Source organism: Marmota monax, unplaced genomic scaffold (genome assembly GCF_021218885.2).
Source record: "Marmota monax isolate L192 unplaced genomic scaffold, Marmota_monax_Labrador192_F-V1.1 WCK01_AAM20220418_F8-fsc00006, whole genome shotgun sequence".
In the NCBI taxonomy this organism is placed as follows: Eukaryota; Metazoa; Chordata; class Mammalia; order Rodentia; family Sciuridae; genus Marmota; species Marmota monax.
In genome coordinates, this window is record NW_026693712.1 from 10,076,286 (window position 1) to 10,220,464 (window position 144,179).

Here is a 144,179-nt window from a genome sequence, read left to right on the forward strand (position 1 = left end):
TTCTTTTAAAAACACGTTTCATTTGAAATATGAACGAGAGTTTGAAACATTATTACTGTAAGAACAGATAGAAGCTTTTGTAGAGATTTTTTAAAAATTTATTTATTTATTTACTTTTATCATACATAGATGGGATATAATTTCTCATTTTTCTGAGTTTACATATTGTAGAATCACATTGGTCATACAGTCACATACATACATACAGTAATAATGTCTGTTTAATTGTACTTTTTTTCTTATCCCCTCATCCCCTGCCTTCCCCTCCTTGTACTTCCTTCTACCTAAACTAAGGTAACATTATTTTTTTGCATTATAATTCTTAATACACATAAATACCATGCTTTTTGTATTTCTGTTTGTATATAAAGTATGTTGACATCCAATTCAAGTCTTCATACATGTACTTTGTATAATGATGACCATCACATTCCACCATCCTTGTTACTCCCCTACCCAATCCCTGTCCCTCTCACCCCCCTTCCCTATCTTGAATTTATCTATTCCTCCCATGCTCTCTCTCCCTATCCCACGATGTGTCAACCTCCCTATATCATAGAAAACATTCAGTATTTGTTTTGGGGGGATTGGCTGACTTCACTTAGCATTATCTTCTCCAAGGCTATCCATTTACCTGCAAATGCCAAAGTTTTGTTCTTTTTTAATGCTGAGTAAAATTCCATTGTGTATATATGCCTCATTTTTTAATCCATTCATCCAGGAATGAGAGCTCTCAACCTAGATGAAGGGCATCTAGGTTGGCTCCACAGTTTAGCTATTGTGAATTGGGCTGCTATAAACATTGATGTGTCTGTGTCCCTGTAGTATGCTGTTTTTAAGTCCTTTGGGTATAGTCCGAGCAGAGGAATAGCTGGGTCAAATGGTGGTTCCATACCTAGTTTTCCAAGGAATCTCCATACTGCCTTCGAAATTGGCTGCACCAGTTTGCAGTCCCACCAGCAATGTTGTAGAGATTTTAAAAGAGAACTTTTAGAAGCCTTTAGGGACTTTGGAAGTTTCTTCAGAGAATTGGAACAGAAAAGTCAAAAGGGCTAAGGAGAGTTTACAAGTGTCAATGAAGTTAACTTATGGAGTGGAATTAACTATGGTCACAGAGAGATAAAAAGATGGAAAAACACAGTATGTGCAAAATTTTGAGAATAAAAATTTGCTGGGAAGGTGTAGAGGTTCTGGTTTAGATAATTACCCATAATGACCATTAGGTGGCAATGTTGACTAAGTAGACTACAGCTTGGTTGCTGCCAGGATAAGGGAATGAGATGGATGAAGACTATTTCTGGATTAATGTATAGGAACAACTATATATTTTGTCTACTTTTCCTTTAGTGAGATTTATATTCACCACAAAATGATGGATTACCTATCTTATTTACTATCATTTCAGGTGATTTTGATTACACTATGTGCAAGTTCCTATTCAGAGAACAAACACTGATTAGAAATGTTCCTTGTTCTCCAGGAATCTACAACCCAGTGGAGGACATAGTTATATACAAGCTACTTTTTAATACCAGTTAGTGTGTGAAAAGTACTACAGGAGAGATCAAACGCTGTTGCAGTCTGTTATGGTTTGGATGTGAGGTGTCCCCTAAAAGCTCATGTGTGAGCCAATGCAAGAAGGTTTAGAAGAGAAATGATTGGATTACGAGAGTCTTAACCCAATCAGTGAATTAATCCCTCTATGTGGATTAACTGAGTGGTAACTGAAGGTGAGTAGGGTGTGGCTGGAGGAGGTAAATCTTTGGGGGTGTGCCTTTGGGGTATATATTTTGTATCTGGTGAATGGAGTTTCTCTCTGTTTTCTGATCATCATGTGAGCTGCTTCCATCTGCCACACTCTTCCTATGATGTTCTGTCTCACCTCAAGACCTGAGGAATGGAGCCAGCTGTCTATGGACTGAGACCTCTGAAGCCGTGAGCTCCCAAATAAACTTTTCTTCCTCCAAAGATGTTCTTTTTAGATCTTTTAGTCACAGCAGTGAAAAAAAAGCTGACTAAAACAGAGTCCATAAAGATTGAGCAAGAATTTCTTAATGATCATGGAGATGGTAATGGACGATAGACAATTAATTGGTGAGGTGTCAACTGAGTTGCAGAGGATTTAAACATGCAACGAGGAGATAACATTTTGGGGAAGGAAAACAGTGAGAACCAAGACATAAAGATAGGAAACGGCAGGATGTGTCTGCAAAGCAGTTTGGTTTGGCTGGATCAATGGATATCAGGTGCTAGGCACTGAATGAGGTGTGGGAGGGGAGCTGTTGATGTCTGGTTTTCTCTTTCCTTTTCTATTTCTTTGAGTGCAAAACTGGCAGTATATTTAGGACTGCCTCATATCTTTCCTTTGCTTCTTGTTCACTACACTTTCCTAGGTTTGCCTCATGCTTGTCTAAAGAATTCTATTGTGGCAAGGTCTGGCTCTCTAAGAAGATATCAAATTTGATCCCAGTGAACAATACCAGGAAGAAAGCTCTCAACTCCCTCTTGCTCCCAGTCTTAGGAAAACAAATGATACTCCCTAGGCTCATTCTTAGCTTATCAGGTGGAACTGGGAGACCCTGGGAAAGAAAACTTTGGAGGGAAAGGGCTCTTTGTCCCAGAGACAGAAACATACTCTCGCCTTCCAACCTGTCACCTTGAGTCAAGGGTCTGCTTCCGCCGTGGCCATCAGAATGGACTATGGACTATGTCACTTTCCCCTTAAAAATGTTTTATGACATTCTTTTGCCCTTAGTGGAGAGTCCAAATTCCTCATTATGGTACTGAAGGTGCTTTATTCACTGAGCCTGCAACTATCTCTGGCAATTCAAGGAAGTGTAGGGAAACACGGGGCTTAGATCTGGGTTCTTTTTTGTTTTGTTTTTGGCTGTACTGGGGACCGGAACCTAGGGGCACTTTACCACTGAGCTGCATCCCAGCCCTGTTTATTTTTTATTTTGAGATAGGGTCTCACTAAATTGTTGAGGCTAGCCTCAAACTTGTGATCCTCCCGTCTCAGCCTCTTGAGTTGCTGGTTTATAGGCAGGTGCCACAGCAACTGACTAAATCTGGGTACTTGAGTTGCCTCTGTTACTACATGAATCTCAGTTTTCCTGTTGGGTCATCAAAAATATAATTTGATGTGTACTTGCCCCTTCCTGGCCCCAGATTGCCATGAGGGTGGGTACTGTGTCTTATGCATTGCTAGGTTGCTACAGCCTAGCACAGCACCTGGCTGGTAAGGAGTAATAAATATTTCTGAAATGAGTCAGTCAGTAAATACTCATAGATTTGTGAGGCTGCTGTCACTGGCTTCTATTAATGCATGTGTCCTGGGGGTCCCATTTATCCTGGAGGATTGTTTAATTGTTTATTTATTTGCAGAGGAAAACAGGATCACAGTGAGGTGCTGTGTGAGAAATGTCTCTGTTTTTAGCCCCATGTGGCTGCCGAGGCCTCATAGCTTCTCCTTGGCTCAGGGCTCCTCTCTCATGCTCCCTTGTACAGGGTGAGCCCCAGAGTCCCTTGCTCGGGTGTCTGCCCGATGCTGGCTGCTGGATGAAAACCTCTCTTGTTCCACTTGGCACAATGTCGCCATTATAGCCTCTGTCCCGGGAAATGACATGCTGCTGGTCCACCCTGGGCCCCCGGAAAGCAGATAGAGCTGTGAATGGTGGCTGATGGGAGAAAGAGAGTTTCGTGGGTGGATGAACGCTCCTCTGTTGGGCACCTTCGGGTTTCTGCTCCAGGTCACAGGGCTTGGCTTCCACAGTCAGTAGATGCGAGCCCGCTGGTGTGTTGGAGGAAAATGAACTTTTGTTTTCACGCCCAAGTGCCACACGAAGCCTGTCCCCTCCCTTTGTCCTGCTGCAAGGAAAGAGCACAGAGGGGCCTGATGTGAGGTGCACACACTGAAGGGCTACAGGGCCGGGTGGGGGACAGGTCGTGGGAGCCCTGGGATGTGGCAAAGCAAGGCTGGGAGCCACTCAGCTCCGGCCTGGGGTGGCCAGACTTACGATTTTGTAGGAGAAAGAACCCGGACATCCAGATTTTACTGGAAACTCTCTTTGGGTAACAATGTTGGTAACTTATTCCTGTTGCTTTAGAACATTGTGAGAACCAGCTAAAGTCTTCCTATGGGCTCAATCTGGCCTTTAGGCCCCTGTGTGGCCCGTGAAGACCTTTGGAGCTTCTCTCCAGCTGGATTCCTTTACTCCGAGGGATCCAGATAGATACCCTACCCCTCACACTGCAGTGGGGACTCACTCTTCTGAAGGGCCAATAACTTTACCCCCAGGGAGCAGGTGGACTCCAGGTTTTGGGGTCCAAAGTGAATTTCATAACCTGGAGCTAGAAACCCCCTGAGATACCAGCCAGTCTTATCCCTTCTTCTGGTCCCATTCAGATGGGGAAGCTGAAGTCAAGAGGGGAAGAAATGTGGCCTGAACTCACACATCGCCTCAGAGGCAGCACCAGGAGCAGGGGTGCCCAGGGTCCCAGGCATGATGTCACACAAGCCCTGTTATCTCCACCCTCACGACTACCACTCTGCTCGGCTTGATGAAGTGTAAGACTTTGGGACAACTTGAGTTTGCTATTCAGCCCTGCCTATGCATGGTCAAGAGCATGACCTTCAACCTCCCTGAACCTCAAATTTCTCATCTAAAAGTTGGGGCTACCCACAACCTCCCTGACCTGGTGGTAGCGAGGCTTAAATATGACCGAATGCAAAGAGATGGGGTGCTATGCCTGGCCCAGGGAAGCCTTTTCCAAATGCCATTTGGCCCTCTGCCTAGGAGTGGTCATTGTGTAGTGGCCAAGGGCATGGGTTTGGGTAACATGGCCCTGAGTTCAAGTTCAGACTCTGTCACAAACAGCAGAGAAACCTTGGATGACTTATTCACCAAGGGCTCAATTTCCTTATCTGTAAAAAATTTTCTCATCTGTAAAAAGGATGAAAGTGGCACCCAGAGGTCAAATGAGACATGTGACATGGTTAGTACAGTTCCTGACCTGTTGCAGGAAGGGTCAGTTGTTATTTTATCAGTGGGTTTCCTCTGAAGAGCTTTGTCAGATGCTTATGAAAACAGTAAGGAAGTCTTGGCTATGTACTCAGGCTGCCCCCTGCAGGGAGTTTTCTATAAATCAAACCATTAGACATGCTGGGAGTTCTGCCAGCTTCCTCCTTCCCTTCAGGAACAATCGGTGCTCCTGGATGGGTGGGCTACCATACCTGCAGTTCCCGTACCCCCAAATCTTCTAGGGAGTGATGTCTTGTATGCATATTTAAAAAAATTAGTGCAGTTATTTCATCAGAAGGACAAATTGCTTGGGTAAGGTGGATGGTTTGTCCCAGTCCAGGTGAGTAAGACCTTGTGTGTCAGGGAGGCGGGCATAATGCTTTTGTATGGCATTAGGCGCTTTGGAAAATGAGAAGACTGTTGGTCCTGGCCCTACCAGCACTTCTCAATGACTGGGGAAAGCTTTCACCCCTTTCCATGTGTTTGCTTGGCTTCCCGCATTCCACTCCACGCTCCCAGGGGCAGAGGGCTGATGCCTGCACTATTAGATTGTGGTTGCTCTGTCACACAGACAGCAAAGGAACACATGTGAGACTCCACTGTCACAGTTAATTCACCTGGAAAGCCAGTGTATTTGTCCCAACTCCAAGTGAGTTACAACTCAAACCGAAAGAGCAATTTATTGCTTAATGGGTTCCCTGGGAGCTCGAGGGTGGTGCAGATCTAAGGGAACCTCGATCCAGGAATGCAAACAGAGTTGTCACTGCTTTCCATGCGATAACACTTCCTTCCTCTGTTTAGTCTCCCAGTCTGTAGCAAGGAAGGCCAGGAAGCTCTTGACTGAGTCGGGCTGATAGCTGGAGACTCAGGTGAGAGAGGCCTGCCTCTCTCTCAGCAATGGCCTAGAGGGGGCACTCACAGCCTGGGCACACCTCCTGATGGGACTATTGGGGTGATGCTGAGCACCCAAATGCATACCTCCCCCGTGGAAGCAATGGTATGTGAGAGTCTTGGCCTCTGCAGGAGTGCATCACTCATGAGTAAGTGCCATAATTTCTGTTTTGCAAAAGCCAGTATGTTAGTTCGCTAGAGTGGCTAGAACGGAGCACCACACACTGCATGGCTCCAACAACAGAAGTTAATTTTCTGTCAGTTGTGGAAGCTGGAAGTCTAAGACCAATGTGCTGGCAGCACTGGTTTCCTGGGAAGCTCTCTCCTTGACTCCTAGCTGGTCATCACGCTCCATGCTTGTATGCCTTGGCCCCAGTGTGTCCTGATCTCTGTGTCTCTGACCGCAGGTAGATCAGATCAGAGCCCACTGTATGCCTCATTTTAATTTTATCACCTCTTTAAAATCCCTGTCTCGGGGCTGGGGTTTGTGGCTCAGTGGTAGAGCACTTGCCTAGCACATGTGAGGCACTGGGTTCAATCCTCAGCACCACATAAAAACAAATTAAATAAAGGTATTGTGTCCACCTACAACTAAAAAAAATAAATAAATAAAAATAAAAAAGCTCTGTCTCCAAATACAGTCAGTCACATTCTCAGGGTCCGAGGGCTGCGACTTCAACATGCAAAGATGGAGGCAGGGGCAGGAACAATTCTGCTTGTAACTGTCAAGGCTAAAATTTGCCAGGGAGGCTGGTGTTGGCAGGGTGTCCATATCCGTGGAGCTATAATATCCACAAGGAGGCAAAGGCCTTACAACCCAGAGCAGCAGGGGATATAGGAACTGCATTCAATGAAAACCTAAGCAAGGTCCAGGGACTGCCTGTGTACACGGTGCCCCAGGAACCAGCAATGGTACGTGAAAGTCTTGACCTTGGTGATGGATCACCTTTGATTGTCAAAGAATCTTGTGCTTTCCTCTCTCTGCAGCACTGTCAGCTCCCCAGAGACCAGGTGTCCTGAGGACGCTGAGGGCGTAAAGTCACCTTCTCCCCACTCACTTCTATCAACCGGAACAGTGGCTCCCTGGGTGTGGGTGAAGAAGTGAGCTGACTTCAGTGTTACACAGGCCAGTGTCTTTGGAGAATTAGAAAATGTATCTGAATGTATAACCAGTCCTACAAATAGATAGTTTCATTGATATTAAAATAGAAACAGATGGATCCACTGAAGGAAAAATATTCCTTAGATATCATTGAGTAACTAAATAATTTGAAAGGTGTTTGAGTGGGACAGTGCTTCCTGACAAGGACACACTTCAGGTCATTAGCATAGATGTCACATTACTTTTTAACCTGATTTATCTGCACACATGGTCCCAATTAGCCCTGAAGACAAAGCAAGGGTGGTGGCTACTGGCCTTTGGTGTCCCTTCTCTGTGTCCCTGTGCCAGCACATTGACCAGGCCAGGGAAAGAGGCTGGAGTGCTTCTGGCGGGTAGCAGGAGGCTGGCCCCATCTCACATCTGTGGGTTTTGTCTATTTGGAGTCCCACTCCAGGGCTTCTGAATGGCTGGGCAGAGGCTCAGAGCTGCATATGTAAGCAAGGTATTCATCACTGCGTGGTCAGATTTTTAGTGCTGAAGAGCTCTACACTTAAGGCTTCATCCCACGTGGGGCATTAGTGAAGTTGGCATGATTCTGTGTGTTAATTATTAATTTTAGCTGTGCTTTTTCTCCTCTTGAGTTTTGCTATCAATGCTGAATAGCAGCCCTTCTGTTCCATGTGTGGCTCTGCTCAGGAGCCAGCTACAGTCACTGACACCTTCCACAGCTGGTGCCCATAGCTCTGGGCATGGCACCTGGTGAAGGCAAGGGGCTCCCAGGGCAGCAGAGCTGCCCCTCATCCACACCAACTCCAGCACTCAGCTGGCTCATTGCATTGGCTTTAAACAACCTTGTGTGATGCAGGTGACCTCCAAAGTTGGGTTCTGCCTTATTCATGTAAGATTGCCCTCCAGTGTCCAAAGGGGTTATGTGCAGGGGAAAAAGTCCCCCTTGGAAAACTTCAGGAAGTCTGATTCAAAAAGGTTGTTTCTGTTTGTAAAAGGTAGACAATTTGGGGTAGCACTTCTGAAATTTCACTATTGGTGTGTCTTGGGGAACTTATTAAAAGACAGCTGCTTATGGAGGAGGTCAGGATGGGGCCCCAGATTCTGCATTTCTGGCAAGCTACAGGGTGATGTTGATGTTTCTGGCTAGACTACACTTTGAGTGGCAAGGCTTATAGCAGTTCTTTCTACATCCAGCATGTTAATAACCACAGTGCAAGCCAGACCACAGCTACCAAACCTGAATGAATGAGAGAAGTCTCTGTAGATCTCCCTCATATTCTGACCCTCACCTGCCTACTCACCTCTTTTAACCCGATGTTCCTCTTCACTGGCTCTACTCCATGCTCCCCAGAATTTTTAGTTGGTCATTCCTTTCAGTCTGCCTCCTTTTCCCCTTGTCACTATCAAGGATGAAATGTTCATTTCCCAGCCTTTATTGCAGTAATGGTTGGACATACTCCCTATTTCTGGTCAGCAGAACTTGAACAGAAGTGTACTGAGGGCTTCTGGGAAAGTTTTTCTGATTAAACTAGACATTCAAGGGGAAATTCCTTTCCTGTCTCTTAATGTGGTTGTATGAGGATATGATGCCTGGAGGTACAGCAGCCTCTTGTAAACATGAGGGGACACATTGGCAGAGGACGAAAGTCAAAATACTGTGGGTAATCAAGTAAAGAGGTGTAAGGAACATGGGCTCTGGACAGCATCACTGAGATGATGAATTTACTAACCTTGTTCTCATCATTTAAGCCACTTTTAATAAGGTGAATTTTACTTGCAATGGAAGGGGTCTTGCTAGATAAGAATGAGAAGCTGGTCTTTCCAGCCAGACCAGCTGGGATTGACTTCTGGCTCTACTGGTGGTAATCATGTGTCTTCTTCTAAGCTGTTTTTCATCTGTGAGATGGTTAATTAATTATGGCCACCTCTTGAGTTGTTACAGAGGCTTTAGTGAGATGATGTAGAAGGTCCTCAGCATAGACCTGGACACGTTGTTGGTGCTTAATACTTAATTACTTTTGATAGCAGAAGCTTATTTGTGGTTGGAGCAACCTCTGCTAACTTGAAGTACCCTGCATTTTGCAGAAAACAATCTGGATACCGTTGATCTCATCAAATATTCCCATTTTACAGAAGAGAAATCAAGGCCAAACAAGTGACTGCTCTTTAGGTTTATTTATTTTGAAAAAAAAATGTGCATGGTTTAGCCTTTTCCCATGTCAGTCATTTCCACTCACGCTGGAAACCACAGAGAACACGGGTCTGGGTTGCAATGATGTGCTTTTATGGGAAACAAAAATATTCAACAACAATAACAAAAGCCCTTCAGTCTCGCAAGTTGTTAACCAGTGATAATGAGGCAGTTTCAATGATTGTGTCTGGCTGGGGACATTTCTCACGGGTCAGGAACATTGAAAGATGTTGGCCAAGAAGAGAAGTTGCAGGGAGATTTGACATCTTAAACCAGAGTACATTCGACTTCCCTTCTGGTCTCTCCACCCTATTACCCTTTTAACTCGCAGTTTACAGAGATCCTTCCAGATTTCACTGAGATGCAGTCTCTTCCAGAAAGCTCTCCTTGGTCTGCACCAACTGCATCTGGCTCTTCAGTAATGTCACACTTTCTCAAGCCTTCTCTCACTTTCTGCCTTATATTCCTTATGTTTGGGTGCACGTCTCATGTTGCCCACTCTTATTAGGCGTGCCTCTGAGATGGGGCCCGCATTGATTCATCCCAGCACCCCTCTCCCCCATTCAGTGCTCAGTATTCAGCAGGTACTCAGTGAGGGTTGTTGGATGGACTTTAGTTTGACATTTGCCTCATTGCATTACCAGCCACTTGAGAGTCACAGTTGTCACCTCCACTTCTTCATCCTTCCTCCATGATCTCAAGATGGTCTGAAACAACATATCTCCAAGGAGGAACAGTGCCCATCCCCCAAACATGGCCAATTCAGGGTTGAAAGTTTGGCAAGAGGATGAGAAAAGGGTAAGTTTTCACCCCTGTTCCAGAGGCAGGAAAGGCAGGCCCCTGGGACAATCTGGATGACCGTGAGCAGTGTTGGCCAACACCTCATTTTGGAATCTTGTAAGAAGTCATGCTCTGGAAGTTTCCTCCATGAGACCTGGCCAACTTTGCAGTGGGACCTGGGATTGGTGTGGGGGTCTAATATGGTTGCCCAGTGGCCCAGGCCAAGAGCCTTTCTCTGGGGTGTGGCCTATTCTCCCTGTAGAGGGTGGTGAGAGCTATCTCTCTGGTTGTTGGGTTGGAGCTGTGGGGGGAACGTTAGCCCTGTGGTAGGTAGGTCATCAGGCACATAGATTGTAATAAGGCTGAAGAATACAGGCTGCAACAATCGGCCTCTCCCAGGAAGGGGGAAGCGTCAGGAGGTGCTGGGAGCAGTGAGGGAGAGAGGAGGGTCAGAGGTCCCACAGCTTGGATTTGGCAGGTGCCTGGCTCCATTTCCTGTTCCCAGTTCCCTCTCCTCTCCTCTGTTCCTCCAAGTCCAGGCCAGGCAAAGAGGCCGGTTGGAGGTGGTGGAGGGAAGGGAGCACCTTTTTTCTTTTTCTACCTTTGAATCCTAGATTTGGACAAGGGAGTGATCAGGATTAGGGGCAGAGGAGGAGGGTTGGTGAGCTGAGGAGAGGCCAGGGCCCTGTCCACTTCTGTCCACAGGTGTAACGAGTGGATCTGGGGCTCACACTTCTAACTGCACCACCCTGAGAGCAAAGAGCTCCAAATTGGAGGTGTGGAGAAAATTTTTCACGAGACCTTGAAGGTGCTCGATGATTTGGGGAGATCACTGTGGATCCTCCCATAGAAGGGCCCCTAAGGGGCCAAGGGTGTGTGAGAACTGCAAGGTCAAAATGAGCCCTGGAGACTCGGGAGAGGGCCAAGAAGCAGAGAGCAGAGAGACTCCTTCAGGCACCTTTTGAACAGAGTTGGACCTTGGGGGACTCACTTTGGGACAGATGTTTCAGTATAAAAAGGATCCCCAGCAAAAGGACGGGGTCCCTTCAAATCCCTTCCCGGATCCCACAGCACATAGAAAAGAGAAGTAAGGAGCATAAAAATACCTTAATGATGTGGCTTGCCTGACAGTACAGAAAAGCAAGTCTCACAGAGGCAGCGTGTCCCATCACACAGGGGGATGACACCGCACTTCAGGATAGAGATTTTACATAATCTTTATATAAATGCATCTATATGTATAGAGCCTCTGCCTAGAAGAGCCGGGCTTGCTTCTTGAGTTCGTTCCTCTTCCAGAGGGCTAGCCGCTCAAACTCTGAGATGGTCATGCCAAAGACTTGGTAGAACTCTTCTTGGGACAGGTGGCGCTGAAGGAGGAGGAAAGGAGGGAGAGAAAACAGCATGAGGACAGGAGGTGTGGGCTGCGGGGGGTGGGTGGGCACGGCAGTGGTCTCTGCGTTTCCTCTGAGTGCCCTCTGCCTGGCACTAGGTTCCATCCGGGAAGTGTGCAAGAACTGTGTTGAGCGGAGGAATGTGGAAATGAATGTTTCCCTGGAGGGGCTTCTGGAGCTGATCTTGACAGTGGCTTGTTTGAATAAGGATGTGAGTGGTGTCCATATGTGGCTTTTTGTGGGTAGGTCCCTTTAGTGTCCCTCCTCTTTCTTTCACGGTATTGATTTGTCTGTCCTGTTTTACTCTAGTGAATGCTGAAAAATAGTTTGTATATGAGGAAGTTTTCTTCTCTGTTTCTTCCATAGTAAAGACTCAGGGAAATGGTAATTCAGCCTCATTTATTCTTTTTCTATTGGAGGGTGGTGATTGCTACTGATTCTCTAATTCATATTCTCTACTGTGTTCAAATTTTTTTTTTTATGAGACACAATATAAAGGAATGGTAGCCTTGTCCCCAAATAAAGTGTCCATAAGTAGGACACACTGAAAGGAGACAAAGGCTTCTCTTTCCATCACTAAGGTCCAACTGGAGTCTTCCCCTTCCCTTGAGTCCTCAGAGCCCCTAACAGCCCTGTGCATGTGACATTCACCACAGACTTTAAGGCAAAAACATTTAGAGCATGGCTTTTAAAGCCAGGTGGACATAGGTGTGTGACCTTGGACCTGAGCCTCAATTCCTCCTCTGGAAAACGGGAGCATCATAGCACCTACCTCATTGGTACCACCAGGGTAAATGAGAGGACATAGGTATGTGCTCAGCACAGGGCCACCATATGGGAAGTGCTCCATCATGGCTCACCCTCACTACCGCAAATACCCATCACATAGTGCAATCTGGTCCCCATTTCCTTTGATTTCATCTCTGCTTCATCTTCTCTTCTGTGCTCATGTGACCCCAGCCACACTCAGCCTTGCTCCTGCATTAGCCTTGGTACTGAATGTTCCCTCTGCTCAGAATGCTCTTCTGTCTCATGAGAGCCTGACTAATTCCCTCCCCTACTTTGAGCCCTTGTTCAAATGTTACATGGTCCATGAGACCTCCCCTGATCTCCTTTTACCTTCTTCCTTAGCCTTTACGGACTTCTTTCTAATGCACTACAGCGTTTATTGTTTGTGTTCTTTAGTATCTGTCTTCTCATGTAAGAATGCAAGCTCCAAGAATGCAGTCTGTTTTGCTCACCAATATATTGCAAGCACCTAGAATAATATTTGGTGTCTATACTAGATTTTTCATATTTTTTGGATGTATGAGTATTTGTACTATGAGTCCCTTGAGGACAGAGTCAGGGATTTCCTTCTATAGGCTGCTCCCTGAACTGGGGCAAGGGCTGAGGCAGTGTTTCTAGCCCAGTGATTTCAAATCTACATTACTTGAAGCTTTTAAAAAATACCAATGCCTGAGTTCCTTCCTGAGATTGCAGTTTCATTGGTCTAGGGTGGGGACCATGGATTGATTTTGATGCTCAAGAAAGACTGAACTTCTCTGGGCCCAGGCTTCTGGGGAGCTGCGATGTTGCGTCCCTTCCTTCGGCTTCACTGAGTAGCCCTGGGAGCTGTCCCCTTCAGCACTGGCAGATGCTCACTTCTGGAGAGGAAGGAGACCCATGAGGAGAATCTCTCCTATTCTCAGGCTGCTGACCCAGCCGGCTAGAGCTGGAAGGGCCCACTTGCATTTCCCTCCTCTGCCTGTACCCTGAATGAATTCTTGAGCATCAGGTCAAGGGTGGTTCATATACTCTTCTGGAAGAGCTTGAGCCTCCTCTTTTAGAAGCCCGCCTCAATTCCACAAATATTTCCTGACATCTCTCCCAACCCCAGGTTCTGTGGTAGAAGACAGACAATCTTTGCCCCTTGGAAGATCAGGGTCAGGCAGAGGAAATGGGTAAGTCGATGATGTAATAAAAGGAGAATGAGAAGAACTGAGTCCACCCCTGGCCACAGGCTAAGGGAGGCTGGAGGAACAGATGAGTGACCCACCCTGCAGGAGGACTACAGGAGGGCATGGGGTATTGAGATCACAAGTGTGGAGCCCTGAGGAGCGAGAAGGTTCACAGCCTGGGAAGGTCACTCTAGGGAGAGGGAAGAAGAGGGAGAGGCAGGGAGAAGCATGTCAAGGGAGAGGGTGAAGCATGCCCCAGACCATAGGAGACCAGCGGCTGGCACTCCACATCAAGCAAACTGCACTGCTTGAATGCCCGACACCATGCCCAGGCCACGGTGACTGTGCCTTTATCTATACTGATGCTAGTCCTCGTGGTGCTTCCTTCCCTCTCTCCATCCAAATCCTACCCACCTTCCAAGTCCATCCAAATCCTCCCTGTTTCAGCCTGTGTCTCACAAACTAGTCCTCTCTGATAAGCAGCAAACTAACCTCTACCAGGTACTGAATATTCATTTGGTCATCAGACTCTGTGCCAAGGGCTTTATGTGTACTGTTTATTGATCATTTATTTCTACCCCCCTCACTGTGCAAGGAGAAAACTAAAGTTTAATGAGGTTGTGGCTTGGCTACGCCTGCCCACCTCGTGATGGCAGGAGCAGTGTGGACCCGGGGGGGTTTTCACTCTGGACTTATTTATGCAGTGCCGCCTCCCTGACTTTCCCCATCACAAGCACTAGCTTTATGTACAGCTCTGAGACTGCGGGCCCCTTGAGGGTGGAGCCCAAATCTATCTCTTCTCCTGTGTCTGGTGTTTGCAAAATGTCAGCACCAGGTGAGGACATGCTGCTGCCGAGCATCTGAAGTGTCATTTGGGCTGAAGAGGAGGCTGCACACAGCAGCATGGATGGAGGAAACTGCTCCAATCTATGGGGCCTTAAAGCCATGTATTGTCTGTTCTCTGTCCGGAGCTGGATTGGACCAGCCAACTTTGGATCCCTTCAAACTCAAAGGCTCCTGTTCAGTTTACTGGACTTACCTCCAAGCGTGTCCGGTCCACATCCTTGGGCAGTCGGTTTCTCCCTCTTGTGGTCACCAGCAGCAGTTCATAGGGATAGATCTAAGGAGAAAGGTAGGAGGTGTTTCCAGCTTGGGAGAGGCGGGTGGGCCTGTCTCTTTCAGCAATACTTTGTGTCTGGGCTCCTTCCTCTAGCCAGAAAGGGTCAGTGATTAAGTCTGGAGGAAGGGCTGGGCCTGCCCTTCTTTGAGTTGCCTGTCAATCTTAAGGTATCTTCTCCCAAAATGTAAGTCCCAACAGCATCCCCTAAAATTGCCAGGGACAAGATTAGTGGCATTTGGCATTAGTGTGAGCACAGTCTCCTGAATTTAAGTGTCTAATATTTGGTGGTCTGGTAATCCACCAGTCTTTGAGGACCAGGGAGATAGTCTAATCAGTTGTCAGAAGACCTAGGGCAGGATTCAGGGATGGTGGACCAAGGGGGAACAGGGAATGTTAGTATCAAAATGACCCAGGGGTGATTCATCTATGTTCCCTTCCCTGAATAGAGACAGTGCTGTCATCCTCTTGCTGGTCCCCAAGGTACTGGCTCCAAGCATCAGGAGACCCCCAGGGTCTATGTGTCCTTTACCTTGTACTCTGCAGAGAGAAAAGACATGCACAGAGTAGGATCCACAACTCTTGCTTTGCATTACCACAGTGGCCTCTGCCTCAGTCTCCTGGGAGGTCTGGCCTCCACACATGCCTTGCTCGTGACCATCCAGATATCTTGTCCTTGCTGAATTCATCATGGACGATATAGTCAGGTCTAGTATGACCATGGAAGGTGGCTGGAGATAGGGCTGAGCTCATTTTGTGTTGGTTTTAAGGGGAAAAGAGCTTTTGAGATATTTAGAATAGAAATAAGAAGAATGTGAGACTGGGAAGCATGTGGGAGGGATCTTCCCTTTTCTGGGGGAATCCTTCAAGGTTTTGATGTGCCTGCTCGGAGCTGCTGGTGGAGGTTGGTGTGGGAGCTTCCCTGACAAAGGGCGTGAAGCTCATGGAATTTTTTTTCCTGGGAACCATGTGTATTTGGCTCTGAGTGTTTCCCTCCACCAGGGCTGGCAGGCGGCTTTAGCTCAGCAGGACAGGGAGATCAGCATTCTGTGATGGCTCTGGGAACCCAGATGGGACAGATGGCCTGGAGATCACCCAAGGCCAGGGAATTGAGAGGATGAGGGAAGAGCAGGGCAAAGGAGGCAGTGGAAGTGGAAGGGAGTGGAAACTTGGGGTTTGCACAGAGCCCAGCATGGGGACAGAATCTGTAGGAGTTGTTTGCCAAAGGTCAAGCAGCAGCTATGAGCAGTGCATCCGGAGTCCCTGGGAAGTCCCAGGAGGGACCTCCTCCTGCAACCCCAGTGAACGTGCTTACCTCGCATGCCCCAGTTGACTGCGTTCATGCTGTCGTAGTGGAAGAGGTCTGCGCTGGGTGTCTGCAGGAGAGACAAAGCCAGGGCTGGCCTGAGCCTCCTGGAAGCACTCACCCATCTCAGGACATGTACCAGGGAGCGGGTGGGGCACGGGGCCATCTCAGCAGTCCCCATCTCCAGTCAAGGGAACTGAGCTTGCTGCCAGCTTCTGGTGCCTATTCCTAGCACACAGTAGGCACTGAATATATACTCAATATATACCCATTCATTTGGTGAATTTCATCTTGTGCTTTCTTTCATTGGTCTATGAGGTCTTTCCTTACAACCCTATTGAGAATTCCAAGTTGCCCCCTTGATAAGCTCTCAATCTTATTCTGCTCCTCTCTTTTATTTTTTGTGGTGCCCATGATTGAACCCAGTGCCTTGTGCATGTGAGGCAAGCACTCTACCAACTGAGCTATATCCCTAGCCCTTCATCTTTTTCAAAACTAGCACTGTCTTCTAACATTCTATATGATCGGACTTGTTTCCTATTTACTTCCTACTTTCTGTTGTCCCTAGAAGAATATAAGCTCCGAGGGGCAGAGGTCTTTGTTCTGCTGTGTTACAAGCATCCTGAATTGTACCTGGTGCATAGAAGACGCTTTCAATAAACCTCTGCTGAATGAAGGAGTGTCTAGCCTCCGGTGCGTGGAGGACAGCGTGCGTAGCAGGCAGGGGTTCTCAACACCAGCCACTGCTCTGTAGCAATGCTCTCGTCATTTTTGTGTGCTCCACCCCACAATAGTCTCCTAATGGATCTAGGGTTTCCATTTCTGCCCATCTGTAGTCTCCATTCCACACATTGGGCAGAGGGATCCTTTGGATCTCAGTACATCCATTGAACTCTGAAGTCCTTACCTGGTGTACAAGGCCCTAATGAGGTTCCTGCCTGGCTTCACCGCCTTATTCCCTCCATCCTGGTCATGTGGTTCAGGACCACTTTGCCATCCCTACTCGAGGACTTAGACGTTGTACTTCCCTGCATCTGGATGGCTCTTGCAGGTCACCAGGTGATGAGGTTCTCTCTCCACACTCAAGCCTTTGTCTGAATTCACCTCCTCTCTGACTTCCCTTCTCTATTCCATGGCTCTGTTTTCCACCCTAGTACTTCCAACAACCTGATATCATGTCACACATTTTCTTGTTCATTGTTTAGGTACCAACTAGAATATGAGTTCCATAGGAGCAGCAGCTGCTTTCAGTACAGGATCTCCAGTACCTGAAACAGTGCCCGAGACTTAGTGGGTGCTCAATAATTCAACATCTATCCCAAAGTTCCTGTCCTTGGCTCCTGTAACTTGTTTAGTTTCACAGCCTCCAGATCCATCCTATTGCTAACAAGACAAGTTTTTATTCCCTTGCAGACTCTAAGCCAGTTCACTACTTCTATGAAGTTTTTATGTCACAGGCTCTAGAGCTCATGTAACTCAGAAGACTACATGCTATATTGGGGCACAGCAGTCAGGTATGGGTTGCAGATTTAGTTGGTCTGGCTCCATGACTGCTGGGTGTGAGCTTGGGCCAGTCACCTCAGCCCTCTGCCTCCATTCCTGCATCTACAAAATATAGTCAATACTAGTAACCCCCTTCTCTGGGAAGTGAAGGTCACATGAATAGGTGCTGGTAAAGTTCAGTGTCCAGCACAGGATTCTTGCTCAATAAATACAAGTTTTCCCTGATCTCTCTCATGGAGCCTCCTTTCACACAGGGGTCATAATTGAGGTACGCAAGTCTTTGCCATTGGGTCCCTTCACTGGGTTCACTTCTAGCCCCAAGATTTTCCCTCCAGTCTCACTCAAAATCAGCTGCCAGAATAATGGCCTGGTGTTGGGATCTGGGGGTGGTCCCACGCCCCAGCAGAGCCTCTCTTACCCTGTGCAGCCCATTTCTCCTGTAGGCAGGCAGAGAGGCAGATTTGGAGATAAGAGGATCTGAAAAGAAGGATCCAGAACAATTACCAGGAACTCTAAACTAGGGGTCATTACTCTCCTTGGAGACATTTGGTTATAAATGGCCAGTATTACCCATAACCCAATGGGAAGGGGTAGGAGCCAGAGGCCCCCATTTTTCCTGATGCCCTCCAGACCTGCAACTTGACCCCGTTCCCTGCAGAATTCTAGGCCCACCAGAGACAACTACTCACACCCATTTCTGGCCTTAACCTATACACATCTATCCTATGATGAACCCATCTGTCCAGTCCACAGGTAGCTCTGGTCAAAGGCCTGGAAATTGGAGTTGAGCTCAGAAGCAGAGGGAAGGCTCCCAGGTGGGTGGAAGAGGTGCTCTTTCTTCCTCTTTGGAAGCTGTTGGGCATGGCAGCCTTGGTTCTAGAACCCCAAGTGGAGCCTTGCTATCTCACAACTATGGTGGGGTCAGCTCTTTGAGATCTGGACTGTGCCGAGACATCTACACTGTACAGCCAGCAGAGATCTGGGAGACTGCAGCCATCTTGACAGTACCCTCACAGGATACCACGAACTGAAAGCAGGGCAGGTAGAACATACCACTGTCAGCCAGGTAGTGTGAACGAGGAGCTGCAAGAAAGAAAAGATGGAGGTCAGGGTTCATGGGGACAGACAGACATGATAGAGAGAGTTCCTGGGGACAAGGACACAAGGCTTCTGTACTTAGCCACCTGGCTGGTGGAGAGGAAGGGCCTTCTTAGCAACTCCATTACTACTGGTCAGTTTCCAATGGTGGTGCCTGCTTCCCCCCGCATCCCCCCAGCTCCTAGTCCAGCACCTGGTGTGGTGTAGATGATCTGGGATGATTGTTGCACAGATGTGGTTGAACAGAAGTGATTTTGTGTGTGTGTGTGTGTGTGTGTGGAGTTGGGGAAGGAACCCAGGGCCTTGCACATGCTAGGCACACACTCTATTCACTAAGTGTGAATTTTGAGCAGCCTGGGTACACTGCATAGGGCTTAGAGCTGGGGATTGAAAATAGTGGTCAGATTGTGAAAATGGGCTCATCTATTCATCCTGCCATTAATAGACACCTAATTTTACACAAGTTACTTAATAATGCTTTGGTTTTCTCAACTGTAAAGTGGGAGTGACAGTGTCTCCTCTATAGGGCTTCTGTGAAGAATATATGACATAACACAGTAGGGAACTCAGCACAGTGCCTGGGGCATACTAACAGGCCCTACAACTGGCTTTACCATCACCACCACCGCCATCTTTAATCTCACCAAGCTCAAGGTGTAGTAAGGCAAAGAGGGAAAAGATCATGGCCTTAGGGTCCCTCCAACTTAGGTCTGATCTTTGCTCAGTCACTTATTGGCTTTTTGACCTTGGCAAGTGACTTCACCTCAGTTATCTCATCTATAAAATGAGTGATAACAATCTTGAGGTTGCAGGGATTCTCGAGGATCAGGAATGATAATGTGTCTGTGTATAATAAACAATACCTATTATTGTCCATCATGTATTGATGTGAGATGGTATTTCCGGGTAGGACTGAGTCCCACAGGGGTAAGAAAAGGAGGAGGGGGCTGGGGATGTGGCTCATGCGGTAGCCCGCCCGCCTGGTATGCGTGTGGCCTGGGTTCCGTCCTCAGCACCACATACAAACAAAGATGTTGTGTCCGCCAAAAACTAAAAAATAAATACTAAAGTTCTCTCTCTCTCTCTCTCTCTCTCTCTCTCTCTCTCTCTTCTTTAAAAAAAAAAAAAAAAAGAAAAGGAGGAGGCAGACAGAGCACGTGTGCCTGTCCAGGAACAGGGAGGAGCTTGCAGTGACAGAATCTCAAAGTCAAGTGCTTGAGTGAAGCCTCTGTTTGTATATCTCTAAGTGATGGGAGGCCCAGCACCTCAGCAAACGGGCTTTGAGCCCCTCAGGCTACAGTGTTGGAATTTTTTCTTTACATTGAAGGTATTTTTCTTTACATTGAACCCAACAGAATGTCACAGCTTCAGATGGCCCAAAGAAGTGGGATGACTGCTCAGGGCAGAGGATGGACTCATTGGTGTCCCATCCAGTCCCTTATTAAGTCTGTGTTCTAGACCTGAGGAGGCTCTCAGAGGAGACACCTGAGATGGAGGAAAGTGTGTGTGGGGGGGTCTGGGGTTCACTTTCACAGGCAACTTCTCCTTATCCCTTTGTTAGCCCAGGGGATTGAGTTTGGGGCTGGTTGTGTTCCGACAAAGCTTTCAGGAATGGGACCTCATGGAGAAAGCTCCATCACTTACAAACTCATTGATCTTGCACAGGTTGCTGAAGGTTTCTGTGCCTGGGTCCCCTGCCTGTAGCATGTGGGGGCGCCTACTGCTCAGTGGTCTGGGAGGAAGAAGGGGGCACTTGGACGGTGCCTCACAGGGTGCCTGGCTCAAAGTGAACAGCTGGCAGGCATTGGCTCCCCAGGAGTGCTTACAGCCATTGAGGGACATCTCGTAGCCAGCTGTGTGCAGGGCCTCCCGGCTGCTGGTGGAGCTCCGGGGAGGGGTCCAGGGATCGGCGTAGGAGCTCGACCGGGCCTTCATCTCCTCCTTAAGAATCAGACGGCCAATCCCACTCTGGAGCTGGGGTGGGGAGGAGCAGGATGAAGTTAGAAGAGAGCAGATGACCCTGGGAAGGGCTGACTCACTGGGACCTTTTTGGGGGAACCTGTCAGTTTTGCCTTCCCAGCATTCCTCCCTCCTTACAGTACCCGCATTTCCTTTGGACTTCATCTCTCTTCTACAAATAGTCCTGAGGCCTGGGTGAGGCTCTGGAGGTTGCATAAAAAAGCAGGTTTGGCCATGACAGGATCACATTGCCCTTGTCCCAGCAGTTGGTTCAAAGATAGGGAGATAGCCATCTTTTTTTTTTTTTTTTTTAATTGAGGTAGAAATCATATAACTTAAAATTAACCATTCTGAAGTAAAACCATCCCTCAGTATCCACAGGGGATTGATTCCAGGTCTATCCCTACTTCATACCAAAATCCTCAGATGCTCAAGTCTTATGTAAAATGGTGTGGTATTTTCATATAACCTATGCACATCTTCCTGTAGATTTCAATCTCTAGGTTACCTTTCTAGATGTTTTTGCAATATTTTCGAGGTTCGCCCACATTGTTGCATGTGTCAATACTTCATTCTTTCTAACAGCTGAATAATATTCCATTGCATGGATCTGCCACATTTTGTTTATCCGTTTGTGAGTTTGACCTTGGGGTTGTTTCCACCTTTCAGCTATTTTGAATAGTACTGGCATGAACACATACGTACATACATTTGTTTTAGTCCTTATTTTCAATTCTTATGGGTATTTACCAGAAGTATAATTGCTGGACCCTGTGATAATTCTATATTTAGCTTTTTGGGGAACCATCAAACTTTTCCACAGTGGCTGGACCATCTTATGTTCCCACCAGCCAGCTGGGAGAGCCGTTGGCACCCATTTGCCACTATAGGAAAAGGACCAGTTTGAACATGAAACAAATACAGAGGCGAGCCCCCCAGGCAAAGAGAGAGACAGCTTCCCTATGACATTTTTTTTTTTTTTTGAACAGCTGGATCTGGTCATATCTGAAGCTAATCCTACCATTTGATTTTTCAGCTATGCAAACTTAGGCATTTCTTTTTTCTATTGTAAGTAAGTTTGAATATTATTTCCATTCTTGCAAATGAAAAAAAAATCCTCAGTAATATACCCTCTAAGCTTCTTATTTCAGTGATGCAGCCTGCTCACCTTGTGCATGCTGCGGTCAAAATCATCTTCCTCTCCTCCAGATGAGAACCTCCTGGCTCGGGACACTGTCAAGATACAGACGGGATCAGCTCCATTCTGTGCTCCCCACTCAGCCTGCCCTGGCTTAAGCCATTGGGCCCTTCCTCCCTCCCTCTTTCCTTCCCTTCCTGGGATGAAATAGGCTCATCTAAGATACCTCCTGGGTGTGGTCTCTCTTGTCATTGCAACCTCTGAACACCTAATCTCTCATGGGTGCTTGTTCCTGTCCACCTTGGATGATACTATTTTTGTGTCTTGCCTCCTTTTCTAAAGGAGAATTCTCTGAGGGTAATGAAAGACTCACTTCTGAGCATCCATGAAGCCTTGCACAGAATGGGCGTTTAATTAGTAAAGCCAGGTGTTGAATCTAAGCGACATGGATCAGTACTTGAAGACAATTTCTCCCCATACTTGAAAGGAATAACTCAGGATCTCTGAATCGGTGAGGAGGTGACCCAAGGACCAGGGTGCCCATGAGAGCCTTTTATCTTTCTATATCTTTTCTTTTTCCATTCCCACCATTTTTCACCCTACAGCCAAAGCGATCTCTCAAAAGCATGACTGTGATCATGTCACTGTTTTGAATAGCTTCTAACTAGCTTCCAACTAGGATGATAACCCACATCCTTTTCTCAACTCACAAGACCTGGGGAACATCTTCCCTCATTCCCCACTTGCTGTGGTCCCTTTCCAAGGTTAAGGTTAAGAGGGTAGCCTTTCCTTTCCTCCAGTAGAACTGGTCCTCCCCTCTCAGGTGTGGGCAGACGTCAGACAATCTGCACTCCCTGCTGACCTGCCCCCCGGTCACCCTTAGTGTGGCAACCTCTGCATCTGGCTGGACAGCTCACCCCTACCATCAGCTCTCCTACCTCATGTTTGGGATCTATGTCTCCTCCACAAGGGCAGGAACCTGGTCTGTTTTGCTCCCCAGTGTATCCCTAGGGCCTGTGGCTGGCCCTTCATTCTTATTCGCGTTGGTGGTGTGAAGAAGTGGGTGATTGTTCTGACCTCTTAAGTCCCTAGCACAGGTGATGGGCTCTGGCTTCAGGGTCCCATGGGGGTGCTACCTTTGGGGGACCCATGGTAGGTCCAGTACTCAGACTCTGCAGCATAGTAGGGGTCTGGCGAGTAGGCTGGGCTGTACTTGGAAGCCTGGCTGATGTCTTCACTTGTTTTGCTCTTGGTTGCTGTAGACAAATCACCTGCAAACGACCCGAGAGGAGCTGAAGTCAGTGTCCTGGTTGGGAATCTGTACCCTTTCCCTGTCTCTGCCAGGCATTAGCACATGGGATTGAGGCTACTTTGAAGTCAGAGATAGGAGGGTCTGGGACGTGGAGCATTGGAGATAGAAAAGCTCTGGTCCAACCTCTCCTTTTATGTTTGGGAATCTAAAGACTTGAGAGGGAAGGGGCTTGCTTAAGACCACACAGAAAGTTTGAACCAGATCTGGGCCAGACCCAGGCTCCTTGCAGCACAATTTGTGAACTCCCAGGTCTGCTCTTTAGTAAAGAGTAAAACTCAACAGGCTCCAGAGGAGTCCAGCCATTTCCTTTCTGGCCCCTCAGGAGTCTGCTTTCTTATGGATGTGAGCTACATCTAGACAGGAATCACAGGCAGGGCTGTGGTATTTGTAGTGTGGGCAGCCTTCTATCGTCATCCTGTTCTTTTTTTTTTGGTACCAAGGATTGAACTCAGGAGTGCTCAACCCTTAAGCCACATCCCCAACCCTATTTTGTTTTATTTAGAGATGGTCTCATTGAGTTGCTTAGTGCCTCACCATTGCTGAAACTGGTTTTGAACTTGCGATCCTCCTGTCTCAGCCTCTTGAGTCCCTGGGATTACAGGCATGCACCATGGCACCCTGCCTATCATCCTGTTTAAGGAGGCTACAGGGCCCAAAGGATGGAGCACAAGACAGCGGCTCAGCAAAGTTGGGTTCTGGTCCTAACTCTTGCCACTTAGTTCAGGTACAACATGACACTGGGAAAATCCTACCCATCTCTGCCTCAGTTTCCTCATCTTTAATTGTTGAAATTGGTGCATTGACTCAGAAGCTCCAAGTTTCCTTTGGAAGTGAACCCACAATAGGAGTGACCCAAAAAACCCACTGTGCATGAATGCTTACATGGCAGTGACATTATGGTGGTCCAAAGACTGATGATTTGTTGACAAGGCAGAGAGAGAGAGGGATTGGGGAAACTAGTGTGATTCCACAACTATTTCTCAGGGAGACCTATAGGGAAGCTTTTGGGACAAGCTCTGAGTTCTGTGGAACCAGAGCAGCAGAGGTCCTGGGACAGGCTGACCTCCAGCAAGCTCATCTTGTGCACCTTTCTCCAGGAGTGCATGCTAAGGAGCTTTGGAAGTCTCCTTTGACTTGGGTCCTGGGAAGTCCCTCCTGGCAACCACATTTTGTTATTTCACCACCCTGTCCCTATTCAGCCACCTCTACCCTGGAGTCCTCCTAGGTCTGTGCCTCTGTTACCGCTCAGAGCCAACCTGGAAAATCCTACCAAGTCTGAGAAGCTTGGGACCTGTAGGCTTTTTTGCATATAAAGCCAAGTCACCTTTGTTGGGGCTGGTGCCTTCCTGTGGCCGCTTGGGGGCACATAGCATGTCCTTCACAGTCACATGTACACATGTACATGCTTCCAGAATCACTATGGGGGTGCTATGGCCCCCACTGAAACTGAGGATGTTTGTCGAAATTGCAGGGTCTTTAGCACCCAGAGCCACTATTTATACTTGTCCTGACCCCTCCACCAGGTGGTTAGTTCAGACTCTGGTACAGGACTGCTCCACATACCTTCAAGCTTGTCCAAGTCTGTGCTCCCTCTGTTACGGGCTAGACCCACAGCAGGAAAGGGTACCTAGGGTGGCAGCTGCTCTTCCGCATTGGCAAAGGGAGGGATATGCTTATTCAGCTGAGGTCAATAAAGGCTTTTGCAAAATGAACAGGAGGTTTCTATGGTGAATGACTTGGTGGTTCTCATACCAAGCATAGGCAGGAATCATGGATGAACCCAATTTAGTGCATTTCTTGGGCATCCTTAGTATTTCTAATTAGGGAATCTGTCATAGAAGGGGCTAGGGAATCGGCCATTATTTAATAAGTCTCAAAGGAGCAAATGGTCCATAGGCCATTCTTTAATAAACAGTAAAGGAATGAATGAATGAAAGAAGGAAAGGATTCTCTACTCTTTTCTCATCTATGTGCCCTTTTAGGGTCTTCATCTGATTTCAGGATGACTGAGACATCTTAGAACAGTTGTTCCCAAGCAGGACTAAGCAACAGAATCACCAAATAAATTGCTATAATTACAAAATTTCAATTCAGTAAGTCTAGGGAGGTGTTGAAGAATCTGTATGAATCTCATGTGACTCTAGTAAACATTTTTAATATCAATGCCTTGGAGTATAACTCTTCCAGGGGCACATGCATTTTATAAGAATTACCCTGATCATGGGACTTAAAACACCAGACAGCAGGTAAAGGGGGTTGGAGAGGTGGTGGGAAAGAATTTAGGGGACATGAGGCCTTCCTTTCTCTTTTGAATGACACAAAACTCCTTTACAATGTCACCCTGAGTGATTTGGGGTTAGCAAGAAGAAGGACCAAGCTGTGTCCTTGCATCCTGTTGCTCCTGGTGGCCCGTGCAGAGCAACTGCACAGAGGGTTAACCTCCTCCCTCTCCTTGTCTGGCCAAGCCCTGTCTGCCTCTGACCATACCATGCCGTTTGTAGATCGGGGGTTTCCGGTAGATGTTACTTTCTCCAGCTGCCAGACAGACCAGGAAGGGACAGGGGGAGGAGAGAGAAAGAGACAGGGGAGGAGACAGCACTTGGTCAGTTGATCTCAGAAGACAGAGACTGTCAGCAACCTTTTCCAAGGGGCCACCATCTTTCCCCAGTAGACTTCCTCTTCCACAGTTGAACTTTCAACCTCACCCCAACAGGTACCAAGTAAGGTGGGGGGAGAGAGATGGATGGATACAAATGGTGCCAAAGAAGGGACGTGGGGCTGAATGGTGGGCATGCAGGGCGGAGTGCGTGCTCAGCAGATCCTCATGCAAGGAGTGTCCACTGCTCCTCCCAGTGGTCACACCTCAATCCATGTGAAAGTCTCTAGGATGCGTCAGCCAAATTTCAGCATTATCTTTCTGCCCCTTCCTCAAAACCAGACAGGATGGGACCACTCTGGGGCAGTTGAGAAAGGTGTAGGTAGATAAACCGGCAAGATGAATTCTTGTGGGGAAAGTGAGTGGCAAGTGAGAAACTGAGCTGAGTTGGGAGGCGGGATCTAGACCTGGCTCTGCTGTCCCTCGGGGAGATCTTGTCCTCCAAGTCCACACCCAGTGGCCTTCCTCTTACCTTATGGCCACCTTCAGGCAGAATGGCTTTATATGTGCCTTTCTGGCTGCCTGGGATGCTTCCCTGGGAATCTTCATAGGGCTTCTCCTTCTCATCTTTCAGCTTTAATGTCACCTCTTCCAAGAAGCCCTTTCTGATCACCCCATCTCGCCTAGCCTCCTCTACTCCAGGCTCATGATGCCCTGGTTTCTTTTTTTCTTTCTTTCTTTCTTTTTAAATGTTCATAGCATCTATCATCACCTGAAATCATCCTTTTACTTATTTATTTATTCTTTTATGGTCTCTGTCCCCACATTAGAATATGCATTCCATGAAGGGAGGGTCGAGGCTGGGGGCCAGAAGCACAATTGCAACCTCAGGGTCCAAACAGTGCCTTGCTGCACAGGCAGAACAGCAGAGGTGCAGGGAAGCTAAGTTGCTGGCCCTGGGTCACCAGCTTACAAGCAGCAGGATTGGGATTCAGTCCCAAGAGCTTGGATGGAAGCAGCCTTTACCGCTACGTTACTGCTGCGCCCCCTCAGGCTCCCCAAAACACAGGCATTTCACACTAGCTCCCTGAGACTTTTCTTCCCTGGGATGCTCACTTGTGGTCCTGATCAAGGTTGGTTCTGTCAAGTAGGAGACAAATCCATGGGCATATTGGGGCTGGAGGGTGGGTTAGCATGGGTGACTGGTTAGGGAGGGTCCCCCAGGAACTGGCTTCTCCTCCATACCTGAACAGTGAGTGGACAGCTCAGGTGCCCCATGACCCCACAGAGCATGCACCCATGCTGGGAATGCCAGGCTGGCAGTGCCTACCTGGGATGTGAAAGTGCTTGGGAGCCTGGTAAGAGGTCGGAGTGGAGGACCTCACATCTAACTGGCTATGGTATGGAGAGCTCCGGCCACTCTCGGGCCCTGGAGCACGCAGGCAGTGGTCCCCAGAGAGAACAGAGGCACAGAGAAAACAGGCATTAGCGCAGTGGCAGTTTAGGAAGCGGTGAGGTGATGGCAGCGGGAATGGGGTGGCCTGGGCGACCCGGCGTGCTCAGCTCCGGAGTGGAAGAAGCATGAGCTCTCATGCACCGCATCTGCAGGAACGAGCTCGACCTGTTTCCTTGCTTGACCCCAAAGTCAGGTTTTGTGGGTTGTAAGAATCAACTCTACTGAGCTTCAGTAAGGTGTCTTCTTTGCTTAGCACCCCCAACCTGTCCTCCCTGGGCCCCTCCCTTACCTGCCCCTGTCTTTTATCCAGACACCAGCTGTACCCCTAGCCCTGGGTTGACTGTAGACACCCTGACTGGCTGGGGGCTGGGTGGGACTGGGCCCTTGGTGAGCCCTATTTCTAGTCTGGATCTGCCCCATGGATGGTAATGGGGCAGGCCAAATGGTGAGGTTGGAGGAGGCCTGTTCCATCCAGCAAGGGCCCTGGGCTTCCTGCCACTCCCTAGTCCTGGCAGCTCCTCACCCACCTCCTGCTGCTTCTCAGTGTCACATACCCCATCTTTCTCCTTGCCAGGAGCAGCTCAGGAACTCAGTCAGGCCTCGTTGGCCACCTGAGTGTCCAGAGGCTTCCAGAGGGTGTGCTATCAGGGAAATCTTGGGGAAGCCTGAGTTGTCTCTGAAGCCTTGCTCTTCCTCTCTCTTTGGGGATGCCCCACCATCTTACCTGAGCGGTAGTAGTGGTGAGGCGAGCGGGAGAAGGTGGGAGACATGCCCTGCCGGCTGTAAGTCGGGGAGTCGATGTATCCCGGGCTGGAGGCCCGTCTCTGCCGGAGGTCCAGGTTCTCATAGATGTCCTGGGGAAGGAGATGGTTTGTGAGTAAGGCTTGTGGTCCAAGAGTCCAGCAGGCAGGTGGGGCATGCCACAGACTCTGGGATTCTTGTGGTTCAGACACAAATAGGGAGACACCCCGTCGGAGCCACACACTCAGCCTGAGGAGGGCAGTGGAGAGTCATGCATCACTCCAAAGTCTAGACAGAAACATGAGTCAGTCCCAGGGATCACAGAGACTCGAGGGAGGTCATCTCTGGGGGCATATAAGTTCTCTGCCAACCTTTCCCATCATTATGCCCTGCCCTGGCTGGGGGAGCACCTTGGGTGAGGGATCAGGCCCCGTGGGGACCTGGTGAGGGGTGAAGTCAGGGCCCATTTTGGACAGCTTAAAGGACGCAAATACATAAAAGGTTTTCCTGACCTTTTGCATGTCAGTTTAATTACCTGGGAGTAGGGAGATAATGTTCCCAACGACTTAGAAGCGGAGAGGTTGAAGGCAGCCATGGACGAAGGAAGGGAAAGAAAGGAGGGCAAGAGGAAGGGACAGAGTATTGTTAAATGGTTCGGCAAAGAGAGGGCCTGCAGCTGCCCCTTGGCACCACTCTCTAGGAGGTAAGGAAACCTTGTGATCATGACCATCCCTTTTAAACATGGGAAAATAAAGGCCTAGGGAGGAATGAGGGGAGCTCAGGGCCACCCAGGACCCCTTGGGAAGGAAGAGGCTGGTTCTGACTTAGACCTAGCTTCCTCTGCTGCAGACTCAGAGCTTATTTTCATGACCCTTTCTCGTCTCCCTCCTGGCTTATGGCCCCTTTGTGTTTGTGAAGACCATGTCCAGGGAAGGGGATCCAAAAGTAAGACTGAGCAAGAGCCAGGCTGTGGTCATCAGTAAGAGAGCTGGGCGGGTGGGTGGATTGATCAGGGAAGTGCTCTCAGCTCTAGCAGGTCAGGGTCATGCTGGATGCCTGCCCAATGTTAACCAGCTTCTTAATTTCCAAGAAAACTCAGAAATGCAGTTTCTTATGTGAAATCTCCCAACATTTACATGTTGACAACTAATTTACATTTTTGAAAGATACTCTATGAGTGACTCAAAACATCTGGGGGCTGGCTGTAGCCCATGGGCTCTGGTTGGCCTTGTCTAACTTCAGGAGAATCAACTTATACAAACACTGAGTTCCTTTTTCCTGGTGCATTTCAGGGTCCAGAATACAGAGAACCTTAGCATTAGGCTCTTTAACCAAATGGAACCCCAGTCCCTTTTTGAGAGGTGGATTGCCTGAGGACATTAGCTAGTTGGTGGTGGAGCTGGGTCAGGAATTTGGGAACCTGTCCATCAGGCCAGTGCTCCTTTTGCCCATTGTAGTTCAGGAGGCCCGGGATGGGGTCAGAAATCTCCTGGGGTACAGATGGTCAGCGCCTTCTATGTGATGATCACCCTGCCTTCCCCAGAGAACTTTTTTTCATCTAGCAACCATGTAATGATTTCTAAAGCCATCCAATGCTGAGTCTTATTAAGTGTTCTCTTGCTTTGAGCACAGGGGCTATATGTCAAGTGCAAAAACAAGAGAACATACCTAACCGAAGAATATGAACTTCAGTGACCATTAAGCCTGGCCTCCCCTGGCCACTGGCAGGGGAGGAGAGTCATGGGCTGAGCAAAAGCAAAATTTCTCCAGTATAAGAAAACAAAAGCTCAAGTGATAAGTGGTCACAAGCTCTCAGCTTCCATGTTGGGTTTTACAGGGAGGGGTGAGGACTGGGAAGAATGGGGAGTCCATGTCCTGTCCATAGGGGGCGCTGCTACCTATCTCCAGATGGTGAAAATCCTAAATTTAATGTCTGATTTCCCAAGAATAATCAGAAAGCCATATATGTGGGTGAAATCTCTTGATTTTTAAATGTGAGCTATAAATTCCAGTTTTGAAGAGTCTACACTGGAGATCAACTTGTCTGTGATGAAATGGGATCGCGGTTCCTTCAACAGCCCCAGAGAGAAGGGCTGCATGCAATACCTCGCCATAGCCACATCTCTCCAGCATCTCGTCAGACGTGTATCTGGAATGAGGCTCGTAGGAAATGAGGTCGGGGTGTTGTACCTCGTAGATGGACTTAACCTTGGGGAGAGCTGCCAGGTCTTTGTAATTAAGGATCTCATTATCCACTTTAGCCTGGGGAAGAGGGAAATGAACAGGAAAGGAGTAGAAAGATAAGAGGGAAAAGTGAAAGAAAAGAGGAAACAAAAACGAGGTAAAGGAAGGACAAGTTCCACTAGTTTTCACTAAAAGCCAAATATTAGGATCTAATCAAAGAGCTGTAAAATGCTGGAATAAGAAAGGTCTTAGAGGCCATCCATTCCAACAGGGCTAACATTTATTGAGCACATATTGTTTGAGAGGCCCCGTGCTTTACAGGGATTATTTCCTCTAAATGTTATAAACCTCTGTGGAGCAAGTGTCAAAGTTGTTCCTATTTTCTGGGCTAGAAAAATTCAATAAATTACACCAATTAGCTAGTAGCTTTGAATTCAGTCTGATACACAACCTGGGTGACTGCCTTCTAACCCCACGCTGTGGGGACATCCCCATTCCCAGCCTCCACAAGAAGGAAGATGGTAAACACTAAAGTAATCATGACATTGAAACACTGGCTAGCAATTGGCAAGCACTTATTATGAGCCAGGCTCTAAGTTTCTTATGCAGATTAACTCAGTTAATTCATACAACTCACAACAGTAGACTTATGTTATCCTCATTTTGAATAAGGAAACAGAGGTGCAGAGAAATCAATGAACTTTCCAACTCCACACAGCCAATAAGTGGCAAAATCCAGCATTTGAACCCAGGTCGTCTCACCTGAGAGCCTGCCATTCCATGTGACCTCCCAGGTCAGGGAGTTCACTATAGAGGGCTGCACCCAGAAAGCAGCTCCTTACAGTGAACTTGTACTTAACTTTTCCAGAGTTCAGAACTCTATAGGGCCACATGGATTGGAAGACAGTGTCTGCTTGCATGTGACAACCCATTTCTCATGGCTCCTGAAACCATGTCCTGAACCAGTCTACGTAGCGGTTTCCTCTTATGACCTGGTTTCTGCTCTGGTCAACTAGGATCTGTCTTTCTGGTAACTACTATGGTTTGGAATGTGCTGGGGTGAGGTAAATTAAGAGGGGGCTACTAGATAGAGAATCTAAGGAGAATGTAATATCCTTGTAATGTTCTGTCTAATACTTGGAGGTGCCAGACGAGCCAGACAGAGTCTCAGGACTATGATTACTCTAGAGAGTAGCAGCTTTCTAATTATCTTACAAACTTTGCTATTTTAAAAGCTTCTCAAGGCCCTTTCTCTGTTTATTTTATCCTTGGCCCATCCTACTATTACCTGGGCACCATGTTCCTCGCATTGTCCCTAAACTCTGTAGCCACTCTTCTTGCCTGTGTGTCCTGAGCCCATCTGCACCACAGCCTCTCCTGCTCAGGAGGTTTGGCAATGGGAGGAACCGGCAGCCTGGATCGTGAGTAGAGGGAGAGACTGGCCTACGAACTCCCCTTGCAACTTTCCTGCCTGGATGTGGGTTGAGCATGACTTCTGTCTGATGGCTCTTCTTCACAGCTCTACCTCCTGCCAACTCTGCTAATGCTGTTCCTTTCCCTCGTGTCCTTGTTCCTGGGGTGGCAACAATATCCCACTGTTGCTGTCCTTGGATGCTTCCCTATTTCTTGTGGGTCCTTTTATCCAATTCCATGAAACTCTGCTCAGCTGAATTCTTCTGAGTTGTGCCATCTGATTTTTGCTAGAGATGGTGCAGACACCCACATGTCCATCAATTTTTGGGGGTGTGGGCAAGGGGAAGCTGCTTAGAGGAGTCTATTTGCTGAAGATGCCTTTGGTCCTGGGATATTAAGTCCTGACCTTGAGAGCTCTTGTCATTTTACAAACTCATCTTGATGAATAGTTAGTCATTTTGGCACTTTACTCCAAACCTCAAAATTACTAAATTTATATTTCTTCCTATAGCTGCTTTATTTACAGTGCTATAAATGAACCTTAGGTCTGGAGGCACAGTGATTGATTAGAGGCATCCTAACATAATTAGCCAGGAAGGAAGAGAATATGTGGGGCTGGCTGAAATCAAGCTACCCCAGGATGGTTCTAGAAGCCGGTGGGGAGTGGAACAAAATTTGAAAGTTTGAAAGAACTTGCCCATTCCAGGTTCACTGGTAATTCTATTTTAATATCAAAATATCAATTATCTCTGAAAGTTAAACCAACAGACCATCTTTCTATGTGTTACTGCATATCCCTAATGTGGGCTGATAGATGCTTTGCCATGTTTAGAAAGGTCTGAGTTCAACATGGCTGATATGAAATGCACATGACAGAGCGTCTGGATGTGAGGCACCATGCGAGGTGAAAGGAGCACACAGAAGGTACGACTCGGATGTGAGGGGCAACTGATCTCAGCAATAAGCCTCCAGCTGGAAGGCAGGAGAGCAGGGTCCTAGTTGTCATTGATCATAAGGAAGCTGCTTATTATGGGGGTGATTCTAGCAGGCTTTCTCCAGAAAACCAAGGTGAACAACAGGGATCAACTTATTTCACCAGGGTTAATGAGACTCCTGGGTAACAGTTGGTGAGTAATGGCGTTCTAGTGCTGCAGATTCCTGAACCCTCACTTCCTGGAGACAGGCTCACACTTGTTAATGAAGGACCAAAACTGCCCACCAATTCTGCTATTGACTGGTCCAGTTCATAGCACAGAAAATAGTCTGGGGATTACCTTGTTTCTTGTGCTGGACAAGAATCTTCAATGAGTAAAGTCTGTGATCAAAGTAGCCTGTCTTGGATTGGGGGTGCAGCTCAGTGATAGAGCACTTTCCTCGCATGTGTGAGGCTCTAGGTTTGATCCCCAACACCACAAAAAAAGAGAGTGGCTTGTCTTCTGTGTCAGCCACATGGTGGTATTGACTCATATTGACACTGAAGTCAATGACTCCTATGTCTCTTTCTTCTTCTTCTTTTTTTCATTTGACCAGAGGAAGAAAGGAAAGGAAATAGTTTCATCAATGGGCATTATCCTGGGATCAAAGAGGAAATTGGATATGGATTTAGAGTAATGACCTCATCATGGTGTCAGGACCCAACCCAAACTAGTGGATTGGGGGGCTGCATCTAGAGCTTCTCCCTGGGAGTGGGTCCCCTGCCCTTGACAACCCCACCCTCCCCACATTCCTTCTGGCTCCTTCGACTTGTGGAAGGCTGGTACAATGCAGGAGTTAACCAGAATGTTGTCTGCTGCTCATTTCAGTTCCCCTGGGCTCTGCCACGCTCACCTCCTTGGACTGACTTCTAGTTTGGACTTAAAACATTTGAGCGTAAACAGTTTTCCTTCAGGAAGCCTTTTCCCAGCTGGTCCTGGACCTTCAGGTTCCTCTACTCATCTGGAGCATCAAGGGAACCCTGTGCTTTCTCTTTCTGGCACTTATCATAACTGCAACTGATGATTCCTGGCATTCTGTGTCTAATGTTATGAGGATAGGCATCAGGTGTGTGTTGTTCACCACTTTCTCCAGCATGGAGCTCAGCGCTTATTAACAGAGTAGATCTCAGCACATGTTTGTTGAATGAATTAATTAATTACATATACAAGGGACCTCTGAGGTCCTCTAACTCTGTTCCTTCTGCCACATCCCTGGCAGATGAGTTTGTCTGTGCTTGAATGACTCTGGAAAAGGCAGCTCAGATACCTGCAGGTGATCTTCTTCATCCCTGGACTTCTCACCCGATTAGAAAACTGTTCTACATGTTTCCAAATCCTGGATAGCGGTTTCCACATCATATGACTTCCTTCCCCTTCCTTCCTCATCAGTACACGCTCCTCCCCCCACATCAAATTTCCACTTGAGCCCCACTATGAATGCCTCTCTGGTCCTATGCTGACCTTACCCTTGTCTTGCTTAAGGAACGGGTTAGGAGGGACCTCACACTGGCTTCAGAACCCTACAAAGGCTCACTATCACTGCACTTGGTTTCTTGTGCTCCGTGGTGTTCTGCGCTATCTCTGTGACTCTTGTTTTACCAGACTGTGTGCTTGAGGGCATGGTCCACGTCCTCTCTGGACTCACTGCATCCTCAGGGCCTGGCATGGAACAGGCACACACCAAATATCAGTTGGCTGAAAACCTGAGGGTTCCTTCATCCTTAGAAACTTTAGCTGCCAGGCCAGGGGTAGGAAAGGGCTGAAAAGTAATACATACGCAGATGACTCGGTTGGGTGACCCAATACTGGATCCAGGGGGTGAGATGGAGGTTTCAGATGTCCGTCTATGCTGTGGAGAGAGGAAAGCAGAACAGGTGAGAAGCTGCACCCTGGGTTTGATGGCAAGGGGAGACTGGGCACATTAGCAGCAATAAGTATTTTTTAGATACTTTTGTACTTTTTAAATTTTCCGCCTTTTAAATCAATGTCTAAGTGTGACTGAGATCTAACATGCATAGGGTTTCAGGCTGTTGGATAGAATAAAAATTTATTTTCTATATATTTGTAGCTAGCATATTTTTTATTTTATTTTTTTTATTGTTGATGGACCTTTATTTTATTTGCTTATTTATATGTGGTGCTGGGAAATGAACCTGGTGCCTCACACATACGAGACAAGTGCTCTACTGCTGAGCTACAACTCCAGCCCCCTGTAGCTAGCATTTTAAATAGCATATTACTCATAAGACTTTTCATGTTGGATTATCCCAGTCAAAAAATGTCTTTACTTTGAGTAAAATTGCGTAGTATTCATTCCTCAGTAGTTTGTTTATTCATATCATGTAATTGCACAATATGCTGATTCTTTATCATGTACCCTCTGCAAATTGATATCAACTTAAGTGAAAAAGTTAAAAAAATCTGTCTGTGAACAATGACAATGGTGGATTAATAGCTCCCTCAGCAGAACAGCGTGATGTCAATCTTAGTGCTTCCACAAGAGTGGCAGCGTGCTGTGGTGGCAAAGTCAATGGCTTGAGAATCAAGGACCACTGGTGAAGCATGTGTTTTAGAGATCTTGGATTCCTGATGTGTAAAATGAAGGGGCTGAGCTTCAAGATTTCTCAGTTCCCTCCCAGACCTCTCATCCTGAAATTTAAAGCATTCTGAGTGGGGCTACGGAGCAGTGTTTTCCAAAATATGGATTGTGAACAAGGGATGGTTCTGGAAAATGAGTGTAGGTGGAACGTTTGATAACACTGAGTCACAGAGTGAGTGTAATGTAATGTTTTATTTCAATCCTCCTGATTTGATCAAAGAGGAATCTCAATTTGGTGCTAATACATATTTACAACTGTCTCAACAATGGCTAATTTCCCTTTATTTTCTTCCTGACCAAAGAGAGTACAGGAAACATTAACTAGAAGTTTTAAGATTTAATCTCAAGAATTATTTTATGACTGCTTTTTATTTATAGCAAGTATTATTAATTTCCACTTGGAAATATAAAGTTTATTTTAAAATAATTTTAGTTAAATAAAAAGTAATGAGTTGATTTCAAGAAAAATACTAAGCTTATAAGGGTACAAAGAGGTAGTGCATATATACAGCAGAAAGCTGCAGGTTTTTTGTTTTGTTTTTTTGTACCAGGGACACTTAACCATTGAGTAACATCCCCAGCCCTTTTTATGTTTTGTTTTGAGACAGGGTCTCACTAAGTTGCTTAGGGCCTCGCTAAATTCTGAGGCTGGCTTTGAACTCATGATCTTCCTACCGCAACCTCCTGAGCCACTGGGATTACAGGCATATGCCACTGTGCCCAGCAAGCCTCAGGGTTTTAAAGAATGACTCAAGGGGTAGGGTTGTGGCTCAGCAGTACAGCGCTCTCCTAGCATGTGTGAGGCAGTGGGTTTGATTTACATAAAGGTATTTTTTTTTTTTTAAAGACTTAGGGGCTGTAGCTCAGTGGCAGAGCGCTTGCCTAGCACATGCAAGGCCCTGAGTTCAATCCTTAGCACCGCATAAAAATAAACAAATAAAATAAAGGCATTCTGTCCATCTACAACTACAAAAAAATAATCACTCAAATTTGGGAAATGCCCTCAAAGAGGGAGAGATTAAGGAAGAAAAGAACAATTATATCTTATAACACCTTAAATAAAAGAGATCTTGGAAGAAACAGGAAAAAAAATTCAGGTATGGCTCAAAAGAAATCACACATCAATAAAGCCAGTTCTTCCACAAAATTTATAGTAAGTGGATGAAATGGCAAAGGAGACACGTGTAATTAGTTGGGCAGAATTGCACAGGTGTGTTTTTAGTTAAGGAGACTCCAGCAGGTAATATGTTTGTCAGGTGTCATGGTATAAAGGTACACTGGAGGACAAGTGTGCTCCCTATCCCCTACACACACCCCAGGTATCCCCTCCACAGCTTCAAGAACCCAGGAGCCTGGGAGCTCATCTCTCTCTGCAGCCTGGGTTGCTCCACCCACTCCCTATAGTATCAGGAACCCACATTCACAGGTTAAAGGTCTCTGTATAGGACTGCTGTTCTCGCATCATGACTAATGTGCTTACCTTTAACTTCTTCTCTGCCCGGGCTGCCTGCTTGCAGATGGGGTGCCAAACCTCAGAACCTAAGGGGCCAAGAAAATAGCAAAGGCTCAGATTTTTCAAACCCACCATTTTCTGAATCAGTCCCCACCCCCACTCGACTTACTCTTCCAGCAGCACATGCGCCCTGCACATCACTGGGAGGACCCCCTCTGCTCTCTTAGCTCCCTCCTGGCACCTCGCCATTGTACGACAACTTGACTGCCCACATGTGTTTTCTGTGTATCCAAATCCTAACCATTCCTCAAGGTTCAGGTCTTGCATGACATCCTCTTGCAAACTTTCTTACCTGCCAACTGGGGGTGACTTCTCTCTCCTTGTTGTTCCATAGTTCTTTGAATCTCTCTTCACACAAAGAGCCTTAAGTCACAGTAGCTTGAAATTTCCCAACCCAACTAATTAAGATCTCCTTCTGGGGAAGACCTGAGCTTTATTCATTGCTACATCTCCCACAGCACTCAGCACAGGACTTGGTTCTTAGCGGAGGTCCATACACGTTGGTGGGGTGAATAGATGAGTGGATGATTGGCAATGAGTGACACAGAGCAGGTGGTCAATAAATATTTGTCGAATGAATGAATGGCAGTGGGGGATGAAAGAAAATGACAGACTGCGGTGAACTCCAGCCTTCCTTCTCTTCAAAGACTTAGGACAGACTTAAAACTTATCAGAGCTATCATGTTTAAGGGGAGGAGGTGTCATGGTTTTTTCTGCTTAAGAGCATTGTCTTGACCAGCTAATTCCTCAGAGGCTGCAGACTCTTCAAATCCAGTATATTTGTGTTGTGTAAAACCACATTTTATCGTGGGTGGGGGTCTAGTTGGCCAGCCCCAAACTCGAGAAGCCAATTTGGAAAGGCATGAACAACAGGTGGCTGGTCACATGTTGAGATGAAGCCCCAAATATTACACATGCCCCAGAGAAGGGACAGGTGTCCTGGATTAGAAGGAAAAATAGGAACATATTATCCCTCTGGAGCCATTCCTCTTGTAACCAGCCCTAAAAGGAAAGGAACCAGCAAATGGCTGGATTCCTGAGCACCCAGATGGCATGTGTTTGTCTGACTTTGTTTCTAGGATATTCTTTCCATTATGGTTTGTTGCCTGGAGCCCCTGGGACCAGAATACTGGCCAGGGAGAGGAGGGTGCTGTAAGATCATAAAATCAGATCCCCCCCAAAAAACAGAGAGGATGGGCTGTAAGCATGGAGCCCTGGGTTCCTATCTCTGCTCATCCACTAACACATCCTTTCTCTAGGTCCTAGTTTCTTCATATGAATAACAATGAGGTGGGACTTAGAAGAACTTGGAGCTTATTTTCATCTTCTAGGACCAGTTTTGTCTTTTGCGCAGAAGGAATTTTCCGTTCTTGTGTGCTGCTACTCTTTGGGGCTCTTAATTGCTCAGTAGTTCAATCCTTCTACAGTGAATGCAGTGCTCTCAGAGCCCAGTAGAGGGACTCTGGTTCAGGGGCTGGAGCCAGCAATCACAGGGTGTGTCCACTAACAAGCTGTTGGCTGGGATCTTGGGAGTTACTGGAGAGAGCATTTCTGGTTCCTCTCTGAGTTGCTCCTGGGTCTATCAGGAGTTGTTTACAACTGTGGCTCTGGCAGGAAACACATGTTATAGGTCACTGTGGGAAATGGACTAGGTGGACACAAAGGTCTGAAGGGATCAATGGAATAGGTGAAAGACGCATGGGAAGGGTGAAGGGGGCAGAAGTCCTCATGCAGGAAATGATGTGTCCAGTGGGTGGGGGAGCTCAGGCTAGGTGGTCTCTATTGCTTGTTGGCTCTATGACATTGACATGTTTGATCCGAAATAAAACAGCCACAAGTGGCCATTACCACTCTGCATATGGGAAAGCGTGTTTATATAATAAATGATGTGGGAGAAGGCTAGAAAGAGAGGAAATATAATTAGAAGTGAAAAGATAAGTTTAGGAGTTGGCTGTGTTTCATGTAAATAAAAGAGGGTCAATAAATAATTTGTTAGTAGCTAGCTATAAACTGAGATATCTGAAGGAAAAAAATGTTTTTTTCCCCCATGAAGATGACTATGAAATTATCATCTGCTGAGTCTATGCCCTTGGCCAATAACTCAACCTCTTGGCAGTAACAAAGATAACAACATCCAGAGGGAAGAAGGTGGTTATTCACTTCTTTCTGTGCCTAGTCGGTGCATGTTTAAAAAAGAAACATATGGATGACTGACGTGTCCTACCTTTGTATTTTTAAAAAGATACAAGGTGAGGAGTCACCCAAAGGAGGATGGGTGGACAGATTAGGGAGGACACCCAAAATTAGGTCCTAAAGCAGGGTCTTCACCCTGAGAAGACTGAACAGAATGGCAAAGTGTGTCTTTGAATATTTTAATGGCTCTCTGTGGGAAGAGGCTTTCATTTGCTTTGCAAATCTTATAAAGTAGAACAAGAACTAAGGAGCAGAAGTTCCAGGGAAGGGAAATTAACATCTGAGAATTGAACAGTCTCTTTTATCTGACAGTGAGCTTCCTGGGCCTAGAAGTGTTTAAGTACTCGGCAGCGATATTGTGGAGGAGACTCATCGCTTAGCAGTTACGCTGAGAGCTTCTGACCAACCATCCCAATCCTCGAAAATTCTGTTTCCACCTTAACAGTCTTCTCTGTATAAAGAAAATAATTATTTGCTTCTATCCAATAATCACAATGAGAACGCAAATTCTACAAGAGGTATTTACTTCCATCTTAACTGCAAAGATGGAAAATTCTCAATAAATACCCATTGAATGAATGAACAAACAAAAGAAATAGAAGATTCTATCCTAGGCCATATGGATTCTTAAAGCTGAGCCCAAAGATTTGAACAAGTAGAACAATTTAGACTCTGATTTGACAGGTATGATTCCAGGTTGAGTTTTAAGGTATGCATTATGAACTACCTGTCTTATAACGTGGAAAAAATGCAGATTCCCAGGCCCTAGGCGCCACTGACACCAACTTCCTGGAGGAGGAGCCTGGGAATCAGTACTTCAACAGTTCCCCAAATGATCTGATGACTCTAAATACAAAAACCAGAGGGCTCAATACCAGACCACATTCCAGATTGGTTTCTTTGGGATAAAGAAACAAATTATACAAGGTAGAATTCCAACATCCTGTAAGAATGCAACATTGTTTGCTTGTTGGACTCCGGGTTCCACAATATGTGCTGTTTTTTCCTCTGAGACTGTCATTCATAACTCCAGGCTCTGCAGGTGAAACCAACTGGAAGGTCACAGAAGTGATGTGCTGGCTATTTCTCTGTCAGCTGACTCAGAGACAGAGACCTCCGTCTCCTGAAGGGCCCCTCACCTGGCTGTTGGGCCACTCTTCACCCAAAAAGGGCCAAAGGGGTGCATCTGACTGGTCATAGCGTACCCCACGCCTGTGACATCAGGGCTTGATTCAATGGTGGGGAACCTACTACATCTTTGCTGAACCTTGAAATTTAGTTTGTCAAAGCCTTTGTTTCAAATGCCAAAGCTGGACCTGGTGCCATCATCTTTTAGGATCCCCAGGGGATTACAAGTACAATGGTGACTGAGAGTGGCCAGCCTGAAGGTTCTGTTTGGTCAGCACAGTGATGATTTTAAACATTTTTGAATCTGAATGTTTTTAGACACTGCAGGTTGCCGTGATCTTCCCCGGGGACCCGCCCTGTGTCCCCACCCTTTTCACTCATCTATGTGGACACTTGAGTTTTGGGCCTCTGATTATAGCCAGGGAATTCTCCTGCAGTGGGTTTCTTCTTCAGATTTCTCTTGACCACAGCAGGAGGAGATCTCTTAGGTTTCCACCTTTGTGACAGCAGCACTACCATTGGGACAAAAATTGGAGTTTGTCCTTTAAAATCCCCATTCAGTTCAGATGTGGTATATATCCATTACCATAGAATATTATTCAGTCATAAAGGATATGACATATTGATGCATGCTACGACATAAATGAACCTAGAAAACTTTATGCTCAGGGAAGAAGTTAAATACAGTTAGATCACATACAGTATGATTCTCTCTATGTAAAATACCCTAAATAGGTACATCTAGAGACCCAAAGCAGATTGATGGCTGCCAGAAGCTAGGGGGAGCCAGGAATGGAGAGCAACTGCTTAATGGGTCCCAGGTTTATTTTGTGATGATGAAAATGTTTTGGAACTAGATAGAGGGATGGTCACACAGATGCACTAATAACTACTGAATTATACACTTTATTATTTTTTTTATTATTATTTTTTTAAATTTTTTATTGTGGGTTGTTCAAAACATTACAAATTTCTTGACATATCATAGAATTATACACTTTAAATGGTTAATTTTATGTTATGTGAATGTTATCTCAGTGAAAAAGAAAATCCCTGTCCATGTCCCCCAGCAGACGAAGGGCTGCTGCAGACCCCAGGGTACCCTGTTTTTCCTCCGTCACTCAGGGTGCAGACTCAGCAGGAGGGAGACAAGCAGGCTCTTCGGTTCAATGTGCCATGAGACTATGTCATCATTACCATCATCTTGGCATTAGCAATCTTCTCCATGCCTCAGGCACTGTGTTCATTATTTAATGTAATGTTCTTATGAGGTTTGCGCCTTGGTTACATCACTTACTGCATTAGTAGCTGCATGTCTAAAGCAACTCAATTACCACTCTGTGCCTTGGTTTCCCTGTCTATACAGTGGGGGTGATGACACGATCTGCCTCATAGGTTTGTTTTAAGGATCAACCAAATAATTTGTGTATAACATTCAGAACAATATCTGCCTCTAGTTGGTATTTGTGTTATAATCTGTGCCAGGGGCTACTTGGGGCAGGGGACAGGAGTCACTGAGAGGCTGGGGTGGGGAGCATTTGTTCCCATCAGGGACTGGGTGAGGTAGGGGATGCAGTGAATGACAGGCTGACTGTGCAGGTGAAGTTGCTGGGCAGAAGCCTGGCTTGGTTGCCAGCATGCCCTCCTGGAGGTTGGGCTTGTGCCCAGGGAGGAGGGCACCTCGGGAGAAGTGGGCAAGACCCATTTGCCTGGAGTTGCCATGATGAAGGGGGCTTGAAGCTTAATAAGGAGGCAGGGAGAAAAGTGCGTAGTACTATGAAGCTGGTTCCTGTGGAGGGTATCAGGCAGGAGGGAGCGAGGAGAGCAGCAGTGACAAGGTGCCTAGTAATTCAGGGGAAGTAATGACTGCTGATAGGAACCACTGGGACAGGGATTAAAATGTACCAGGTGCTCAGTTTATGCCAAGCACTAAGTATTCTTATTATTCTTATTGGTATTATTATAACTAACATTTACAGAGTGCCTGTTCCTGGCCTCATGCTACATACCAATTTTATAGCAGTAGTAATTAAGTAAAAAATTATAATGCTAACCTTTGCTGAGAACATATGCTGAGTCTTACTTGAACATCCTTAATAATGACAGGAGCCAGCACTGATGAATGTCCTGTGTTCTGGGGCCTGGCCATCTCTGGGTGTTTATCAGGAGCTTAGACTGGCAGAGCTGGCAGTGCCAGGCTCTGTACTAAGCCCATACCCTGCAGTAGCTCAGCTGATTCTCATGACAGACTTGAGTGGCAGGGTCTAGTCTCATCCTTCTTTTATAGATGGGGCAACTGGGATTTAGGGAGCTGGAATGGGTTGCCTGCTTGTCTACCTGGCCTGGACAAGGATGTGTGGCCCAAAGCAGGTCGTTGTCATCTCTGGGACTTCTCTCTGAGCCCAGTGACGAGTGCTACCTATTTGAGTGGCTGGGGGTTGGGGTCTGACCCTGGCCTCCTTCCACCACATGGTTCCCCCCAGTCTGGGGCAGGAGATCATGGGCCAAACACAAAAAGAAGCAGGGAGAAGAATTGCCTGATGACACTCCTGGGCCCCTCAACCCAGCTCCCCTAGATGCTCCTCAGTTCTGGGTGCCATCAATTAATTCCCTTTGACCTAACCTGGTTTGAGTTGGGATTCTGCCACTTACAAAGTCCAGACTAATAAAACATCTCATCAGGCTAAAACCTGAGTATCTGACAAGTTCTTGACTTGCCCCACAGGCAATAGTGTTTCTCAGAAAATAGAGGAAGCAACCAGGGAAACTGCTGCTCTGGACCTAATTCTGACCAACGTGGACAAATTGGCTGGTAAAGTAGATGTGACATGTAACTGGTGAGAAAACTGCTATATCACCTTGAGTTTGTGGTGACCTGAGAGAAGCAAGCTGGAAACAGACTTCAAGAATACAAACCTAAGACTACTACACTGTGATATTTTCTATATGATTCAAGATGTTTGGTAACCCTTAAAAAATCTGAAAAAAATGGCAGCTTATCAAAAATTAAAATATACTCTATTTAAAATGAAATATGCTTAGTAAGTCAGACTTTAGGAAATATCAATTTAGTACAGGAACAGAATATGTTTGAAGAATCTAAAATTATATAGCAGGATTGGGGAAACATAAGGTTTAAAGTTTTTAAGCATAACTCCTACAACCTAAGCTGTCAGTAGAGAGATCCAATTTAAAGTAATAATGCTAAAGTATGAAGTGATAGCAACCAATACTACAATAGTGCCTTTGAATGTGGTTTGATGACAGGCAAAGAGCATGACTGAGGGCTGGCATGCCACAACCTGTGACAGCAGGAGGCACTTCCCTGGGACATCTATGGCTCAGTGCTCCTATTCTGAGTTGCCTGTCAGAGGAAAAGGAGGCCTTTGCTAAATAAATATCAGTGGCATCTCCAACTGTGCTGGGACACCCCTCCTGATACCAGGACCTTGTATTATCTGAAGTAAAAAAAATGTAGTCTGAAATAGACTCAGCTATATAAAGGAAGGCTTTGGTGTAATTGTCAAAGTGAGCTTCAAGGCTCCATTCTGGATTTGCATTAACACAGAGCTAAGGCTTCACTTTATTTTGGGCCACAAACCCCTCTGAAAATCATGAAAGTTACAGATTTTCTTCTTAGAAACTTCCCACTAGTCTCACACCTACATGCAGAATTTGGCACACCATTTCAGGAGACTCAGAATTCAGAAGGCCCACTATGGACCACAGCTTAAGAATTCAGTACTAGACAAGAAAACTGCTTTAAAGAAACCCCAGTAACTCAGGCGAGCTAAACTTGGTCAGCAATGTAACCTCTGTAAGTTTTTGTTTTTCTTCTCCACAATAAGGGTATTAATATATTAATGATTTTTTTAAGCTCACAAGGTTGTTGTGATGATAAAAGAGGGTTATTATATTTAAAAATCCTAGTACAGGACTTGGCACATAGTCAATGCTTAATCAATATCAGCTGATGACATTTTATTATTACTATTATTTTATCATGCTTATTATTGGTAGGACCTACAATGTGTTACAATACTTTCATTAGTAGAGCAGAATTTGTCCCAGGATTTCATAAATGATTTCCTGCCTTGTGGTTTTAGTTGAAAATACAAATGATAACAGAGAACTGTTATAAAATGTGAAGTGGAACCCGGTTTCTTTAGTGTTACTGTTGCAGGTCCTTGGGATGGGGTGGGAGATGGAGCTGATATTTCCTATACACAGAAGAGGAGAAAGAGAATCCTTCCCTTTTTTTCCCCTGGGCACAGGCACATTTAGAACAAGAGCAAAATGTATCTCAGGAACCATATTTGGAGTTAAAAAAAAAAATCCCCCACTGGTCCAGCAACTGCAATCTTTGTGGTTTCAGTGTGAGTTTTTGCCCTGAACCTGCAACATTTTAGCTATTATTTTGCCGCACAAAAATCAGTGACCTAATTTCTTGATGAAGCCCAAATGAAGGGTTTGGATAACAAACAGATTAGAAATCTGGCATCTTTACAAAAACAGTTAAAAGACTAACGCGCAACTGAACTTAAAAAACAAATAAAAGAAAACTTGCTTTTGTCTTTTGGGGCCCTGGAAGTTCTCCTCCAGATAGACGTCAGACTTCTCCCAATTAGAGCCTATCAGAAAGCCATCACACCGCAATTAAAACGCAAACAAACTGACCAAAGAATCTCCTGAGGACGATTTGCCAGGACCAGACTGTCCAGCTACGGAACTGACTGACGTAGGCATCTGAACACACTCTCTCTGGAATTGTCTCAGCCTCTTTCTCTCTCTTCCTCCTCCCTGTTCTGAATGGCTTTATGGGGTCCTCAGCACCTTCCCATCAATCCTTTCTGCTAATGTTCACTAGAGCCTGTGGTGTGTGCTTGCTCTCCATGCACCAGGTGTTCAGACCTGCCTCAGTTTCCTCCACTATGTACCTGTTTCCTCCCCTGGGGTTCTTTGTCAGCTGTTCTCCCTCCCTCCAACCTCCCCCATTCTCCACACTCTTACTTCCTACTCATTTTCAAGATTTTGGTGTGAAATGGTCCTTCTTTAGGGGAGCCTTTTCCTGGCCTCCCAGACTAGATGGATGGCACATTTCCATTGTCCCTGACCTTTCACTTTCATTTGATTGTGCCAATCTCTCCTTCCAGACCGTAAGCTCAGGGCAGCAGGCATGCCCACTGTGCTCAGCTCCAAGCACCAGACCCACAGTTGAAACTGTGCCACACGGTGTGGCCTCAGGTGGAATGGATCAACCAGAGACTGTGATATTATCTACATTGGACAGGTGAAGGAAGAGACCCAGAGAAGGAAGTCACTTCTCAAAGTCACAGTCTATTAATGAAAGTCATGGCTCTCAGCTGGCTCTTTCCACTTCTGTGCTCCCTGGGAGGAGGGCTTTTTTTTTTTTAATTGCCATTTTTCCCCCTTTTTTCTTCTTTTCTTTCTTTTTTTTTTGGTACTAGGAATTAAACCCAAGGACCCTTGGTGAGCCACATCCCCAGCTCTTTTTAAAAATATTTTATTTATTTAGAGGCAGGGTCTCTCTGAGTTGCTTAGGACCTTGATAAAGCTGAGGCTGGCTTTGAACTTGTGATCCTCCTGCCTCAGCCCTCTGAGCCCCTGGGATTACAAGTGTGCACCACCATGCCTGGCCCCCCTTCTTGCCATTTCTGAAGGAGGTCATTGTGAGCCCTGGTGCCCCTACCTGGTTAGGGTGTCCAAGGCTAGCTTCTGGTGGTAGCAGAAACACCTGGTGGTTGCCACCCCCACAAGACACCCACAGCTGGCGTCAGCGTGACTCTACCACTGCATGACCCAAACCCCCTCATTCCAGATCACTCAGCACCCCCTGAGGCAGGTCCTTGAATGCCCTGCAATTACTCCCACTCTCCAGAAGCCAGGAGGGTAGGGATGGGGATATTTAATGAGAGGGTGACAGGCCCTTCTCCCCTACCAAGAATAGCTCCTGCCTCCTGGAGGCATTTCTTCCTTAGGTTTGCTGGTGTTTTCTTGCTCACGATCATAGATCTGTTCATTAACCCTCTCAGCATCTGTGTGAAGTTGGATCAGCAAAGACACTAATCCATTAGCTGGGAGCACCATGAGCCAGGGGCTGTCTGACTTGCTCCCTGCTGCATCTCTAGCTGTTAGAACAGCACTGGGCACACAGTAGGTTCAGCAGACATTTGTTAAACGAATGAGGAGCTTCCCATGTGTCAAGAACTTACTATACCTGTACTTACGGGGACTATAACTGGTTTATTTTACAGATCATGTAAACAAGGTTCAGAGAGTTAAGAGACTTATCCAAAGGCACAAATTTTGCAAGCAGTATAACCAGATCCCCATGGTGCCCACAAAGACATCATGCTGTTTGCAGGGACTTGTAATACAGAGTCCAGCACCAAGAATCAGTTGGGGACCCAGGCACTGAGGGAGTGGTGCTCATGGGAACAAGGAGGGATTTGAGTAGCAGCAGGGCCTGGGTCCCAGGAGGAGAGGTAGCGAGAACCCTGGAAGGGGACTCCCAAGGCCATGTCCTGCTTTGCTCCTGCACATTGTAGTTCTCACCCATCTCTTCCTCTCTCTGGGCCTATTTCCCTATCCATACAATGAGGGCAGTCAATTTACAATTTAGAGTGGCCCCTGGGATCCTTCCATACCCCCCACCAAAGCTGTATGAGAGTATATGAGAGTATATAAAAGTAATTACAGAGTCACAAAATCTTAAAAATGGTGCCCTCATCCAATTCAGCACAGGAATCCCTGCTTTAGCACTCCTAGGAGATGGCACAGGTTCTGTTGAGGAGCTCCAGGCCAGGGGTTCTCAATTGAGGATGATTGTGCCTCCCTGAGGGCATCTGGCCATATTGAAGACATTTTGGGTTGTCACAATGGGAAGGGGCACATTAGTGGCATCTAGTAGGTAGAAATCAAGGATGCTACTATATACTTTATAGAGCACAGGACAGTCTCCACACCAAAGAATTACCCAGCCCCAAATGTCAACAGTGTTGAGGCTGAGAAACTCTACTGTAGGCACAAGGGCCTCGTTACAGCTTGAGGGAACTCATGGCTGAGGGTAGCAATGACCAGGACAAGTTTATTAGGAACACATGTCCCTCTGGTTTAAGGCTACCTTCTGGGGAAATCTGAAGGAGGGACTCTCCCTCCTCTCCAAGATGGCTATTCAAACACCTAGGCAGGGTTGATCACAGTGATTCAGCTAGCAGCTAGCAGCTAGCAGCTGTGCAGTGAGGGAAGGTGGGCCAATGTCAGGGCTGAGGGGCTAAAGCCAGGAGCAAGGGATCTCAGGGAGAAGACCAACAGCTCTTACACAGTAAGTTCTTAGTAAGTTCACTCCTGTTGACCTTTACTCCTGGGATTTCAACTAACTGCCCATCTCCTCACTGGACTGTAGGGCTGTGGGGGATCTCAACAGACCCTGGCACAGCCTGTGCATGGTAGGGGCTCAAGAAATAGTTGTTGAAGGGATGAATAAGTGGAATGAAGATTGGCTTTGGCAGCCTAAGTGCTGAGTATGTTCAAGGCTATTTTGGGACCTTGGTGAGAGGATCTAGCATGCAAGGCTGAAGAGTCTGTATGTAAACTGGTGGGCAGGGAGGGACTTGGAAGACCTCTCAGTGGGGCAAAGCCAAGAGTATTGTGATGCCCCAGGATAATGGACTGGGCTGAGGATGGAGGACTGAGAAGAATCTAGAGACCAACTGGGTGACCGTTGCAGGAATCCTTAGGCAAGAGGCCGGACCCTGGGAGGTTGCTGTGGGGAAGCAGCCCTGGTTTGTTTTGGGGGATGTTAATGTCCTCCATTTCTCTTCATGACCTTTGAGAGCCTTAGAAGGTTTAAGCAGCAGCCTGGTGCGATCTCTGAGATGTGGGGAGAAGGACTGGGATGAGATGGGGGAGGGTAAAGGCTGTGATGCTGCAGACTCTCTGCCACTGAGACATCTCTCTGAGGTCCTCTGACCCCGTGCCCCTGTGCAACACAGCCTCCCACCCCCAGGCAGAACCAGAGGATCTTCTCAGAGCACTGCCAGGGAAGCAGGCCAGCTGAGCAGCGGGTGGAGGTGCACGAGGATGGAAGGCAGATTACATGTCACTTCATATTAGCCACACCGGCAACTTTTCCCATCCACCCAGAGAGAGGCGAATTAATTGCAATTTTGAGGACAAGCCAACAGCTAAGATAACATCAAAGTGGAAGGCAACTGCATCTCCTTTTCAGTCATGAGCAGATTGGAATGCCCTACAGAGGGTTCGACTTGCTTACCTGTGAGGTACATCTCTTCCCCTTCTGTGAACATCTGGTGGCAGCGCACACATCTGGCACAGGTGGGGTGGTAATGCTTCCCTCCAGCCTGTGGAAATAAAGAGGTGAAATAGGATGTTAGAGTTGGGGCTACTGTCCAGAGGGCAGCTGTTGGTGTCTCCATATGCCCCACGGTTGGTTGGGAGGACCACCCAGGGGAACCCAGAACCATATGAGAGTCCACCTAGGAAGCTGGTGACTCCCTCCATGGATCCCTGATGGAGACTCAAGGGACTTTCATGGAAACCTGTAGGGGAAAGGGCCCTTCAGAGGCCACTGGTTCCACCTCCTCATTTCCAGGAGGAAACAGTCTCGTTTTGAGGACATCTCAGCATCTCCCCACACATGGGGCCTTTACTACTACTGGTACTGGAAATGGCTTTAAGTGACTCATGAACTTAAGATATGATGATATTCAACTACAACAAAGAAATAATCTCCTTTTAAATCTTCTATCAATTCTTCTGATTTTTATCAAAGACAAAGTACCAGTGTGGTGCCAGTACATATTTAATGTTTATCTAAAACATACTCAGCTCTTCTTTTAAGAATAAGAACAGGTGTGAGGCTTGCAGCCTCTATAAGCAATAGAATCTAGCTAGCACTATATTCAATTTGGAGTTATCTGAATGTGGCAAGTGATACAGGTTTTCCGGTATGTTTATAAGTTTTCTTGTATGTCAGTAAGGCCTCTTAAGGACCATTCTAAATATTAGGTAAGAAATATCATCCAAGAAGGTTGTGCCTCAAGGTCTCAATGGAAGCCAGTAGTGTCGGGAACAGACTGTGGGAGCAGCCACCAGCTCAATATTGCAGTCCATACCAATACATCTGACACTAACATCCCAGCTGGGAGGACTTGATGTGTAAGGGCCCTTTGGTGGTAACTCCCAATTTTTATATGGTGTGTGTGGGGGCAGGGACTAACTTGGGGAGTGGGGCTTGTTTGGAAGGAATATTTTGCATGTCAGGAGAGAGGGTTTTTTTTTTTTTTTTGGATCGGTAATAACTGGGGAAAACAGATGGATATTTGTTGGATATGGGTTGTAAGGTCTCCTTTCCAATTCACCACTCAAACTGATGCTAATGTGTTCCTTCTAACTCAAAAATTATAATTGCATAATAAGCCCTATTGTCAACCATTTTTTGGGGAGTGGGGCTGTTGGGATGGGCTTACCTATTCTGGAGATACTCAATTTATTCTAAAAACCTAGCAAGAATGTAAAACGGGAAGTTTTTTTTACAAAATTAAAAAAAATTTCCAACATCCTTTTTTCATTCTTGTTTGTTCATGTGGCTCCCACGAATGAGAAAATGTCCTTGTCATCATCCAACCAAACTACATTCAAACTTTAGCAGGAGCCTGCTGTTTTCCCAAGCTGGGAAGTTGTGGGACTGATTCTCTGGTATCATGACAAAGATAATAGGTTTAATTAGTAGCCTCTTCCTACTCTGTGTCTTTTTATCATTTCAATTATAGACCTTTTTCCCAGGATGACAACAGTGCTTTGGCAAAAGGGAAGCGTAACATCTTTCTAAATGTCACACCCCACCACTCCGCCCCAGCTGAAACAGGTTCTGTGCCCATCTCAGCAATCCTGGCCACAGGGGGTGTAGAAAACGAGTCAAGGGAAGGGAGGCTGTTAGAGCAGCCTGCACCCAAGTCAGTGAGATAAGACCACTGTGCCTGTTAACAACCGAAATCAAGGAAATGGTGAAGAAAAATGGCAGAGAGTTGGTACCCAAAAAGGGGGGCCCTGTTGGGAAGGACCGAGAATGGCGACCAAGGTGAGGAATGCAGCAACGAGCCCAGGTTCTGGTTCTCAATGGTGAGGACATGGACAGGGAAGGAAGGATGGGGACTGCCATTCAGCAGTCTTACTGAGCTGTCACTGAGGAAGGGATTATGGGATGGCCTGAGGAGTGAATGGGAAGGGCTGAGATTAGAAGGGGAGAAGCAATTTATTAAGTGCCTGAGGTGCATCGGTAATAAGCTGGGCCCTGCTGGGTCAACAGCACCAGAAACAGCACCAAGACTTTCTTTGGTGGGACTACCTATCTCCCACACCAGCCCATCTGGTGAAGTAGTGCTGACCCCACCAATAAGCATATTCTAATTCTATGGGCACAATGACTGACTCAGCAATGGGCCTGAAATTGTCCAGTCAGGGTCAGTCCCAGGATGTTTGCTAAGCTATTAGGAGAGAGGATTGCTTTCCTTGAGGAATGCTGGCTGATAGGATGTAGGCCTGCAGGGAATAGTGCCCAACATTCTCATCCCAAAGAAGAGCCTTCCTGAGAACAAAGTCAATGTAGAAGGAAGAGGAGCCGAGATAGCCAGAGACTTCAAGTAATTTTCCTTTAGGCACTAGATCCAGCTGTGCCTGAAGCCAGCAAGAGTTACTCCTGGCTTCATTTCCTTTTCAGCCTGAGCCATTTGAATATAGTTTCCATACTTGTAACCAGACAAGTCCTAACATATCCATTAGGAATAAAATGACAGTAGTAGTCTCTATTGACAGGCAAAGACTATGATTCAGGGCAAGTAACTTTCTTAAGGTTTCATGGCTAGAAGTGACACAATCTGAATCCAAGTCTGTTTCACTGCAACCATGTTTTTTGGCTTGACATCATGCTACCCCCAAACTCCCTGAGTAGCTTAGAGCTGTGAGCATCAGTGTGGGAACAGGAGCCTGAAGTCCTAGATTTTTACCCCTGTCCCTACTAGAAATGCTTCCTGTGACCCTGGAAAGGCAACCTCAAGTCTTGGGTCTCACTTTTCTCATCTGTAAAGTGAGGAGGTTGAACAAGTCTAAGTCTCTTCCAGCTAAAAAAAAAAAAAAAAAAAAAAAAATCAATAAGCCCAAGATGCTAATGGAGCCTTGTAAAAGTGGAATCAATCAAAACTCAGTTGCAGTTGCCTGGGAGGGAGAGATCACCACCATGCTAAACAACAGTGATGCTTGGGGAAAGGACAGGCACCATCAATAAAATGTTAAAGCAGCTGGGAAATGCTGGAACAGCTTACCCCCACAGTCCTGTGTATAATCGGAAGTCTTTCCTTCTCAAAAGAAAAGCCAGCTTTTGTGATGCCCCATTCCACTGACCCCACTACATCCTAGATGCCTCTTCCTCATGGTCACACAGGTGCACCCAGCAATTCTTCCTCAAGGGCACCTCTCTCCACACCCAACAATGTTTTACCAGCCCCCATGTCCCTTAACAGCTCTACAGAGTTTGGCCACACTCTGATTGACATCACCATATTTTTTGAAGTTCTGGCCTTTCACTGTTCCCTTCCCGCATCCTTGACTATCACTCTTCTTTCTCTGGTAACTCCTCCATCTTCGTAGGCCAGCTACTCTCCAAAGCCGGTTCCAGCCCCCCCCCCCGCCCCCCACTCCCACCTCCTGCTCTAGAGATCACTGACAACTCCCTTGGTGCTATTATTTAAATTTTATTGTTTTGCAATTGGCCTCTGCAGGCCGAGCTTTGTTTTTGAGCTCTGATCCATATTTTGGACTGTCTTCTCGCATCCTCCCTGGATTGCAATCACAGCCTGTCCCAAGGGGACCTTGGCACGTTTCTGCCCAGACCAACTTGTCTCTCTGTCATCCCCAGTTCGGCAGATGGAGACAACAGACTTCCTATCATCCAGGCTTGATATTTTGGTACAACTCTTGGCTTCTCTTTGAGTCCCCACATCTTCAAGTTACCCCATCACTGCAGAACTGTTGGAATTCTACTGCTATTGATGTTGGAGACAAAGATGGTTGCCCTGGTCATACGGTGGCCTCCTTGTTGGTCTCCTCTTTCAGTTTCCTTCCTTCAAATTTAGCCAGTGAACATCATCATGTTATCTTCTTGGAGGTGTGGCTTCAGCCAGGCCACTCCTACCCAATCTTTCCACAATTCCCCATTGTTTGAATCACACACAAACTCCTCGGTCCTGTATCCCAGGCCCAGCAGCATCCTGTGCTTTGCACTCCTTACTACCCTTGGAAATGCTTAATTCTTTAACCACTCAGTGCATTTGTTCATCTTATTTCCTTGGATTCCCTATAGTCAATTCTCCACATTATACTTTTAAAAAATATAATGTTATGTTGCTCCTTGGTTGAAAAACTTTCCAATGACTTTTCACTGCACTTAGTATAAAACCCAAACTCCTAAAGTTGGTCTACAAAGTCTTGTGAGATTTGCCCTCTATGATATATTCAATCTTCCCTTACCTTCTATTTGTGATTTCAGCCATGTTGGCCTCTTTCTCTGTTCTCTGCAGGGGTCAAACTCATTCTTCCTCTAGCTCATGTGCCGCCTTCCCACCCTCGAGCTTCTCTTCCGTGCATCTCCTTGGAGAGCTCTTTCTGATTGCCACACCATCTCCTGCTGAGCCAACATGTGGCACAGAGTCCTTCTCAGCTCAGCACACATGGTAACCACCATCAGCTGGCCAGATCTGGCAAAACTAGTATTTCTGCTCACAGTAGCTAACCCAGTCTGCCATAGCCCAGCCATTGTCAGACGAAAAACATCACAGGTCTCCCATCTAACAAGACTCTGCTGCGGATGTAGAGGTCACAAGTCTCTCATTTAATGCCACAATCTGAGTATGTAAGCAGTATCTGAATATGAGTTGTTAGCAGTAGAGTCAATATTAGATCTTAATGGTTCCTTCTTTTATGCTATTATTTTTTCCTTTGTACCCAACTCTTTTCTGCTTCTAATTTCTCAAGGTGAATAGAGAAGACAGCTTCCAGGTCACATAGTATATAAAGGAGGCCCAGGAAGGCCAGTGGATGGGGGCTCAGGCAAGGGCTCAGCAAGGTGCTGCAGGTTGTCTGTCACTGGCAGAGTGAAATGTGCATCAGAGGCTGGGAGAACTGTTGCCATGGTGATGGACCAGCCAAAGAAGGGCTTAGGGAGCAAGCTGCTAGACATGCTGGTTCTTAAATCAGCACATTACCAAAGACTTAAAATTTTTTTTTAAAAAAGCTTCCATCTTTAGGCAGGGCTGAGAGGAAAATCCTAATTGTTACTCCCCAGAAATATGTCTGGGTCGGAAGCCAAAGAAGCAACTGATTTTTCCAGCACAGCAATTTTTGAACCAGGAATAATTGTGTCAACTTTATCATTCTGGGGGTGTTCGGAGATCTTGGCAAGGTTATCTGTTTAAGGTCACGTAGCAAGCAAAGCTGGGGAGGTTTAGGCTATGAAAGAGGGGGTCTGGGGTGACTTTCTCTTTCCTTGGTGATGGCATTTTGGAGCCACAGACCATATTGCTCACGTATCTTCATGGTTACAAGGGCCCACTCACCTCCAAGACCCTGCCGCTGATGTATCGGTCACAGGTCTCACATTTAATGCCAAACTGGGAGTGGTAGTCAGACTCGCAGTATGGAACGCCATCCCTGCAAGAAGAAATTGACACAGGATGAGGAGGTTAGGGGGATCCCTGGGGGTGTCCTCTGGCAGTGCCAGGAACTGCAGCCTAAGGTGTCTGGGCTGGGGTTGGAAGTGCTTTGAGATCATTTAAAATGCAGATTCCTCAGATCCCCCTGGAACCATGGAATCAGAGAATCCTTGGGGTAGAGGGCCCAGGCATTGCATCTGGTAAGCTCCCCAGCACGGATGGCAGCTCTTGCTCTGGATGCTGGCCTAGGGTGGCCCTTTTCCACCCTCTTTCTTCCCCTCCCCAGGAGTTCTCCAGACCCATTCTCTTCCCTTAGCCCTCAAAAGACTCTGAAAATTATTTAAAACATCTAAGGGTTGTTTTATTTAGAATAGGTAATATTGGTATGTGACACAACAGTCTCAAGGCATAAAGGGAGAAATCCCCACCTTCCCTCCAGTTCCTCTCAGGGTTCCTTCCAGGAGGTAATGGATGTGATCAATGTTTTGCACATCCTTAAGGATCAAACATCTCACCTGTAGTGGAAGAACCATCTGGTTGTGCTGCAAGATCAGCAGCTTCCCCTGAATGCCTCCTACACGCTCTATTTCTACTCAGTGCTTTGGACTTAGCAGACAGAGGTGATTGCCATCGGTTATCTTACACTACCTCATACTACTTACACTACCTCTTACCACTAACACTTCTTGCTTGGTGTGTGCTGGGCTCTCTGGTGGTGTTTCACATTTAGTCCTTAGGGCAGCCCCATGGGCTCAATGATATTTCCCAAGGGGTGGACAAGGAAACCCAAGCAGGGAGTCGTTGAGTAACTTGTCCTAGGCCACCCAGGATGACAGGAAGCTGGGATCTGGATCCAGATGGTCTGGTTTCTCATCCAGGTTTACATGAGGATTAAAGGAGATAGGGCCAGTGTATCCAAGGGTTAGCATGGTGCCTGGCCCACAGTGGGTACTCAGCTCATGGCAGCAATTGCCAAGATTGCTTAGAGGGGATTTGGGGAAGGATGTTTGGTGCTCAACTCTCCAGAGCTGACACAGAAACAGTTGAGGACACTGGTGAGCTCAGCCCAGCCTTTTGGACCTACCTAACTTTAAGGAGTGGGACTGAACTCTGAGGAGAGAGGGATGTTTCCCCCACTTTTGAAGTTGGTTCAAAGTGTGATATAAAGGACAGACATGCCAAGTTTCTATCTCAAAGATGGGGCCATGCTGGGGCTTCTGGGAGCCCTGCCTGGGCAGCAGGGCAGCCAGCACTTCCTGAAGAAGCAACAAGGAGAGCTGAAGTGTGGCAAAGAACTGGAGGTGAGACTGTGCCCACAGAGCAAGGACTTACTTGTGACCCTATGAGACAAACCTCCTCCACTCCTTCAAACCCCCCAGCCCTCAAACAAGTTCTCACTCTGTTAGTACAAGAGGGCTACTTTGCAGGGGAAGCAAAAATTGTTCATTAGGAGGCAGGTCAATGAGCCAGAAAAATTTGGCTATAAATGCCAACACAACCTTATTTGGATGCCTGAGTTGGGGAGGCCTTAAGGAACTTGAAATGTCCCTGATTCTGAAAAGATAGATGGTAAAATGAAGATTTATTGGGCACTCATTAGGTACAAAGTACAGATCTCTGAGCCTTGACACATCCCTACCAGGAGTTGATCTTATTAAACCTATTTTTATAAATGAAGAAGCTAAGATTCAGAGCAGTTGAGTCCCTGGCCTAGGTCACACAGACTGGGCTTCTACTCTGGCATCTGATGCCATCACCACTCTGTCTCAACTAGGTGAGGAACCCAGAGGCAGACTGTAGAGGCGCCAGGTGTAGTGGGTAACCTGGGCTGGGCCTCCTTGAGAGGAACTCAGAGCAAGCTCTTACTGCCCCAGAGAATTTTGACTTGGGATCCCAGATTCAAGCACTCCTGGCTGATGACTTACTAAGGACACTCCTTCCTTGGCAGGTCCAGAGGGAAATGCCAAACTCCCACTGACATGCACTCAGAACTTTTGGTGACCCGACCTCAGCTCACCTCTGCAGCCTGGGACTCTGCTTCATCTCTGCACTCACTCGAGCTCCCAAATAGGGTGAGGGTGGGTGCTCCACACTCACCACCTGTCTTGTCTTGCCAGGCTAGGTATGCACACTCTCCTGTGCATTTTCAAATCTTACACCCTTTTCCAACATGCAGCCCAAAGACTATCACCTGCCACGAAGTTCACAGTTTCCAGACTCCACTTCCTGCTAATTAAAAGTGAGCCCTCATTTTTCTGAATGTTCACTGTCCTTCACTTGCACCTTGGACATAGGCAGGTGTTGTTTGGCTACCATCCATTTCCCCTTCTGTTGGTACCAGTTCTAGGATTTTCCTTTGGAAGACACTCCTTCACTTGAGGTTACTGTAGGTCACAAAGGCTGCTTGATGGCTCTAGGATTGTATCCTCCTTGCTAGTGGTCAATCAGAAATGGGTGTGTGACCCAAGGGTAGCCAAATCAGAGGCAGTCCTGGGATATTTGCTGAAGGTCTTGGGAAACAGGCCTCTGTCTGCTAGGCTTGCTAAGCTGATAGAAGGGGAAAAAAACCTGGCATTACTGGTTATTTTCTTTGCTACTTAGGGAGGGCCTGCTTGAGAATGAATTCAACATGGGGAGGGGTGGGGGGGGGTGGGAGAGAGAGAGATCTGTAGACATCTTTAAGTCCCTAGATGCAGCCATGCCTGAAGCCAGAATGCCTCTGAACTTTCAATTTCTGTGAGTTAATAAACTCCTGTTGCTTTTAAGTGAGTTAGAATTGGGTTCTCTGTCAGTTATGATTGAAAAAGTTTTATGATTTAAATTTCTCATGAACTCCTTTCATATACCCTGATTCTTCATGCATACAGCCTATCTCCCTTATTAAACTGTGTCTTGAAAGCAGAAACTATATATACAGCAACACTACACGCTCACCATCTCCTGGCATCAGGCCACATATGGGCCTAGAAAGTATCTGGGGTCAGAAGCTTTTGGGTACTTTAGTATATACATGTGGTAACTAGGATCTAGCAACAAGGGGGCTTATTCAAAGCTGCAGTGTGCAGTTTTCTGGGGGTTGGCTCCTCTGTCCCAATAGCTTTATGTGTCCATCATCTCCTCTTATCTCAGTTAAATACATTCAATAACTATATTATTGACAATGGTCAGGCATTATTGACTATGGGAAGAGGACACCAGAGTGACTAAACAAAGCCCCTGTCCTGGTGGGAGGAATAAACACCACCACTAGAGTAAGTTACTCCCCTGAGTCTTAGTATCCCATGGAGACAGACCCCTTGTGGGGGTAGTTAAGGGGGTTTAATGTGATAACCCATCCACAGCAGTTAATAACTTCCTTGCACATAATAAAAGTCCAGTAAATGGTAGTTAGACTTGTAAACATTATTAAAAAGTTACAACAGATAAGTATATAATTATAAATGTTGGCAGCCCTGCAAAGGAAACAAGCAGCAGTCTGAGGGCCGGGGCTGGGGGAGTGGAGGTGGGGCGTGGCGTAGAGGGCACCTCTGAGCAGGAGGCATAGAAGGAGCAAGTGCTGAGAGGGGCCAGACCACCACAGGCAGAGGGAACAGTGTGTGAGGGCCTGCCGGCGGAAAGAGGCTTGTAGCTCAAGTGTGGCAGCAAGGAATGAGGAGGGGTGATGTTGGAGATTCAGCTAGGGGCTGGATGGGGAGGCCTCGGTGGACACAGAGGCCCAGGAAGCAGGGACCGGCAGGGAGAGGGACACCCACTTGCTGATGTACTCCCCGGTGAGGATGACACTGCAGGTCTGGCACTTGAAGCAGCTGACGTGCCATTGCTTGTCCAGCGCCAGGAGTGACTGGCCATGCTTGATCTCCTCCTTGCACCCTGCACAGTCTGCAAAGACAAGAGGACACTGCTGAGTAAAACGCCCTGGGATTTTTGGCCCTCCTGCCATCAACTCATGCCCCCAGCAAGGGACTCCCCCCTCACCAACACGTTTTCCCACCTTGGCATTGGCAGCTTCCCAGAGACCCTACTAGGGAAGAGAAAAGGCCCCTGGAGACCTGGCCTGTCCACAGGGGACTTGGTGGAGGGGAGAAAAAGACCTTCCTGCTTATCATCGTGTCTGCAGCTCATCCACAGCGGTCCTGCGCTGCTTCTTCCCTCCTCTGGTTGGTAACTGAGGTTGTGCATCACTCCATGATCTTGACACCTACAGCATCCCTATTTTCTTGGAACTTGCAGCATGTGGCATGGCAAGCCCCACCCAGACCTGGGGATTTCAGCAAGATCTCTGAGTCCCGTGAAGTTTGAGAGGCACCCCTTCTGGGGATAGTCTGCTTTCTTTTTCTCTCTCCTGTCTGTACACTCAGTGGCAAGGGCCACATCTGTGTTTTGAGGGTGAATTTTTCCTTCGCCTGGCATGGTGCTCAGAGAATGGTAGTAACTCCAAGCCTGTCTGCTGAAGGAGTACAAACAGGTGGCCCTTACAGTGCTCAGCAAAGGATAGAAGTCACCACACCACCCCTCCCTTCCCCAATGTGCTTATACAGCAAACATTTGCCTCCCAAGAAGCAAAGATTAGAGTCTGATGAATCTTCTGTCCCAAACCAGAACTGTCCCCTCACTCCCTGTCACTATCACTCTGGAATGTGTGTTGGGGCCAGCAGAATGTGGGGCAGGCCCAGCGGTCTGCTCGTTGCTCAATGAATGTCTGAGGAGGGGAGGGGCAGGAAATGGAGCCAGCGGCCAAGGTACTTGGGAGATGCTGGGAATTCAGGCCTAGCTGACCGGATGGCCCGCTTTAGAGGAGGACAGGGTCACGGGGCAAAGTTTACCAGAGGGCAAACCGCCCTGTTGGCGCCACACGGACAAATGCGCACTTTGTAACAGTGAGGAAAAAGGGGTCGCATGTAGAGTTGGGGGAGCCTGGCTGGACAGTCCTCAATCCTGCTGGGAGCCTGTCCTGGGAGAGAAAATGAAGTGACCCTGTGTCCAGCTGGCTGTGAGGAGGGGCTAGTCCCGAGGAGTGAGGTGCTCAACCTCAATGCACACACTGCAGGCCTCTGGTCAAGTTTTCTAGGCCACAGAGACCGAACATTTTTGTCTCTGTGAGACTTCCCAGTAGGATTTAATAATTCTATAGGGGCTTTAAATTCACAGAGCACTTAGTCAAATATCCCAGCCAGTGCAGGAACTTGTCACATGATTGACAAGTGACCCCCCCCCCCCCCCCCCCCCCGCTTAGTCATGTCAGGGGTAAGCCATTCAGCCCTTCTTGAGGAAGACCACTCTGTTTGGACAGGAATGACTGCCATGGATTCCGTCTTTATGTGGAGCTGATGCCACCTCCAGTGATTCCCCCACTCTTATACAAATTAGAATAATCATCTTTTCCTCACATGTCATTTCCTTCAAATAAAGACAAGTAGGGCTTCTTGGTACCCTTCCTTGTGCTTCACTTGCTATGGTCATCACTGGTCTAGTTCACTTGTGGAGGCCAGAGAGGAGTGCCTGCTACTGGCCAACGAAACAGTCCTCCACTTTGTCAATAAAACTTATTTAATGGCTGCACTGTTCCATGGCCACCTTCCAGTGATGAGTCCCATCTGCTGCATTAAAGTGAAAATCTGACATGAATTTAGCATCTTGAGCTAAAATTTAGGAGCCAGTACAGTGCAGTGGTTAACACTTCAATGAGAGGTTGAGTGAGTGAGAAGCTGGCCTAGGTGAGAACCATCTAGTCGTTTGACCTCTGAGCCCTGGTTCCCTCATCTGAATTCCTTCCTTTTGATCAGCAGGTATAAGTAACATTATGTATCCATAAATGGTTAGTGTATTATTTCACACTCTCCTGTTTTTAATCCACATCCCAAGTGATGCTTGATCTCTGATCTGAGGCTACAGGCAACGCTCCTCTGCAGTGATGCTCTGCTTAGTTCTGGGATGCCTTCTCTGTGTTTCTTTTCATGATTCATTGCTGGGCCTCCATTGTACTGGTTTCATATTTATCTGGATGGTTTTCTTCCTCCTTTCCTTCTTGACTACTGGTGGAGCTTCAGACACCCCATCTGGGAGCCCATGGATCTGGTGCCATAAGCAGTCGTGAGAACCGCACCCTATACTGAGTTGGTTTCTGCAGAGCCAGCTGTCCACTCCTCACATGTTCCTCTCCATTCCAAAATTATGATCATTATCTGGTAGAAAGTCTGATGCCTCCACCTGTTCCTCCCAAGTCCCTCAGTTTATTACTGCAGCCTCTAAAGACCTTTGGCCACCATTTTTAGTTTCGTTTACTATGTCATTCATTCCACTTAGATGAGCAAAAATAAGTGGGTTTTTTGAGTCACAGCAAGCTACCCAATTTGTTCTAGGTAACTAATCCAGGAAGATATAACCCTTCCAATTAGCAAGTCATGTTTCTGGTATAGGGTGTTAGCAGAATACCTCCAGAATCAGGCTGCTTAGTCTCTTGTCTTATTATCTGTGTCACTTTGGAGAAACCATTTAGGCCCTTTGAATCTGTAGTGATTAAATAAAATTTTTGTGTAGCATATTTAGTGCAGTTGCCTGACAATGGTAATAATCAATGCTGATGGTGATACTGGCATTGATAGTGATGGGGGAGTTGGTAGTGATAAGCAGTGATGATGATGTGATGCTACAAATGATGGTGATAATGTTGTGATGGTGATGGTGGTAGTAATGAAGGTGACACTGATGCTAATGTTAGTTATGGTGATGATGATGGTAGTGATGGTGGTGATGGTGATAATGGTAGTAGTGGTGGTGTTAAGTGATGGTGGTGGTGATGGTAGTGGTGGTGATGGTGTGGTATTAAGTGATGGTGGTGGTTATGGTAGTGATGGTGGTGATGGTGGTGGTGTTAAGTGATGGTGGTGGTGATGGTAGTGGTGGTGATGGTGTGGTATTAAGTGATGGTGGTGGTGATGGTAGTGATGGTGGTGGTGATGGTAGTGGTGGTGATGTTGGTGGTATTCAGTGATGGTGGTGGTGATGGTAGTGATGGTGGTGATGGTGGTGGTGTTAAGTGATGGTGGTGGTAATGGTAGTAGTGGTGTTAAGTGATGGTGTTAGTGATGGTGGAGTAGTGGTGATGGTGGTGGTATTAAGTGATGGTGGTAACGATGGTGGTGATGGTGGTGATGGTGGTGATGGTGGTGATGCTGATGCTGTAACTGCTGCTGATTCTTCTCTGTGAGATCTGAGGAGACGTTTCTTTTTCCTCTGGTAAGTAACATGATTCTTTCTTCTTGACAGTTCCTGAGTATTCTTCTTGATCTTTTTTGAGCAAACACTGCTCCTGTTTTTCAAGAATATCTCTATTTACCCTCCAAAGATAAAAACTCCACACTGCTGTAGCTTAAGGAACAGAAACAACAGAAAACAGGTTCTTTTTCCTTTTCCATGATATGTTCTTCTTGGCAATCTCTCAGACCTGGCTGATCTCTTGGCTCTCCTCTCTTCTTTGGGAACTCAGGAGGACTTCCAGCATGCCCTCTAGTCAGCCCCCCTGGCATTTGCAGCATGAACAGTGACCACCTAGGAGAAAATCCTTCTACGAAATATATGTGGATCCATGGATTGATGTGTGTGTGTGATGAATAATGACAGAAGCTACAATCCTAAAAGCTCCTCCTGAAAACTGTCCACAAACTCGATTTCCCTCACATTTCTCTGTCTCCTACTCTGCAAAATTATGGTAGAGACATTTAGGAGTCTCTCTTTGAAAAGAGTTCACATGTGAGACTCCACATTTGGCTGAGGAAATCTCCCTCTGGCCAGACCCCAGCACACAGAAACATTAGCACAACCTGACAGAAATAACAGGAATCTTAATCTCAGTGCTCCTTTGGTGTGCTCACTTTATATTTCACTCGCTACAGTGTATATTGTATGTTAGCTCAATTCTTACATACTAATATATTCACTTTCTACAACAATCCTGAGAGGGTGATAAGAAATTCCATCCCTCGTTCAGAGCTGGGTAAACTGAGTCTCAGGAAGTCGACATGACTGATTTTGTTTCATGCAGAAGGTTGGAAGGCTCCTGACTCAAGCTTGCCCTGCTCTCTACTGCTTTGCATGTTGTTCCACTGGCCTCTGGGGTTCTCAGTGGCATCAGTCACAGGCCACAGACCTGCAATCCTAGCCTCTGACTGTTTCTGGATGATGTTTCCAAGGAGTTACGAAGGATAACAGCATGTACACTCAGCCACCTTGAGATGGAAACTTGGTTAGAACAGCAAACTGTTCTTGGGCATTGCCAAGGACACTGAAGGAAGGCTGCTGCACATTCTGGGAACACGTTCCAGTTGACTGAAGGGAAGGGAAAGCAAGGGAGGGAGCCATTCTCTACCCTCCTCTTGGTTGACCATGGCTGGGCAGACTCTAATGGAGCCCCTGGGAACTGAACCCTGCTGGCTTGAGGTGTTCTCTGCTCACCCTCCTAGATGGGATGCAGCCCCCACATGCTGACTCTGCTGGGCCATGTTTGGCAGCCCCTGTACCCGCACCATGATACAGCCCAAGAGGCTAATGGGTTTTCATTGATTCTCTCCATGAGGCCAGCCAGTGTCATATAACATGAAAGCACATTGGAGCCTAATGTGGCTGACGGAGACCCAGGGGGCTGATCTATGTGTGTGCAGGCATATGAAGTCAGCAGTCTGACAAGGGCATCTGGGAATGGTAATTTAGACATCTTGTTGCTAGGCACACTTGAGTAGGATGGACTTCCACCAGGAAGATGAATGCTCCAAGATACACTCTCGATCCTCACTATCCCCCCAATCTGTGGTTTGGTGATAAAACATAACATGGCACATCAGCTGCCCCTCAGCCCTACATAATGGTTCCCAATTTTAGGAATAGCAAATGTCTCACACAGAAAGCTTACTAAGAGGGTTGACTCTTACAGTCCATCCCTAGAGGTACAAGGTGAGCCCAGAAATTTGCATTTTCACAAGTTTCACAGTGAAGCTGATGCAGGGGGCAGGGGTCCATGGGACATTCTCTCCAAAGCACTAGCCCAGTCTCTTGCTTGCTCCCAGGTGCTCCCTACTTCCTCTGTGAGACATGTCTGAAAATTTTTTCTTCGTGGAGTTTGTAAAAATTGAGGACCACTGGTGACAAAAGACTTGATCAACCCTGTCACAGTGTCACTGGGACATAAGAGCAGGTACCTAGCTTGTCCCAGAAGAGAGCCACCCAAGTGACTGATGAAGTGGCACTGGCCATCAGAGTTTCCAGTTGGGCAGCCCGTCTTCCCTGTAGTATGTTCGTAGAGCTGTGTGTCTGTCTGGGCTCTCTGCCAACTGGGTCACACTTAGGAATTTCCAGGGTGGGAACCTCCCCTGCTTCCTTTTAGGCCTGTGGGAGTGGTGGACAGTGACTGAACCGAGGAACCTATGGAGGTGCGCCCCTGAAGAGGAGGTGCCCGGTGGGGAGGACTCACGGCTTGGTCCGCGGATCTTGATGGGCTTACTGCTGGTCATAGACTGGGAGCAGGTCTGGCACACACATTCTTTACCACTGAAGGTCACCTTGTCTCCAATGGGGAACGGCTTCCTGCAAGGGGGACAAGGAAGAAAGTCAATGCTTCCTCTCCTGAGATTTTGTGACTATTGGTGACCTGATAACACACATGCTCACAGCAATGCATGAACACATGCACCTTGTCTTTCTAGAGCACCAGGCAAATTCAAATGCTGTTCACAGTGACAGGCTGACTAAACCACTCAGTGAGGGTCCTGGAGGTCAGAACTGGAGGTCCCCAAGAGCCATTCATATGATTTGACACTGGACAAATCATGCTGCTTATCTGGGCTTACATGTTTCAATTTTAAGGGGAAGAGGCTACTAACTCCTCACGGAGTGGTTCTTCTTCCTGGAAGGATATTTTTCCATCACCACTTGACCTCCCCCATATGAAAACAAAATAATTCAATTTCTGAACTTACTGAAATTTCTTCCTTTCACTATCCAGACATTTCTCAAAATCTTCTACCCCAATGGGGAGTTTATAAGTCCCCAAATAACCCTTTCCCCTCCTACTCTGTATTTGCTCAGTTTGCTCAGCCCAGACTCAAGCTCATATAGATCCTGCCTCCCCAACAAAATTATCAGCCATATACAGGATTCCCACACTGTCAGTTGCCTTGCTTGGCTCTTCTTGCTTCTCCTACAGTTTGGGACATCTGTCCTAGGATCTGTAAGCATAAACCCTGGCAAAGGCTTCCAGCATTTCCCCTGTCCTTGTATTTGCAGTGTGGGACAATGCAGGGGATGCTGGGCAGGAGGCTGGGGAGCCATGCTCTCACTGTGGCCTAGCCACTAACTCATGGTAGAAAGACACAGTGTTAAACTTTGCCTTGTGCTATATGGATCCTCTGTGCTGACCTCTGATGGGTCTGGAATCCTAGAACGCAGGGCTCAGGTCCTAAGAGATAGATGAATGAATGAATTTAATTGACTGATTATATTTTCTTACATAGTCTCCCATTAATCTCAATCAGAAACTCCAATTGGTTAATTCCTCTAGCTGATAACTAACCAGTGGCTATTTTTTTTGAGAATAATAATCAATCTATAAATTCTTTTCCCAACTAAAAATGCAGATATACTTCAATCATGCTTTACTTATTACTTAATCAGAGATGTCCATTAAATTTTAATGTATTTGTGGGCAGGATTGAGGATTTTCTTTATTTTTTTTCATCTCCTTAATGTGGTGCTTGGCATACAGTAGACTCTTAATGTACCTTTGCTAGATTAACAAGTGACTGAGATGCTGGGGTGGAGAAGGGGGCAGGGAGGTGCTCTCCATCTTTGGAGAGGTCTTGAGAGAGGCTAGATGGTTATCATGACAATGAGAAGAATAATAACAGACACACTATGCACCAGTTACTGAGCTAAGGTCTTTGCATTCAGCATCTCACTGATCTTCACAAAAACCAAATGATGTTGCTGTGGTTTTGAGCCCTTATTACTGATAGAGAAACTGAAATGTATAGAGGTGGGGTCCCTTACTAGGGTCACCCTGCCAGCAGGAGATGGTACTGTGGTGGTGGAGGAAGGCTATAAACAGACATCCTTGTACCACCTGTAGATTAAGTCACAGGAGCCTGAGCCAGATTTGTGTTTCCAAACTGTATTCCAAGGGACCAGGGTACTTAGTGGTTTTTTGGGGTATAGGTGGAGCTTTTGATAGGAATGGGAGACTGAATATGGAGCTCGGATTCTCACTCTGCTTCCACCATAGGATGAACTAGTGTTTTACATCAGACTGCACGTGAAGGGAGGGATTCAGCTGTTAAAAGGTTTGAATACCACTGGTCCTTCAGATCCTTTCGTCCTTGCAGTCCTTGAGGTCAGGTGTCTAGCATAAGCCCAGTAAGCCCCAGAACTTTTGTTTGGGAATGGCCATGTCTTCCCCTTCCCTGGGGCTCAGCCTAAGGGCCCAGGCCCTGTTGGCCACCTGCTGACCTGCACAAGCTGCACACGAAGCACTTGGGGTGGTAGGTGCGGCCCAGGGCGGAGATGACCTCTCCTGTGATGAAGTCCCGGCAGCTGTCACAGCGGGTGCCATAGAGTTGCTGGTAGTCCTGGGTGCAGATGTACTCCTGGTTCTTGAAGAAGAAGCCCGACTGGGCCAGGCCACAGCCACACACTTGGGGAAACAAGGAGAAAACAAGGGCAGGTTGAGTCCAGGGAGGTCTGCAAGCGTGAGGTCCTCACGGGGGGGAAGGCTGGTATCTGATTTTGTCATGAGTGGCCAGAGAATGGTAGCAAAACAGGCCTCGTGGGGCTTTGGGGCTAGTGTTGCCTTACAGTATGGCCTACAGACCACCTGCATCAGAGTCATGGGGGAGCTTCTTTAGAGGCAGATGCCTGGGCCTGGTCAAGCTCCCTGGGGCAGGGGCATGGCATCTGCATTCTGCACAGTGCCTAGCCAATGCTAATGCAACACCATGGATGTGGTACAATCCTTTCAATATACTCAAGTTTAAGGCCCTGTGACTCATGCAGTGCTGATAGTATCGTGAATTATATAAAAGAATCACTCAGTTAAAATTCTCCCCGCTACTTCCTAGGTGCATGATGCTGCCAGGTGAATAGCAGCGTGGAGACCACATGCTCCACATCCCAAATGGCAGACAACTTCTGATGGCAATGGGATGGTTAGTTCAGTCTCTAATCTATCCTCACCACAGCCACAGAGGATTGGTCTGTTCCCAGCATGAATGAGAAAACACTCCCTGAACTGCAAAGAGCTAAAAATGTATGCAGAGAAAAGATCACACAGAAAGATGCCACATACCCAGAGTGATGGGCCCTGGGGTAGGTTCATGCAGTAAATACTGTGGGTAAGAGTGATGTAGGGACTGGGGTAGGGGTGGTATTTGTAGGGAGTAGAGGGAAGTCATACAGGAAAAGGGTTTTTAGACATGTTTGAGGAAGGGCTCAATTCAATTTAAGAAGTTCAGGCTTTGTGGGGTACTGAGAAGCCACAGCAGTTTTATCCCTAGTTTTAAGGGGGGGGGGAATCTCAAACATAAACAAAAGTGGAGAGGTATAATGTTACCCATCATCTTGTTGCCAAAATGATCAATTGCACTGATGAGCCATAATATGAATTTGTTAGATATTTCATAAGTTCTCTTGGAATGTTCTTGTAGACATTATGAAGAAATAAATAGAAGTTAGATAATAGAAGAGGTAGATTTATAAGTGTCTGAACAACTGAGTTATGTGGGAACGAGCTCCAATAAAGGACTTTGACATATGGGAAATAAGATTTTCTCATAAGGAGTTAAGTTATGAAATCAAAACATCATGGGCAGAATGTCAAGAGGTGAGGTTTCTTCCATAGAAACAAATGGCTCCCAGGGCCAACAGAAGAACAGCAACTCACGGAGTGCATTTGTGCAGCTAACGTGAGGATGGATCCCTCAGGAAGGGGCTGGTCAGCAGCTAAGGGAAAGCAAATGAATCCTCTTTGAGTCCTGTGGCCAGCTCCCATGTTCTTAGCCTGCCCTCACCAGGAGACTGCTTGGCAGCTTGGCTTTTCACATAGATAGCCTCTGGGAGGGGACAAGTTAGCTGGGCCAACACAAACTAGTCCAAGGGGAGAGTTACAGCTCTCACACACATTAGTGAACAGTTACTATGGTCTTTCACATGGGTTTTCTGAGGATTTGGTTACTATACGTCGACATTTTCAGGAGGGATCAATGGTGAGGGAAATCAATGAGGTAGTTTCCCAACCCGAAGATCTGAGGAACCAGCCTGGAATCAGACAAAATCACCCCAGCAAATAACACGTCATCATTGACTGGGAAAGTTGTTCTGCAGAAGAAGCCAGAATAAAAACAGGAAAGATTTCCCAGGTGAATGCCAGAAATATTTCGCAAGTGTTTATTCACCTCTGTAGGTTAGAGGAAGGCTTAAAGGGCCAGGGTGAGGGAGAGAGAGGTGGCTCCAGAAATCACAGCAGGACAGTTGGAGATGGGGATCAGACCTCTGGACTCCAGGCTCATCACTGCCGTAAGTCTCCGGAAGGCAGTGAATGCGGTCCTTCCTTCCCTGGGGCCTCCGTTCACTTCTGTGCAAAATGAAGAGGCTGAGCTTTTCCTTCACAGCTGACCTCCTGTGAGTCCATGAGAAGGACTTCCTCAGGGTGTACCGTGTGTCTGAACATTTTAAATTCACTGTGGAGTCTTGCTTGTGGCCCCCAAGCCACCCCTGTGAAGAGGCAGGGCCATGGTGGGGACAGTGGTGACAGGAGGTGGGGGAGGGCTCATCTTCCACCAGGCATCATGAGAATTCATCATATCAAACAATGCCTAGTCCCCAGAGCAGACTAAGCCAGAGTACAGGCTGTCCTGGGTGTGCAGGTGGCGGATCAATTGCTTCGTGGAATTAGTTGGATCCTGGCCTACGACCTCATTGGAAATAGTTCCTGTTTTTTCCCTTCTTTTCTCCCCTTTGTTTTCCCAGCTAACTCCACCCTCAGAGCTACCTCTCCCAGTACAGAAAACCAGGAGGCCACAAGAAAACTTGGAACGACCAATTCCTCCATTTCCCCCCCAAGGAGCTGAAGGAGGAAGCTTTTGGTAAAAAGGATGTCACGGTTGATAAGAGTCTCAGGGGTTCCTGGAAATACAGTGGAGAATACAGGGATAAAAGGTATGTAGCAAGCAGTATGAGCATGACAGATGTGTTTGAGGCTGAGCAGAGATGGAAATTCAAATAACAGGAAGGTCATGAAGAAGGTTAGCAATATAGATTTAACAGAACTAGTGTATCCAGGCCAGTCATTATTCTGTGAATCAAAAAAAAAGTCTATTAATTAAATAAAACAAAAGTAAATACTATGGTTGGACAATAGGAAAGATTGTGCAAAGTTAAAACAGCATGGTATTGGCACCAAAACTGGCAGGAAGATCAATGGAATGGAATAGAAGACAGAAAATACCCCATAAACACAGTTATCTGATATTAGACAAAGGTGCCAAAAATATACATTGGAGAAAAGATAGCCTTTTTAACAAATGGTGCTGGGAAAACTGGAAATTCATATGTAGTAGAATGAAATTTAACTCCTATCTCTCACTCTGTACATAAATCAACTCAAAGTGGACCAAAGACCTAGAAATTAGACCAGAAACCCTACGACTGCTAGAAGAAAATGTAGTCCCAATACTCCAATAAGTCAACTCAGGAATCAACTTTCTTAACAAGACTACTAAAGCACAAGAAGTAAAATTTAAAAAAAAAATCAATAAATGGGATGGCATCAAATTAAAAAGCTTCTGCACAGCAAAGGAAACAATTAAGAGTATGAACAGAGAGCCTCCAGAATGGGAGAAAAATCTTTGCCACCTGTTCCTTAGGGCATTAATATCCAGGATATGCAAAGAACTCAAAAAAGTTAACGTAAAAAAACAAAAACAAAAATCCAACCCAATTGATAAATGTGCAAAGAAATTAAACAGACACTTCTCAAAAGAAGAAATATGAATGGTCAACAAATATATGAAAAAAAAAGTTCAACACCTCTAGCAATTAGAGAAATGCAAATTAAAACTACATTGAGATTTCATCTCACTACAGTCATAATGGCAATTATCTAAAATACAATGTCGGGGAAAGGGTACGCTCATACATTGTTGGTGGGACTGAAAATTAGTGCAACCACTCGGGAAAGCAGTGTAGAGATTCCTCAAAAAACTAGGACTGGTACCAATATATGTCCCAGCTATCCCACTCCTAGGTATATATCCAAAATATTTAAAATCTACACACTACAGTGTCCTAGCCATATCAATGTTTATAGCAGCACAATTACCAATAGCCAAGCTATGGAGCCAACCTAGGTGTCCTTCAACAGATGAATGAATAAAGAAAATGTGGTATGTCTACACACAATGGAGCATTACTCAGCCATAAAGTGGAATGACTTTATGGCACGCGTCAGTAAACGGATGGAACTGGAGACTATCATACTAAGTGAAATAAGGGAGTCAAAGGTGGAATATGTTCTCTGATATGCAGAAGCTAATCCAAAATAATGGGGGGGTGGGTGGGTAAAAAAAAGAATAGAAGAAAGATCAGTGGAGTACACAAAGGAGGAGGAAAAGTAGGGAGGAGGGGTGGGATAGAGAAAGACAGTGGAATGACCCGACCTTGTTTTTCTATGTACATATATGAATACACCACATTGAATCTCATCATCGAGTACATTCATAAGACAATAATAATAAAAAAAAAACTATAAGTGTATAGCAGAAAGATCAGTAGAGTGGAGGGAAGGGAACATGGGGAGGGAGAAGGGGAGGGGAAGGGGAAGTACTGGGGACTGAATTAGAACAAATTATATTCCATGCTTTTACAATTATGTCAAAATGAATCCTATTGTTACATATAACTAAAAATAACCAATTGAAAAAAAAAAGAATTGGGAAAATACAGAATGAATGCTCACTGTAAATAGAAGAAAGCACGGGGTTTCAGGGCTTACTGGACCTTTGTCCCTAGTCCTGTTCTGCAACTCAGGTGCATGTGACTTGAGAAATTGATTTCACTTTCTGGAGCTCATTTGTAGAATGAGGGCGGGAGGTAGTAACAGAGGGGCACGTTCAGATCTGAAAGCCTAGCATTCTGCCATATAGTTCTGCTGATTTTCAACTTTTCAGATGAGATTAGATTTTATGAAAATTTCAAAATCAGAAGTGCCTCCAAGGGTGATCTAATTCATTTATTTGATACATTTTAATTTTAAAATAGATATAGATAAAATATATAAAATATATTTGTACAGTTTAAAGAGTAATAAACACACACCTATGTGCCCCCTACCAAGTTTATTAAATAGGATGTTACTAGTGCCACAGAAGCCCGTTTTCCTCACCCTAGACCTCCTTCCCACACTGTCCCTAATCGTGTGTTTCATCCCTTTGTTTTTCCTTATAGGTTTATCCCTTGTGACGAATCCACTAACACTATATTGTTTAGTGTGCCCTGTGCTTGAGCTTTATATTGATGGAATATTTCTGCACTTATTCTTCGGTGCTTGCTTCCTTTGCTCAGTATGGTATTTGAGACTCACCCATGTCAATGCACGCAACTGCAGTTCATTCATTTTCACTAGGCTGGTGCTTTCCATAGACTGAATAAATCACAATTGATCTATTCCACTGTGGAAGGACATGTGAGCTGGGTGCATTTTTTTAAAATTTTGCTTTTATAAAAATGCTGCTGTGAATCTTCTTGTATTTGTGAGGTGATGACTATTTTCTATTTTGTCCCCCACTTATATTCCACCAATAGATCCCCTGATCCATTTCCTCACATACTTGGGAACATTTGACCAGTCAGACATGTGAAATTCACAATAAGGGCTGGGGATGTGGCTCAAGTGGTAGCATGCTCGCCTGGCATGCGTGCGGCCCAGGTTCGATCCTCAGCACCACATACAAGCAAAGATGTTGTGTCCACGGAAAACTAAAAAGTAAATTTAAAAAAAAAATTCTCTCTCTCTCTCTCTCTTAAAAAAAAAGAAATTCACAATAAGAAGATAATAAATAAATAATGTGAATTTCACAATAAAGTATGTGTGAAATTATATCTTATTATGTTTTTAAATTCCACATCTCTTAATATTAATGAAATTGAGAATCTTTTTATATGCTTACAGGCCATTTGTATTTTCCCTATTGCAAAATGTTTGTTGATAACTTTGCCCACTTTCTTTGAGACTTGTAGAAATTCATTACATATCTTAAAAATGAATTTTTCCCCATTGTTATTACAAATATTTTCTGCAATTTGAGGCTTGTCTTTTTAGTCCTTTTTTTTTTTATGAACGGAAGTTCTCAGTTTTTGTGTTGTTGAATTTATCACTTTTCCTTTATGATGTGTACTTTCTTTATCGTGTTTAAGAAATTCTTTCTACTCCCCAGTCCCAAAAAGATATCTTCTACAATGTTTTCTAAAAACTTTATTGTGTTTCTTTTCATATCTCAACTGTTAATTCATCTGGAATTGACATTAGTGAATAGTATACAGTAGGGATTCAATTTTCCCTCATATGGATAGTTAATCATGTCAGTTTCATTTATCAAGCAGTTTAATTGTTCCCCACTGATCTGCAAAAAGCATGTTTCTACACGTGTGAAGGTTTATTTTGGTTCTCTGCTCAGTTCCATTGGTCTATGTATCTGTCTTTTGTCTGAGACACACTGCTGCAATAATTTAAACAGTCATAATAAGTGTATGATATCTGGTAGGACAGGCCTCCTGCCTGAGTTGCTTGTTCTTTAGAGGCAGATGAACCCTGGGCAAATGGTATTTTGCCAAAAATACAATTTTAATTTATTTTTAAATTTCTATGGAAAACCTTAAGGAATGTATTAAAGTTGCCTTGACCCTACAGTTCACTAGGGTAGACATGTTATATTGATATTTCTTTCTTTCATTTAGGTCTTCTTCAATATCTTTCTTATGATGTTTTATAAATTTTAAATTTTATAATTTCCATCATAAAAGCTGACATGAATTAATAAGATTTATTCTTAAATTTAAAAAATTCTTAATGTAAGTGGTTTCTTAGTTATTAATCCTATATAGAAGTGAAATTTTCTTTTCTATATTTATTCTTTATCCAGTACACTTGATAAGCTCTTTATTGATTTTCTTTTTGGCATTAGTATTTAGTACATCTCTAAAATATTAGGACTCTTCTCCAAAACTAACTACAATAACCTAAAAGCATTAAAAATAATATCTTTTTTTTTCTTTTGCATAGAGACCTAACCAAGGTCCACATATTGCATGGCTGATACGCCTCTTAAGCATCCTTTAATTGCCATGCTCTTTTACCTCTTATTTCCTCTTTGCAATGTATTTATTGCAGAAACTAGGTCATATCTCCTCTAAAAATTTCTCACAGTTTGGATTTTGCTGATTGTGTCCCAGTGGTGTTGATGAACTTGTTCCCCTTTCTCTTGTGTTTCCTGTAAATTGGTGGTTATGTCTAGAAATTTGAACTAAGATTCAGGTCTGTTTTTAGCAACACTGATATTTGCTGTTGTGTATTTCTATAATTTAGGGGTAGTGGTGATTCATAGGAATGGCTGCTATTGATTACTACCTTGATGCATCATTTTCTTACAGGTTTGCAAAATTAAGGTGTTCTAATTATTTAATTTTTTTCTTTTACTTGGTAGAATGTTTCCTTAGAAAATTTCCTTCATCAACCCTTTGCTTACATTTAAGTACATTTTGTACAAAGTACAACAACTGTTTGATTTTTCTTGACCTATAGAACTTGTTTCAGAATAATTACTAAAAAATTTTTAATTTGTTTTAATTAGTTATACATACAGTAGATTGCATTTATGCATTTTGATATATCATACATAGATGGGATATAATTTTCTCATTTTTCTGAGTGTACATTTTGTGGAATTACATTGGTCATAGAGTTACATATATACATAAAGCAAAATGTCTGTTTCGTTCTACAATCCTTCCTATCCCCACATCCTCTCTCCTTCCCTCCCTTCATTTCCCTCCACCTAATCTAAGGTAGCGCTATTCTTCCCTAGTTCCCCCCACCTTATTGTGAATTAGCAACTGCATATTAGAGAAATCATCCGGCCTTTGGTTTTTCAGGATTGGCTTATTTTGTTTAGCATGATATTCTCCAACTGCATCCACTTACTGGCAAATGCCATAATTTCATTCTTATTTAAAGCTGAGTAATATTCCATTGAATGTATATATACCACATTTTCTTTATCCATTCATTTATTGAAGGACATCTAGGTTGGTTCCATAGTTTAGGTATTGTGAATTGACCTGCTATAAACATTGACATGGCTGCATCACTGTAGTTTGTTGATTTTTAAGTTCTTTGGGTGTGAACTGAGGAGTGGGATAGCAAGGTCAAATTGTGGTTCCATTCCCAGATTTCCAAGGAATCTCCATACTGCTTTCGATATTGGCTGCACCAATTTGCAGTCCCACTAACAATGTATGAGTGTAACTTTTCCCCCACATCCTCTCCAACATTTATTGTTGTTTGTCTTCATAATAGCTGCCATTCTGACTGGAAAGAGATGGTATCTTAGAGTAGTTTTGATTTGTATTTCTCTGATTGCTAGAGATGATGAGCATTTTTTCATATATTTGTTGATTGATTGTATATCCTCTTCTGAGAAGTGTCTGTTCAGGTCCTTGGCTCATTTGTTGACTGGGTCATTTGTTTTTTCGGTGCTTAGCTTTTTGAGTTCTTTATATACCCTAGAGATTAGTACTCTATCTGATGTGTGAGGGGTAAAGATTTGCTCCTAGGATGTAGGCTCTCTATTCACCTCACAGATTGTTTCTTTCAGAATAATTATTTCACTAGCATTATCTAAAGGTTACCAATGGGTTTTTCCTCATTATTATAAAGTAATTTTCCTAAGTCATTTGTAGATTATTATGTTTTCTACACAATTACATCATCTAAAATTTATCACAAGTTTGTTTTTTCCTTTCAGACAATGTAAATTTTATTTCTATATCTTATGGCATTGCTAGGACCTTCAGACCAATGTTGAACCAAAATGTGACAGTGAGCCTTGTCCTGATATTAAAAGAATGCTTTTAACATTTTACCATTAAATATGTTTGATTTATTTATTACTTTTTTATTATTATTTGTTGTTCAAAACATTACAAAGCTCTTGACATCATATTTCATACATTTGATTCAAGTGAATTATAAACTCCCATTTATTTATTTCTTTATTTAGCATCATTCATCAGCTATGACAGCTTTTCCTGGTACTGGGGATTGAACCCTATGGGGTTTTTACCATGAAGCTACATTCCATTTAATTTTTTTTTTTTTTTTTGTACAGGGAACTGAACCCATGGGCGCTTTGCTACTGAGATACTACATCCCCAGCCTTTTTAAACTTTTGGGACAGTGTCTTCCTAAGTTGCTGAGGCTGGCTTCACACTTGTCTCAGTCTTAGCCTTCCAAATTGCTGGGATTACAAGCATATGCCAGCTATGACAGACTTATTTGATTCCTCCTGCTTTTAGAAACTCACATAAATAGGTACTGATTTTTAAATTTACCTGATACTTTCCTACCTCTATTAAGATATTCAGATGATTTTACCTCTTGATATCTTTATAAATGTCTTAGACAATTTTCTAATATAGTAGCCAATTTTGCATTGCTGAAATAAACCATGTTTTATCAATTATTTTATATTTTTCACAATTTTCTGGACTTGGATTTTTAACATTTTGTTTGGGTTTTAAAACTCATGTTTGTGAATTATATTGATCTATAATTACCTTTTATTGCTTGTTATTATGCTGTCTCAAAAAAAAAATGAGTTGGGGAGTAGTTTCTTTCCATTCTCTGAAAGAGTTTCTGAAAGATTTAAATGATCTGATTTTGAATGTTTTAAGAACTTGATTGAAAAGCTATTTTTTTTTTTTTTTTGTAAAGAGGTTTTCTTTGTTTATTTGTTTTGGTACTGGGATTGAACCTACAGATGCTAAACCACTAAGCTACATCCTTAGTCCTTTCTGTTTTTTATTGTTCCTAAGTTGCTGAGGCTGGTCTTGAATTTGCAATCCTCCTGCCGTGGCCTCCCAAATCTATGGGATTTCAGACATGTGCTACCATGCCTGGCATAGAAGAGTTTTAACTCCTAATTCAGTAGTTCAATATCTTGGATGGTTTTAGGACTACTTAGGTTTTAAAATTTCCCTTTGGGTAAGTTTTGGTAAGTTATGCCTTATGAATAATTGATGTTATCTAAGTTTTAAAATTTATTATTCTAAAATTGTTCATAATATTTCCTATTATGACTTTAATTTTAATAGCAACTACAGTTAGGTCCCTATTTTCTTTTTAAGATTGCTCAATTGTACGTTTTCTTGTTACTTGAATAGTTTTGCCAGAATTTTGACTATTTAAATTGTTTCTTTAAAGAACCAACTTTTGGCATTCTTAATCTTGCTCATTGTGTCTTTTCTTTGATTAATGTTTATCATTTCCTTCCGTCTATTTTCCTTGGATTCAGTCTGCTTTTCAATCCTTTAGAGTTCAATACTAAGTTCATTGATTTTTAAACTTCTATTCTATGGTGATTTTTTTTTTTTTTTTGGTACCAGGATTGAACCTAGGGGTCTTAACCTCTGAGCAGTATCCCCAGCCCTTTTTATGTTTATTTTTATTTTGAGACAGGGTCTCACTAAGTTGTTGAGGCTGGCTTTGAACTTGAGCTACTGGGAGTACTGATGTGCACCAATATGACCAGCTCTATTGTAATTTTTTGAGGCTATATATTTTTCTTGGAGAACCACTTTAAGCTACATTTCAAAATGCAAAGTTTCCTTCTTTCTCTCTTTTACCTCTCTCCCTCCCTCCCTCCTTCCTTCCTTCTTTCCTTCCTTCTTTCCCCTCTCTCTTTCTTTCAGAGCTGGGGATTGAACCTTGGGCCTTGAACATGTGAAGCAAATATTCTACCCCTGAGTTATAGGCTCAGGCCCTCATGATGCAAGTTTCTGATTCATAGTATTTTTGTTATCTCTCTCTTCCAAGTTTCTAATTTTAATTAAGCTTTTGCTAACTATTCCATCTTACATCTTAGCTCTTTGTTCTTGGGGTCATTTTCCTTCTGCTTAGAGGACATACTTTGAAATTTTATTTAGTGAAGATATACTGAAAAACATTCCGTTTTTGCTGTCTGGAAATGTTTTTACTTTGCCTTTTGTTCTTTTAACAGTTTTTATGAGATACAATTATATGTCATATAACTCAATAATCTAAAGTATACAAATCAATCTTAGCTAATATAATTATAATACATTTAGTATTTTTATCACCTACAAACCACAAACCTATTAGAAATCACTCTTCATCTTATTCCACATCCCCAGCCCTGGGTAACCACATCTGCTTTCTGTCTCTACATAGTTGCCTATTCTGAACATTTAAAAAATTCTGAACCCTTTTAAAATATGGAATCATACATCATGTAGCCTCTGATGATGACTGTTTTAAACATGTTTTCAAGGTTCATCCACATTGGAAGATAGATTCGTATTTCATTCCTTTCCATTGCTGAACACTATCTGACTGTATGGATATAATATGCTTATATCTTCATTGGTTGAGAGATATTGGGTTATTTTCCCCTTTTGGTCATTATGAGTAATACTGCTGTGAATGTTCATATGTAAGATTCTGTGTGAACATGGTTTTCCTTTCTTTGAGTATATACCTAGGAGTAAAATTTGGAATTGTTGGGTCATATGGTAACTCCATGTGTTTAACCTTTTGAGGAATTGCCAGACTGTTTTCCAAAGTGGCTGCACTGTTTTACATTCTCACCACAGCCTATGAGGGTTCCAATGTGTCCACATCCAAAGCCACACCTTGTATTATCTTTTTGATTACAACCATCCTAATGGATGTTTTCATTTGTTTGATAGCTAATGATATTGACTATTTTTTTTCATGGGCTTATTATATATTTGTATAACTTCTTTGGAGAAATGTATTTGCCAATCCTTTGCCCATTTGAAAACTGAGTTATTTGTCTTTTTATTGTTAAGGGTAAAAGTTCTTTACATAGCTTAGACAGCAGTTGTTTATCAGACAAATAATTTGCAAACAGTTTCTCCCATTTTGTGGGTTATCTTTTCACATTTTTAATGGTTTTTTTTTGAAGCACAAAAAGCTTTAAATTTTGATGATGTTTAATTTACCCATTTTTCTTTTATTCATGTTGTATCTAAGAAGACATTGCTCAAATCAAGGTCACAAAGATTTATTCTCATATTCCTTCTAAGAGTTTTACAGTTTTAGCTTCTATGTTTAAGTTTTTGATCTGTTTTGAGTTCATTTTTATGTATGTGTGAAAAAAATCTGATTTCCCTTTTCTGTACCATTTTTTTTTGAAAAAAAAAAGTAGTCTTTCCCTGTGAATTATCTTGGCAACTTTGCTGAAAATTAACTAATTATAAATGTAAAGGTTTATATCTGAACTTTTGGTTCAATTAAATTGATTTATGTCTATCCTTGTGCTACTACCACACTGTATGGTTTACTAGAATCTTATAGCAAGTTTTGAAAGTGAGAAGTATGGGTTCTCAAATTTTGTTTTGCTTGGTTATTCTATGTCCTTTGAAATTCCATGTGAATTTTTAGGAACCTTCTGTCAATTTCTGCAAAGAAGTCTTTTGACAGAGATTACATTTGCTATGGACTGAATTATGCCAATTCCAAGACTCAAATGCTGAAGTCCTAACCTCCAATGTGATTATGTTTGGAGATGTAGACTTTGTGATAATTGGGTTCAAATGAGAATTTGTACCCTTACAACCAGAGAGCTGTCTATCTGTCTTCTTCTCTCTCTGCCAGGCAAAGACAGCAAGATGGTGGTCATCTGCAAGTCAGGAAGAGTCCTCACCAGAACCCAACCATAATGTCACCTTAATCTTGGACTTCCCAGTTTATAGAAATGTGAGAAGATAGGCTGGGGTGGAGAAAGAAAGTGAATTTCTATTGTTTAAGCCACCCTGTTGTCTATAGTATTTTGTTATGAGCTGTGACAGCATTAAGTCTATAGATCCCCTTGAAGAGAATAGCTGTCTTAACAATATTAAATCTTCTGATTCATGAACATGGGATGACTTTCCACTTGTTTAGGGTTTCTTTAATTTTTTATAGTTGTTATAGTGTAAGTTTTGCACCTATTTGTTAAATTTGTTTCTGTGTTTTTATTTTAAAAAAATCTCTCCATGTTTATTTCTTAAATTAATTACTTAATTATTTTTAGCAGTCATATTAATTCAGAATTTTATTTTCAGGAATTTGAATATCTTGCATCATTTATACCTTAAAATAGTATGGTATTGTAAATCAAATTTTTTTCTCAATTTTATTTTCAGGTTGTTCATTGCCGGGGCATAGAAATAACAATTGATGTTGGTATGTTGATCTTGTGTCTGGAAATCTTGATGAATCTGTCTATTAGTTCTCATAGTTCCTTAGTGTATTCCTTAGGATTTGCTATGTACAAGATCATGTATGCCTTCATTTTTGATTTGGATGCTTTTTACTTCATTTTCTTATCTAATTAACCTAGCATGAAACTTCAGTGTACTGTTAACTAGGGTGGTGAGATCAGACATCCTTGTGCTGTTCTTGATCTTAAAGGGAAACACATTCAGTCTTTCACCATTAAGAATAATGTTTATCTGTATCTTTGCCTTTGTTCTAGAAAGATAGTTTTGCTGAATACATAATCCTACTTTGACAGTTTTTTTTCCAGAATATTAAAGATATTATTCCACCATTTCTTGTTTCTTTGTTGCTATCAAAAGTTAGCTGTCAGCTTATTTACCATTCATATGCAGATGATCTGTCTTTTGTCTCTGGCTATATTTAAGATTATCTCTTTATTTTTTGATGATCTGAGGTTTCTCTCTGATGTGTGTAGGTATGTTTCTTTTATATTTTCCTGCAAGGTTTTATTATATAGTTCTAATATAATGGTAGAAAATTTCAATAAACCAAGTCTTCAAGGTTCTGGTTCTCTCATTGTTTCTCCTGGTTCACTCTCCATTATGATTTGAGTGTTTTTAACTGAGTTACTCATTTTCTTAATAACATTATCTATGGGAACATTTTAGGAGCCTGGAGTAAAGTTGAGTCTCTTCCACAAGGATTATTATTTGCCTCTGCCATTTGCCAACCATGTGACTTTCTTCTAAATTCTCCACTTTATTTAAAAAAAAATTTCCACCAAATGCACGGCATGAATATCATCCATGAATGATGTAGTGAAGAGAGAGTTTTGTACAAGTTTTAGCCCCCTCTATCCTGTGCCAGGCACAGGGTCAGGCAAGTTTCTTTTCTGTCTTCTTCTCCAGGGCCAATTTATTTCTCACCCAGATTTCTGTGGGGGAAATCTCAGATTTACACTGAAGTCTCCTATTATATTCCCATTTGTCCAGGCTCTAGGATTTTCTTTATCTCCATGACCCATTTAGACATGAAGGTCAAAGCTCAAGGTCTCCAGGGTTCAACAAAACCCATCAGCATGAAACCTTGAACTGGTAGTCACACCAGGATTCCTCCTCTTTTTCTTTTCTTTTATTTTTAACCTCTGCAGATTCCTTTCTTTCATGCCTGCACAGTATCATATGTTAAAAGGGTAGTAAAAGAAATACATATAATTTTAGAATTTCTAAATGAGGAGGCTGTTTAAGGTAACCCATCTCCTTACTGGTTACTGTTGGAAATCAATCTTCTATCCTTCGTTTTTCCTCTAAACAAGCTGACATGGAAAATATTCAGAAAAATGATGTCATCCTCCACCCATAAAATCTCCATGGAAAGAGATTCTACAACTTCCTTGTGGTAGATTGTCACAATGGCCAAATTATTCCCTTCTCTGCATTCACACTCTTGAAATCTGATATTGACTTGTTTGCCAAAGGCAGGACATTAACAGTGTGACATAGGCTAAGGCTTGAAAGGTCTGACCTACAAAGCCCACGCTCTTGTTGCACTTTAGAGCTCTGAGACCACTGTAAGAATGAGCCCAAGCCAGCATCTTCAAGGATAAGAAGCCACATGGAAGCACAAGTCCACTGTGCTTCAGTAACAGGTAAGTAATAGCACTCTCTTAGAATATAATTGCAGTCACATCCCATACCTCCTTGTAACAATTTTACTTTGTCCTGCCTTAACTTCTGAGGATGTAAAAGTAGTCATTTGCCAAGATACTACTAAAGTTCAATTTGGACTAAAGGAGTTTATCAATTATTGGCATAAAATTTAAATCACACCAATTGAAATATATCTCATTCAAGCTTCTATAAATAAATTAGGGACTATGAATGTGTAATTTATTTTCTCAGTGCAGCGGCCAATTAGATCATGATTAAAGAAGTCCAGGATTTTTCTCCATGACAGGGGAAGTCAATCTCAGATATCTGAGATTTTGATTTCCAACAGTAACCAGTAAGGAGATGGGTTACCTTAAATAGCCTCCTCATTTAGAAATTTTAAAATTATAAGTATTTCTTTTACTACTAATATGAAGCAGTTACTGATAAGAAAAGATACTGTGGGCTTTCATGATAAATTCAACATAAGTCAATTGTGTGAAGTGGCTCCTCAGGAAGTCAATTCATATCAGTCACATTAACAGAAATGAAGTTTCATGTGACCATTTCAGATGAGGCCTAATTCGAGGACCTGCAATATATATAGTTCAACGCAAGAAGAGCTGGCTGCAAATATCTGAAAGGGCAGTCACCGGGAAAATCAAACACAAAGTGTTCTTCAAATTTTACCAGGACAAACCTAAAAAGCGGGTATGAGTTACAGGTTTCAGCCAAACATTTTCTTTTCTTTTTTTAAAAAATCAATCAATTAATTAATTGTATGTGACAGTGGAATGCATTGCAATTCTGATTACACATATAGAACACAATTTTTAATGTCTCTGGTTGTATACAAAGTATATTCACACCAATTTGTGACTTCGTACATGTACTTGGATAATAATGATCATCTCACATTTCACCATCATTTATAACCCCATGCCCCCTCCTTTCCCCTCCAACCCCTCTGCCCTGTCTGGAGTTTGTCGATTCCTCCCATATTCCCTCCCCCTATCCTAATATGAATCAACCTCCTTATATCAAAGAAAACATTCAGCATTTGTTTTTTGGGGATTGGCTAACTTCACTTAGCATTATCTTCCTTAATTCCATCTATTTACCTGCAAATGTCATGATTTTATTCTCTTTTATTGCTGAGTAAAATTCCATTGTGTATATATGCCACTTTTTTTTTATTCATTCATCTATTGAAAGGCATCTAGGTTGGTTCCACAATTTAGCTATTGTGAATTGTGCTGCTATAAGAGACTCACCCACAAAACTACAATTATCTTATATTAGACAAAGGTGCCAAAAACATGCATTGGAGAAAGTTAGCCTCTTCAACAAATGGTGCTGAGAAAACTGGAAATCCATGTGCCACAAAATGAAATTAAACCCCTATCTCTCACCATGCACAAAACTCAACTCAGAATGGATTAAGGATTTAGGAATAAAACCAGAGACCCTGCGTCTAATAGAAGAAAAAGTAGGCCATAATCTCCATCATGTGGGATTGGGCCCCAACTTCCTTATTAATAAGACTCCTGTGGCGCAAGAATTAAAACCAAACATTTTCTAAACCCAAAATAATCCACGATAAGAATGGCTGGTCTGTGTGCAGGGAGGCCTGGATATGGAGAACAGGAAGCGCAGGCAGGAGAGACATTTATTTGGGACATTGCAAAAGGGCATATTGCCTCTTGGGTCAGAGGACTCCTCTTCTTCTTTCAGCTGAGCCCCTTTCCCTTTTCTGCTTCCATTACCCTTCTTTAGGAACTCTTAAGGAGGCTGAGTCTAGGGTTCTATAATTAGCCATGGATCAGCTGTGCCAATTAGAGCTAACTCAACATCCTCCTGCTTCCAAATTACAAACCTGACTAAAGTCAAGATGAATCTTCTCCCTTGTTAAACTGACTCTTTAAGGACAGTCATGTTGTCACATAACAGGTGCTCATCAGATCCAGACTGATTTTAGCCAAGAAAGCTTGCACTATCATTTGCTCTCAAGCTGACTTACAGGCAGGCACAAGCCAGGCACCTTTTCAGGTGTGTTAAGTTAAGCTTGCAGGATGGCCTTTCTCCTGGGTGGACACCATCCCTCCAAGGTCACCAGGTTGCCTGGTTCTCCACCCAGCACTGCCCTCACTCTTACCTGCTTCACTCCACACTGTCTGAGGGAGGATTCTCATGAGAACAGGCTGAGAGAAAGTCTCTTCAGGCCTTTATAGATCCCAACTGCCTGCATTTGTTCTTTCTGTCCCTGGGGCACGTTCTGGCAGACAGCATGACCAGGAGTCTGAGCAGGTAGATGGGAAGTGGGGCCTCCTACCTTGACAGGTGAAGCATCGGATGTGGAAGTGGTTGTTGTGGACCCGAACAACTTCTCCTTTGCAGGTGTCTCCGCATCGGTAGCACTGGATGACATTGGAGCCGCCCCGGGGATTGTAAGGATTCTGCTGATAAGGAACTGTGGGAAGAAACGAGAGGTTAATTCTTCAAAAATAGAAACACGAAACTTCCATGAGACATTATCATAATTTAACTGGAAGAAAAAGCAGAAAGGGTAGACATGACTAGATGTCCTCCACCCCAAATCCATCATCCTGACGAGTGTGCCAAGCTCAACAGCACTGAGTTGCACTAGGATGTGAGTCCATAAACCTCCGTAAGCAGGCAAAGACTTAGGAGTGAGCATAACTTTTCCTTGCAGTAAAGGAAGCCAAATTCTGGAACAGAAAATAAACAAATAAAAAAAGGGGAACTAGAGTAGAGTCATGTGCTGCATAACAATGTTCCAGTCAATGTCAGATAGATGATGCTGGTTTCAGGACATCAGAATGGAACTGAAAATTTCCTACTGCCTGATGGTGTTGTAGCTGTCGTAATATCCTAGTGCAATACGTTAGTCATGTATTTGTGGTGATGTTGGTGTAACAAACCTGTTGCATTGCTAGTCCTACAAAAGTATAGCCCAATAGAATTACATACAGTACCTATTACTTGACAATGATAACATATGAATGTGTTACTGGTTTATGTATTTGCTATCACTATACTTTTTATTGCTGCATTATAGTTGTACATAATAAGAGGTTTCATTGTTACATATTTGTACATGCATATAACACAATTTGGTTAATTTCATACCCTAGTACTTCCTCTTTCCCTCCCCTCCTCTCTTTCCCTAATTCCATTTCTATTCTACTAGTTTTCTTTCTATTTTCATGAGACACCTCTTTTTTTCCCCTTTAGCTTCCACATATAAGAGAAAATATATGACCCTTGACTTTCTGAGTCTGGCTTATTTCACTTAAGACAATGCTTTCAAGTTCCATCCATTTTCCTGAAAATAATTTTGTTCTTTTTTACGGCTGAATAAAACTCCATTGTATATTTATACCACATTTTCTTTATTCATTCATGTGTTGATGGACACAAATGTTAGTTCCATAATTTGGCTATTGTGAATCGTGTTGCTGTAAACATGGGTGTGCACATATCACTATGGCATGACGACTTTAATTCTCTACGATCAATACCAAAAAGAGTGGGATAGTTGTGCCATATTATTCTATCCTTATTATTATTATTTTAGAGTGAGATCCTTATACTTAAAAAGAAAAAACTTTACTATAAAACAGTATGCCAGTAACAGTATAATACATCTTGTGTTTATCATGTTTCTTGATTGTATCAAGAGGCCAGGCCAAGTGATTGGCCTACATCATCCTGATTTGTGAAGGTATATGCTATGAGGTTTGTGCAATCACAAAATCATCTAAAACGTATTTCTCAGAACCTATCCCCATGATTAAGTTATGGATAGTTGTATTTCAAAGTCAATCATCCAGAAACTCAATTTCTTGGGTGACCTCTGGATCAAAATTATGTTCCAAACTTGTCAAGGGGAATTTGGGTCCTGAAAAATCACTCTTGAGTCTCAAAGAAATGGTGATGGCCCTGGCTCCATCTGGCCTTTGAGTTAATCAAGTTACAGCCCCTCTCTGGGCCTCAGTTTTCACATGTATAAAATGAAGGTGGTTGGTCAATGGTAGCACAGAGTTTCTAGACAGAAGGCCTGAAGGGAGGCATCCTGGCTGGAAAGGGGCTGTTGAAGGGGTTCATTTTAAAGCTGCCTTTGAACAGTACTTTCCACAATTTTAAGAAAATGTTCAATGTGTGCAACTGAGAAAAAAAGGCTGGTAGTAATTGTGAACAGGGCTGAAGCCACTGGGAACTAGACTGCTGTGGACAGCATTTGATGATGCTGAGAAGCTCCACTGAAATACTAAGTCTCTTGTTAACCTGCTCGTAGTTACCCTTAGACATCTCCTTTCCCTGAAATAGATGCTCAGCTTGACCATCTTAAATCTGTTTATCTGGCATAGAAGAATTAGAGTTACCTGCCTAGATCACAGAATCCCAGAGTTGGAAGAGATATTATAAGCTGTCTGGTCCAACTTCACTATGAATAAATTGTAGAGATAATTTTGCCAGTGAGGAACCAAATCTCTCCTATAGGCATCTCCTAGTGGCCCAGGGAGAAGGTTCCTCAATTCACACTCAGAAACATTAATTAATTTAGGATTAATTAGAACCCCTTTCTTGACAGTGTAGTAGTCATTTTGTTAACTAAAATTTAAATGTTTTCCTCCTGACACATGAAGAATTGCATGTGGAAACTTGCTGAATAATGAAATGTGAATGGAAATTGTGTGTGTCCCTTTTGGTTGGAAACCTTTGGAGCCAGATATGATCTACCATATTACCCTTTCCCTAACCCACCAACAAGAGACAGATGTCTCAGTTGACGTCCAGTAGGCATCAGCTTGGATCCCTGATAGAGGAGTCATGGAATAGAACTCCACACCAACCCACGATAAACATCTATCATAAGAAATAACAAGTCTTTGTTTTCATAGCCTCCAAAACTTTTTGTTACTGCAGCACAACCTAAACTATCCCATCTCATCCATCTGGGATCTGATACTTCTTTCTAAATAAACTTGTTATTACGTGTGTTCTTCTATAGTTATATTCATATTTTCAAAGAGGTCTATGGTGTCCATAACTGATTTCATCCATTTCCCTCTTTCATCCACATGTGGCAAGACCTCTCTCTCTCCAGATAGTAGCAATATGAAGTGTGGGGGTCAGGGAAGCTAGGCTGAGATCGGCCACATCTGCTTCTGTCCTGGAAGCCACCTCATTTCCAATAAGATTATATATTCTTGGCTAATTAGAAACAAAGAAATAGGACCTCTGGTTATCTCTTATGTATAAGGAGATATAAGATCCCGGTTGCTGAGCCCTGAAACTGGCTTCTGACAATTTTGTTAAGTAGGGTAGGAAAAAAAGTCCATTTCACAATCTTTCTCCTTCCTCTGCAGCTCTTTTTCCTTTCTTTCTTAAATTCAAGATAATAAAATAAAATAAACAAATCAAGTAGTTAACTAATCATTAATTCTTTGGATTTTATTTATGTATTTATTTATTGTGGTGTTAGGATGGAACCCAGGGCCTTATGCGTGCTAGGCAAGCACTCTACCACTGAGCTAAACCCCAGCCTTAATTAACTCTTCAAGTGGGTTAACGTGAAGAAGTGCGTTATATATCCTGCAGATGTTCACTAGTATCACAACCATGACACCCTCCCCATGGCTCAGAGCAGTCCTTCCCCAACCCTAGCATGTCCATAAATATTCTATTTAGCCCAATCTTCTTTTCTTCTTTTTTTTCTGATTCCTGCTCAATACCCCCAGGAAAATATTTCATTCTCTCTTCCCCTTTATGAGAAAAATGTAAATCCTGTTTATATGAGCAGTGCAGTGATCTATCATTGCCAAGGGAAGCAAAGCTGTGAGTCTGGAAATAAAACAAGAACAAATAGTCCGACCATCCCCACCAGTGACAGGGCTCTTGAACGTCTCCCAAAGTCCCTGCCGAGTCACTGCACACATTTTTATCTATGTCTCCTAATTCTACCCGCCTTATGGTTCAGGAATCAACTTCCAAGATCGATTACATCTTTCTAATTTGGTTCAATTTTCTGGGGAAGTGGATTTGTGAGAATGATCCTCAGTCAGAACTCAGTCTTTGAACCCCCTTATCTAAAAGATATAAAGTCAGAGTGAGGGGATGGATTAGGAAAATAGGCCTGTTGGGGCAGAAGGACTAGCTCTGTTGCTTCCCTCGGATGAGGATGTTGCTTTGGTGATGGTGAGTGTGGCCAGGGCTCCAGGAGTGTCTGATGCTTGTAAATAGACTCATACACAGAAATTCATGCATCCATGAATCGTTGGTGCAAATTCTTCCAGATTGCTGATGCAAGCTGTGGCTATAAAAGGACAGTAAGATTCGATCATACACATGTGGCAAGACCTTCCTCTCTCCAGATAGTAGCAATAGGAAGTGTGGGGGTCAGGGAAGCTAGGCTGAGATCGGCCACATCTGCTTCTGTCCTGGAAGCCACCTCGTTTCCAATAAGATTTTATATTCTTGGCTAATTAGATCAGGAGCTTAATCCAACCTTATTCTGTGTTTGTGTAGGTATGTTGGGGGAAGTGTTTCTTTCCATCAATTTGTGGCTTCCTTGAAATGCTGAGATATGGGGCTGGGGATATGGCTCAAGCGGTAGCGCGCTCGCCTGGCATGCGTGCGGCCCGGGTTCGATCCTCAGCACCACATACAACCAAAGATGTTGTGTCCGCCGAAAACTAAAAAAAAAAAAAAAAAAAATGCTGAGATATGTGTGTATTTGTTGTTGCTGTAGTACCAAGGATTGAGTCCAAGACCTTGTTAGGCAAGCACTCCACTGAGCATGTCCCCTAAATGCTGAAATTTGATTGATTTTCTGCTGGTTATTATTTCCACCAATGTTTATCCCAGTAAGTATTAAAATTAAGAGTTCAGTCACGTGATTTATAACTTTCATATTATGGGAAAAATGTCTTTTTAAAAAATTTTTATTATTAGTTGTTCGGGAAAATGTCTTTTTTTGAAAAAATTGATTTATATATGTGTTACGGTTTAGATGTGAAGTGTCCTCCAAAAGCTCATGCGTGAGACAACACAAGAAGGTTTAGAGAAGAAATGATTGGGTTTAGAGTCTTAACCCCATCAGTGAATTAATACCCTGATGGCAATTAACTGAGTAGTAACTAAAGGCAGGTAGGATGTGGCTGGAGGAGGTGGGCACTGAGGGGTGTTCCTTTGGGACCATTGGGGTATATATTTTGTATCTGGAGCATGGAGTCTCCCTCTCTCTCTCTCTCTCTCTCTCTCTCTCTCCTTTCTGATCATCATGTGAGCTGCTTCCCTCCACCACACTCTTCTGCCTCTTCTCCCTGAGGAATGGAGCTGGGCTTCTATAGACTAAGACCTCTGAAATTGTGAACCCTCAAATAAACTTTTTCTCCTCTACAGTTGTTCTGGTCGAGTCTTTTAGTTACAGCAGTGAAAAAGCTGACTAAAACAACATGAAATTTTTCAAACTACTTCATACATTAGAAATTTTAGGCTTGAGAGCACCATTTAAGAATAGCCATCAGCCTCACAGGACATTAACTCTGTTCATTTGTGGGACTGTCTGTGGTATTTTGGTATACATATTTTTGTATATATATTTTGGTATTTTGTATGGAGACATAAAGATTATGTGAGATGTTCCTGAAATGCATGCAGAGAATCTCTGGCTTCTTTTAGAATTACTTGGCCAGCACAGGGGACCCAGGAAAGACACTCCTATTACCAGCCTTTAAGATGTACTCTCCAATTGAACTTTCTGAAACGATGGAAATCTTCTATATCTACAGTGTCTAGCACAAAAGTGAACTAGCTATATATAACTATTGGGCACTTGAAATGTGACTAGTGTGACTGAGAAACTGGATTTTTCATTTAACTTAAATTTTACTTAAATTCACAATTAAATAGTCACATGTGACTAGTGGCTACCATACTGAACAATGCAGCCACATAGTTTAAAAAATAGTATAACAGGCAGAGGATAAGTTAAACCTGATGGAATCCTAGTCATATATAAATAGCAAGTACAAATTAAGTCACTAATACCACCTCTGACTTAAATTATTCATTTTTATCCCTGAAGAATTCTAAAGTTGTAATTAAAAAATGATTTGCAATTGGAATCAATTACATACACATTCACCCATCCTGAATTTGATGTAGAAACAAAAGATTCTTAGCAGTGTAATAAGTACTGATTAAAAAAAAAATCACAATTTTTCGGGCACTGAATGATTAAACAATCTTAATTTTTCCAAGAACAAAAGTGAAAAAAATCAGTTGGCGATGCTGTCAGTAGAATTTTTTAAGACAGACAATCCACTGGTCAACGCCTTCGAGATTAAAAATTAAAGATCGGAAAGAGTAAACCCTCTTTTATACGCATACTGAATCTTCAAGAGTTTTATAAGAAAATGTGCCTCAGTTCCACAGTTAAATTTATAAGTAAAGTTTTCTCTAAATGTTATAGAGATCACCTGAAGACTATTTATGTTGGATCATTTCACATTGGCAAGGCAGGTGAGACTGAGCTCCCGCAAAGGGGGCTGTGATCTGCTACCTGTGCCTGCCCTTCCTCCCCTCTCTGTCTTCACCTCTGTGTGTTTCTCCTCGACAGAGAGTACTGACACTAACCTGAGTTTCAACTTCCTCTCTGCTCTTACTTAGTTTTCTGGTCTTGGGCAAATCATTTAACTCAATTCCTCCTTGGGACCAAAATGATTTATAAGGTTTCCTCCAATTAACAAGTGGTTCTGCCTCTGTTTATTTTTCTCCCTCTGCGTTCTCTCTTCTCCATTTTAACTGGACCCATTTTTAAACCAGACAGTGTCTTAAGCTATCAGATTTATTAGTCTCTTTTAAAAGCAGATCATGCACGATTCCTCTTGGAAGCACTATAACCTAAGGCATGTCCTTTTTACCCAGGGGCTGCCTGTACATTTCTTCTTTCCTCCATTGAGGGTCACTTGACCTTGTAGATAAAAATGTTCTCACATTTTAATAGAGTGTCTTTAAAATAGTCTTTAAAAGGAAGGAGTACCTTTGCTATGCTGGCGCATAATTTAAAAAGTGACAAAACTGACTTGGAGACACATCACAACTGTGAATAATTGGCTGGAAGTGTAATAACAACAGAGGAGCTCTGGTTGAAAGGTGAAACATCAAGCAAAGGAGCCACCAATTCAGCAATGAGCTGGCAGCAGCCCACAGCCAGGGAAATGTATACCTTTGGGGCCAGGGTACAGCGTCTGTCACACTGTGGCTTCACACATCTTCATTAAAGCCCAAAGTACCCCAAGTGTGTTCACAATGATTCCCTAAGTACTCAGGAGACTCAAGTGTGGGTGCAGCATTTCTCAGGTAGAAATCAGCTGCCTGAAATGTTAAGGTGGTCTGTATAGGAGGTCTGGTAGTTCATAACAGGGCATTGGGTATGAATTCAGAGTTGAATCAGGATTGGTGGCACCACGCCATCTCTATACTGAGACCACTGAGTTATGGGATCCCTGCACTGGAAGGGGTGAGAAGCAAGTGGGACAGCAACGTCATATGGATGCTAGAGTCAGGTGGGCTGAGGCTGAATGGTAGCCCTGTTGCTCGCTGGCCATATGATGGAGCAAGTTACAATATTCTGGGTCCTCAATTTCTCTATCTCTAGAGTAGGAATAACTCAAGTCATTTTGAGTATTAAATTACTTATATCATATAAAAGTGCTTGGTGCATTGCTTGCATAAAATTGGGCACAATGAGCAATCATTAATGGCAAAGGATCTCTGAAGCTAAGTATCCTTACCTCAAACGCAATGCAGGAATTGTGCCTCAATCACCCCTACCAGCTGGCCTGAGCTTGGCTTGAACATTTCTCCAATCCATCTTTGGACAAGTCCAGCAAAGATCTGTTTCCTGGTTTTCTCTTCCTGCTGACTGTCAAGATAAAAGCTGTTGACTGCAGACCATTCGCCACCTTAAGCAACCTTTTATTTCTCCTGGAGCTCTGTTTATGGGTTTCTGTGGGCTGCAGAGTGGGTGGCTGACATGCTCTTGATATATCCTGCAGAGAAATGTGTGAACTGGGTGTTTCCTGCTGTGGGAATGAGAGGCTATGATCTATGTTATCCTGGGTTGGTGTATTTTGGGCACATCTGCTGTTTCCAGCGGGGGATGTGTTTGGTGTTTGTTGCATGTGCTTAGAGTAAGTGAATGATTTTCTGCTTTTGGGAAGCTCTGAGGGCCACACGTGTGTCATCTCACAAGTCATTACGTCTATGTTCATTGAGAGAACACCTGGAATCAGAATCTTAGGCCAGGAGGGGCCTGGGAAGTTCACCCAGCTTGCACAGCAGCTTAGGCTGGCCTCGGTGCACAAGGGTGTCCCAGGATGACATGATGAAGGCGGGAAACTGGGAGGATGGACTGGGACTGGGCTGTCACCAAACCCAGGGCCAGGCAGGGAAAGGTGGGCAGAGAATTCAGAAAGGCCAAATTATCCTACATTTGGAGGTCAATACTCCAATCCTAGTATTGGAGTGAGTGCACTGGAGGTTGGCGTTCCAAGATGCAGAAGCACAGGAGAGGGCCTGGAGTTGAAGTTATGCAGGAAGAAGTGGGGGATGGATGGATAGCTGCAGCTCTGGAAGGTTGATAGGTCATAGTTAGAGGGGTTCCTCTGTGTCAGCAAGAACACTCAGCAACCTACACATGTCACCTCTCTGAGTTCTTGTAATGAGAGCAGAGACACTGCTCTCCTTATTTGATGGATGAGCAACCAGGGCCCAGACAGCTAATGCCACTTGTCCAAGGTCATGCAGTCAGTGATTGGCAGAGACAGAACCTGAACCTGGGCAGTCTGACTCTAAAACCTGAGCTCTAATCACTGAGTTTGACTGCCTGAAGCACAGAAGTGTCAGCACTGGTTGCTTCTAGGAGTTGGAGTTGGGGAAGGAAACCTAAAGGGGTCTTTAACTTTACCCCAACAGTAATCACCCATTACTCAGCTGGTTCAAAATTACTTTAAAAAAATTTAAAAAAATATAGGAGGTTAGGAGAGTACAGAGCAGGAAGCAGGGAAGAACAATCAGTATCCTTGGTGGGAGGAGAAGATGCTGTGATTGCTGCTCCCAGGCAGCCTTAAGCAGACTGTGTGGCATAGACAGGCCGGGCCCTACAGGTGTGCCTGCTGCTCTTTGAGAGGTAAGCTCTTCAGGTGTCAGCAGCTGCAGTAGGGCAGAGTCCTCAGGGAAGCCCAGGATCCCTTCACAGGTCACCCTGGCCTGGGCATAGATTCCCATGCCAACAGGTCAGGAATACAGTCTGACACGCAAAAGGATATTGTAAAACCTCTGCAGGAATAGCGAGTCCTCCTCTGCAGCCTTCCTGCTGGGCTCATCAGCTTGTTCCAAGGTCATGGCCTGTAGCCAATGAGCTGCCTTCTTCCAGGGGTGTTGCCAGTACGTGTGTCAGAATGGTAAGCTCTTGGATGGACAGACACTTGTGTTTGACAGCCCCCACCCTGGGACAGCTACAGCCAGAGGATCTGGGTGACACCAAGCAGCCCCATAGCAGGGGCCTCACCAGCAAGGAGGTAGATGTGCCGTCCAGAACACGAGGAGCTCTCTATTTCTTAAAGTTCAGCTTGGGTGAATTATATCTATATCTATTTCAAGATAAGTGGAAACTATGTTTGAGTCAGCCCGCCCATCCCTTCCTCTCTGTTGACTATGTTGCTATCCATGGGCTCAACCCAAAGGGCCAGCACAGCGCCTCGTTCTCAGGACTCAAATGCATCTGTGTTCTCCTTTATTTTCCTGAGATCCTCCTCCCTACCCCTGGGCCAGGGAAAGGATCTTGGTAGCCGGGGATATGGGAGCCCTTTCTGTCTTCCCTGCTCAGCTTTGTCCAGGACATCTGGCCCTGTAGAGAAGGCTTCCTATTCTTCTGAGGGCACAGGCTTTTTGAAATTCAAAAGCCAGGAAGCTATTCTTGGTCCCTGCTTTCTGCTGCCCATCCTAGCCTGAGGCCTTGCAGGCCTTGCTCATTGAATAAAGGGAAGGAGCAAGAGGAGTGGGCAAAGGAAAGGCCAGTTCATATTTCAGAAATATCGTCTGACTACTTTCGGTCATGAGTTTTAAGAATATGAGCTGGGATTTTGGCTCAGTGGTAGAGCACTTGCCAAGCACATGTGAGGCACTGAGTTCCATCCTCAGTACCACATAAAAATAAATAAACAAAATAAAGGTATGGTGTCCAACTACAACTGAAAAGAAAATCATACACAGAGCTGTATAAGAATGGCTGAGGACTGGACAAGAAGGCTTGACAGAGAAAGGGAAAAATCCCTAGGTGTCTGCCAACCTTGATCTTTCTCTACTTTGAAGTGGGTTCCTATCGATCAACTCCAATCCTCTTGTCACTCTGACTATCCATCACTACCTCTACAAACCCCCAGTCAGTGACACTGAGGAGTCTGGAGAAGTAGTTAAAAAATGGCTAACAGTAGAGGAGTAATTGCTGTGTGGTGGGCACTGTGCTAAGTGCTCCATAGGGGTCAGCTTATTTAATTCTCACGACTCTATCATCGTAGACGCCATGAAACCTCCATTTTATATGAGGAATCTGAGGCACAGAGAGAGAGTAATTAATTTGAAGTTACCCAACAAATAAAGGTCAGAACTGGGGTTTAGATGGGTATGAGCAGGTCTGGGAGATACTCAGCTTTCTCTCCTCTCTTTCCTCTTCTAGGGGGTGTTCCCAGCAGGATCTCTAGCCCAGTGTATCCTGTGGGAGAGGAGAGAGATCTGCTCCCTGATGAGCTGCCTGGGCTTTGGAGCTGCCTATGCATTCCTACAAGGGAGAATGGGGTTGCTCTGCACCCCAGCTGGGCAGTACATTTCCAGTGTCTCTATAACTTATCTCAAAAATGCTATTTGGGTTTCGTCTGGGGCCCTGGAAACCATGTTGGAAATAGAGGAACTTCAGGAAGTCAGCAATTGTCTTTGTGCTATGAGTGACTAAGTCCTTGGCCTCAGAGCCAGAGTTTTTAATACTTATACAATGTTTGCTTCCTGAGACACTGGCAGGCCATCAAGCTCTGCTATACTGCAGGGAAATCCAAGGAGTATCTACTGTCAGCCTGGCTCCCCTTGACTCACAAAGTTCTCAGCATCAGAGTGAAGGGAATACAGAAATCTCTAGTCTTGAAATTTCTGAACTTTTTTTTTAAAGCTATGAACACTTTATCTTAAAAATGAAACGATGAAATGGCCTCTAGGTTATATTGATTCTGTTGCAAACCATGCATGGAATGCAAACATACACTGACCTGGTGGTCACTCAGGGAAATTCTCTAGACCAGGGGTTGCTTGCATTGGATATGGTTCCCAGACATGCTTTATTTGGGTGGCCTGGTGTTTGTTTTCAAGTTCCTGCTGATCACCATGGTTCCTACCTTCATCCTTTAGTCTTATCCCTGGCTGACTTTTCTCCTGCACTGCAGGTGCTTGAAGGCATTGGAGTTGTGATCCCAGCCTAGAACCCAGGCACACAGTCCTATAGCCTCTGTGATGGAAATGGGGTAGGGCCACCGACTTTTCACCCCAACCCACCCAAGGCAGTCCCTGGGGAACTTTCTGTCCCGTCTCACCCACATGCCCACCCATCAGCAACTCTGAGGCTCAGTGAGGGGAAGAACTCTCTCAGGGTCCCCAACATACAGGCCCCCGAGGACCAGCAGGAAACATTGGAAAATGTCATCATTTCAAATTAGGGACACTTGCTTGGGGGAAGGGCATGAAGAGGTCCAAGTCACGGAATTACCTCTTCAAGCACATTCAATTCTCAGATCCTCTTTGGGATCTAAATTGCTTGACCCATGCTTAAAGTTCAGCATGACTCCAGATGGCTTCTGCTGTCATCCATGCACTGGAGGATCAGTGGACATAACTATGCAATTATGAGAGGCCCTCCCCACCAAAATCCCACCTGTCTGTCAGGCCTTCCCTTCCCCAGGCTGGGAGGAGGACTTTAGGATCTTTCCAACTCCTTCCTCCCCTTCTTCCTCATCTTTCCTGTTCATTTATTTCTGCATCCCTCTTCCCTTCTCTCCCTCCCTTCCTTTTTTTCCTGTCTTATTGTAACCTCTCCTTATGAGAAGACCAGCTTCTTCTCAGCTGTTAACTTTGTATGAGCCTCAGCAAGGCCACTCCCCATCCCTGGCCCTTGTTTTCTTATCTATAAAGTAAAATGGCTACAGTTGGTAATTGCACAGTTTCCTTTCAGATAAGAATATTCCATGTGTATTAAACACAAGGCCCAATATACAATGCCTTCAGGGGCCAGAAAGGTAATGCAAATGGCAAAATCCAACCAACCAAGGGGACCAAGCTCAAGAGATTGACCTACCTACAGTGGAAGAAGCTACTGGGCCCCTGGGGATTATAGTCATGCACAAACAGGGCCCAAAGAAACCTATTTGTATGAGCTGGATTCTGCCTAGGGGTCACTAGTTTGGGTCTCTACATCTAGACAGACAGATGATCACAAAGTCTCTTTAAATTACTATCTGAGGGAAGTCATATGCTCACCACACGCTGGTAGAATCTGGAAGAACAGAATACTCCTTAAATGAGGTCTTGTAGAGCCCCGGGCTGGATAAGGAAGTGTCACACTGGCATGTCACTCTCAAGGTCTCAGTGACATTACTCAGTGATAGGCAGTGGTTTTTAAACTGTTTTTGACCATGACATGCTGGAAAAAAAATTTATTTTATAATGCACAAATATGTGAAACAAAAATTTCACAATTAAAATATTTTTTAGCATGCATAATGTATACTGATGTTTTATTTTTCTGTTCTATTTCATTACTTTGTTCCATTTTATTAACAAATTTTTTGCAATCAAATAATTGATTTCTGTATTGGCTTAGGGGTTGCAAAATGCAGTTTAAAAATGCTGCTCTAGGCTCTATATAGTGGTCATAGAATGACAAAGACAATTCTAGCTTTATGCTATTCAATATGGTATCCACTAGTCACATATGGCTATTTAAAATTAATTACCATAAAAAATTCAGTTCCTAGTCACACTAGCCAATTTCAAGTGCTCAACACTCACATGGGCTAGTGGCTATTGTACTGACTTCAGAAATAGCATATTTTTCTACACTCAGCTTTAGGATTTTGCCAATGAAGAAACTAAGGCCCAGGTTTCTTGGGAGATATGTGTTTGAGATTGGGCATGCATGGGATGGGGCCAAATTAATGAAACCTCAAGGATATCTGTCTATTCGCAGAGGAGTAAGGGTAAGGAGTAGCCCTTGTAGCTTTCTCCTCACCAAAGGAATCACAACTCAAAGTCCACACTTTGCATTTCACAGGCAGAGAGGTGGACCCAAACCTTCACCTTCACCAAAGAACAGCAGCTAATTTCCATGTTTTACCCAGCACTTCTGGAGCAGCTCTGGGAGCTGAAGAGAGAATAGGCTATAGAACCTATCAGAAATGGGTTCAAGTCCAGGCTGTATGAGTTTGAGCAAGATGTTTCATGTCACTGAGCCTTAGTTTCTCCATCTTTGAAGTGAGATTAATAGTATTTATTCTTCAGGATTTTTGAAAGGATCAGCAAGCAATATGCATAAAGCACCAAGTACAATGTCATACTAGACAATGTAACCCAAAGCTTGCTAGAGTAATGATGAGATATGATAATAGTAATTCTATTGCCACTGCTGCTACAATGAAGTTAAACATTGTAGAGATGTTTCTACCCCAAAGAAAATTTCAAGCTGAGGTAGAGGAGATTATTATTATTATTATTTTTTACTATATCTTTAAGGTTCAATCCAGTACCTGGTACTAGTAGACACACAATTCATATTTGTAGCTGCAATCTAAGGTAGAAACTAGTAAAAAAAAATCACAAGGAGTGATTAGATTATAAATGATGGGGTGATAGATTATACACAATTTCTTATTGGAAAGGGGAGGATATAGAAAGAAAAATTGGAGGAAGTAGCATGGAGAGATGGCATTTTTATATTTTTTAGTAGGTTGATGGTTCATGATATATAAGAGTAAGAAGTCAAGGCAAGACAAGTAATCAAGAAGAGAAGAAGAAAAAAAATCAAAAGATAATAGAAGGAAGATGCAGAACACTTTAAGACATCTTTTATAAGAAAAGAATGTCAAGATCCTCCTCCCAAATTAACAGACAAAATTTTCTTATTTATCTTTAGAAAAAAAGTATCATACAAATTTAATCTGTACATTCTGGGGGATGTGAGGAAATGTTAATCTCTGTGGGTATCAATGAGCAGTTCTCAGTTATGGTTTCACCCATGTATAATGCCCTGCAAACATTTTTTTTTTTGATCCATAAGTATAGTGGACATCTGTTGTTTTGCCTGATCAGCATCTGCTCTCTGCTTCTTCTGGCAATAGAAACTCTCTTTCCTGTAGGAAAGCCATTCTGGGGAGTTTGGGTGGGGCTGACCCTGTCCATGTACATGGTGGGCAAGTAGCCCAGACCCGGCCAATGTAGAGAGCTACAAAACTCTTCTTGTTAGGCACATGACCTAATCTTTTCTGGGGTTCCTCCTAGAAGAGCTCTTGGGGAAACCATCTGGGTTGTTAAGCCAGGAGGAGATAGTCTGGGATTCCTGGTGCCATCTTGCTCCTCACATTGATCCAGGTGGAGAAGTGAGAATGAATGGGTTCCCAAGAGCCTCAGTCACATATGTGGATCCTTATGGGCCTGAAGCCATTGTGCTTTTGAATTTCCCAATTACACAAACTCCAATATGGCATATTCCTTTTTTTTTTCTTAAAGAGATGGAGTTCATTTGAGTTGGGACTTTTTTCACTTGCAACTAATTGAGTTATGTCCCAATACTCAGTTTTCCATCTAAATTACAATCTTCCATCAATTTAAAAGAAACAAATACTTCAAGGCCCCTTCATTTTGGGCTTCATGTATCTAACATGATCAATAAGTTATCTTGAACACATAATGATAAATGAGGTGGACCTGGCCCCTGTCCACTGTGTCTTGGACTCCAGTGGAGGAAAGACTGGAAAAAATGCACAAGAGAGAAAGAAGATCCAGCTGCTGCCTTCCCAGCAGCCTTTCTCTCTGCTGCTTACAGAGCCTTTCTTTCTTAAGGGACCCTCCCTGGAGCAGACATGTCTTTCGGGAAAGGCTGTAACCTTTCCCAGACTTGAGGAGGAAAACTTGATTGGTGAAAACAGATCGTTGTAATCTCCTCCCTTTGCCAGAGAGTTGATTTAGGCAGACATACACTCCTGGTTAAGGAGACTCAAGTGGAGGTCTCCTGGAGCAAGAACTGGGCCCTGGGAAAGTTTTCCTTGATGGATGTTGTCATCCATATGTGACGTGTGAACTGCAGCTGATGAACTCTGCAGGAAACCACTGCAGGTGGGAGGAATCTGGGGGCTGGATGGTGTTGAATCTGAATTAATCTACCTTAGCCTTCTCTGGGCTTCCTGCTATGTAAAATAAATGTCTCTGGACTGTCTAAGCCAGTTTCAGTTGGGGCCAGTCACTGATTGCTGCAAGCCCCCTACTGAACCAGTGCAGTCTGAGGAAGCTTGTGGGAACAGCTCTGGATATCGGCATATGGGCCACACAGACCTGGGATGAAATGAAGGGGTCACAGGGCAGAAGTCAGTGGTGGAAAGAAATTGCAATTAATTCCTTCAAGGTGCTTTTCACTGCACAAGCATTTCTCAAAGTGGACAGTTAAACTAGCTGCTTCAGAATCACCTGGGATTATCATCTGTATTTTGCTAAAATACAGATTCCCAGGTCCCACCCAGGATGTTACATTTTTAACAAGCTCCTCTGAAGTTTTTTTTCTCAGTCAAGGTTGAGAATTCTTAGGTTAGTGAGTAGAAGGAAGATTCACACATTATTCAGCCCCGAGATGAGAATTTCAGAAATCTTGATATTTAATACTAATTTGTATCAAAAACATTGTCATAAGATAACGTACGTGCCAATCTCCTTCTGAGTATTACAAAGTATGTTTTCTCCAATGTGATTGCCAATGTTTAAACAAGTCAACTGGCATTGAAATAATGTCCTAATACAGCTAGATTAAACACATATTTAATTCACTCAGCCTTGGCAGATGGCTTTTCTTTTCTGAAGTTGTCATTTCTTTTAGGAAGAGCTGTTTTGGGTCTGTTATTAGAGCCATCTCCCATCAGACAGAGATGAACAACATAGGTGACTGTGCTGGCAGAGAGGTGGCTGAAGGTGTCTCCCCACACTTTATCATAGATTCTGAACCCTGGACCTTGAGGTTCAAATCCAGTGTGTGATAGTGTCATTTATGCAAACCAAAGTCAACCCAACATAATGAACCATGAAATTCACCTTGACCCCTTCCTATGTCCTCTCATAGTCTACTTATTACTAAGTCATGTATAGATAGATGAACCCTTTCCATAGCTCTCCAGGTCAGCCTCCTCTATCCAGCCCCCCCCCCCAGCCCTGTCCCAGTCATAAGCTTGTGTCACCTAGACTGCCAGAGTAACCTTTCTATGTCACTTCTTTTCTAGATAACCAGTTCTCAACTAGGGACAACTGCCCAACTGGGGCCATTTGATAATCCCCAAAGACATTTTTGGTTGTCACAACTGGGGCATGTACATATATGTTATTGGCATCTAGTATGTAGAGGACAAAGATGTTGCTGAATATCCTACAACATGTGAAACAGTTGCTTCTTCTCTCCTCAATGTGAAATTATCTGGTCTAAGATATCAATAATGCCAAGATTGAGATCCAGCTTGAGAAGGATCCCCTCCACTTACAGATTCTTCATTGACTTCCCTCAACAGTACAAACCCTACTGCCATTTGTTCTTAGAGTCCTGGGGACATTTTTCAGTATGTACTGATACAGTTGGTTGTGATTATTTGCTCAATCTCTGCTTTCTCCATCAGACTCTAAGCTTGATGAGGGCAGAGATGGTGTCTGTTGATCTCATCTCTCATTGTCCCAATGCCAGGCATTATATATGGTACACAATGATTTACAATAAACATTTGTAAAATAAATAGACTTGCATTGTGTGAATTCATGGGCAACCATGAAATACAATGATTAGCATAGAACTTATTATAAAAGAATGACATTCTTTTTGGGAGTATCTGAAAAATCCATACAATAAGGTGAGAAGTGTTTTGTGGTAAGGGAAATAGCCAGAGTCCTACAGTTCCAACAGTTCTGAACATGTTTGGTCTCAGGACTCTTCCATACTTTCAAGTTTTACTGTGAACGCCAAAGAGCTTTTATTATGTGGGTTACATCTATAAATATTTATCATATTAGAAATCATATTTGAGAAATTTTTAAAAACCAAAAATATACAAACACAGATACCAATGTCATCAGAGTAATGACCTCATTATCTATTGCCTCTGGAAAACTGTATACTCATGAGAGAATGGGAGTGAAAAAGGCAAAATAATTTCTTAGGAATATTATTCAAATGGTGTTGATCTTCTCGTCCCCTCACAGGGTCTCGAGGTCTCTCAGAGATACCCAGAATATTTTTGAAAACTGTTGTACTATAGGAATCTTGATGCTATAGAGATAAAATCCCACAAAGTAATCAGGGTGAATTCCTTGAAAACATTTCATCTGGGCTAATCCTGAAATATAGATGACATTGGGACACACAACACAGACCTACATCTCTCTTTTCCTGGCCCATTTCATGAGTCTATGGCATGAATGGGCCAACCATGGCTCAGGATCAGTTCTGGCCGACTGCCTGCCTTTGTAAATCAATTCATGGGAACACAACCACACCCATTCATGAATGCATTTTCTATGGCTGCTTCTGTGGTTTGACTTTCATAGTCACAACAGAAACTATATGGTCTGCAAAGCCTAAGATATTCACCATCTGGTTCTCTACAGAAACAGTGTGCCAACTCTTGTTCAATGTTTGTAAAAGTAGAGATTCAGCAAAAAATAAGCTTGATGCCAAATGACTTTTTAAGAGCATTGCCATCCCTAAAGTGGACACTAGGTTAGTGGCTGGGGAAGGACTGTGGGATAGAACACCTCCATCAGATGGGGTAAAAGACCACAATCATGTTGAGTCTCTGACTTTTCACCTTGTGACCCACTGGGAAACTTGGAGGTGAGTCACTTACCCATTTGGGGATGCTGAGTAGGATGAACCATCCAGAAAACTTCCTAGAAGTTAGAGTTGCCCCATGATGAAATGAGCTGCCCTTCTAGGGAAGAGTGGCTAAGGTTGCATGATTATGAGGTGCAGAGAGAAGTGAAATCATCTCTTTTGGAATCAGATGCATAGTTGTATTTAGTCAGGGAGCATCAGTTCAGGTTTGATGGGTACAAGCAAGTGATATGGGTTGGAAAAAGACAAAGGGAATTTCTGCTATATGGGGACAGGTCTCTGTGAAACCAGAAATCTGGATTTTAAAGCAAAACTCTGAGTTTTTATATGTTGGCTCAAGTATTAAGCAAACAAAAAAATACTATGTGAGCCAACTAAAACATATTTATGAATCATTTTTTTCACTAAGGCCTCAAGGATAACATGAATATTAGTCCTGTGCCAGCTTAAATATGCTTCGATTCTAAAAGAATGGAAGCCACCCCTCTATTTGTTGAGAATTTTTTGATTTTCAAAGTGTCCTGTCATCTTGGCTCATATTTTTGCTATTTAGTAAGGCAGTCAGGACTAGCATCCAGGACTTCTGACTCTAAGTCTAGTGCTCATATGATGACTGCAGATGCCACCACCACCCCAGAAGAAGTATCAGCATTTAGCAGAGTGGTCTGTGTGGAATGAAATGGGGGGTGGGAAGGAAGTCATGGCAGTTAAATAGACCAAGTGGCCAGGGAGAAAGCTCAAGGCAGGAGGTGTAGACATCTCTAGAAGGTTCTGCACATAAGACTATCCATTTGGAACCAGCATGGGTATCTTAAGAGAATAGCTACTATGGGCAGCTCCTCCCTGGACCTCAAAGGTACAGGAGTCAATTAATTCTTTAACTCTGGTTTGAATTAAACTTTGGTCACCTGTAATCTGAGTTCTTACTAATTTAAAGCCTTCATTAGGGGGTTAAAAGCCCGAATATTATAGTTTTAAAGCAGCCATAGCCATATAAATGAATGGACATGTCCTTCATTTACAAAGATAGGTAGTAGGTCAGACCCTCAGGTCATAATTTTCCCACTCTTGACACAGGATCATTCAGTGGGTTGGGGAAGAGGTGTGTGTCTATGCAGAGTGTCCTAATGCTGCCTATCTTTCAAGATCAGCTCAGAGGTTATTTGGCTAGGTTAAATGACTAAGAGAGTTTCTTCCCACTGTGAGCTTTAAGAATGCTTTGAACTGATTTTGTCTTGGATATAGAGGTAGAATCCCCACCTCCGGTTCAAGCTATGTTTGGAACGAGTCCTCCAACAAAATGCCTCCAACCATAATTACCAGCTCTGTAACTGAGCATATGTTGGTGGAAGCCTCCATTCACAGCAAGCCAGTTAAAATGCAATAAGGGACAGCTAGCAGATCTTCCGACTTAGAGTCCAGGCTGTTAATTACTTTTGTAGAAAGAAATACATAAACATGCAGATGGCAATTGTAGTAAATATGATCATCTACATATAAATATAAAAAGCCTGCCCACTCCTCAAGCCCCATCTCGTATGTACCACACTTCTAGAAATATTCTCTGATTCTCCCTTCTTCCCCCTCCACATATGAGCTTTCTTTCTTTAAAGCCCAGTGACAGGCTTCTTAGGACTCAGTAGAGTTCTCAAACATGAGCATGTATCATAATCTGTGGATGTCTTGTCAAGCACAGACTGCTGGGCCCCAACCTTAGGGTTTCTGGCTCAGCAGATCTAAGGCTAGGGCTAAGAATTTGCATTTCTAACAAGTTCCTAGATGATGCTAATGCTGTGGGTCTGGGGACCACATCTGGAAAACCACTGACCTACAGCACAGTTAACCCGCAATATAGTTGCTTTTATACTTGTTTTGTTTCACCATTAGATTGTAAATTACTTGAGGAGGAGGGATGTTATTCTTATCTATATACCCTGGAGGGCACTCCATAAATTCAAGGGACATTTGGACACACCCATGGATGAAAGAAGGAATTAAGTTTTCAGTCAGGATGAACTTGACAGGGGTTTCTTACAACAGGTATTTCTTGAACCCACAAGGAAGCTTAAATGAAACAAACTTGTTTGCAAGAAGCAACCAGTACAGGAAATTCCTGTGGCTAAACCACGCTGTAATAGAAATCACAACATGGTCAAGTTTACCATTCTGGTGGAAGACCAAAACCCAAATGAAATCCATCAAATGGTCATGCAACTTCCACTATCTGTAACGTGATTACTGGGTATGTGTGTATGTGTGGCGGTGGGGAGTAGGGATGCACAAGATTAGGACATAGGCATGTACCAAAGGAAGACTGGGTGAATACACAGGGAACAGAGAGTCAACTTTCTGTAAGGTGAAAGACCTCAGAAGAAACCAACCCTGTCTATACCTTGATCTTGGACTTCCATTTCCAGAATTGTAAGAAAATAAATTTCTATTGTTTAAGTCACCTGTTATATGGTATTTTATTATGGCAGCTCTAACAAACTAATATAGATTCCAGGGATGGGGAGGTAGCTCAGTGGTACAGCACTCATCTAGAATTCATGAGGCCCTGGGTTCGATCTCCAACATAACAAAATACAATCTAATATAGGCTCAAAATCACTTATTTTAAGTAGTATACAAAGGATATAAAAGATTCCAAGGACTCAGAACCAGGACCATGGAATGGCCGGAGAGTAGAAGCCACCTTGCCCTACCTACTCCTACTCCCATCCCCATAATCCTCTGCCTGGAGGATCCAACAGATCCTTACAGGTTTCCTTTCCCCACTCATTCTCCAAACAGTAGCCAGAGTGATGCTTTCAAAATGTAAATCCAGTGATGCTTAACCCCGACTCCCATCACCTCCAGGGGCATTTAACACCATTCAAAGGCTTCACCTCACTCTTGGGATGAAGTGAGACTCCCTGCCAATATCTACAAGGTCTTGTGCAATCCAGCCTCTGTTAGCCTTCTCAGCCTCATCTCAGAACCTGTCTCCACCCAGCAGTCACACTTGCCTTCTTTCTTTTCCCTCCAATGCTTCCTGCTCCCTTTGTTTACCAGGAGATTCCCATTGCAAAGGAGACATTGCTTCTAGTTCCACATCCTGGAAAATGCACCCCATGGCAGAGGCTGTCAGTGGGGAGAGGTCCTGACTGCTCAGGCCCTGCTGCCTGTGTCAGGTTAGCCATTGGTAGAACCTGTCTCAGGAGGAGCTGCCATGTGTCCAGAGCATGCACGAGGGGAGTGGTAAAAAAGAGGCCTCTGAGAGGTACACAGGATTTTCTTCCCAACCTAGACACCTCTAAGCCCTTGTGCCAGATTGCTCATCTGGGAGCTGTAAAAGGAGCTGAAGGGTGACATTCTGGGCCTGTTGGCCCAAACCAGTTACCTGCTCTGCTGGGTGTGATGAAAGAGTTCTTTCTTTTTGGTCTGGATTGCTCATTGCCCTTCCAGACACAAAGAGAAGCAGCAAAGCCTCTCTCCTATGGTTACTGTCCTGTGTCTCTTTTTATCATCACTTAGTTATATAGACCATGCTTTCTGAATAAGGCACTGAAATATATGATCAGATGCATGGCCCAATAAGGGGATAAAATATTTGAAATTAGAACAGACGCATATGAACATATTAGACCCATAGTGAACTGACTCTTGACATTGCCCCATTTACCTGTAACCCAAATAAAGCCAGATTTGCTTTGTGCTCAGATTCTGTATTAAATTTGGTTAAAAGAAATATATCCAGCAACCAAAAGAAGAAAAAAGCAATTTAGCTGAGTGCAGTGGTGCATGCCTGTAATCCCAGTGGCTCAGGAGGCTGAGGCAGAAGAATCGTGAGTTCAAAGCCAGCCTTGGCAACTTAGCAAGGTCTTTAGAAACAAGGTTTCTAAATAAAATACCAAAAGGGTTGGGGATGTGGCAGAGTGGTTAAGTACCCCTGGGTTCAATCCCTGGTGCAAAAAAATATGTATTCAAATCTTTGCTGGCTTCTCTTTCTCTCAAAGAACAGCCAAGGAAAGAGGGCATCTGTTTAATAACTAGCAAAACAGAGGCTGACTGAAGCTTCTTATCCTTTGCCTCATTTGGTTGTCACCAGCTACACGAGGCGGGTGAGGCAAGGATCACTCCACCTGTTCAATGGGTGAGCAGACTGAGGCACAGGAAGCTGAAGAGATGTGCCAGACGCCAACACAGGCCTCCGTAGTGAGCTTCCTTTTCTACACATATGCCATCCATACCCATATGCACACAGCAGACCCCTTCTACCATTCTGCTCCCTAAAACATTGGAGGATTTTCCTGGCACTACTGGCAGGAAAAAAAAAGATTATTGTCAGTACAAGTTTAAGAAACAGCAAGAGATTCATTAACATTTGGTTCTCAAATCTCTGCTAAGTATGGTGTTAAGAAAGGGGTAGATATTAATGAAGCAGACAATTATTTTTACTTGCTCAGCCTCTATAAGATAGATTAATGCAAAAAAAAAAACCCAAAAACAACAACAACCAAAAATCCTATCAAAATATCTCTCCCATAGTTAAAGAGGCATCCTGTCCTCACTTGACTCCAGGAACTCTGGTACAATAATTAACATGTGGGCCAGAGGCCCAAACTCATTGGCACAGGATGATTCTCAAATGAGAAACACAGAAGCCTCAAATCCCACTCACATAAAGGGCTTACTGACATTACCTATTGCGAAGAATACAGATTTTAAGGGACAGGCAGGAAGAGAGGAAGCAGAATTTTGTCAATGTAGGAAGCAGGTGGGAGGAAGGGTGGACTTCTCACCTAGTTTAAAGCACCATGGATTTTCCCCAAAGCATTCTTTAAAGTTTGTACTCTCAAGTGGACTTTGCTACCAGTTCAGGAGTATTTCCCCATAGCACTGATGTCATAATGCCAAAATAATCTGGGTCAGCACACACATTCCAGCTGCCAACAGAAGGTTTCAGATTCCTGAGCAGATTAGCTATGGGGGATGCCCAGTTGCCCTAGGTTCAAGGGCAGCTTCTGGACCTGGGGTTAACTTGGTGAGAAATGACCTCAGTAAGGGCAGAGACATTCAGATCCAGAAAATCCCCCCAAAAAGGTGGTCTGTTTAGTAGGGAAACATATTAAGGGAATTAGGACTAAGAGGCCCATAACTGGCCAGAGGACTGAAAGGTGCTGAACAAGAAGACAAATAGGGACATTTATTCATTCCACTTGCTCTTGGGTGCACTGCTGGGTTTGGGATGAGGAGAGCCCAGGGAATGGTGGATAATTCCCATGTGTTATGTTGTTACTCTGTTTGTGCTTCAGAATTCTTTCAACCTGGAGATGCACGTAGAACCCCCAGATTGTAGCCCAACAGAGGAACCACGCAGCATAGTTATAAATAGAAAGCATCCGGGTCTTCCTAAGAACAGGATGTCCTAAGATTTCCCTGAGTCCCTTGACACAAAAAGCTTTCCCAGATAAGCTTAATCCTGGTGTCACTCTTTTGGGTACCCACCAAGCCCCAGGGAAGACCTGACTCCAAACAGAAAGTCCCCACTCCGTACAAGATTACAAAGTCCACATGCTAAAGCTCATGTGCATTGGCCCAATTATTTATTCATCAATATTTACTGGATAATTTCTATGTGCTAGGGACTGCAGATACACTACCGAGTAGAGCAGCCCAATTTCCTATCCTTTGGGAGTTTATAATTTCATGGGAAAAGATCCATGATGAGTAATTAAACAAACAGGTATTTATAAAATGGGGAAAGTAGAATGAAGGAAATGCGTAAGGAGGACAGATAATCTGAAGGTAAAATATTTCAGCTGAGACTGCAATGATAGGGTGGAGGGTGGGGAGCCAGCTTTAGAAGACCAAGGGGAAGCACTATCCAGTGGAGAATGGCACATGCAGAGGACCTGAGGCTGAAGAGAAGGTGGTGAGCCCCAGACCAGCATGGCTGGAACACAGGGACCAGGGAGAGCAGCAAAAGATGAGTTGGAGAGGTGGCTCTTGATTTGTATGATGCTTAAAGATTTAGCAAAAACTTTTAGAGGTGGTATAGTAGAAATACCCATTTGAGGGAAGCCAGGCTGTTGGCATGGACCCATGGAAGTGAGGAGAAAATAAGCCTCACAGGTCCTACACTTAGCAGCTGGGCTAAGATTTGTAGTCAGTTCTGCTTCCAAGCATAGACTTCTGAGGGGACACACACACACACACACACACACACACACACAATTGGGTACAATTTACAGTAACAAAAAACACACAGATCTTAAATACAAAGAATTTTGACACATACAGAAACAGGATATAATCATGTGGGTATATTTCCATCACTCCAGATAATTTGCTGCAATCTTTTGTAATCAGCCACTCCTCTCCCAACCCAAAGCAATCATTGTGATTTCTGTTCACACAGATTAGTTTTGTCTGTTCTTGAACTTTATATAAATGGAATCATACAGTATGTATACTTTTCTCTAACATCTTTTTTTTATTGGTACAATATGATTAGACAGAATAGTGTGATTCACTGTGATATATTTACACATGCACATAACATAATTTGGTCAATTTCACTATGCACTTTTATGTCTGGCTTCTTTCACCCAGCATTTTCGTGATTCATTAATGTTGTGGCAGGCAAGGTGTGTATCGATAGTTGGCCACTTTTTATTGTTAAATAGTAACTCATTGTGTAAATACAACACACTTTGATTATCTATTTTTCTGTAGGTGAGCATTTGGGATGTTTCTAGCTTTGGGCTATTATGAATTAAGATGCCAGGAACATTCTTGCATAAATCTTTTTGCAGGTTATGTTTTCATCACTCATGAGTAAATAGCTAAGAAAGGCGTTGCTGGATCACAAGTAGGCGCTTATCAAATTCTTATGAAACAACCAAACAGCTTTCCAAAGTTGCTGTACCATTTTACATTTCCACAGAAATGTATGAAAATTTTCAGCCACTGGGTTGGTGTAAACAAGGGGTTTTAATTTGCCTTTCCCTGATGTGCATATTCACCATCTGTGTATGTTCTTTCATAATGTGTTGGTGAGAATTCTTACCAATTTTTATTGATTTTAGTGTCTAGAAAGTTATTGCCTACCTTAAGGTCACAAGATACTCATTATTTTCTTCTAGGAGCTGTATAATTTTAGCTTTTAGTTTATTTAGGCTTATGATCTATCCTGAATTGATTTTTGTGTATTGATGTAACAGTGAACAGGACTAGTGATGGATAGACTTGTCAAGTTTATACTTGCCCTCTACAACATCAGCTTCACCCCTGATTCATGTTTGGAATCAAAAAAGATTATATATGGAAAGTGTTTAGAATGGGTCTGACACATAATAAAATACTCCTTAAATTTTAGCTAAGTCCTGGGTTCTTACTAGATGCCTCTGTTCCCCATTCCTATTGGAATGATCCAGAGGTGACAGTATCAAGCCAATATCACATGGTGATTACTTTGTATAATTGAAAGTTTTTCTAATACATTCACATATATTTCATCACTTTATCACTACCAATCATTAAGGAGCATTCTTCCACCTTCTAGGCACTGGGTTAAGCATCTTACATCCACTCTCTCACTCAGTGCTCACCTTTTATTCCCACCCTGAGAGGAGACTGAGGCATAGGCTAGGGGAGGTCAAGCAACTCCCTGACAACCTCATAGCTAGTAAGTGTCCAAGCTGGAAACTGGACCCAGGCGTCTGCCCACACAGCTCAAGCACTTACTAAACACACTCTCTAGGCTTCTCAACTGGGTCAGTAGCCTAGTGTTCAAAGGATCAGTTTGCACAGTCCCAGAAATCAGAATCAGATAACAGGTCCACCATGGGCCTGAGGGCAGTGACGCTGACCTGGGCAGCAGAACCAGTGCCACTCATCCTTGCTGCCTGCCCATACTCTCTATTGTCCACTCACACTGCTCTACTGCATTCCCCCCACCTCCCTCTGCCTCTGGGCTCTGTGATGCATCAGTTCTGTGTTGCCAGGAGATCTTCCTAAATAATGCACAGCCCTGGTCGGGTCACAACTTGGCTCAAAACCTCTCAGGACTCCTCACTGTCAATTGTAACAAATACTCTTGAGTCTGGAATCTAAAACTCTCAAAGATCTGATCCTCACCAAGCCCATAGCCTTAGTTTCTTACACCCTATAAATTATACACAAACTGATCTTCCCGACACTTCCCCAAATGCTTTATGCCTCTGTATTTTGCTCTGGACCCCAGTTCCAACCTAAGGGGCCAGGACTCAGGAGCTGGAATAAAAGAAAACATTGAGTGAGGTAATGGAATGAGCAAAGAGTGCTGGGGCATCTGCCTGCAAGACCAGCCATCCCACATGTGTTCCCCTGGTGCCCTCATCACAGGAAAAACTGGGAAAGATGGTGAAAAGGAGGAGCAGGTAGGAGGGAAAGGAGGTCCTTGAGTCAGATGGACATAGCTTAGATATTAGCGTCACTGCTGTTTTGCTCACTCGACCTTGTACAACTGATTTACCTGAGACTCATTTTTCTTTCATATAAAAATGAAGATACTGAAATATTCCCCATTTGATTCATTCTTTCATACATTCACTCAAGGTTCTCTTTTAAATTTGAGATTTGGACCTAACTGTTGCTTCTTGAGTCCATTTCCTTTCTGTAAAATGAGAATAATATTAGCATCTCCTTCACAAGACTTTGGGGAAGGAAAAGTGGGCTAATGCCAGTGAGGAGGTTGGCCTGTGTTCCAGTGCTGTTGTAGGGAGCATCACTCCCCAGCAAATACCATTGTGTTCGAAGGACTTGACAGTGAGCAAAACAGGCAGGTTTGTCACATAGCCACCATGGAACTTAGAGTATGATGTAGATAAGAGATGCAAATGAAATCAGTGGGCTAATGAACAAAATAATTATTGACTGTGGCTAGTTCTATGAAGAATAGCGAGATCCAATGTAATGTGGGGACTTTCCTTAGATATAGAATTCAGGGAAGGTCCACATAGGATTGCTGTGAGAATTAAATAAGGTAAATGCAAATGCTAAACATCTGCATTCAGATAGCCTAGCATGGGGGAAAAATGTCTCTGGACTATGAGGGCAAGAAAAAAATCTAGTCCCCGGTTAAGGCATCTCTAATGGGGTTAGACTTCTCTTTGCTTCAGAAATGCTGCCTGCCAGGTCCCTTTTCCCCACTGTGTCAGTACCAGGTTCCATCTCTGCCCTTTGAAAGAGGGATTTATGGTTGCCTAAGGTGCCTGAACCATACAAACCTGACATCACAGGCAATTCTTTTTCCAGAATGACTCATGCTGGCTGTGAAAATATCTAATGTCATGGTTACCTTAGACCACTTTCAGACAGGCAGGGCTGAGATCCCTGGGCTGTGTCCCCAGATCTCAAAATGCAGGAACAGACCTTGGGCAGCCCCTGCTCTTGCATGCTGAGAGCAGCTTGTAGCAGGGAGATTGACACTTGGTGGAGTGTGCTTCAGGTGCTTAAAATAGATCAACGGTGTCATTAGACTATTGCAAAGCAGTCGTTTCATTGGCCCTGCTGGTAAGGGCAAGAGATAACAGCCCATGGAGAAAGACCTGTGCTTTGCACAAAATTAAGCAGATGCAAGGAAGAGGCTTTGGAAATACAAGCAGGAGAGAGTGGAATTCAGCCAGGAGATGGGGTGGGGCTGGTGTACAAGCATATGAGCAGAAACCACAGTCTGGAACAGCAATACGGAGCCTGTAGGTACCCCTTGTCTGACGGATGAGACACTTAGGAAAGAGGCCTGAAGATGTCTAGGGAGCTGGCATAACCCAGTAGCGTCCTTTGAAATTGACAAGGGATCATCCACACTCTCAGGCAGATAGACCACTGAGTGGAGCTGACTGCTGTCTTCAATGCTCTCTCCCTAGCAGGATTCAAGTCCTTCCACCTGGTCACTCCTTCCCAGGCATGCACCCATTGAGCACTGTCCTTCCTGAACATAATGCTTTAGAAAGAGTCTAATTGGAATTCTGCAGATTGTTGCTCTGATTTCCTTAAGTCCACAAAGCCCCAAAGCACATTTTTTAGCAGCCCACATTGCTTTATTGGCTCTTGCTGAGTTTTTGATCAGCCTCACCTTCCTCATCCTCTTTCTCCCATGGCTGCCCTGTTTGGTGTTGTGGATGCTGGGAAGTGATGGGGGTGGAGGAGGCGAAGACATAAAGACATGCTTTAGAGGAACAAGTAACCAGATGTGGTGAAAGACAGAACATGGGAGCGTGGAGGAAAGGGAAATGTGGAAGAGGACTGCTTCTCACCTAACTTAGACGACTCAGTAGATGGAGGTTCTATGGATCAATTGGCTCCATAAGAGCTGAAACATGTTTTTCTTTTCTTTTTTTAAAAGGAGAACAAGTTTATCCAATTTAGGTTGAATTTGAAGAGCCCTGGGCTATCCATATTAGAATCTCAGTGGAAAGTCAGAAAGATGAACCTATGGCTTCATAGAAATACATTTATTATCTTTATCCTAGGGCTTAGCAGAGAGAGCAGTTTTTTTTTTTTCCATTAATGAATTAATTCATCAAATATCTTTTGAGCACTTGCTTGGTACCGGGCACTGTGTTTCGCTTCTGTGAGTTAGTTGCTATCTTGATTTTTCTCCATGGGAATGGGGAAGAATACGCTTTCAGTGGAAGAAATTATGTCCTAGGAAAGGTCTTTGATGACCACGTGAGATCACTGCTGTAGCCTTCCAGCACTGCTTCTGGTGGGTTGGCTATTTCCGCTGACCTTGTTGACACAGAGTTCATGCTACTGACTATATGTCCTCAACCAGACCACACATTTTCTCTATGTCAGAACAACCATGGAATGGTTCAGCCTCTCAAATGTCTTCTCTTGAGCTGGAAAAGGTTCCCACAGCTAGGATCTCTGAGCCAGAATCGTCTCCTTTGCTCTAGGCCCCTTCTCCCACTACTAGGTTCCTTAAAGCCAATTGGAGGCAGGACACTGTGTGTCCTGTAATATACTCAGCCTTATCCTGTAGGATATGATATTGCCCTTCTGGGAATGGGCCAGCTGGGAAATCAGGTCCTGGAGTGGGGTTTTGCTCCCTTGGAGAGCACTTCAGTAGCAGGGCAGTGTTAATCAATTGCCCACTCCAGACAGGACCTTCTCCCACAATCTAACAGATCAGCTGCAGTTTCTCCATCTCTTCTCCACATTTGATGTTATATGGGTCATCTACCAGACTGGGGTTCAAAAATTCAGATGCCAACAGTGACAAGGTAATGTAAAAAAAATATTAAGCTGTCATTGTGTAATTTAATAGGAAGTGTCAGCTACGGTGGCAAAGCAGAGATGGCTATATGCCCGTCCAAAGCTAGCACGCCTACTGATCACTGTCACCTAGGAAAATAGGGCTGCAGGTTCATGGTTTTGTTTTTCTAAGAGAAGCTAGAAATCCCAGTTTTGATTTCCCAATTTCTCAATGTTGGTAATAATTCAAATTTATTCAACGCTTGGCATAGGGCAAATAAAACATGTCCTATGATGCTGACCACAAGGGGAACATTTTGCCCACCTGTTTGGTCCTTGAAAGAAGAACCATGTTGGTTCTATTTGCTTCCATGTCCTCAGTATCATACCTGGTGCAGACCTATACTCAATAAATATTTATTGGGTGAACAAATGATCCAATTCTTATTCCCCAGGGACTAAGGAGATTGAAAACCAGTACCTTGCCTGTAAATTCCCTTGTGTTATCCTAACACCACAGCTATGCATAATGACCTGTGTGGGCATGGGTGGGAGTGTGTTCCAGCACACAGACCGCCTGTGACACACTAAGTCACCGGCAGTCCTCCCATGTGGGGGCCCTCTGACATGTGAACTCTTCCTTTCAGGCTCACAGGAAGAGGGTCCACCTGTGTCCATAAGGGATGACAAAATTAGTATTTCAACATCAGGAATAGGTGGATGGCTTTTGTGACATTTGTATCTAATAATTAACTGTCAGCATCTGACACTAGCCCTGGGGAGTTGCTGGTATTCAGGGGGGAAGCCACACCAGTAGGAGAATGTTCTCCTCAAATAGTCATTTCCTTAACAGAAACGATGTAGGAGACTGAATTGTGTCCCCTTCAAATTCATACATTGAAGTCCTGACACCTACTTTCTCAGAATGTGACTTTATTTGGAGATAGTCTTTACTGAGCTAATCAAGTTAAAATGAGGTCATTAGTATGGGCCCTAATCCAATATGACCAGTGTCCTTACCAAAAAGGGAAAATCTGGACACAGACACACACAGAGGGAAGAGCTGAAGATATAGGGAGAAGAACCACAAGCTGGACAGAGACCTTCAGAAGGAACCACTGCTGCCAACGATTGATTTTGGATGTTTAGCCTCCAAAACTGTGAAACCATATATTCCTGTTGTTTAAATCACCAAGTTTGTAATACTTTGCCCTCATAAACTAACATATACTAATTTTAGTCATATTATGAATACTTGCAATATGCCAGGCACTGGTTTTAGCAATTCACAAGTACAAACTTATTTATTTTTGATAATGGCTCCATGAGAGAGGCACTATTATCCACCCCACTGATCATCATTAAAGATGAAGAATTGAGGTACAGAGAAGGCAAGTGACTTGACCAAGGACACTCAGCAGGTAAGGGGCAGGGATGGAATTTAAACCCAGCCATCTCACTCCAGTCTGTGCCCTTAAGAACCACAGGATGACAATTCACTTGGCAAAATACCCCTAAAGTCAAAGGCACTCACATACTTCTGGCTATTTTCTATTCTTTCACAATGGTCTTTGGCTAACATTGGGCGAGGGCCAGTTGGTGACCATTCACCACAGCAGATGCTATCTCAGCAAGATAAAGCTTTTGCCAGATAGGAAAGTTGGAGTTCAGAATTGATATCACTTCCTGTATGTAATCCAAGTGCTCTTGAAATCACATTGTGATTTTCAGAGATGCGTTATACTCATGTTGGATGATTTTAAGATTGTTGCTTACATTATTCCTGGAAGCCCCCTCAGTCTCAAGTGATCATTTGTCTATAGTCGCTTCATTCATTTGGGAAGCACTGTTTAAACACCATCCCGCCAAGAAAAAACTCTTCTCTCTTCATAAGGTACCATCACCTCAATTTTATCTGTTTTACAGATTTAAGGTTCACTCCTGTGCTTGTGTCTAGAATAGGACCTTTTCTTAAGGAATCCTTAGAGCTCCTGACATTGACAGAGGAAGTCTACCTTGCTCTACCATGCTCTACCATGGGTGTCCTCTCTTCTGAAACCCCTTGTCTATTCCAGACCCACTGGCCTCATTCCTACCTACGCTATACCCTGGGAGGCACCATCACGGGGGTCAACTGCCTTCTTGGTCCTCTGGATTCTGGTTAAATGGGGCCAACAGGGAGTCCATTATGGGAAGGAAGGAGAGAGGTCAGGATATTTACCTTCAGGCTCCTTCCCTGGAATTGGGCTGCTGCCTTCCTGGAGCCAAGGGCCAAGGGTCCGGTCAGGTAGCCCTTACCCCACAGCCATCTGGGTCTCTGGGCTCCTTCTTTCACCCCTTCATGCTGGGGCAAGTTGTGGGGAAGTGGGTAATAGGCCTCCTAGTAGTGGGCCGCCCCTGCTTCTCCTTGTTTGCTTTCCTACACCCTTCCTGCACACATGGGAAGAGTTCTTCAACTGAGGTCCTCCCCAGCCCTGCCCGGACCCTAGCTGAAAGGATCCTCTTCTCCTCCATCCTATAGCAGGAGCAGGCTCTAGGCTGTGCAGTCTATTTTCTAAAGGCTCTTTCCCCCAATTTCTACCTTATGACCTCCCAAATCCTGGTTCTCATACCTTTTCTGAACCAGAGCCACTGTCTCTTCCTTAGGACCTTGTTGTTGTTTTTGGTACCAGGGATTGAACCCAGGGATGCTCAACCACGGAGACACATCCCCAGACCTTTTAAAAAAGTATTTTATTTAAAGACAAGGTGTCCCTGAGTTCCTCACTAAGTTGCTGAGGCTGGCTTTGAACTCATGATCCTTCTACCTCAGCCTCCTGAGCTGCTGGGATTACAGGCATGTGCCACCATGCTCGGCTTCACTTAAGATCTTAAGTTCCTATTTTGCCATTTTCAACCTAAGTCATATACAACACCAGGTTAATGATTTTCCTGTTAGGTTAATGGCTTTCCTATGTACAAAACCCTGCACTGGCTACTGTACCAGTAAAACAGGCAAATTTTCAATCAGAGATTTTGGTTTTTATGATACTGTCATTTCAGAACTTTGCTTGACTCAATGTCAACTCAACCTTGGATTCAACTCCACTTGCTTGAGACCCATGGTATTCCACTTGATCCTCACAAGAACCTTGCATGTTGGCATTTTATCGCTCACATTTTTATACAGGATAAAATTCAGGCTCAGAGAAATAATCTGTTCTGTCCAAGAGCACAGAATACATCATAGATCCTGAATTTGAACTCAGGAATCTATATGACAAAGCTCAGGTTCTTAGTGTCCTGTGAAACCTTTGTGGGGTTACGTGGTCCTTGAATACCCTCTTAAACAAAAGCAAAGTCTGTTGCAAGAAAAGTAATTTAACAGCATGCCAATCCACAGTGAAGAAAGAGCCAGAGGCATTGAAAGGTTCAGAGGCAGGAGAAAGCCTATGAAACCAGGGAGGATGGATGATACCATTGTCCATGGTACACACGATGCTTACCCAATCCTGAGGATGAACAGCCCTGGGCTTTGTACATAGGAAAGCCATAGCATTCAGGTGCTCTGGGAATTGTGGGTGAGGAGCATAACATTTTATAGGACACAGATCAGGGCTTTTGGCTCACTGGGGTTTACCTAGGCTCCCTTGGTTTTGGAACTCCTGGTGTCAACCTAGGAATGGGAGAGACAAGAGGGAATAACGAAAGATTGATGGTTGCCTGAGAACTTGTACATTTGATGGATGGTGCCCCTGTGGATCTGAACTGGGTGAGATGGAGTGGTCTGGGTTCATGAAAATGGCCGATGTACAAACTGGCATAAAGAAACATCCCAGGATGCATCATGGCTGGGGGCTGCAGACCACAGCTACAAGCCAAAGCTTTTGTAGAGTTGACTGTTTAGGGAGATGGGCTTCAATGCATTCACCACATGGATGAGTGTGTAATGACAGAGACCAGGCTCTGAAGGAAAGGGCAAGATGTACTGTGGGCATACCTGAGGGGGTGTTTAGCTGGACTGGGAGGCTGGGGAGGACTTCTGCAGCTCTGGGGGGTGAGGAGCTGGGCTGGTGCTGTGTGAGGAGGGGACTTCCCAAGAAGAGTGGGCAGGAGCAAGGCTTTAGAGGGAATGGAAAGAGGCAATTGGAACAGGTGCGGGGAGAATGGTGCTACGTGGAAGAGGCGGGGCTGTTAAGAAAGGACAGGCTGTGAACCCCACAGAGAGTACTGCAGAGAGTGGACGGGGAGGACAGGAGGTGCTGGAGTGGGTGATGGGAGACCAGTTATGGGCTGCCCCAGGAGGTCAGGAGACAGATGACAGGTCTTGGAATTCGGTTGGGAGCATGGAAGAGGAAAGAAGGGCCAGATGATGGAGGTACCCCAAGAAGTCAAAGTGCCACCCCTGACCTGCTTACCTTGCCCTCCTCTGGAGTCCTTCACCCAAGGAAGTGGAGACCTCGGTAGGAGCTCGGGCTTCCTGAAGCTTGGTGGCCTGCTCCTGCCTTTTGAGTCTCCCTCCTTCCCCCTCCCTCATTGGCTCTGGGGGCCAGAACAGGTCTGTCTGCCACCCTGTTCTATCTACCCCAAGTTAACCCCTGTCTCCCAAGTGCCTGCTGTTTAGCCTACTGATGCTCAGTGTGAATTCAGAAGAAAGGATTCTAAAAATTCACACTGGGGAGTCACTGACTGAGCCTGTTCCTATTCCTGTCACTGAGAAATGGTTTTCTTACTAAGAACAACAGTTTACACATTTTCACAAAGCATTTCCTCCTTATAATCCTATTCAATCCTCAAAAATTACACTCCGGGTATGCTTCTCAATTCATAGTGAAGGTGTGAGATCTTCAAGGTTGACTGGCCTCCTTGCTAATGTCCTAAAGTCAACAGTGACTAATGGCCCCAGTGATCACCAGAGTAACTGTGGTGGCCTGACCATCCCATTGTGGACATGTCCACAGCGAAGGTCCCCCTCTTGGTATTTTACATGAAACATGAACATTTAGTCTACATTCCCTTCTAATTTTTGCAGGTGAGACAACTCTGCTGAAAACCACACAGCTAAGAAAAAGAACAGAACTCAGGACACCCTGACTCCAGGGCCTGAGCCCTATCAACTCTTATAGTTGCCCAAAGACTACAACCCTTGCTCTTCTCCAGATGAAGTGATTAGGAATTTAGAAACAAGCTCGAGATTCATCTGCTCTTGAGTGTTGGCATTTGAACCACTGATTAGGGATTGTACCCACTATTAAACATTACACTTCCCAACACCTTTCACAAGCCAACAGTTAACAGTATGACTTGAAGTTACCACATACTAGCTACGAAGTCACCTACTCAAGGGGAATAATAATACCATGCCCCAGCTCTGGTGGGAGAATTTGGTTGAAAGGCAGCAGGAAAGTGCCTGGCCATAGCTGGGGGGGGGGAGGAGCAAGGTCCCCATGACTGGAAGTGGAAGACAGAAACTAAGTAGGAGTTTCTACTAGGGACAATTTCCGGTGTGAGAATCAGAAGAAATTTCACTTCTCAAAGGGGAGCATTTTGCTTACATCAGGTCTGCTAAGGACCTCCTGTCAATGCTCTGTCCCAGTGACCTCATGGCCTTGTCCTTCCTGTGAGGTCTGATTTCTAGTCTCTCCATTTGCAGACTCTCAGAGTTGGGAGGAACCTCAATAATGATTGAGTCCAGTGGCAAAGCCCTGAACCTGAGACTCCCCCACAGTGTCCCCCCAGGTAACCACTCACAGAAGCATTTCCTCTCATGGGGAACTCAGGGACTCCTGAGGCTACCTGGGCCATTGTTGTTTATTTTCTCCCACTCCTGCAGAATAAACACTCTCCCTGCTTAGAGGAAGTAGGTGAAGCTGGAATGGCATTTTTGCCAGTCCTCATCTTCTGCAGTATTCAACTCTCTTGATTGTTATAAAATAATAAAAAATAAAAGGAAAATCTCTACTTCCTTCTTACAGGAATACTCAGTGTTGCTACCAAGAGTTTCTTTTTGAAAAGTGCAGAATCAGTCGCTTATTGCCCTCCTTAGTTCTGTGAAAAATAGAAGAGCTGTTTTTCTCTTTTATCATTTAGTGGAAAAAGACTTCCATAAATACATTTTTTTCTTTTTTTCACCCCTAGAGATAGCAAAAACTGACAGTAATTCACATCTTTATTTGCCTGCAAGCACACAGATGCAAACATGTGTGAATGGGTTTACAGGGTTTTGCTCCTTTCCTGAGCTTGGTAGGAGGCCATCCTTCTAGACAGTCGAAATCAAGAGGCAAAATTTTGGGCTGTAAAATGCAGAGGGAGTCCAGGCTCACTCTCTTTCTTAGCATAGATATGCAATACACAAAGGAAGACAGCAGAGATGAGTCACACAAACACATAGTAAATAAATATATTTCATTTCCATCTCAGTGGCTTTTGTTTTGTTTTCCTCTTCTCTATGCCAACGGCCTTGAAATGGAGGGAGGGTGAGGAAATAGTGGGTTTGGGCTGAGTAAGGTCTCAGTAAGGTACTGATTTTTCTTGGCCCTGCTTCAGTTCTAGCTATTTCAGAAAAAAAAAAAGTAGATTTTTAGATTAGACGCGTCTCTAACAACCTCTATGATGTTACAGATGAACAATCTGAAATGCAGAGTTGGGACTAATAACAAAGTCAGAGATCCAGGGAAGTGAATGTTGGTAGGGGTCCTCTGGATCAACACCCTCCAACTGATGCTGGAGTGACCTAGACAAGCCAAGCTCACAACAGGGCCAGGAGAGTGAGACTTGAACCCATTTGTGCCCTCCCAAGGTACCAATTTGTGCTCATAGTCAGGGGACTATACTGAAGACAGAGACTGCCTCCTTGTCTTGCTGAATGCATTTCTCTGTAGCAGAGGCCCAAGCCAGAAGCAAAATGTCTGGTTCTGGTTCTGTAAGACTTATGGCCTCTGGCATGTTAGAAATATGGCCCCAAGGGCTTGTCCTTTCTGGGTTTCTCAGGGTGGCCAACAAGCTTGTGGTAGGTAGAGAAACCAGCCCTGGCCTCACCAGGTTGAGGGACATAGGAACTGGATCTTTCACAGCCTCCAGACTCAAAGGTGGCTTCATGAAGATTTGTTTATCAAATTGTTCTTTTCTATCCCATTGCCTGTCCATGCCCACCCATCCTCAAGCCAGCTTCCCTGCTCTCGGCAGATCATGGATAAGAGCTCCACGGCTTTCCAGATGTGTGCAGAGAGGTCTCTTGGAGCCCCCACATCAGACAATGGCCACATACTGCTGCCTAGGCCTTCCCAGGCATTGCTAGAAGGAGACAGCAGCAGCCTTTCCGACAGAGGCAACTGGCGCCGCTGACTAAACATTAGCAAAATCATCACGAAAAGCCAGACCCCAAAACCATTCCTCAGTCAGAGGGCTCAGAAAGCACCCAAAGGAGTCCGAGGTCAGATGTCCACGCAGATGCCAGGCTTCCTTCTTCCTTCCAGGCAGCCCCGCGCAGGCTCCTGCACCTCCCGCCCCCACCCCTGTTCCCATGGCAAAGGAGAGGAGGATCCACTTACTGCTCGTGTTCATGGTGATGCCTTTGCACTGGGTCTTTCATTCAATACGGAGGCCCCGGTTGCTTTTTAAATCTTCCGTTCTCTCGACCTCACTCATCACCTGGGGGTGAAAAGGCAGTCCAGGGCCAGCTCTGTATCCTCAGGTGCTCTCTCCCTCTGCTGTCCCCTCTCCGCCTGGGCTGGAGCCACTGGCCTTGAAGGCGAGTGGACTAATAGGCGCAGGTGAGAGCAGGAAGGAGAGGAGGCGGGGAGGACACCGGCGGCCTGGTGCCCCCGCGCCCGGGACCCGAACACCGGGCAGCAGCGGGGCTGGCAGCGCCTGCTCGCGCGCACCCCGCACTATTCCAGCCCAGCGGCTCCGGAGCCCAAAGGGGGTGTGGACCACAGGGAGGCAGGGCGGGGGCAGCGCGTCCCCGCCCGGCCTCGGGGAGCAGCGACCCGCCCCGGGACCCACCTCTCGGCCAGCGTCTGGAGCCAGAGGCTCCTGCCCCGGCCCCTGCGACCGGCTCATGAATCCTGCCCGTCGTCTGGGGTCTGGGATTCCAGGGCGAGCCAAGCGAAATAGGAGAGCTCGCCATCCATGATGAGGGCTCACGGGCTGGCAGCACGGGGGGCGCGGCCGCTCGCTGCTGCCACCTGCTGGACGCGCGGGCGCGAGTTCGAGGCCCCGCCCCGCTGGGCTTCTGCCTGGCTCCTGGGGGCCTGGGGCTTGCAATGGGACCCTGGTGTCCTGGGGCCAACAAGAGGATGCTTGAGTGCTTCTTTTCCCTCTCTTGATACTGGATCTACAGGCTAGACCACGAGAGGGAAAGAAACTTCTTGGGAGGGGCTGAGAAGGAAAGACTTTGCGAGAAGAGGGTTCCCACTCCAGCCCTGGTGCTGAGAAGCTGGGTGCAGTCTAGTCTTGAGCTTGTCACTGCTGTGTGGGCCTGGTCTTCGTCCCCTGAAGAAGGCGGCTGGACCGGTGCGTGAGGTATCGAGGATTCCCATAGCCTTGTACCTATGTCCCCACTTTCCACCCTTTCTCTTCGTGCCCCTTCTTAGCACTGATTCATCTCTTTCTTACTAGAACATTAGTTCCATGAAGGAATGGTCTTGCCAGCAGGGTTAACCTCCTACCCCCAACTACCTAGAACAGTAGGTATCAACAGATCTTTTTAGACTTTCATACTACACAGCTCTAAGGTAGACTGGGCACCTCCACCCAGGCATTTCCCACTTTGAGGAAAGCAGTAGTATGTGACCTCATGACTAAACTCACGGATCCACCCTAGTTTTTGTATGGTCAACTAGTTCTTACCCCAAATTATTATTATTGTTATTTTGGTAATTAGTTCTAATAGGCGTGTATCATAGAGATTTATTTTTTGAATATTTTTAGTCGCAATTGACCAAAATAGGGTGGGGTTCTTTACATTCCTGTTCCTACTAAAACCTCCACCTTCTGAAAGTAATTCATGATAAATGAAGTGTGACTTTCGAGTGTTGAAAAACAAGATTGGGAAAATCCCTATCCATAGAAATGATGACATTAATGAAGAACACAGGCAGAATTAAAAAAAAAAAAAGAAAGAAACAACTATGAACACTCATACCCTCAACTATTAGACAAGGAAACAGTGGGCCAGAGAAGCTGAGTTATCTGATCTATGACACTCAGCATTTTTTGGCAGACCTGGACCAGATCTCAATTTTAGCTCAGTTCTGTGTAAGAGTGATTCAGTGCACTAGAGTCTGGCGTATCAGGGAAGGTAAAGTAGCCACACTCTTAAAACTAGAGAAAGAACACTTTTTAGATTAAGTCCAGTATTTCTATCTTACACAAAGTGGAAAATATTAATATGGCTCATGACCCCAAAGCATGATAGCAATTAAAGAATCTTTAGGTAAATTGAAGGTCAGTGGATTTGGAACACATTTTGATAGCTTTTAAGATTTTGGGTTTTTTTCCAGTGGGGTGGAAGCAAAAATAGCTCTAACCTCTTCACAGTCATTTTCAGGCTTTCATATATATAACCAGCCCTGAGATACCAGAAAGAATGAAGATTTCTAGGCTATGGACTCCCTTGCTTAGTCTTTTAAACAGCTATTCCTGTGGATTCACAAACAGATTTTTGCTATTGAGATGAAGAGACCTAAAATAGCTTTTAAAACAATAAGTGATTAATAAGTATTTAAATTATTCCAAAAGATATCTTTAAAGATTACCTACATAGTCATATTGAGATTTATTCCTTATTCAATATATTCCCCCCACCAAGAAAGTTCGAGTTAATAGAGCTATTTCATGAATGTATTTACTTACTGCCCAAAGATTCTGTGTTAAAAAAATGTCAGATTACAGACAGTCGAATAAAGAATGGTATTCCTTCATCTATTCATTCAACCACTGCATATTTTTTTAATTTTTATTATTGGTTGTTCAAAACATTACAAAGCTCTTGACATATCATATTTCATACATTTGATTCAAATGGGTTATGAACTCCCATTTTTACCCCGTATACAGATTGCAGAATCACATCAGTTACACATCCACTGTTTTACATATTGCCATACCAGTGTCTGATGTATTCTGTTGCCTTTCCTATCCTCTACTATCCCCCCTCCCCTCCCCTCCCCTCCCCTCCCATCTTCTCTCTCTACCCCATCTACTGTAATTCATTTCTCCCCCTTGTTTTTTTTCCCTTTCCCCTCACTTCCTCTTATATGTAATTTTGTATAACAAATCACTGCATATTGAATGCTTACTTAGTTTCAAGCCTGTGCTGGCTGCTGGGAATACAATGATGAACAGAACAGACAAGGCTTCTACCCTCCTGGAGGACCAACCTCAGCTTCTATCTTTTATTCTCCATCTGTAAATTGGTTATAATGAGAGCATCTACCTTTTGGGTGTTTTGTGTATTAAAATGCATAGTGTGTTACATGCCAAATGAAGTCTTGATGTCTGCTATTAGGACTGTCCTTCACTACTTATACCTACCCTCAGTGACAATGGTGGGTAGAAATAGAGTGGTGCCCATGAAAATGTGCCTTCAGAATTTTCCAACTACAGGGAGCTTAACTGGCCAGTTCTTTTGTAGTAGGTTCTTTTTAAGAACACATCCAACTGCATGCTGATGGATTTTTAGGAAAGAACTTTGGATCTTGGACAACCCTATGAGGCTCAGTAGCTTTCATGGGGGAAACATTCTCATTTTCCTTCCACAGTTATAAGGATAGGGAGAAAAGGGTTAAAAGAAACTTAGGAAGCTATCCCCCTGAGGATGTTCAAGACAATTGGAGGGGAAAGACGCAGGAGGAAGCTGGGGGTGGGGCTTTCTGTAGCCCTGGCTGTGAAAATCATCAGGGGAGCCGAGGACCTTGCCTCCCTCCTTGCCAGAGCACAGGACTGAGAACTGCGGAGCAGAGGGTCCCTTTGTTTGGAAGTCTGTTTTGAACTTTGAGACTCCAGATGGAGATAAACAAGTCCCACTTGGAAACATACAAATGCTCCCGTTTGTTGGAAAGCCATGTGGCAAAACCATTGGAGGATAAGTTTACTACCCTTTTTGAGGGGAAAGAGGAAGCTTCCTGGGGCCAGCTTCCCTTCTGACCATGACCTTGCCCTTCCAGGATGCTACTGGGCTGCCCACTATGCTTCTCCACCAAGGCTCTGTCTCTCCTGACTTCCTGTCCCTACCTTCGTCATCTGCAGCCCTTCTCACTTTCTGTGCCCCTCACTGCAGTCGTTGACTAATGCAGCCATGGGCTCCTGCCTTCTCTCCACTTGTCTTTCTGTTCCTCCCCTCCTGCTGCATCCTCCACTCCTCTCAGCCACATCAGCCTGTCCCTCCGCAGCCCACGCTGGCACTGCACCTGTTGATGAGCAAGCACTCCCTCATCCTCATCACTATGCAGAGTCCTCTGGTCTCTAAAGGGCGGGAGTTGGGGAGGAGTGCTTGTGGTCTGATGGCTTCTACGAGCCATCCCTATGCTGCAGGTGTACCTCAGCAAGAGTGAGTACTTTTAATTTTGAAAAGGACATATATTTGTTATTAACATGGGGTAGATCTACATATGATATGGTAATCATGGCACATGTTTTAATAAAATTGTAGAAAAATATATAAAGGGTATTGTTTATGGTAATTTATATAGGTGGCGTATGTATTATATAAAACATGATACATATATGTAGACTACACTTAATATTGTATGAAATAATTAAGTCATTTCCCCCACATAGGAGATCCCAATCAGATACCATATGTACATATGCAATTGGTGCTTTTTTTTAAAAAAAATCTTTATTAATTATTTAACTTATTTTTGTATGTGGTGCTGAGGATGGAGCCCAGTGCCTCACAGATGTAAGGCAAGCGTTCAACCACTGAGCTACAACCCCAGCCCTGCAATTGGTGCCTTTTTACTTCAAGGTCCCATATCTGCAGATTCAGTCAATCACAGATCAAAAATATTTGAAAAAAAATCGCTTCTGCACTGAACACATATTGCCCTTTTTTTAAAGTTATTATTTCCTAAACAATTCAGTGATTCAGCGTTAACAATAATTTTGTAGCATTTACATTGTATTAGGTATTATAAATGAGAGATGACTTAAGTACGAGAAGATAGGCACAGGTTATTTGTAAATACTATGCTATTTTAAATGAGGGACTGAACATCTATGGATTTTGATATCTGAAGGGGTTCTGGAACCAATCCCTTGCCAATACCAAGGACGCCTGTGTTTCTCTACTGTGTACCCAGATGGATGCACTTCTAATTACCAAGCCCTTGGACCAAGGTGAATTTCTCGGTTATGTTGGTTTAACAAAATTACTTGTACAAGATGGAAGAGATTTTGGCCGACATTTGAGGAAGAACTGAGGTATTTATTTCTTCAATTTTTGAAGTTCATTCATTCTTATCTTTATCCATAGCATCTCTTTTATGCCCAGCACTGTGCTGCAGAAGCCCTGGGGAGGAGATAGCACATTGATGAGCACACAGTCTTATGATTACCATTTGTGAAATAAGTGGAGAGGGGGCAGAGTGGACACCAAGAGGGAGCATCTCTCTAAGCAGGTGACATTCTAGTTGAGGCTGAAGGAGAAGAAGAGGAGTCATTCTCAGTGTTGGTGTGACGTTGAGGGGGAAGGAGCGGGCATAGAACTAAGGAACAAAAGAGATCCATGGGCTGGAGGTTGAGATAGGACCTGATGCCAATGGTGTGTCTAATGTCTCCATGTGAAAGAGCTGAGTGTGTGCAGATGGTCACACTCTTAGGATTAGTGGGCCCAGGATCAAGGTGGTTCTACTGGGCTGGGAGGATCCTGTTATACAATCTTAGTATAGTATGTGGTGAAGAAACTTTCACAGGATTTGCAAAAGGTGACAGCATATCTCCTAATGTCAAGAAAGGGCATGGAAACAGTGAGCAGAAGTTAGTGTCTATGTATGTGCTAGTCATTTCCCCAGGAACACCCTTAAAGTGCATTCTTTTGGTTGAAGTGGCACATTGTGATCTTGCCACACTGCAATACAAAGCAATGCCTTCCCATAAATTGCCCAGTAACCTCTGAAAGGGAAATCAAATCCCTGCTTGTGAGACAACTACACAGGTTCGACCCTTGGAGTTACAGAGTTGTTGTATGCAAGAGCTGTATGAGTTCTTAAAGTTCCTCCAAATGACCATCTTCTACGTTCAGAGTCCCCAAGGAACCAGAATTGAGGCAAGTCACACAGTGAGTACACGAGGGAAGTAAAGATAAGGACAGGTCTTCTGGGTTAATCAACCACTAGGGGCTTTGAAATTTCACAGGTAGTTCAGTTTTCTTTTGGGAACTGCATCTCAGAGTCAAGTCCTCCACCTACAAGATGGACCAACAATCACAAAAGTGTACAAAGAGGAAATTTCATTGTGGCATTTTTGTAATATACAAAGAATTGGAAATAGTCTAAATTACAGTTCATATGGAGATAAACTGTGGCCTGTCATACCAAGGAATATCACATAGCAATTAGAAAAAATGAGGTGGGCATTTATACAATAACCTGGAGAGCCACTCAGGACCTGGTGAGGGCAAACACCAAGTTCTAGAACCAGTACAGTATGCTACAATGTATTAAAACCAACCCACAGAAATCACGCTGTCTTTTTTATGAGTGCATGTGTATGTGTTCTAAGGCATAGGAAATAATCTAAAAAGATATTCACCAAGCTTATAATAGTATTTATTTCTGGGTGGCAGAGAGGTGGGAGACTGGCAAGATGACCAGAATCAGAGGAGAAGAATATAAGGGGACATTAGCTGTAGGGACTATATTTTCTTTCCAACAAAGAAAATGTATTCATGAGTTCTCATGTGATTAAAAATTAATAATAATGATTACAAAATTAGCCTTAGACTCGATTGAGCCCTTCCTCCGGGCTGGCAAGGCTGATTCATGACAGTGAGTCACGGTGACTAAAGGGAAGGGAGGGACCACTCTTCATCTCAGAGCTGTCTGGCCACTCTGTTCCTGGAGGCTCCCTTGGCCTTTGGAGGCATGTTCCTTACCAGGCCCTGAGTGTCAGCACAGCATGTCCGGGGGCCAGTGTGTTACCTCCCTAACTGACCTGGCCACTCCTCATAATGTCTCCACAATGGAAGGGTCTGCAAAGTGCAGCTGACCAAACCATAGAAACTGTGAGCCTGAGCCTCTCATCTGAATCCCAGCCCCCTTTCCATCTTCCAGGCCAGGGGGACCTGGGGCAAGACCCAGCAGACCCAGCACCCTGCCTCTGCCCCTGCCCTGACCTCTCCCCCAGCATCTCTCCCTTGCATACCCTCATCCAGCCACCGGCTTCCTTTCTATTCACACTGCCTCCCACAGCTGCTGTTCCTTCGGACCGGAATCCTCCTCCCTCTGAATTCCATGTGACTGGCTCCTTCATTTTCATCCAGTCTCATATCTGGTGAATGCTGTCTCCTGGAGAGGCCTTGTAAGTCGTCCTTCTCTCATCCATCCCTCTCTGTCACAGTGCACTATTCTGTGTCCCTGACAGCACGGATCACTATCTGAAGCTATACTGTATTATTTATTTTGCACTTTATTTGACCACGATGCATACTTGAATGTAAGTGCAAAAAGAACAGGCACCTATTCTGTCCTCCTCTGTAGCCCAAGTATCAAGAATGGCATCTGGCATGCAGTAACTAGTAACTAGTCCTTGGTAACTAGTCCTTGAATAAATAAATGAACTTCAAAAGTGAGAAGAGCACTTGAGAGGAGCTCGAAGCCCCTAAAGGCCAATAGTGTAATCTCTGAGTCAGGCAGGATTAGTCGAAGGGACAATCTGTAGCTCCTTTTCCCAAGCTGGCCACTATGGGATGAAGGGATGGGACCTGCTACTTAATTCCCAGATGCATCTCTTTGTTCGTCTGGAAGATGAAGGGATTGAACTAGATGCTTCTTTTCATCTCCAAGATTTTACTATGTTATCAAGTATAAATGGTTTGGGTCCATGTTCTCCAATCAAGATATATACGTGAACTTACTTTCTTGAATACTGCCCTAATATCCATTTGGATTTTTTCCATTTTCCTCTTTCTTATAAAAAATGGAGTGTGGAGTGTGTGGCAGTATGGTCTCTGGTGCACTGTAACATGGAGCCCTTTATGCAAAATTTATTATTGCATCAAAGGCTGTGGTTTTCTTTATTCTCTTCTTGGCTCTCCAAAACATTTTCAGCTTTGACACCTTTATTAGTGACTTTTGGCCTTGTAGCAGAACAAAAATGCTGGGATCCAGTCATTAGGGCTGCATTTTGATTCCCACTACGTGGGCATGCAGAAGAGCATGGAATATTGACCCCCAAACCCCTTGTTTTTGCACGTGGAGCAGAAATTAAGAGGGTTCAACTCCTGACTTTCCACTCAGCAGGAAAGAGCTAGGTCAGCTTGGTCTCTGGGGCCAGGTTCTGATTTCAGGATTTGTCTTCAGCTCTCTTTAGAGAGGTAACTGATCACGTGCTAACTTGGGGCTGGAGGCCAGGAGCATGATAAAGTCTCCTTTTACTGAGAGCATGCTGTGCACTAGGTACTGTGTGATGGGCTTTGCATACATTATCTCATTTGTTTCTTCCAAGAGCCCCATGAGATTGGAATTATGACTCCTGTTTCTCAAATGAAGAAACTGAGGCTTGGAGAGGGTCAATCAAATGTCTCAGCTGGTGTAATGGCAGAGCCAAGATTGGAATCCAGGCTCAATGATGGCAAGAACTCAATCTTTCCTTTACCATATACATACCAGTACCTGTAAGTACAGGATGCCATGCATATCCTGGAGCACTTGTGCTGCCAGGGGAGGACCCAGCTAGTCATAGTGATCTCCAGCATTCAAGACTCCAATTGATATTTAAAAAGCAGCATTTAGCTGCTTTATTGAAAAATAATTATGTTGTAAATCAAGCACCCTCATCTCTTTGATGAATATACAAGCACTTACTATGTGTCCAGAGAATTTATGTGTTTTGCTGCCCCAAACAGAGACCATTACTGCCCTGGGACTTATAGTAATTTGATGTTTGAGGGAATTAAAGCTAAGAGATTTTAAGTAATATTTCTAATTTCATCCAGCTTGTTGGTGGCCAAATTGGAACTCAAACCCAGTCACTGGTCCCCTCAGCCACCAAACTTTACCTGCCCCATGAAAAACAAGATCTCTAAGTTTCCATCTTGTTTGTTGGTTGGTTTATCTATTTATGGTATAGGAATTGAACCCAGGGGCCCTCTATACTGAGCTACATCCTCAGCCCTTTCTATTTTTTATTTTGAGATAGCGGGGTGTTGTTGAGAGCCACGGTCGAAGGGGCCCCAGCAAACTTCCAACTGCCAGCAAACTTCCAGCTGCCAGCAAACTTCCAGCTGCCAGCTGATGATTGGCTCACAGCGGCCCCAGCAAACTTCTAGCTGCCAACTGATTGGCTCCTCTGCGGTGATGCTCATTGGGCTGTTTCTCTGCCCTTTCAGACCACGGAGCTGCTCATTGGGGGACTTTTTTTTTGGCTTTGCCCCCGGGATCCAGCCAATCAGCCTCAAGAGCAGGAGGAGTGGGGGAGGTGGAGAGGCTTGTGGGAAGCCTGTGGTGGCAGTTGGGCTCTGAAGGTTTTTCCTGAGGAGCTGTGTGGTGTGGTGTGTGTGTTCTAAAAATAAAGTTCGTTTCTTTTGACAAGTGGCTCCTGAATTGTGCCCAGCCAGACTGCGGCAGGGTGTCTCACCAAGATGCCCAGATTTGCCTTGAACTCACCATCTTCCTGCCTCAGCCTCCTGAGTCCTTGGGGTTACAGGGGTGTGCCAGCATGCCAAGCTTAGTTTCTATTTGGAATGGCTACTTATAATGTTTGTGTTTTGTTTTTGAAAATTATTCAGTAAGTTGCCAAAGATATTGATGAATATGAGTTGGATAGTATACAGCAGGATTTCTCCATAGGGACAGCATTGACGTTTTGAGCAGAGTAATTCTTTGTTGGGGTGCAGGCCTGTCTATTATGGGATGTTTGCAACATCTCTAGCTTCTCTACTCACTAGTAGTTAGGGATAGAACACCCCTAGCTTTAGGCATGACAACCAAAAAAATCTCCAAATATTGCCAATGTCTCTAGGAATACAAAATCTTCTCTGGTTAAGAAACCTTGGAACACAGTGAAGAAAATGAGAACAGTATAAAACTAACAGAAAATAATCTCTGCTTTAAACTCATGAAGATGTTGTATACATAGTACTCACATCATATTGGGATCATAATAAAATCTCATTAATTAATATAATTCTTGAAAGTACTTAGAAGCCTGGAGCTATGGAATGATCACAGGCTCTTCAAGTGAGGATGAGGGTAAGTGCTGAGCTTGATTTAAGGTCCATGGTGTGACTACCATGTACTTTTAACCACTGGAGTCCCCCTCAGTGGGGAGAAGTGCTCATAGGATAAAAGGCAAGGAACTAAGGGGTCTGCAGCTGCATTGCTCCATCTTGTGCTAACTTGGGGCCCCTTGACATGGAGAGGAATGGCAGAGGCTAGAGGGTTTGACCTTATTACTCGAAGTGTGATCCATGGACCAGCAGCCAGGAATGTCACTGGGGAGCTTGCTAGAAATTTTAGAAACTCAGGCCCTGCCTCAATTCTGCAGAATAAGAGTCGCATATTAACAAGACTCCCAGGTAGCTTGCTCGCAGTTGAAGGTTGGAGACATAGTCTGCATTATCAAAATGTACCTCAAGCACTGAGAAGAACTAGCCTGTGATATTTAAGTAGCTCTCTCTCTCACTTTGGTTGACTGTGCATGCACATAGATGATAAGTTTGTCTTACTTGTTTGCATGACCTCTAGAAAAAATGTGGTTCTGTAGATTAGAAGCATCCGGAATTTCTTATTCAGCAGAGCTGCTGAAGGCCGGGGTGAGGTTTGGGAGCGAGGGCTGTGTGGTGCTGTGTGTGTTTCTGGCTCAAGCTCTCTAATAGGTTTTACCTGATGAAGCTACTGTGTACCTCCTCCTCAGTCTGCTCCCTCCTGGATTGTGTGGGAAGCCCTGTCTCTGCCAGTTCTTGGGAATAGGCTTTGGAGAAGTTGTCTGACTTCTCTCAGACAACATATTCCTCATTACATGAAGGCAGAACACCTTCTTCACAGGCATGGTGCGAGGATGAAAAGAATCATGACTCTGGAGGAGGTCTAGAAACAGGAACCTTCTTGTGCAAGGGTGGGTTGGTATTTGGGACCATTGTAATTGTGAGGAATCAAAAAGATCACTGCAGATTTATCTTCTCTGTAATCCAATTGCCCTGCCCATGCTGCCCTCTGCTGGTTAATTCTTTTAATTAATTTCAGTGAATCAGAAGGCAAAGAAAGGAAATTCAGGTATTGAAGACCCCTGAATTCTACACTGTCTCTCATCTCTGTGAAAAGAACCACTGAGGCAAGGTTTACCAATACTTCTGCTAATCAGATTCACCTAGGAAGGTTATATAAAAATTTCAGGGACCCTAACTCCAGAGATTCATGGGGCAGGGCAAGGTCTGGGAATCTGTATTTTCATAAATCTGTCCACGTGAGTCAGAAGTGCAGCCAGTTTTAGAAGCACTGGTCCATGCATGGTTCTCTAAGTATGGTCCTAGGGCCATCTCCTGGATCACTGTGGCTGATATGGACCACAATAGAAGGACAGCGAGTTAAATGAGCAAAGCAACGTATCTTCTTCAAGCTCTGCATTAGCTACGGCATGCTGGGATTGCTGGCTACAGTTCTGGGCATGCAACTTGCAGAAGGACTCAGCCAAAGTCTTCAAAGGAGCAAGACCAGAATGGTGTGGAGACCTAAAGCTACAGTATGTAAGGAAGAGGAGAAGGGGCTGAAGGGGAAAATGTTTGATTTGCTCAAGGTCACCTGTGGAAATATATCAATAGAAAACTCAGGAATAAGATGAAAGAGACACATGCATTTTTTCTTATCATTAAAATAGGTTCATTAGACTATGAAGCTAGATATTATAATGATGAAAAGAATTCAGCATATAACCTCATTTTTTGGTTGTTGTTTATTCAGTAAACAGCTTTCAGAACCCAAGTCCATGGAGAATGCCAACCAGTTGAGGAGCAAGAGGAGAGAAATGCAGCCAGGTTGCTCTTGGGCTGAGGCAGCTGAAAGGAATCTGTCTGATTATCTGTGAGGACAGGCAGATCTGGTTTTACTTGGAGGTATTTCTGGGTAGGCTTTTGGTTGGAACTGAGATTTTATCTCTGTCATGGTTGACATTCTGCTCACCTGAGCACCTCTTCCTCCTCCTCACCCTGCATGTTCCAGAGGCACAGACAACACCTGTGACCAGCAGAATGGGATGCCTTCATGCACACCTGTGCAGATCTTTGCAGAGTGGCAAAACCCCAGCACTGTAAATACCTTGTTCAATCCTCAGCTATTCTGTGAGATAGGCCTTTTTTACTATCCCTATTCAGTAATAATCATAATGTATATTTTTTTACATAGGAGTATTTTTGTGTCAAGAAATACAGCTTGAAACCGACAGAGCTAGGATTTGGATGAAGAGCTTTGACTGCAAATCTAAAAATACAATTTATTACAGTATTAAGAATACATTGAATTGAGGGCAAGATTTTTGTTACCCTATGGCCAATAGTTTATCTCGTCAATTTTTCTGTGCAGATGGAGGTCAGGGTAAGTGTCAGTTTGGAAAGATGTGTCCCTCTGTGTAACCTGTGTCACTCTCTGTCTCTAAATGCTGGTTCTTTAAAGAGGACCAGAGTTGAATGGAGATTTGTGTCCAGGGAGTGGACAGTGTGGAGAACATGTTGGTAGGTGATGACTTTCATGGAGGACAATGGAGACAGTCAGTGCTCTGGGCACAACGATAGGAGATCGGGAGAGACACGGAATCTTCAGTCACTGGAGTATACTTGTTGCAGGAAATAGTACATCACTAGGTTTCTTCCTTCTTTCTTCTTAGACACTGAGGACACTGTGCTGGGATGAGGAACTGGTGGCAGCCTGTTGTGATGTGACAGCACAGGTGGAGGTGGCTAGCCTCCCTTCCCTGAGCTCCCCCCACCTCAGAACTTTCTGTCTCTTCTACCAACCTTCTATTTTATTATTTATTCACATATTTACATACCTATGATGATACATTCACAAATAAATTATTGTTGTAAAAGCTTTGGATAACAGAATCCCTTAAAAAAATAAAAGGAAGCATTTTCTTTATCCTTTATCTCCATCCCACTGCCAAGCCCTGTCCCAGCTATGATAGGGCAGGGATGTCACCTGATCTGCTCCCAGTTAGGTCCCCCTTATCAGCACAGATTTATGGAAGGCATGCACACCATCCCCATATACCTACAATGCTCTGTGTGTGTGTGGGTGTGTGTGTGTGTGTTTACTTAAACAGAATCACACAGTATACTGTACTGCAAGTTCCTTTATGTTTTGCATAATATGTTTGAGGATCTTTCCTTGACTCAGTGGTGACCTACTTCTTTTGAACTGCTAAATAACACTCCCGCATAGTGGGCACTTCCATTCCTCCCGTTTCTCACTATTTCCAGCACTGCTGCTGGCAGCCTCCTTGTACAGGTGTCTTGGTGCTCAACTGTGAGTCTTCCTCCTGGAGGGACACCCGAGGTGGGTCCACTGGCTGGAAGGGCCCCTCTTTCCCAGCCCATTTGCTGGTTAGATGCCTGAACCCTATATTTCCCCAGAAGATCAGTGGAACTGAGGCAAATTCCTTTGCCTGGGAGTGGTCGGGAGTGTCAGTCCTGGGCTGTGTCATGAACTTGGCACTCACGTGCACACATGATCCTATCCCAGCCTGCTCACTAGGGAACCTAATTTCAGCACAGGAACTAAATAGCGTTAGCAAGTTGTGTGGAAGCACTCTGGCTGAGGGGTCCTGAGCTCTGAATCTAATATGGACAGGCTTTGCCACAAAAGTTGCCCAACAGTGTTGAACTAATGAGTGTCACTATGGGTGACCTTATCTCATTATCTTCAAAATGGGTTTGGAGGAGAGGAGTGGGCACACTGCTGTTTCAGGCCACTTTTGATGCTGACTGTCCAGGGTGAGGCTGCAGTTACCTGCCCTCGCCCACAGGTTTGCTGTGGGAGCCAGAAATAGGGGAACTTATATGTTGGAAAGAGCAGTTGGCTCTTCCTGGTGAGGTCAGAGCCAGCAGCTGGGTGACCTCTGCCTGGTCAGCACTCCCGCCTCCCCTCCTGGAGCTGCTGCTGCCTGTTTTTCAGCTGACCCCTGGTGTGGGCATGTGCCACGTTCCTCAGAAGGAAGCCTAGCTGGCCCCTGGTCTGTGGCTCAGGAGTCTTATTACTGCCAGCTGCAGGCTACACCCCACAGATGCCTGGTGGATCCTCTTGCAGAGCAGTAAAGCAGAGAGGTGAGGACAGAGGCCTGTGGTCACGCTGCCCAGGTCCCTTCCTGCCTGTGCTCTACCCTGTTGGTGAATGAGCTGCAAATCACTGACCCTAGTCTCCTCATCTTTATACTAGGGATGATGTTGGTATAGCTCTTATGGAGCATTGTCGGGAATAAGGGAAGCTCTTTTTTATTTGGTATAATGTTTAAAAGTACTTTTATTATTAAAAAGTGCATGAATGAACTGGAGGACTGGACCCAAGTTCTAGTTCTATTTCTGCCCGTTTTCCCGGAAGGCCAAGCCGGTAGCTCCTCCCAAATCTATTTGCCTTTCCCAAACAGGCCTCCAGTTTCCTGTTTTAGCACTTGTATTAGAAGTTATTCCTCCATCTGGAATGTTCTTTTCACTTGTTTCTGCTGTCAAAACTCCCTCCTTTAAGATGCAAATTACATGCCACCTCCTGCATGAAGCTTTCTTTGTTTTCCCTATTTGGAAGTGCTGCCTTCCTTCTCATATTTTCTGTTAACAATTCCTGCATTTATATTTTTGCTCCATATTTCTCTTTTGAACTCCAAACTGTGTATTCCAGATTTCCGGTTGGACATCTAATAGACTCCACCTCGACCCATCCACACCCACCCTCCCACTCAGCAGAGCCAGCGCCTCTTGCAGGCTCTCCCACATCCGCTAAAGGCAGCTCCATCTTTCCAGGTTCTCAGGCCAAAACATTCAGCATCAAACTGGATGCTTCTGGGTCTGGTCCATCTTGTCCGTCAATCCTGTGGAATTGACCTGGGTACGTCCAGCATGGGGACACTTCTCACCTGCCCTGCTGCTGCCACCAGGGTTCAAGTCAAGGCCAGTGGCCCCCACTCCTGCTCTCTCCCCTCCCAGTATTTTCCCATAGGGCAGCCAGAGTTACTCCTTGTAAAATACAATTTAAATCACTTTGGTCTCCTGCTAAAAGTCTCGCTGTGACTGACATTTCCAATTAGAGGAAAAGCTAGTGTCCTGGGCCTGGCTGGCCAGGCTTTATAAACCAAGGACCTCGCTGACCTTGTTTCCCAATACCCTCCTGTTGTTTTAGTCAGCTTTTTCACCACCGTGACCAAAGACCTGACAAGAACAATTTTAAGGAGGAAAAGTTCATTTGGGGGCTTATGGTTTCAGAGGTCTCATAGAGTCCATAGAGGGCTGACTCCATTCCTCGGGGCTTATGGTGAGATAGAACATCATGGTGGAAGGGTGTAGTGGAGGGAAGTGGCTCAGGACATCACACCAAGAAGCACAGAGAGACTCCCCTCATCATGAGCACATTATATACCCCAAAGGCACTCACCAAAATACCCCACCTCCTCCAGCCATACCCTACCTGCCTCAGTTACCACCCAGTTAGTCCCTTTCAGGGGATTAATGGACAGATTAGAGTGAGACTCTTATAACCCAATCATTTCACTTTTATACTTTCTGGCATTTTCTTGCACATGAACTTTTGGAGGACACGTGTCTAAACATCTGTCTTGGACTTTGTCCTTTAGTCCCTTTAGATATTCTCTCCAGCCTTCTTTACCTTGTTCCTTTCCACAGAAGATTGGCCACAGAATCTGAACATGACTTGCTGTCCTTTGGCTTGCGGTTGGATTGGTGATCACAGGCCCTGGGATGGGATAGGGAGATGCATGCTGAGAGGTCTGGGTGTTTGTTCCTCTGGTGTCTTCCATGTCTTGCCTGGGTGTGGCCAGGGTGTGTGTTCCTTTACCAAGCTCATGTGCCCACAGCTGTTGTCGGTAGCCTTCTCCTACAGTCAGTTTCCCCCAGGTTCCAGCAATTCTGCCTTCTCTTGGCTCCTCTGGCCTGGCAGTGCTAAAGGCATTTAGCTACTGCCAGCTCTCAGTAGCTGACCTTGCTGGTTTACCTTAACTTCACCCACAGCTTTGTAAATAATCCCTTTGTTCAATATTCTCCAATTACTCTTTTTTAAATCCTCTGTTTCCTGCTCATCTCTGTCCAACTCACCCCAGATCCTTCTCTTGTTCAAACAACACTCTCCACCCTGGCCTGCTGTGATTCCCCTGCCTCAGGCCTTTTGCACTGGCTCTTCCTTTTTTCCTGGCATGCCCCCTCCTGGATGTCTGTGAATCTCTCTCTTATGTCCTTATGTCCTTGAGCAGTTGTTACCTTCTCAGTGACCACATCTTTCTCTGAATTAATAAAAATCATAGCCCTTCTACTCTGGCAACTCCATTTTTTTAAAAAATAAAAAATGGTACTTACCACTTTGTAGCTCAGCACATCATTTATTTATTTGTGTTTTTCGCTGTTTTCCTCTTCTCACTAGATCCCAAGCTTCCTGAGAGCAGGGATTTTGTTGGTGCAATAACGAATCTCTACCACCTGACATAAGATAGGAGGTTCTCTCTCTCGTGTTCACTGAATGAGTAAAAGTTTGGATATATTCCACTTTGTTCTTTTCTCTCAGTGGATAGAACCAGAATATCTCATTACTCTAACTGGATCGTGAGGTCTCCAAAGAGGAAGACCGGCATCTACAGCTGAGATCACAAGGTGGAGATGATCAGGCTGGACTTGGCCTGGGGGCCACTTTGTTTGTCCTAGAGTATTGGTCCACGCAGTGTTTCAAGTGTTTCTGAGTTACCTTTCCAATGTTAAAAAACAGGCCACTTCTCTTAAAGCTGTGGATTTCTGGTTTCCATAACAAATCAGAATGATATTATTTTTTCTCATTCTCTAACAACCAAGCAGGTCCTTACTCCTTGGATTGGGCACATCCCCTCTGACACATGAAGGCTGTGCCTCTTTCTCTTGTCTCTCTTATCCCTCCAAAGTTGAACATCACCCAGCCCTAGTAACGTATGGCTTCTGGAGAATATCTTAAGATATTTCTCAAGAGAAAATGCAATGTTGGTTGTTACATTTGAAAGATCAATAATTATAATTCACCATATGGACAGATAAGGGAAAAACCTCATGGTTATCTCTCATTAAATGCAGAAAAAGTTTTTTGATATTTTTTAAAGCAAAAGTCAACATTGATTCATAACAAAATCCCTCAGGAAACTAGGAGTTAGGGAGCTCTCTCAACCTAAAAAAACTCAGCTATTGATATAGTAGGACTAGCCCATATCATACTTAATGTGAAAGCCTGGATGCTTTAGCCCCAAGATCAAGGACAAGGAGCATATATCCCCTCTCACTAGTCCTATTCAAAACTGTGCTAAAGAAAAGAGCAAGAAATAAATATTATAGAAATTGGAAGGAAAGAAAGAAGAAAGATTGTCATTTTTTACAGATGACATGATTGTTTAGGAAATCCCCAAAAAACTATAAGTAATGCTATTTACTCCAGCACCAAAAATTTATGAAATATAAAGAGGTAAGTCAGAGTCTCTCTCTCTCTCTCTCTCTCTCTCTCTCTCTCTCTCTCTCTCTCTCCCTCTCTCCCTCTCTCCCTCTCTCCCCCTCCCCATATACATGCTTTATATGCTGACAAGCAGCGATAAGAGAAATGGAATGGCACTTAAGGAAATGGAGAGACCTAGTGTGTTGATGAATTGGAAGTCTCTATATTGTCACCATGTCAATTCTCAAATTGATCTACTGAGTCAGTGCAGTCCTAACCCAAATTTCAGCCTCTGATTGAGCTGTCATATGCTGGGATCCTCTGGACCACAAGGGTGGGGCCAGCTCCAGGCCTTCCTCCAGTGGTTCTCCGAGAATTTAAACAGGGTTTGCTAATTCCTTCTTTAAAATGCTGTCAGGCTCCCCAAGACCTTTGAAGTACAGTCTTGAATTTGCTGGAACAGGCCAGTCACCACCTGGACCTGCCTTCACATCTCTTTCCCCCAAGGGAAAGTAGTCTTTTTGAAGGCTACTATTTTGAGTCAGATGTAATTTAAAATACTCCTCTGTTCCTAAGAGGCAATTTTGTTCCTGTAATCTCCATCCTGGCTTAGGTTCCCAGAGACTACAGAAGTATGATCCCTCACTTTCTTGAGGGCACTTGAATGTGACTAAGTTTTTTCTCGTGTTCACTAAATATCCTTTGTTAACAGAAGTACTGACTTGCTTTAGAGTGCTATTATGGTCCCTTTCTCAGTGAGTTCCAGTGGATGGTGTCTATTTTAATATCTGGCACCCAGAACTGAATGCCATGGTCAATTGGCTTAAAGTGCAGATGGAGTATCACTAATCTGAAAATCAAAAGTCTGAAATGCTCTAATATCCAAAACTTTCTGAGATTGATATGACTTTCAAAAAGTGTTGCATTTTGAATTTTCAGATTAGGGATGCTCAACATGTGAAGCAATTATTTCAAAATCTGAGAGACTCCCACATTTAGAACAAAGTCTAAACCATAACAGCAGGTTGTTTTAACACAGGAAGTCTCCTCATGTGACCTACATGGTATTCATTGTTAACAGTCTCATCACCAGATAATTCATGCTTGAAACTTGAGGGTGCCTAAAACCCTGAAGTGTTTCTTATATGTGTTGTTTTTAGCCATTTTTCTCATATGTATTTGTGTCATTGTATTCTTTAAAACATATTTCAAATTGATTTTTACATTTATTTAATTTTTTGAAATTTTATTATATTTCCTACAAGCTTTTGAAGGAAACAATGGTGAATTCTAGTTGTTTTCCTTTGTAGCCTCTGTCCCCCTCCCTAATGACTTCAATCAACTCATGTCTAGAGAGCCCTTACCAAGTCCCTAACGTCTTCGGTACTTTTCACCTTGGGCATCTGCAGTTCTCTGGCTTCGCTGATGCCCCCTTCATCTTGAAGTGGAATTTTTATCCTAGTTAGTCCCACACACTTTCATTGACTCCTGTTCCTCTCAAATCTTTCTCTATACCTATCCCTATCCCACGGCTCCAAACCTTACAGCATGTCTACTGTTAATATCCCCAATACTCAACAGGCTTCATGCATGTCACCCATGCATTCATTGAATATTGCCAAGAACCTACTATATGCCAGGCACAGTTCTAGGCACTGGAGATACACAGCTATGGGAAAAAGAATAATTCTGTGCCTTCACGGAGTTTATGTTCCAGCAGACAAAGAGCTAGCACCCTGCGCTCCTTGGCCTTCCATGGTTTCCTGGTCATATCCTATCCTGGCACTGGGCCTCTGAGGAAGATTCTAGTTCCTCTCTTCAGTTCTTTACCTTCCCATCTGTGTAACACCTGCAGATCTTTCAGGTATCCACTTAAGAGTCACTTCCACAAGAAGCTTTCCTCCATTTCCCCACCTGGATGGAACTCCTGCTCCTGTTGGCGCTGCCATGGGTCCCCTGTCACAGCCCTTGCTGTGCAGCCATTGTGTGCAGATCTGACCTCTCAGACCTCAGTGGGTGGTAGTTCTGTGAGGTCAGAGGCTTCTTTTTACTCAGTAGCCTTGATAGCAAGCTCAGAGTCAATACTCACTCAATATCATTTAAAATAGTGATTTTCTTATGTCATTGAAGATTTGGGCTTGGAATACGATGAAAGTGGAGACTAAGAATTTTCTCAGAAAAAAGCACCCAAGGAAGCATCAAGCAACTTCTTAGCGGTCTTTATGTCAGTCACCAGCCCATCTTGCCTTCTTTGCATTCTGCCTATATTTTATCCCATCTCATTTGCAAAATCTCACGAGGCCTTTTAAAAGATCAGTTCTCTTTGTCAACTGCGTCCCCCTGCTCGGTTACCTATCCCAAAAGCAAATGAGATTCCATTTGTGGGTCAAAATTTTGTGACTAATTGTAGCCTTAGGTGTCTTTTGTCCTCTGTTCCTTCACCTGTAATATGCTAGGCTATATTGGGTGATTTAGGGAGATGCTAGGACCAGTGCTGGGGATTTGTGCATTCACCGGTGCTCACGGCGGGAGGAGCTGGCTCACTGACGTTGTGAGGTGCTGCGCCCACAGCTCCAGCATTATCAGATAGCCAAGAGAGGCTTTGCAGAGAGGGGCTGCGTGGGGATCAGTTTCCAAGGGGTGGCAGAAGAGTCTGCTTGGGCCAAGTCAGTCAGGGAGGGAGCAGGACCAGTGGCCTTGATTCTCTGCCCTCCTCCCCAACAAGATCCAAACTGAGCACCTCAATCCCAGAATGTGAAAAGTGTGCTGCAGCCTGATAGGAACAGAGCCATCTGTGAGGGGCAGGAGGAGGGCTGCTCCCTGGGCAGAGCCTGGCAGCCCATGAGCTCTGAGGCCAGCAGGCTGGGAAGCCCTTCCCGCTCTCCTGCCCCCACCACAACCTAGGGAATCAAAGCCTGAGGTGTCAGCAGAGTCAGGCTTTGAGTCCTTCAAGTGTCAGCAGGAGGTGAGAGGAGGGACACTGTTAGAAAGGGGTCCTCGACCAGCAATATTTGGCTCATGTTTCTTGGTCTCAGTCCTGGAAGGATAGTGATAACAGGTGGCATCCTGGGGAGCACAATCTATCCTGGGGCCCAGATAAGTTTTACTAATATTTTCAAAGAAATAGCTCTTTGGTTTCATTGATCTCTCTCTCCCCATTCTCTCAGTGGGTTTCCATTTGATTTGTGCTCTTATAATTTTTATTACTTTGGGTTTAATTTGCTCTGCTTAAATCATTGATGTGAGACTTTCTTCTACTCAAACATTAGCCATTTAATGCTATAAAATTCCCTTTAGTAGAATGAACAGACATAACTTTCCTATGTTCATATATGAATACATGACCAGTGAAACTCCACATCATGTACAACCATGATTGGAATGGGATCCTGATTCAAATAAGTGATAGTTCATGTATGTATATATGTCAAAATATACTCTGCTGTCATGTATGACTAAAAAGAACAAATAAAAAATTTAAGAAGTTCCCTTTAAGCACTACTTTTGCTATATGGCCCAAATTTTTATGTTGTGTTTTGATTTTATTGTATTCAAATTGTATTTTGATTTCCCCTGTGATTTCTCCCTCAACCCCCTGAATTAATTAGGAATATTCTGTTTAACTTTCAGGTATGTGTGAATTTTCCAGAAAAAAATCCTTTTATTGATTTCTAATTTAATTCCTTTGTGACTACAAAGCATACTTTTCATGATTTAAATCCCTTTAAATTTATTGACATTTGTTTTTTTTTGCACCAGAACATGGTTTATCTTGATGAGACTTCCAAATGCACTTGAAAAGAATGTCTGTTCTGGGGAAGGGTTATATAAATGCCAACTATGTCAAGCTGATAAAATTATTCTTCAAGCCTTCTACATCCTTACTATTTTTTTTGTCTACATGTTCTATTAACTACTGAGGGAAATGTGTTGAAATATCCAAATGAAATGGATTTTCTTGTTCTTTCAGCTCTATTACTTACTGCTTCATGTATCTTAAGCACCTTAAAGTAGGCAAGAAGCACTGTTCCAGGATGTAATCAAGGGCCAAGTCTGGACAATGTTCAGAAAAGGAAATGACAGACATTTCTTTTTAGAAAATAAGTCTAGAGAGAGGGAGGCAAATATCAATAAGAATAAACCACATTCTAAGTATGATTTAAAAACTCTAATGACTGTTATGGAAAACAGTATGGTGGCTCCTCAAAAAATGAAAACTAGGACCAGGAACTAATCCAGCCACACTACTGGGTCTATTTACAAAGGAAATGACATCAGTAAGTTGAAGAAGTACTTGCACTCCCATGTTTACTGTAGCACTATTCCTGATAGCCAAGATATAGACTCAATGGATGAGGGGGTAAAGAAAATATGGCACAAAAAATATATGTAGTAGAAAAGACAGTCTTTTTGATAAATGGTGCTGGGAAAACTGGACATCCCTATGTAGAATGAATTTAGAGACTTATCTTTCACCCTGCACAAAAGCCAAATCAAAACAGACCAAAGACTTGAAAATTAGACCATAAGTCTTGAAACTGGTAGAAGAAAATATAGGGTCAACACTTCATCATATTGGTGCAGGCACTGACTTCTTCAACAAGACCTTTAAAAGCTCAAGAAATAAAACTAAGAGTGAAAAGTGGGATGCCATTAAATTTAAAAAGCTTCTGCACAGAAAGGAAATAATTAAGAGAGTGAAGAGAGAACCACAGAGTAGGAGATCTTTGCCAGCTACTCCTCTGATAGGGGACTACTATCCAGGATATGTACTCAAAAACTCTATGCCAAAACTCTAAGCTCAATCGATAAATGAGCAAAAGAACTAAATAGAAATTTCTCAAAAGAAGAAACAGAAATGGCCAAGAAATATATAAAAAATGTTCAGCAGCTCTAGCAATTAGGGAAATGCAAATCAAAACTACACTGAGATTTCATCTTACTCCAGTCAGAATGGCAATTAGCAAGAACATGAATAATAATAAATGCTAGTGATGTTGTGGGAACAATTGTTCACTCTTACATTGTTGGTGGGACTACAAATTAGTACAACCACTTTGGAAAGCAGTGTGAAGATTCCTCAAAAAACTAGGAATGGAACTACCATATGACCCAGCTATCCCTTCTCCTCGGTGTTTATCCAAAATAACTAAAATCAGCATACTACAGTGATACTGCCACTACAGTGTTTATAGCAGCACAATTGACAATGGCCAAATTATGGAATCAACACAGATATCTATCAGTAGATGAATGGATTAAAAATTGTGGTATATATACACAATGGATTTCTACACAGCCATAAAGAAAAATGAAATAATGGCATTTGCTGGTAAATGGATAGAATTGGAGAATATCATGCTAAATAAAATCAGCCAGACTCAGAAAGTCAAGGGTCAAATGTTTTTTCTCATATATAGAAGTTAGAGCAAAATAAGGGAAAGAAGGCAGTGGGGGAGGGGATTTGCTATACTAAAGATACAGGAAAGATCAGTGGAGTAGATGTAAGAGAACCAGAGGGAGGAAGGAAGGGAAAAAGGGAAGATAAATAAATAAATTGTGCTATATTCATAAATAAAAATACCAAAGGAGATTTCACTTTTAATATATGTAGAAGAAAGGAAGTTTAATAGAGTAGAGGAGGGAAAATAGGGGGAGGGAGGAGTGTAAGAAAAGGGGGTGGGGCTCAAAATCAAATTCCTTGCATGTATGATTTTGTCATAGTGAGTCTAATTATAATTTATAATTATGATGCTCAAAGAACCATCAAGGCTTGCTGAAGGAGAAAATGCCCATTTATTGAGGAATAGCTTTGCATATTTATAGAGCAGGGGGTGGTCTGACAGTTGGCATGGGGTGCTTTTTGATTGGTGGGTAAGGATCAGATGAGCCAGCAGGGCTAGTCTGATTGGTGGGTAAAGATCAGGTGAGCCAGCAGGACTAGTCTGATTGGTGGGTAAGGATCAGGTGAGCCAGCAGGGCTAATCTGATTGGTGGGTAGGGATCATGTGAGCCAGCAGGGCTTACCATTGGACTGCTCTCCTTGGGGGATGGGGAAGTTAGTCTTTGGAGCCAGGGTGACTCCCAACAGATGCTCTAATAAAAATATTAAAAAGAAAATGTGACACACAGGCACATAAAATAATATAGGCATAAAAATAATGAAGTCCTCCCATCTGTGACAACATGGGTGGAACTGTGGTTCATTAGGTTAGTGAAATGAGCCAGGCACAGAAAGACAAGTACCACATGATCTCACTCATTTGTGGACTCTAAAAGAGTTGATTTCATAGAAATTGAGAATAAAATGGTGATGACCACAGGCTTGGGGGGGCGCGGTTGGGGGAGCAGGAGAGACTGATCCATGTGTGCTAAGTCACAGGTAAGAATAAGAAGTTTTGCTGTGCCACTGCACATTAGGGTGACTACAGATATCAGTAAGGTACTGAACATTTATAAAAGCTAGAAAGGTTTTACCATTTCAAAAGGTTTTACCTTTTGAAAGGTTTTACCATTCAGAAATGATAAATGTTTGAGGAGGATACGTTTAACCTGATTTAAACCATATGCAATGCATGCATTGCATGTTACTCCATTTCATGTTTTTAGCAGTCATTTAAAATAAATTTAATGAAAAACCTACAAAGTATTAGAATTCCATGGTGTTCAGTCTGGTTTTCACCAGAAATAACTTATTAGACTTAGGAAGAGAGTCAGGGTAGATATGGAGGGAGCTGAGTCAAATCCTGTGCATAGGCTGCGTGTTGTCCAGTATATGAGAATTGAGCCTAAGGCAGAGGAATTCAAGGAAGATACTGAGAAACTGCACTTGGCTTTGTAAGTCAGGAGGATGCCCATTATGAGCATTTTGGAAGAGAGAGAATTTGGTTTGGATGTTTCATTAAGGGTTCATTTAAGCAGACCCATAACATGTTGATAAATGTAAAGTTAATTTTAAAATAACTGATATGGCCAAAATGATGCTTAGAAAAGCACATTCATTCCAAACACTTTCTAGCTTCCTTCCAACTCCCAATTTCTCATGGTCTGTTCTTCCAAGTTTGGTCAGGTGAGGTCTGGCTGGGATTGAGGTCTAGGAGAGTGAGAGGTCCTGGTTCTAGTGACAGTGTTAGAGCCCTGTAGTTTCCTTCCCTAGTGAGTAACCACATGGGTCTCCAGGGAAGGTCACTGGTATTAGGAACAAGAGTGGCACTGTTCTGAGGTACTTACCCTGACACTTGCCCCTCTTCCTAGGTGGGGCCCTCAATGGGGGAAGTGCACATACAGGGACTGATGGATTCCCAGTTTGGTGGAGGGAGATGACTCACTGATGCTGGTCTATCTGAGAAGCTTAATGTGAGAAGTCAGTGTTGGTCTGGAGAACAATGAGGAACTTACTGATTTTTCTATCCTTTCTCAGGAAGGGCTGGTTCTGAGGAACAGCCCATCTACCTGCTGAGTCAGCTGCAAATGGACTGCTCCACCTACTTCCTCATGGGAGGGACAATGCTCAGGAGTACTGTCCAGTCTCCCAAGGGTGACATTTAGGTAAAACTTTATATGATGCAAAACATTTTAACAGATGTAAGTGGGGAAAGTGGGGACACGCTTGTGGGAAAACTCCTGTCCTTGAGGAGGTGTCAGGAGGGCACTGGTGCAGCCGATAAAGGCTCAGTGGGTCGGGCCTGAAGTGGAAGATGGGGAGGGCCTGCGTAGGGCCTGTCTCTACAGGACCATGGGGAATGGGAGGTGGTTATCACTTCTGCTGGCCTTAGTAGGTAAGGAAGCCCTTGAGACTGGCCATTGCTAGGTAATTTGGGGGCAGAGTTCTGGAATCAGACTGCCCAAAGACATCTATGGCCATGTGAGTATATCCCAAATCTCCATTAGCTTATCACCTCTGTGACTTTGGCCACATCAGTTTTTGTCTCTGTGCCTGAGTTTTCTCATCTATGACCTGTGTATAATGTTTTACTTGCTTAACAAGCTTGTCCTAAGTTTAAATGAGCTAATACAAGTAAAAAACTTAGAATGATATCTGGCCCAGCATGTGTATGTATGTCAATATGTATTTGCTTTTATTGTTTTTATTATTGATCACCACTTCTGAGAGAATCTTAGTTGGATGGTCGGAGGGATGTCAGATATTATAATTTTTTTTTTTTGTGGGCTTAAGCACCTCAGCCAGCATTTTCTTGAAACAATCTCTAAGGCTGTCACTAGAGTAAGTTTAGAAACACATCTGGATCCTTCTTCGCAGAGGTGAGGTTGACCTAACAAGGTCCGTGTCATTGGTGCCTTTTGTGATGGAATGGATTGGCTACACTAGCACTCCAGCATCTTACACCCTGGTCCTAACTTCAACAACACAGTACCACAAGTTAACTTAGTCATTGCATGTCAGCTGTCTTGGTTGTAAGGCCTGTATTCTCACAATGAAGAATG

General features: G+C 44.1%; 1 protein-coding gene and 1 long non-coding RNA gene across 7 annotated transcripts; one reads left to right on the top strand and one right to left on the bottom strand.

The window, feature by feature from the left end:
* Positions 1 to 9,179: 9,179 nt before the first annotated feature.
* Positions 9,180 to 119,086, bottom strand: Ablim3 (actin binding LIM protein family member 3). 6 transcript variants are annotated; one of them, XM_058584230.1, is made up of 23 exons: positions 118,467 to 118,832; positions 81,841 to 81,978; positions 64,797 to 64,980; positions 62,767 to 62,879; positions 57,056 to 57,182; positions 53,208 to 53,301; positions 47,852 to 47,939; positions 36,202 to 36,260; positions 33,900 to 33,971; positions 29,658 to 29,813; positions 28,087 to 28,116; positions 27,535 to 27,664; positions 26,685 to 26,783; positions 25,246 to 25,293; positions 22,583 to 22,717; positions 21,477 to 21,541; positions 20,176 to 20,323; positions 18,305 to 18,334; positions 17,670 to 17,728; positions 15,758 to 15,818; positions 14,975 to 14,982; positions 14,365 to 14,445; positions 9,180 to 11,361 (listed from the first exon to the last, which is right to left on the bottom strand). In XM_058584230.1, the coding sequence occupies exons 1-23, from the start codon at positions 118,477 to 118,479 to the stop codon at positions 11,248 to 11,250; spliced, it is 2,052 nt and encodes a 683-aa protein (XP_058440213.1). In that variant the 5' UTR covers positions 118,480 to 118,832; the 3' UTR covers positions 9,180 to 11,247. The 6 variants fall into 6 exon arrangements, 5 of the variants coding, with proteins under 5 accessions (XP_058440213.1, XP_058440212.1, XP_058440210.1 ...); XR_009228290.1 differs by lacking the exon at positions 26,685 to 26,783 and adding an exon at positions 118,921 to 119,086 and having other exon boundaries at positions 14,365 to 14,982; positions 118,467 to 118,566; XM_058584227.1 differs by lacking the exons at positions 9,180 to 11,361; positions 14,365 to 14,445; positions 14,975 to 14,982; positions 26,685 to 26,783 and adding an exon at positions 118,921 to 119,086 and having other exon boundaries at positions 15,004 to 15,818; positions 118,467 to 118,566.
* Positions 66,688 to 74,798, top strand: LOC124103605 (uncharacterized). The gene is made up of 4 exons (XR_006855239.2): positions 66,688 to 66,857; positions 67,311 to 67,499; positions 73,724 to 73,926; positions 74,430 to 74,798. It is a non-coding gene; the product is annotated as an uncharacterized LOC124103605 (long non-coding RNA).
* Positions 119,087 to 144,179: the final 25,093 nt, after the last annotated feature.

What these genes read in the sequence shown, in the direction of transcription:
- Ablim3 (XM_058584230.1), bottom strand. An exon ending in TCAGCGGCAGGGTCTTGGAG is followed by an intron (nt 47,940 to 53,207) that starts GTGAGTGGGCCC and finishes TTATTTCCACAG; the next exon opens with GCTGGAGGGAAGCATTACCA. An exon ending in TGGACCGGACACGCTTGGAG is followed by an intron (nt 11,362 to 14,364) that starts GTAAGTCCAGTA and finishes CTCCTCCTTCAG; the next exon opens with CGCCACCTGTCCCAAGAAGA.